Below are 137165 nucleotides of genomic sequence, written 5' to 3'. Positions count from 1 at the left end.
TATGTTCCTTCTTAGCTTTACAGTAGGAAGAGTTATGTTCTTTTTCAGGGGAAAGACTATTTTCACTGGTTTTAGGGTCCCTTCTTCCTGACATAAAATAGCACAATGAAAATATATATTAAACTTAATCTGTAATGTAATGTAAAACAGTTCACAAACAAATGAAATTAAAATGTACTCATTAAGGCAAAGTGATCAGCTCTGTATGCACTACTTAGAAATAAGCAAAAATTATAATATTCTTGGGCAGAATGCTTTCTGGATTCTGCAGGGATTCCAGAATGACTTTAAGAGTCTAAGTATGGCCGGGCACGGTGGCTCAAGCCTGTAATCCCAGCACTTTGGGAGGCCGAGGCGGGTGGATCACGAGGTCAGGAGATCGAGACTATCCTGGCTAACACGGTGAAACCCCGTCTCTACTAAAAATACAAAAAACTAGCCGGGCGTGGTGGCGGGCGCCTGTAGTCTCAGCTACTCGGGAGGCTGAGGCGGGAGAATGGCATGAACCCGGGAGGCGGAGCTTGCAGTGAGCCGAGATCACACCACTGCACTCCAGCCTGGATGACAGAGCGAGACTCCGTCTCAAAAAAAAAAAGAGTCGGCCGGGCACGGTGGCTCAAGCCTGTAATCCCAGCACTTTGGGAGGCCGAGTCGGGCGGATCACGAGGTCAGGAGATCGAGACCATCCTGGCGAACACGGTGAAACCCCGTCTCTACTAAAAAAATACAAAAAACTAGCCGGGCGAGGTGGCGGGCGCCTGTAGTCCCAGCTACACAGGAGGCTGAGGCAGGAGAATGGCGTAAACCCGGGAGGCGGAGCTTGCAGTGAGCTGAGATCCGGCCACTGCGCTCCAGCCCCGGCGACAGAGCGAGACTCCGTCTCAAAAAAAAAAAAAAAAAAAGGAGTCTAAGTATGTTTACCAATGTGATACCCTCACACCCTGGAGTAAAGGCTCATTCATCCCCTTGAGCAGAACACAGGGCTCCAGTGTCTCACACACCTCTGGGTACTCCAGTGTCTCACACACCTCTGGGTACTCCAGTGTCTCACACACCTCTGGGTACTCCAGTGTCTCACACACCTCTGGGTACTCCAGTGTCCCACACACCTCTGGGTACTCCAGTGTCTCACACACCTCTGGGTACTCCAGTGTCTCACACACCTCTGGGTACTCCAGTGTCTCACACACCTCTGGGTACTCCAGTGTCTCACACACCTCTGGGTACTCCAGTGTCTCACACACCTCTGGGTACTGGGCGTTTGCCCAAACGTGAACCTACTTAAGCAAGGCAGAATGTTCAGGCAGAGTGCCAGCTTTGCTGGGGGACCCACAGGGAAGTCAGTGCCCAGCTAGCAGGAGAGAAAGACAAGAGTCCACTGAGCTGTTGACAGCTCAGGGAATCTCAGTGTCAAAAAGCCCATAAATGTCTGGTAATAAAATCTCTTAAGATCATACAAAAGACCCCTAGAGCACAAGCTCACCTGTAAACACAGATGCACATATCGCAAGCGATTAGAAAAGAAGGGCAGATGATACAACTGTCTGCTTAGGAAGGCCAAAAAAATCAACAAAAGAACTACTGGATTAAGAGGCAACAACAGGCCAAGCACGGAGTGGCTTAGGGCTGTAATCCCAGCACTTTGGGAGGCTGAGGTGGGCGGATCACTTCAGGTCAGGAGTTCAAGACCAGCCTGGCCGACATGGTGAAACCCTGTCTCTATGAAAAATACAAAAAATTAGCTGGGCGTGGTGGCATACACCTGTAATCCCAGCTACTCGGGAGGCTGAGGCAGGAGAATCGATTGAACCCGGGAGGCAGAGGCTGCAGTGAGCCAAGATTGTGCCATTGCACTCCAGCCTGGTGACAGAGTGAGACTCCGTCTCAAAATAAATAAATAAAATAAAATAAATAAAATATAATAAACCAGTGAGCAACCACTGTGACCAACAGACATATCCAAGCACATGCAACGTGTTCTCGGAAGATGGGAACACCTTCATGAAGCTGAAGTTAGAGGTGTCTAATCTTCCTAAACTAATGAACGCATATATTTAACACAAATCCAATTAAATTCTGAGACGTTTGTTTATTTTGCAAGAGTGGAATTCTTGAGTCATGAAGTGCTTTTAAAATTCATCCAGAAGAATAAGCAAAGAAGATGGCTTAAAACTTTTCTGAAAAGAACAGTGATAGGAAACTAATAGTAAAAACAAAACAGTGGAAGTAAAAAACACCACACACAAAAAAGCCCATAACCCAGACTACAAAAGGCATCACAGAGCAGGAGAGAAGCGTTCAATTAAGAAGTGATCCTGGAATTACTGATGAATTATTCTGACAAAATAGATTCAGAGCCTCACCTTATACCATGAAGTAAAGTAAGACAGAACATAAGAAATTAAGTAAAAACAAGTATGATAAAACACAAATCTTCACCTCTCAAATCTCTGGACAGATTACCAAAAAAAAAGATTAGAGGCCTCAAGCACATAACAATTTAACACCCAGGCAAATCAGAAACCAAACTAAATGTAATTAGTAGAAACAAACTGAAAAAGAAACACTTATGCAAAAATTGGCAAACTGGCAGATGTCCTTAACATACAGTATGCGCATGCAAATCAGTAAGAATGCAGACTTCAGAAGTAAGAAGAACCCAGGGAAACCAAAGAACAGGCAGGTCAGAGAAGCCCAAAACATTCACACACGACAACAATTACCATTTCATTAATAATCAACTTTTTTGTTTTTCGTTCATCAAAATCAGCATGCCTTTACGACACTGGAGAAGGTGTGGGGTGAAGGGCCATTAAGGGCGCGCAGTAGCCATAATGCCATACCCTTTGTGCCAGCCACTGCGCTTCTGGAGACCCACCCCACAGCGTTCAACCAAAAGACAACAAAGGCTTCTAGCACAAAGCTGGTCACAAACGCATTACTAATTAGTGTGCACAAGTGGAACCTACCATTTAAGCCTCCTTTCTAAGGGAAAAATTCCCACTACTACATCTTGCCACCCTTCTTTAACTTATACAATTTAGGAAAAGGATGATTTTTCAGAAACAAGCACTGCTCATTCAAAGTAACTTCATACTTCAATGAAAAATAAGCCTCCAACGCCAGTGGCCTCCAACAGGGCCTCCCTGCATTTGCCTGACACTCTTGTGTTAGACAGGATTGTGAGGTACTATCCTTCAGCAAACCATAGGCCAGGCCTGCATGTTCGACTTTTAGCATGACTTCCAATCATAATTTCTGTGGTTTTTAAACACATAAACATTATCTGCCTACATGCTCTACGTCCAACCTGCACGAGGATTAAATGTAGGCTGCCAACGCAAAGGACACAACTACTGAAATGAAGATGGCTAAGTATTTCTGGAAAATGAAAATTTGATCACAACTTTTACATTTCAACACAGATCTCCAGCAAAAAGGGGCTACTCTGCCCTGATGTCATCAGCTCACACACTTGTGCACACAGGCATGTGTATGTAACAACCACAAATCTTCATTATTTCCACACGCTATTCATTCCCAGATACAGCAAGTCTGTTTTCCAGCCACAGGAGTTCTTTCCTACTAGACACTGGGATTAAGACAAAAAAAAAAAAAACTAATATCCATATTTTCAGCTACATATATAAGTTTTGCAGTACCTTCCACTGAATTTTTGGATCGCCGTTTTGATGTTTTTGTTGTCAATGACTTGGATGCTCTAGTGGAAATCTCAGTCTTAAAGAAAAAAGAATGAAAAGAAATTAATTGATGCATTACACAGCAATATCATAAGCAGGTTTACTTTTCAAGCTCTGCTTGAGGAAGAACAAGTATGAAATCCAGCAATAGTGCCCATATGCTTTAAAACTCAGTATCACTAAGGACTTAAGACCTGAGAGTGCGAATTACACGTAGGCCAAAAGCCTTTTCACACTATATTTAGAATTCCATCATTTTGTGCAGCCCTAAAAAGGTCAACAATCTGCTCACCACACTTTGAGAAGCACCGTCTTATCAGTTGTGCTTATGAGGACTCCACTTCTGTTGCTATATACTTAATTACTTAAATGCACTTGTAAGCAACTCTGAAGGTAAAAATTTATACGTATTTAAACAGAACACTAACCAAAGGAAACAGCACATCCTATTCCTCCCTCCACTGGCACAGTTCCAGTCTTACCACCTCTCTCCTCTAACTAGCCCCCCAGCCTCTACTCGATGCCTAACCCAGCTCCCCTGCAGCCTCATGAATACTTTCTGAAATGTGAATTGGACTACAAAAGTTGGCTTCAACCTCTCAGTGGCCCCTGCTGCTTGGGATGAGTGTAACCTCCACAAGATGGCCCATGTGGAGACCGTGGCGAGCCCCAGGAAACGCATCGTGGAGTCCTGAACAGGCCAACCAGAGGCTGGAGGGGTCTCTCCCACTGGCCCCATCTGCCTGGTGACTTATGCCTCTTCCAGACTCATCCTGAGTGCCACTTCCCCCTTCTCCCCAAAATGACAACCCTATTACACCACACATCACACTAGTCATATAAAGGCATAAGTAAACCCAGGAGTGCCCCACAGAAAATCAGAGAATACATACCCCCATCTATTTTACCAGGAGGTAAAGCATTTAACTCATTACTTTTACAACGAAATAAAATGGACCTATTACAGATAGGCCATGACCATGTGCTCCTTCCATGCCTCAGTGGACCAGGGGAGCACACAGCATTTACTGTTTCAACACAGCTACAAGTTGACATCTCTTAAAGTTATTTTTTAAAGTTTACCTCTGTTTCAGCCTTGGAGTCTTTAAAAGTTCCATCTGACAACTTTTTAGACATCTCCCCTGAGCTTGCTGACTATTAAAAAAAAAAAAAGTTCAAACTTTAGAATTATTCCAATCCGTAATATCTAAAAATATGCCAAGATATTTTCTATAACACTGACCAACAGTGAAATCATTCTTCCCACGAGAACACCACATCGCCAATCCACCTCTGATTGCCACAATTGTTACTGCTGCCTGCATTCCCCAAGAGTCTTCCAAGCCAATGGCAGGGAGATCTCTTCCCATAAGGGCAAAGTAGGTGGGCAAGGACTTCAAATATTCCTGCCTCTCAGGAAGCTATACGAACACGAATCCCTATGCCACACCGAATTTCCTGGAAACATATTGCAGGGAAACCTAGGGATCTGGAAGCTAGGGAGGGAATGAACAATATAAACCTCCGACACCCACAGAGAAACTGCTCCTAGCCGCCTCTGCTGATCACAGGCTAACTTCATTAACAGAATGGGGCAATTCTTTTTAAGCAAAGGCTTCAGACTGTAAGTGAGGAAAGCACTCTCATAACATAAACTACATGAAAACCGTAAACACCATCTCATCTCACGCCTTAAATCACTTCTCTAGAAGACATATCTCGGAGTAGAAGGAGTAGAACACATTATCTTCATTGAGATTTTCCTCCAGGAAGACTGAAAAGCAAAGAAAGCCTGTTCAATATTTCAACAATTCAATGTCCTCATAACTTAATTATGAAGGTATCAGATTTTATCAGCAGTAATTACCCATGACTGTAGGTTGGGCACTGCGCACGTGCTACCCATAAAGGAGGCAGTTAAGAGAGGGGCCTGGGACCCCCACGTGGCCAGTCTAACCTAGCACCTGTCCTCTCCACTGCACTCTTAATTTTCCGAGTGTTTTCATATCTACTATTTCACTTCTTCTTTGCAAAAGCCCATGAGGTAGCCTAGGATCTCGTCAGCCTCTCAACTAGACAGAAATAAAATGGGGAAGAGGATAAAGAATGACTGCGGCAGAACCGGGGTTAGAACTTGAGTCTCCTGCTTCCCCAGCATAGATGTGACTAAGGTCCCTGGGAACTGGGGTTCCTTGGGAGGCGCCTCACAGCAGCTCACACCTGCCTGGCGCTTTTTACCAGAGGAAAGGACGCAGCTGCCTTCCAGACCCATGCGGCTCAATGAAGCCCCCAGATTGTCCACAGAAGAGCCTGGCAAACAAAACCACCACGTGAGATCCACGCAAATCTCACGGCAACCAAGTAAGCACCAGCTTTGTGTAGGAAAAAATCACTTCGCCACGGTCTCAGACGCTTTTAAACAAAACCATCATTACACTTGGCTCTGATATGTTCCCAAATATCAGCCTCTAAGAATTTCTTTTTGTTGTTGTTGTTTGAGACAGAGTCTCGCTCTGTCACCCAGGCTGGAGTGCAGTGGCGTGATGTCGGCTCACTGCAACCTCCGCCTCCTAAGTTCAAACAATTCTCCTGCCTCAGCCTCCTGAGTAGCTGGGACTACAGGCGCACACCACTACACCCAGCTAATTTTTGTAATTTTTTTTTTTTTTAGTAGAGACAGGATTTCATCACCATGTTTGCCAGGAAGGTCTCGATCTATTGACCTCGTGATCCACCCGCCTCGGCCTCCCAAAGTGCTGGGATTACAGGCGTGAGTCATCATGCCTGGCTGAGCCTCTAAGAATTTCTTTGGAATGGTTTCTCTCTACTTAAAAAGCCAGTCATCTCATTAGCAGTTTTAGGGAACATAACGTGGGGACCCCCAATCCGAAGGCCTTGAGAGCTGAGGAAGGTTGGTCCCTTCCTAGGCTGCCTCATGCACAGCAAAATACACCAGAATATACCGGTGCCTCAGAAAAATCAGGTTCATGAAAAATACTTTTTCTTACACCTCTAAAAAGGAGCAAAAGATGGGGAATGTCTCTGTAATTTCTAAGACTCATAAGGAAAGCCAGGTTATGACACATATCATACAGTACATTACTCCAGGATGTGCAGTGGAGGGGGAATGAGTGACATTTTAAATAGTAAAATTCCAAAATGCCCCGTAGAACACTACGTTCAATTACGAACAAAACCACAATCTTGCCCGATAGGCACCCCCTATCCCATTGTGACCCACAGATCTCAAAACGGGCTTGTACTGACCCCCACAGGAAAGCCTGGTTTACAGGATTCCCCTCAGGGTCAGTCCTGTGGCACCCACCCCCCTCCCCTGGGCAGGCACACCCTGAGACGCAGTGCCACAAGACAAGATGGCTGTCCCAGGAGGAAGAGGCCATGGCACCAACCCAGGCCCTGCCCCTCACTGCCCGGCCAGATCAACTGGGCAGATCTGATCCCTTCCCGACCTCAGTGTCCTCCTTCCTAGCAGCTGGAGACCAGATGATTTCCAACATCTTCGCAGGATGCTTTACAATTTTACATTCCCCAAAGAATGGGTGTCTGGGAAAACATCCCCAACACATATGGTGGGTCCAGAAGGAATTCACACATTTAGAAAACAGTTTGAAACCAATAGGATTTTCTAGCAAACCCTAAATTTACCTGAAAATTTAATTAAACAAGAATTACAGTAAACTCCGGTCTTATTGTGCTTATCTGCTAATGCCTAAAAGCCCCTGAAAGCAGCCCTAATCTTTAATAACTGAGCAATGTCCATGCTCCTAAAGACGTCACATGCACAACTCAGACTGCACATAAACACTGCTTGCAGTGCTAAGGTGGAGGCTGCTCCAAAGCCTTCGGAGCAATACTGAGAGTGACACAAACGACACAAACGACACGCACGGGAGAAGCCACACATCTTAAAACACCTGCGAGACAAGGACAAGAGCAACGTGGCAAATCAGCTCAAACTCTGAAAAACGTTGATTTCTCTACAGGCCTGGTGGGGAATCATTAAACTCTAAAAAGAGCAAGCATTTAATAATATTTTCCTGACTTCCCCCTTCAAATTACCTTCTACCACTCCCAGATCAAAATTCCATAAAGGGAGACCTCAGAAACCACTATCAATTGATCGATTTCATCCAATGTTTCCTGATCTGAAAAGCCCATCACCCCTTGCCTGGATGCTCAATCCATTCCACCACCAGGTATTTACTGCAAAGCTGCTGTGTGTCAGACGCTCTACCAGACTGGGTATCCAACAGTGAACATGAGTGAAATCTCTGGCTTATGCTCTTAGGGAGCTTATAATCCAGCAGACGTCTCCCTAGACATGAAGTAGGAAATGGTTAAAAACTCACTGAATAATGCCTTAATAAATGATTGGCTGAACAATAAACTTCTATTAAGGGATGAACCAAAAAAACCCAAAACACAACTGACAAGAAATAAGTATCTCTTTGGGTTTCTATTGAGAATCCAAGATTGTCGTAATTTTAAATAGGCATAAAAGAAAACCAGTCTCCTAGTCACACTGTAAGAAAGATAAAAATCATGTCTGAGACCACCACAAACTCTTGCTAAGCAAAAGGCGAGGTTTTCAGGAAGACTTTACCTTTTTCTCGGGTTTGTCATGCTCTCTGTTCTTCTCCCTGTCCAGGTCCCGGGAGTGCTCCCCGTTTTTCACTCTCCGTCTGTCCCTGTCCTTCCCTTTGTCTCGGTCGCGCTCTCGGTCCCTGTCTCTCAGTCTCTCCTTCTCTCTTCCCCCCTCACTCTTTCTGTCTGTCTCCTTCTCACGCTCGGAGTCTCTGTCCCGCTCCCTGTTGCCTCTGTCTTTCTGTCGCTCGCTGTCTGGCCTGGCCCGGGCTTTGGGTCTCTCTCTCTCCCCTTCTCTGTGTCTGTTTCCGCCATTCTCCTTGGCCTTCCCCTTGTCCTTGTCCTTTTCTCTTGGCTTGCTGTCTTCTTTCAATTCTTCTTTCTGTTTTCGATCTCTGCTTGTACTTCTCTCTTTTATTTCAGAGTCTCCTCTATCCTACGAAATAAAAATAAAATCATTTATGAACGTTTTTACCTAAACTACAAAAAGACTCACTATTTCATTTTCAAAGATGTGCGACTTGCAATTCACCTCTGTATTTTTGTGAACTCTGGACTCCTCTTCTCGCACATTCTTATTATCCAATTCCTGAGATCTTGAGGTCAGTGAGGCCCGGCCTTTCACTTCTCCTTTCTCTCCAGCTAAAACCCTCCGTACCGCATCGTCACTGGAGAGCTTGTCGTCCAAATGGAAGGAAATGAGGTGTTAGGTGAAATGAGATCCGCACACGTAACAAATAGAACATCGCCATTGAAAGATAGCTCATGAGACAGATTCTCTGTCTACAATGAAATTCAAAGGATAAAATATTTTTTGAACATGTTATTATCACATACAAAGCACAGCATATCTTGATAACTATTACTTTCAGCACTTTGGTCATTAACAGTAGCATCCACCCAAGCTAAATGAATCCTGGTTCAAGTCTACCCAAGCTGTCAAATGTGAATGTGTGTGTTCAAGGTCAATAAAGCTGACCCATGCCTTAAACTTCTAATGGGATCGTAGAATCCCAGCCATAAGTGCCTTAAGATTTTATCTAACCACCTCACACCCATTAGGATGCTGCTCCTAAAAAAACACAAAACAACAAGCATTGGCAAGGATAAGGAGAAATTAAAACTCTCATGCACTGTTGATGGAAATGTAAAATGATACAGCCATTATGGAAAACAGTATAACAGTTCCTCAAAAAATTAAGCACAGATTTACCATATGACCCAATAATTCCCCTTCTGGGTATTTATCCAAAAAAATGGAAAACAGGGTCTTGAAGAGATATTTGTATATCCATGTTCATAGCAGCATTATTCATAATAGCTAAAACGTGGGAGCAAACTGTACCATTGACAGTTGAGTGGATAAACAAAATATGGTATATCCATCACAATGGAATATTATTCAGCCCTAAAAAGGGATGAAATTCTGATACATGCCACAACATGGATAAATCTTGAGAATGTTATATTAAGTGAAATAAGCCAGTCAAAAAAAGGACACTCTATGACTCCACTTATCCGAGGTCCCTAGAGTAGTCAGATTCATAGAGACAGAAAGTACAATGAAGGATGCCAGGGGCGGGGGACAGGAGAAGAGGAAGTTAGTGTTTCATGGGGACAGAGTCTGTTTTGCAAGAAGAGTCCTGGAGATGGAAGGTGGTGATGGCTGCACATGACTGAATTTACCAGCACTGAAGTGTACACTTCAACATGCTTAAGATGACAAATTTTATGTTATAGGGATTTTAACATAATAATAAAATTATGGGGGGAAAAACTGATCTAATTCAAGCCCCGTCAAATGCAGAAATTCCTTCTCCAGCATCCCTGACAGCCACCCAGAGTGTAGGACACCTCCAGTCAGGAGTCCCACTCACTCAACGCACTCATTCCACAAGCACACGCTGAGTGACTGCCACATGCCAGGCTCCATTTAGGCCGAAGACACACCATGTACTGGGGACACAGACAAACACAACAATTAAACAACAGGCTATAGGAAGCCTACAGGGGCACCTAAGTCGGCCTGGGAGGGAGGAGAGGCCCAGGCTCAAGGAAGCGCTCACAGACGCCACATTGCTGCTGGGTGAGGCTGGAGGAGGAAAGCAGCTCAGGCACCAAGAAGCCAACAGGCACCAGGGCAAGAGGCTGACGGGAGACAGCGGGCCAGGGCTGAATGCAAGGGTGCATGGTGACTGGAGTGGAGGGCTCAGGTGTGGGAAATGAGAGAAGGATCTGAAGGGAAAGAAGTAGCAGCAGGTCTCCAGGGGGCTCACAAGCTGTGCCATGGAGCTGGCTCGGCCCCAAGGCTACTGGAAGCCGGAGAAGATTCAGCAGAGGAGATAGGAGCCAGATGTGCTTTTTAAAAAGACGAGCAACATAAAGGACCCGGGAAGGGGAGCTTGGGAGTCTAGGCACAGAGGCCAGTGTACTGGCAAAATCTGCTTCCAAGTCTCTAAGTTTGTATGCTGGACCTGCACCGGGGGGGCCTCCTAGGAGTCAGTCTGACACCACTATGCACCTCCACGACCCACTGCTGTTGAGGGGGCTGAAACCTACCTGTTCCCATTTGGGTCACATTTAAGGTTAGCCCCCAGCCAACCACCCACTAGGTATGTGAAAAACTGTATTAATCATACTCTCAATACAAGTCCAACCTGCTCCTCCATGGGGGACCACTCGGCCTTCAAAAGAAGGAAGACCCTGGGGAAAGACCTTCTCCAACGTTTGGGCAAACATGGCCCAGGCTGGACCTAACCAGAGAAGCCTGAGGCCTGACACCCAAGTTTCTAGCCCACAGTGAAAAGCTCGGGAAGAAAAAAATCTACTCCCTATACAACTGAAACAGCAACCGAGAGAGACAGAGAAAGGGTTGAAGAGAGAGAGAGGAAGGGCAACAGACAAGCAGATATCAGAGGCTGGAGATGCAGGAAGAGAAGAGAGACTCTCGTAAGACCCAGGGAAGAAGAAAAGTGCTCCTGCAGCCACTGCAGCCCCGGCTGGAAGCAGCCACCTGTCCTCAAAGGAGCCCCAGAAAGGAGAAAGCCAGAGGGCATGGAAGCCTGGGCCTCCAGCCTCCAGCCACCAGCCGGGCACAGAGTACCTGCGGGGTTCCCGATTTTATATTGAAAGCTTGCAGAACTTGCGTATAAGATACCCTTATTTGTCTCATCATTCAGTTTTAAATTATTCCTCCTGTATCTCTGGGGCTCCAGAAGGGGTGGGATCAGATTCAAAGCACAGTGTTTGACAGACGCCACTGAAACGCCTTCCCTAAACCGCCCGCACATGTGAGTCCCTCACCCCCGACTACCTTTTACTCAAGTACTAAGTAAGTTCAAAATGCCAGGACAGCAGTAGTACCTTGTTGAGACAGCATTTTCCAATTATCTGGAGCAGCTCATTTGTTCTTTCAGGCTCATGCCCGGCCACGATTCGGGCTGGTTTGGCTGACAGTGGCTCTCCCGACACCATTACAACCACGTCTATGGCTTTTTGTAGGAAGCTAATTTTTGCATCTTTATCCTGAAACATTTCCATTGAAAATATAAATATTACAATACTTTGAAGAGTATGCATTATCTTCAGTATGTTCTACAGGCATAGGATAGTTTCTGTTTACATACGAAGCTATTTTTAGATCTATAACAAATCTAGAAATACTGACCTTTTACTGACAAAACAAAAACAATTCATTAAAGCCTTTAATTTAGTTGATAGGCTAGCATTAATCTTTGAAATACTAATCCCATTTTTCAGTGAATAAAACGAGCATGAGATCCAGTTACCACAATGAGAAAATGAAATGAGGAAGGGTATATATCAATTCATGAATTCACTGACCTTGTATTCCAACCACATGCAGCACAGAAATGACACACGCCACACGACCCGGCCTACAAAAAATCCCATCCGTTAAGGCGAGGGGTTAACAGGAGAAGCCCGACTCAAACCCACCTTCACATTATCAGACTTCATCTCGGCGTCTGTGTAGAGGCCCTTCATGAAACCAGTCATTCTAATCACCTTCAAGAGAGAAAGAAAGGCCACCACGTCACTGCACAGACAGCCACCTCATCAGCCTCATCCACTCAATTCCACACTTGGGAGATGTCAGAATTGACTAGCAGCCCAGACTTGAATCATCCACTTACTCAAGAAATGTTTGATGTCTACTACACGTGCTGTGCAGGGCAGAAGCCAGCCAGATCCTCTCAGAACTTAGTCTGGCTGTGTGGACAGATGGGTGAAGATGACACCGTGCAGGTAGTAAGGAAGCACTCAGGCTTGGTACCTAATCCACAATCTGGGAGGGGCAAGGGTGGCAGGGAACCCTTCCTGGAGGAATCATACCTAGATGGGGACCAGGCTTACAGAAGAGTTGGGCAAGGGGGCATTTCAGATGCACATGCCAGACATAAGGAAGTCCACACACTGGGCGCGGTGGCTCATGCCTGTAATCCCAGCACTTTGGGAGGCCGAGGTGGACAGATTACTAGGTCAGGATATTGAGACCATCCTGGCCAACATGGTGAAACACCGTCTCCACTAAAAATACAAAAATTAGTTGAGTATGGTGGCACATGCCTATAGTCCCAACTACATGGGAGGCTGAGGCAGGAGAATCACTTGAAGCCGACAAGTGGAGATTGCATTGAGCCGCTGCACTCCAGCCTGGCAACAGAGCCAGACTCTGTCTCAAAAAAAAGAAGAAAAAAAAAGGAAGAAAGTCCACACAAGGTCCAGGACCCACAGAGTTCTGTGCCAGGGAAATGTACAACGGCAGGAGCCTGAGGCCAGAGAGACACTCGGGGCCTGGTACAGAGGCCCTGTGAAGCCACTCAGGGACGTGAACTGAGCCGAAGGACCACGAGGAGGACCTGGAACAGCCTTTTACAAGAGTCCTTCAGGTGCAATGGAGGGAACAGATTCCAGAAAGAAAAGGAACTTTGGTCGGGCACAGTGGCTTATACCTGTAATCCCAGCACTTTGGAAGGCCGAGGCGGGCTGATCACTTGAGGTCAGGAGTTCGAGACCAGCCTGGCCAACATGGTGAAACCCCCGTCTCTACTAAAAATACAAAAATTAGGCAGACATGGTGGCGGATGCCTGTAATCCCAGCTACTCAGAAGACTGAGGCAACAGAATTGCTTGAACCCGGGAGGTGGAGGTTGGAGTAAGCCGGAATCGCGCCACAGGACTCCAGCCTGGGCGACAGAGTGAGACTCTTTCTCAAAAAAAAAAAAAAAGAAAAGAAAAGGAATTTCTCAGCCTAGTTTTCTAAGACTAGAAGTTCTGCAAGGGTCTTTCTCCTCACCACGTGTCACTACTCACTTCTTAGGATCATGGCAGGCTCCACACCCCATAGCTTTGGTTCTCTCCCCAGTCACCCCTTCCCTCAGGTAACCTGTACCTCTTAATTAGCCCTAAAACCAGCTTTTAGGACAATGATTTTTTCTGTTCCTCTCAACCCCCACACCCAGCCAGGGTCGTGGGTTCTCTCAAATTGAAAATTTTTGAAATGTAGTAGGTTACTGTAAAATCAGTAAAATTTGTAGCAACAAGCATTTTGAACAGCCGGGACCCTTACCAGCAGGCTGCATGGTATGTGGTAAGGACAGGTATGCCCACAGCTGTGTGTCCTAGGTCAGCTAATAAAGCATATTTATTACGGGGAGTTGTGTTTTACAAACAAGACAGTCCCATCCTAACGTCAGCCTCCTCTGGATTCAAGCCACAACTCCTTAATTTGCATCAAGTTAGGTATTAATCAATAAGAGTTTTCATTCCACACCACGCTATGTAAGAGCTGTACTACTATTTTTCTTGAGACGACAGGTAGAATATTAAGAGCATCCTGCATTTAACATTCCTGGAACATTTTCATTTTGTCCCTGTTGAGGTTTTCCCAGGATGCTGGCAGTTAAAATTGTGAGCAATAGGCTGGGTGTGGTAGCTCATACCTGTAATCCCAGCACTTTGGGAGGCTGAGACAGGCAGATCACCTGAGGTCAGGAGTTCGAGATCAGCCTGGCCAACGTGGCGAAACCCCATCTCTACTAAAAATATAAAAATTAACTGGGCATGGTGGCATGTGCCTGTAGTCCCATCTACTCAGGAGGCTGAAACAAGAGAATTGCTTGAACCCGGGAGGCGTAAGTTGCAGTGAGTGGAGATTGTGCCACTGCACTCCAGTCTGGGTGACAGAGCAAGACTCCCTCTAAAACAAAAAAAAAAATTGTGAGCAATAACTGTAAGTGACAAGAGACATTAACGTCACAGGATCCACACTTAGCTTAATGAAACGGGGTGGTTAGTTTAGCTATAGCTAAAATACTAATATAGTAATTTGTGTATAATATTCAGGACAGCAAGGCATTTTCATGAGAGGCTCCCCATCTATTATCTGAAAATCCTTTCCAATGTGTCAGTCATTCTAACATCTTTATCAAGTAGGTGACAATTTATTTATCTTTACACAGGGACAGAAATCAACTTTGGCATTAGATGAGGAAGTCTATGGGAGAAGAGCAGACCAGTAGTTCCTAATTGGGAACACGCAGCTCGTTCCACGCACCCTATCTACCTGGCCAGGAAAGCAATCCCCTTTTTTTTTTTTTTTTTTTTTTTTTTTGAGACAGGGTCTTACTCTATCACCCAGGCTGGAGTGCAGTGGTACAATCACGGCTCACTGCAGCCTCAACCTTCCAGGCTCAAGCAATCTTCCCTACTCAGCCATGTTGGCCAGGCTGGTCTTGAACACCTGGGCTCAAGTGATCGGCCCGCCCTGGCCTCCCAGAGTGCTGGGATTACAGGCGTGAGCCACAGCACCCAGCCCATATTCTTCCTCCTCTCCCATTAGGATGCCTCTGACCAACCATGTGGTAGTGACTGGACAGCCACCGTGAGCTGAGCGCCACTACTGCCCCACAAGGATAAGGCACACTCCCTGCACCTCCCTCTGCATTTCAGGGCTCTGCATTTCAGTGGGGCAGACAGGACTGGGAGAATAAAGGTTTTGGCAGCCACAGCTATAGCTGGCTGGGCTCACATTGGCTCTTGTTCCCTCTCGGTCAGAGGACGGGTACCTGCCTATTTCATGGGACAGTGGTGATGCGGCACACTGTCCCGCTCCCACCGGGCTATCCACACAGCAGGTCCCCTCCCCACACACTGTCCAGGACAGGCTGTAAGTGCTGCACCAGCTGGGAGGACGTGACCAGGGCTGGCAGTGCCTCGGGATGTGGGTGGATTCGAGAGCATTTTTAGGCACTGTTTTAACACAGAGGCACACGCTCCAGCCCACAAGTTATAAGCTAAGGTAGGAGGGCAGACCCAGTAAAGCAAAGTCTGTGCAAGAATAAGGCACCCAATCTGTTGAAAAGAGTGAGAAACAGAGCTTGAGGACCATCACCAGGTGAGGTCATGAGGCCCTGGAAGTCTGCAAGTCCAACCTGAATCCTAAATCCCAAAACACACCTCTGAGTTCCCACGTGCCCTTGGGTCCACCATGGAAATGGGTGCTGCAACCCCCGCAGTGACGCTCCTAAGAGTTACCAGGGAGTTACCACAAGCCTTGACAGGTCCCACTCAACAGGGGATGTTTGTTGTGCAATTTCTATGTACCTTACCCACTGCAGATCACCAGAGCCATACTAATAAGCAAGCCAGGGTCTCCGTCACTGAGGAGCACACCATCTGCAAATGGGGAAAAGCTACAGAGACCACCAATCTCAATTTAGGGCAGGGTGTGCCGCTCTGTTAGTTTTTCCTGCCAAGTCTCCCTACCACCACCTCCACTAAATTCACCCACAGGCATTTATTAAGCACCCAAAATGTGGTATGGAGGGAAACTTCGGGGCAGAAGGCTGTATAAAAAATATTATTTCCATTCTCCCAGGATTTAGCCTTTCACGTGCTAAATGCTTCAGGGCAAGTGAGAAGGGTTCTGCAGGGTTAGATGAGGTGGGAGTCACAGAAGCAGCTCTGCCAGGCAGAATGGAAGATGCACTAAGGAGACACACGGTAGGCAGGGAAGAAGTAATGGTCCCCGAGGGCCCGGAGCCTCCCTGTAAGCGGCGGCCCGGAGCCGGGGGAGGGGCAGGACCTCCGCGTGGAGGACGCCGCGGAATTGGGCCTACAGGCCGGGCTCCCGGGCAGGGGCCGCACAGAGCTCTCGCCCCGACCCCGGAACTCACCCCGGTCCCCGACCCGCACCCTGCGCCCGGCCCACACCCGGCCCTGAACCAGTCCCCGACCTGCACCCCGAGCCCGGCCCACACCCGGTCCACACTCGGCCCTAACCCGGCCCCTGACCTGCACCCTGAGCCCGGCCCACACTCGGTTCACACTCGGCGCTGACCGGGTCCCCGACCTGCACCTCGAGCTCGGCCCACACCCGGTTCACACCCGGCCCGGGCCCCGACTCTGGCCCAGCCCCGGCCCCCTACCCGCACCTGAGCCCGAGCCCGGCTCGCACCCGGCGCCACCCGGCCTGGGCCCTGACCTCGGCGCCCACCGGAACCCCGACCCGCACCTGGCCGGGCCCGGAACCCGGCGCCCACCTCCGTGATGATGTCGTGCAGGTAGCGGAACGGGGGCTTGCTCAGCAGCTTCTCTGTCAGCGGCGGCCTCCGTATCACCTTCCCCAGCGCCTCCTGCGTCCGCCTCACCACCGCCGCGTTCATGACGGCGCCCGCCGCCCGCTGGCCGCCTGCGTCCTCAGCCGGCCCGGCCGAGCCTAAGCCCGGGTCCCTGGCCGCCGCCGGCCCCGCCGCCGCCGCCCGGTCCCGCCAGGACGCGCCGCTCCGGTTTCCATCCCACAGTGCACCGGAGCCCACCACAGCGCCTGCGCGGCCGCCGCAGGGCGTTCGGTCGCTAGGGCTGCGCGGCCTTAGCAACGGACGCGCCGCGATGCCCCTCCCCCTGCCCGCAGTCCCGCGCCCGCGCAGGCAGGATTGCGGGTTCCGCGGGAGGGGTTTGGGGGCGGGCGGCCGTGCCCGCGCAGGCGTGGCACGGCGGGGCGGGGAAAGGGGATCTGGGATCCGGCGCCTGGCCCCTCCTCTGCCCAGTGACGGCCTCGGGAAGCGGGTATTCGCTCGCGTTAGAGGCGACTGCCTGAGGACTGATTAAGAACAAGGTAAACTCCAAGATCTGTGCCTCCTGTTTCCCAGATCTCAAGGGCTTTTGCAGGCACTGGTTCATCGGAGGGGACGGTACTAAGTTATCCCAAAACACAAGGAATAGAAAATACACTGTCCTGGCTGGTACTTAATAAGGCTTCTTGGGCAAGTCACTTGTTTTCTCTGAGACTCTACTTCTGTTCCTACAAAGCAGGGCTAGTGTGCCCCCTGCCTAATCTACCTCCCAGGAAGGTAAATGGTGACTAAATGTGTCGGTGCTCTGAAACCGGGACAAAGCCATGCCCCGTTGTCTTACTAGGTGTCTGTGATTCTTTCCCACCTGTCCTCTGTGCATCATGCACAGGCCCACCGCAGAAGTCCTTCCAGCGATTTGAGAGCTCTGGGGTCTGTAGTTCTTATGAACACCGTTATAACTCTTTTTTTTTTTTTTTTTTTTTTGAGGCGGAGTCTCGCTCTGTCGCCCAGGCTTGAGTGCAGTGGCACTATCTCGGCTCACTGCAAGCTCCGTCTCCTGGGTTCACGCCATTCTCCTGCCTCAGCCTCTGGAGTAGCTGGGACTACAGGCGCCTGCCACCTCGCCCGGCTAATTCTTTTTTTTTTTTTTTTTTTTTTTGTATTTTTAGTAGAGACGGGTTTCGCCGTTGTTAGTCAGGATGGTCTCGATCTCCTGACCTCGTGATCCGCCCGCCTCGGCCTCCCAAAGTGCTAGGATTACAGGCTTGAGCCATCGCGCCCAGCCTTTTTTGTTTGTTTGTTTGTTTGTTTTGAGATGGAGTCTGACTGTCCTCCAGGCTGGAGTGCAGTGGCGCGATCTTGGCTCACTGCAACCTCCACCTCCCAGGTTCAGGTGATTCTCCTGCCTCAGCCTCCTGAGTAGCTGGGTCTTCAGGCCCCAGACACCACACCAGCCTCGCTTTTGTATTATTAGTAGAGACAGGGTTTCACTATGTTGGCCAGGCTGGTCTGGAACTCCTGACCTCAGGCAATCTGCCCGCATCGGCATCCCAAAGTGCTGGTATTACAGGCGTGCGCGACCGCCCCCATTATAACTTTTTAATTGACCTTCATTTTTACCATTTTCAGGGCTCCTCATTTTTTGTGGAGATCTAAATCTCCATCTGGTGTCATACCCCTCCTGTCTGAAGAACTTCCTTTAATATTTCTTCTAGCACAGTTCAGCTGGTAATGGAAAAGTTATACAGACAACCAATTTCAATGCCAGCCAGGCTGTGTGGTTTATCAACAAATACTAAATTGCATTTTTATAGTTTTCCTTCCATGTCCCCCTATAACCACCTCCAATAAATTCAGCCACAAATATTTATTAAGCATAGAAGTACAGAATTCTAGGGTTGGGAGGCCGAGGCAGGTGTATCACCTGAGGTCAGGAGTTCGAGACCAGCCTAACCAACATGGTGAAACCCCATCTCTACTAAAAATACAAAATATTAGCTGGGTGTAGAGGCGGGCAACTGTAATCCCAGCTACTAGGGAGGCTGAGGCAGGAGAATCGCTTGAACCCAGGAGACAGAGGTTGCAGTGAGCCGAGATCACACCACTGCACTCCAGCCTGGGTGACAGAGTGAGACTCCATCTCAAAAAAAAGAATTCTAGGGGTGCAGTGGCTCATGCCTATAACCCCAGCACTTTGGGAGGCTGAGGCAGGCAGATCACTTAAGGTCGGGAGTTTGAGACCAGCCTGGCCAACATGGTGAAACCCTGTCTCTACTAAAAGTATAAAAATTAGCTAGGCATGGTGGTGTGTGCCTGTAACCCCAGCTACTTGGAAGGCAGAAGCACAAGAATTGCTTGAACCCAGGGGGTGGAGGTTGCAGTGAGCCAAGATCGCATCACTGCATTCCAGCCTGGGCAACAGAGCAAGACTCTGTCTTTAAAAAACAAAACAAACAAAAACAAAAAGTATAGAATTTTAGATTGACTGTTTTTGTTTTTGTTTTTCAGTACTTTAAGGATGTTACTCCATTGACTTCTGGCTTGCATAGTTTCTGAATAAAAGTCCTCTGTAATTCTTTGTTCTTTTGTCTATTGTTTCTGGCTGCCTTCAAGATTTTATTTTTATTATTGGTTTGCCAGAAGTTTGCACATGGTATATCTAGATGTGGGGGTCTCTTTTACCTAAAATTTATGTTTTATTATTTACATACAATAAAATTCATAGCTGTTAAGTGTGCAGGTTGATACATTTTGGTAATTATATACAATTATGTTACCACCACCACAATCAAAATATAGAACAGTCCCTGCACCCTACAACATTTCTTGCTGCTTATTTGCAGCCCATCTCCTTCCCCACCCTGGCCCCAGGCAGCCACTAATCTGGTTTCTGTCATTATAATTTTGCCTCTTCTAGAACTTCTTTTTTTTTTTTTTTTTTTTTTTTGAGACGGAGTCTCGCTCTGTCACCCAGTGCAGTGGCGCGATCTCGGCTCACTGCAAGCTCCGCCTCCTGGGTTCACGCCATTCTCCTGCCTCAGCCTCCCGAGTAGCTGGGACTACAGGCACCCACCACCACGCCCAGCTAATTTTTTGTATTTTTAGTAGAGACGGGGTTTCACCGTGTTAGCCAGGATGGTCTCAATCTCCTGACATCATGATCCACCCGCCTCGGCCTCCCAAAGTGCTGGAATTGCAGGCATGAGCCACCGCACCCAGCTAGAATTTCATATAAAGGGAATCATACAGTACATAGTCTTTTGTATTTCATTATTTCTCTTATAATATTTTTGAGATTCATTCATATTGTTACATGTATATTAATATCCCATTCTTTTTGTGGGCTGAATGGTATTCCACAGTATAATTTGTTTATTCATCAGTTAATGGACATTTGGGTTGCTTTCAGTTTTTTATTTTTTATGAATAATGCTGCTGGCCAGGCACGGTGGTTCACACCTGTAATCCCAGCACTTCCGGAGGCCGAAGTGGGCAGATCACTTGAGGTCAGGGATTCAGGACCAGCCTGGCCAACATGGTGAAACCCCGTCTCTACTAAAAATACAAAAATTAGCCAGTCGTGGTGGTGTGCACCTGTAATTCTAGCTACTCAGGAGACTGAGGCATGAGAAATGTTGGAATCCAGGAGGCAGAGTTTGCAGTGAGCTGAGATCAACTCCAGCTTGGGTGACAAAGTGAGACTCTGTCTCAAAAAAAAAAAAAATGCTGCTATGACCATTCACTTACAGGTCTTTGTGAAAGTTTTCATTTCTCTTGTATTGGAATTGTTGGGTTGTATGGTAAGAATATGTTTAACTTTACAAATGCTACCATACTGTTTTTAAAGTGGCTGCATCATCATTCATTCCCACCAGCAATATATTGAATCCCAAATTGCTCCATATCCCTGCCAACATTTGGTATTGTCAGTCTTTTTGTTTTTCTTCTTCTTCTTCTTCTTTTTTTTTTTTTTCTGAGATGGAGTGTTGCTCTGTTGCCTAGGCTGGAGTGCAGTGGCATGATCTCGGCTTACTGCAACCTCCATCTCCCAGGTTCAAATGATTCTCCTGCTTCAGCCTCCTGAGTAACTGGGATTACAGGCACCTGCCATTATGCCCATTTTTTGTATTTTCAGTAGAAACGGGGTTTCACCATGTTGGCCAGGCTGGTCTCAAACTCCTGACCTCAGGTGATCTGCCTGCCTTGGCCTCCTAAAGTGCTGGGATTACAGGCATGAGCCACTGCGCCCAGGCTGTCAGTCTTTCCCCCGTACCCTCGCACCCCGAGATGGAGTCTTGCTCTGTCGCCCAGGCTGGAGTGCAGTGGCGCCATCTCAGCTCACTGCAAGCTCCGCCTCCCAGGTTCATGCCATTCTCCTGCCTCAGCCTCCCAAGTAGCTGGGACTACAGGGGCCTGCCACCACGCCCAGATAATTTTTTGTATTTTTTAGTAGAGACAGTGTTTCACCATGTTGGCGAGGATGGTCTCAATCTCCTGACCTCGTGATCTGCCCCCCTTGGCTTCCCAAAGTGCTGGGATTACAGGCGTGAGCCACGGCGCCTGGCCCCTGTCAGTCTTTTTTAACGTTCGTCTTTCTATGGGTGTGGAATGGTGTCTTGTTATGGTACCTATTTAGATTTCTGTAGTGATTAGTGATTTTGAGCATATTTCCCTGCCCTTGCTAAATATTCATATATCTCTAGTGAAGATACCCCATCAAGTATCATTCAAGCATTTACTGAATCACTGCTATGTATGGATTACTGTCTGGGTGCTGGGGATTTAATGGGGAATTAAGACCTTCTAGGAGGCAATGTCCATGCTGTCCACTGGTCCTAGGAACATCACTCCTCATGCTGCTAACTATATCCAGGACCAAGTGAGCTTTGGTCACTTAGACAGAGGCCAGATGAAAGGCGCCAGGGCTCATCCCCTTCTAACTGTCGGCCTCCCTTCCTCCCGTACTGCACCTTGCAGGTGGGCTGGCTGTGTGAGACTCGGCCGAGAGGCTGGGAGACACCTAAGAGAGAGTGGAGGGAATTTAACGACACTCATCATGTAGACCCATCCCATGCTCCCTGGGGAAAACAAGCCCCCAAGGAGATTCACCCTCAGAGGGATTCCATCTTGGCTCCTCTCTGTTTATTGCCCTGCTCCTTGGCCAGAGCACCACCAGCCTCTGACCCCTGCCTCATGAAACCTTCCTGACTCTGGAAACTCCACTCCCAACCCACAGAAGCTTTTGTGGTTTTCCATGCATCCCCTTTCTCTCAGCACTACACTTCCCAGAGTATGTGGTCTCCAGTCCAGACTCACACCATCCCAAGGACCTCAGCAGGACAGTCCACTGTGACATTTGGCACTACAGTCCCTTGGAATAGTCCGGGGTGACAGTGGACACTGAATCACTGAATCACGCTCCTTCTAGGGCTCCCAAATTCCCGTCCTTCTCCTGATTGTCCACACGCATCCTTATCACACACATACCTCCTTCCCAAGAACAAGCATTAATTAAACAGTTCATCAAACCCCATAAAGAAAAACAAAACAATTTCCATACTGCCCTGTCATTTGCAAACATCCCCCACCCAGTGAAACTAACACTTCCCATGAACATGGAGAATGGTGTTAGCTCCCTTCATTCCTTCATTCCACCTTTCCTGCCCACCATCCAACCCCTCCTTAGGCCTCCCTGAAAGTTTTTATAGGGAAGGAGCATGATGAGACTGTACTTCTTCATGACTGGGCCCTCATTTCACAGAGGCTGGCCTAAAGCTCTGAAACGATGAAGCCCCTAGACAAGGCTGCAGCAGCCTCCTGCTCCCAGGTGTTACAGAGAGGGTGATCATCTTCACAGGACAACAGGGAGGCCCTCAGGGGTGCTGCACCAAATGCAGGTGATGCTGTGGTGGCTGAAAGCAGAGTGTCCTCCCAAACTGGAGGAAGCCTGGCTGGGCCGCCTTCCCTGATCTGCCCACCGTGGCCAAGCTGGGAGCCAAGAGGCTCCTGCAAGGGCCCATCCCTCTCTGAGCTTTGAGCTGGCTGGGGTCAGCCTGAGGAGTGGTGGAAGGAGCACCCAGACCCCAAGCGCCCTGCCTTCCGAACACTGTTCCCAAGAGCAGAGCTCCCCAGCCCCCACCCCAGAAATTCCCATGGGGGCAGTATCCTGTGGGCCTCATGGCCAGAAATCTGCTTGTCTGACAGTGGCCTGCCTGTGTGGTGGGAGAGGTAGGTGTGGCCTGGAGAACCCTCGGGCCCCTGAGGTTCTGCCAAGGACCCTGAGCCAACGCTGCCCAAAGGGGAAGCTGGTTCCTATCTCTCCCCCAGCCTATGGAGAGCAGGAACCGTGTGGGCCAAGGCTTTGTGGGGGCCTTGAGGGCACAAGGCCTGGCTGTTTGGAACTGTGAGCCATCGGAGACCCTCCTGCCCACCTGGGCATCAAGAGCTCTGAGAAGACCTGGGACAAGGGAGCAGAGTCACCCGGTCCCACCGAGATCCTTATGGAGGGGGGAGGTGGCCAGGGAGTGGACAGGCATGGAGGGGCGGTGGCCAGGGAGTGGACACACACGGGGTGGGGAGGTGGCCAGGGAGCGGACGCACGCGGGGTGGGGAGGTGGCCAGGGAGCGGACGCGCGCGGGGGATGGGGGAAGGTGGCCAGCGAGAGGACGCGCGCGGGGGGGACGTGGCCAGGGAGTGGACGCACGCGGGGTGGGGAGGTGGCCAGGGAGCGGACGCACGCGGGGTGGGGAGGTGGCCAGGGAGCGGACGTGCGCGGGGGATGGGGGAAGGTGGCCAGCGAGAGGACGCGCGCGGGGGGGACGTGGCCAGGGAGTGGACGCACGCGGGGTGGGGAGGTGGCCAGGGAGCGGACGCGCGCGGGGTGGGGAGGTGGCCAGGGAGCGGACGCGCGCGGGGGGTGGGGGGAAGGTGGCCAGGGAGCGGGCGCGCGCGGGGGGTGGGGGGAAGGTGGCCAGGGAGCGGGCGCGCGCGGGGGGTGGGGGGAAGGTGGCCAGGGAGCGGACGCGCGCGGGGTGGGGAGGTGGCCAGGGAGCGGGCGCGCGCGGGGGGTGGGGGGAAGGTGGCCAGGGAGAGGACACGCGCGGGGGGGACGTGGCCAGGAAATGGACATGCACGGGGGGGAGGTGGCCAGGGAGTGGACATGCGCAGGGTGGAGGTGGCCAGCTAGTGGACACGCATGGGGGCTGGCCAGGGAGTGGACACGCACGGAAAGGGGAGGTGGCCAGGGAGTGGACATGGGTCCCTGGACAGTGCAGTGTTTGGGGACCATGGGCTCTCTTCCATGCCACACACTGTATCTCCCGAGGCCCCAACACTGCCTCGAGGTGAGTCCTCAATCTCCGCACAGAGGGAGGATGGACGCGTATCCGGGGTGCTTGGAAAGCAGGCCTAAGAAGAGGTGGCTAAGGATTCCTGACTCCAAATAAAAGACCTGCAACCAGGGCCTCCCAGGGCAGGAGGGTGCAGAGGGCAGTCTGAAGCCTCCAGTTCTGAAGGCTCCAGACCAGGTACCAGCTGGAGGGACAATGTACCTTAAATTACCCCTAAGCTTCTCAGAGTCCTAAAAGCATCAGAGGGAAAGGCAGAGAACATAAAAGAGTCATTCATAAAAAAAAAAATAGATAATTGATTAAACAACTATAGAAAATCACAACAAAGAAAGTGTTGGAAACATAAAAGGCTGGCAGGAGATGCTTTTGAAATAAACAGTTTCTGAATGAATGATAACCATGGCCCTGACTCTCCCCGGGAGAGAGAAGCCACAAAGCTTCCAATGTGTCTTCCAGGCCCTGCCTCACCTCGCCGGGAGGCAGACATTCCCAGAGACAAAGGCCTGGGGAGGCTGACTTAGCCCCACCCTGAACTCCATTTCTACCAAGAGCCCAAGATGTGGGTCAGGCTTTGGGAAGGGCTGGGGAGCAGATACCAGGTCAGAGGAGAAGTGCAGAGCTGCGGATGGGCTCACCAGCCCTGGATCCACAAGGAGTGGGGTGGGGGGGTTGCTATGGAGCAAATGCATGTCCACTGGGCGGAGAGAGGGGAACTAGGCCCAAGAGGCCCAGGAGAAACAGAGTTCCATCACAAGCAGGAAGTCTTTCCTGTAACTGCCGCATCTGCTTCCGCAGCTTGTGGTACAAAAGAAAGTCCCCCACCTTTCTGAAATCCAGCTCAGATATTCTCACCCCCACCCCCGGTACTGAATCTTTTTTTTTTTTTTTTTTTTTTTTTTTGAGACGGAGTCTCACTCTGTTGCCAGGCTGGAGTGCAGTGGCCGGATCTCAGCTCACTGCAAGCTCCGCCTCCCGGATTCACGCCATTCTCCTGCCTCAGCCTCCGGAGTAGCTGGGACTACAGGCGCCCACCACCTCGCCCGGCTAGTTTTTTTTTTTTTTTTTTTTTGTATTTTTTAGTAGAGACGGGGTTTTACCGTGTTAGCCAGGATGGTCTCAATCTCCTGACCTCGTGATCCGCCCGTCTCAGCCTCCCGAAGTGCTGGGATGACAGGCTTGAGCCACCGAGCCCGGCCTGGTACTGAATCTTTATGTCTGCCTTGTGCAAGCTGGACGGCCCGCTGGGTCCCACAAAGAGTATGGGGGTGCAATACATAGCAAGCAGACCATAATAGTTGGAACTCTCCACCATGGACAGTGCAAGGGAAAGATTCACTACCCTCCCTCTTGCAGGCCCTCAGGCCCTTCCAGGAGGGTCCCATGACTTTGAAGGGGCAGGGGCCTGGATCCCATCATCCATCAAAGGCCCGTGAGCTACCCATGCCGATTTCCCAACAATCTTAAGCTCTGCTGGTAAGTAGCCACTCTTGGGTGAGGGGTGGAAGATTCTGCCTCCCCAGGCAGCCCAGGACACCCTTCCTTTGCCCCAGGCAATGCAAAGATGACACCAGGAGGGTGGAGCTGGGGGATCCTGCACACCACAGGCCCCAAGCACATCTGAGAAGAGAGGCCACCATGGGTAGGAGGTTTTCGGGTGTCTCAAGAGAGCCCCTAATTATACTCCTGGTAGATATTCTCCACACTGATTAAGTTACACAGAGCACATTTTACTTTTGTACTTTAGTTTTATATTTTTGCCATGTTATTTATTTTTTCTTCCCCTTCCCTGCAGCTTTACAAAGGTATAACTGGCAAATAAAAAAATAAAAATTGTATATATTTACAGTGTACAAAATGATGTTTTCATTTACATATAGATTGTGAAATAATTAAAAGAAGCAAATTAATATATCCATTTCCTCTCCTACTTACCTTTTTTTGCAGTGAGACCATGTAAGATCTCTCTCAGCAATTTTCAAGTATATAATTAATACATTATTGCTAACTACAGTTACCATGCTATACATTAATCTCCAGGATTTACTCAGCCTGCCCAACTAAAACGTTGTACCCTTTAACCAACATATCCACATCTCATACACACAAGCACTCCCCAGTCCCTGGCAACCACCATTCTACTCTCTGCTTCTGTGAGTTCAACTTTGGATTCCACATATGAATTGAGATCATGCAATATTTGCCTTTTGTGCCTGGTTTATTTCCTTCTTTCTTATCTTTTTTTTGTTTTTTGACACGGAGTCTTGCTCTGTCACCCAGGCTGGAGTGCAGTGGTGTGATCTCAGCTCACTGCAACTTCTGCCTCCTGGGTTTAAGCGATTCTCTTGCCTCAGCCTCCCAAGTAGCTTGGATTACAGGTGCCCACCACCACGGCTGGCTAATTTTTGTATTTTTAGTAGAGATGGGGTTTCACCATGTTGGCCAGGCTGGTCTTGAACTCCTGACCTCAAGTCATCCACCCGCCTCAGCCTCCCAAAGTGCTGGGATTACAGGCGTGAGCCACTGCGCCTGGCTGGCTTATTTCATTTAACATAATGTCCTCTATGTTCATCCATCCAAGAAAATGGCAGAATTTTCCTCTTTAAGGCTGACTCATATTCCATGGTGCGTAAATCCCACATTTTCTGTATTCCATTTATGTGCTAATGGACACTTAGGTTCATACCATGTCTTGGCCATTGTGAATAATGCTGGGATGACCATGGGAGTTCAATTACCTCTTTGACATACTGATTTCATATCCTTTAGGCATCTACCCAGAAGTGGGACTGCTGGATCATAAGGTAGTTCTATTTTTTGGCCAGGTGCAGTGGCTCATGCCTATAATCCCAGCACTTTGGGAGGCCGAGGCGGGTAGATTACTTGAGGTCCAGAGTTTGAGACCAGCCTGGCCAATGTAGTGAAACCCCGTCTCTACTAAAAATACAAAAATTAGCCAGCCATGGTGGCATGCGCCTGTAGTCCCAGCTACTCGGGAGGCTGAGGCAGGAGAATCACTCAAAATCAGGAGATGGAGGTTGCAGTGAGCTGAGATCACGCCACTGCATTCCAGCCTGGGCAAAAAAGACTTGGTCTTGCCGGGCGCGGTGGCTCAAGCCTGTAATCCCAGCACTTTGGGAGGCCGAGACGGGCGGATCACGAGGTCGGGAGATCGAGACCATCCTGGCTAACACGGTGAAACCCCGTCTCTACTAAAAAAATACAAAAAACTAGCCGGGCGAGGTGGTGGGCGCCTGTAGTCCCAGCTACTCAGGAGGCTGAGGCAGGAGAATGGCGTGAACCCGGGAGGCGGAGCTTGCAGTGAGCTGAGATCCGGCCACTGCACTCCAGCCTGGGCGACAGAGCGAGACTCCGTCTCAAAAAAAAAAAAAAAAAGACTTGGTCTCAAAAATAAATAAATACATAAATAAAATAAGGTAGTTCTGTTTGTAGTTCTTTGAGGAATCTTTATATTGTTTTCAGTAATGGCTGCACTAATTCCCATCCCCATCAACAGTGTTTGGGGTTCCCTTTCCCCATATCCTCACCAACATTGTAATCCTTTGTCTCTCTGATCATAACTTTCTGTGAGATGACAATGCCTTGTGGTTTTTATTTGCCTTTTCCTGATGATTGGTAATACTGAACATTCTTTCATTGTTATACCCAGACCGTTTGTTCCCCAAAGAAGACCACCAGAGTCCAGAGTCAAAGCCAAGCGGCAAGGATCTTTTACTGCAAGTTCGAACTTGGCCCCTCCATTCCACAGCATACAAGAGGGCCCCGAACAATGCGAGTGCTTGCTTTTTATAGCCCGATGTAAACAGGATATGTAAAGTTACAGGGGAACAAGGGAATTCTTTTGGTTACAACATTACAATTGGTTAACATTATACATTTAGCGTTTTTTATTGGTTCCCGCTGTGCCCTTATCGGAGATTTCCCAGGTGGTGTTTTTCTAAAGTTGAGAGAGAGATAGAGGAATGTGTTTGTGCTGGGCTCAGGAAGTTGAGAGTGATATATGGTGTGTTGTGTTTGTGCTGGGCTCAGGAAGTTGGGAGATATATGGAGGAATGTGCCTGGTTTCTTTTCATCATATGCCTGTTGGCCATTGATTTGTGTACCTTCTTTTGAGAAATGCCTATTCGGGTCCTTTGCCTATTTTTGAATTGGGTTATTTGCTCTCCTTGCCATGGACTTGTTTGAGTTCTTTATATACTTTGGATTTAACATTTATCAGATGTATGGTTTGCAAATATTTTCTCCCATTCTGCTCATTGTCTCTTCACTCTGCTGATTGTTTCCTTTGCTCTGCAGATATTATCTTTTTAGTTTGATGTTATCCCATTTGTCTGTTTCTGCTTTCACTGCCTGTACTTTTGGGGTCATAGTCAAAAATCATTGCCCAGACTACTGTCGCGAAGGTTTTTCCCTACGTTTTCTTCTAGGGTTTTATAGTTTGGGGTCTGACATTTAAGTCTTTAATCATTTTGAGTTGGTTTTTGTATGTGGTGCAAGATGAGGGTCTGGTTTCATTCTTTTGCATATGGATCTAGTTCTCCCAACACCATTTATTGAAGAAATCATCATTTCCCCATTGTGTGCTCTTGGCATTTTTCTTTTTTTTTTTTTTTCCTGAGGCAGAGTGTCACTTGCCCTGCATCCAAGGCTGGAGTGCAATGACATGATCATAGCTCACTGTAACCCCAAGTTCCTGGGCTCAAGCAATCCTCATACCACAGCCTCTGGAGTAGCTGGAATTACAGGCGTGTGCCACCATGCTCAGATAATTTTTTGTCTGTTTGTTTTTGGGACGAAGTCTCGCTCTGTTGCTCAGGCTGGAGTGCAGTAGTGCAATCTCGGCTCACTGCAACCTCCATTTCCCAGGTTTAAGCGATTCTCCTGCCTCAGTCTCCCGAGTAGCTGGGACTACAGGCATGCTCCACCACGCTCGGCTAATTTTTTTGTATTTTTCGTAGAGACAGGGTTTTGCCAAGTTGGCCAGGCTGGTCTCAAACTCCTGATCTCAAATGATTCACCTGCCTCAGCCTCCCAAAATGCTGGGATCACAAGCGTGAGCCACTGCGCCTGGCCATCAGCTAATTTTTAAATTTTTTTGTAGAGATAGGATGTTGCTATATTGTCTAAGCTACTCTGAAACTCCTGGGGTCAAGCTATCCTCTCACCTCAGCCTCCTAAAGTACCAAAATTACAGGTGTGAGCCACCACGTCTGGCGTCTTGGCACTTTTGTTGAAGGTTAATTGACTGAACCCTGCAACCTGAAATATCCCAGCTGCCACTACCTGAAAGCCTGCAGTTGGCTTCTACTGACCCCAGGGGTCCTCCTCCAACCTCCAGCAGTGCTGTCCAGCTCCCCCTGGCCCATGCTTAAACAAGGGCATGACTCTCCCCAGCTACTGCTCAAGGTCCCGGAAGGCTGGGACACGGTCCATATGTCTCCTCGGGGCACCCCATGAATACTGGCTGCATGAACGTTTGGGTGCCTGAAGGAGGAAGTCTTTAAAAAGGAGTGGCGTGGCCGGGCGCCAGAAACAAAACCTGGCTGGGCGCGGTGGCTTATGCCTGTAATCCCAGCACTCGGGGAGGGGGCGAGGCAGACGGATCACGAGGTCAGGAGATCAAGACCGTCCTGGCTAACATGGTGAAACCGCGTCTCTACTAGAAATACAAAAAATTAGCCAAGCGTGGTGGTGGGCACCTGTAGTCCCAGGTACTCAGAGGCTGAGGCAGAAGAATGGCGTGAACCTGGGAAGCAGAGCTTGCAGTGAGCCCAGATCATGCCACTGCACTCCAGCCTAGAAGACAGAGCAAGACTCCATCTCAAAAAAAAAAAAAAAAGGAGTGACCCTCTCAGCTATGGTGGCCTTGGCCCCTGTGGTGGGTGCTGTGCCACTCAGGGCTGAGGCCCACGCTGCCCCAGCTGCCAGGAGCAGTGCTCCCTGTGGGCTCACAGCCAGGTTCCCTTCTGGGGAGACTTAGCCAAAGGGGCCTGCTGTGCCCTCCGCTCCCTACAGGCACCCCCATTCAAGGATTGATGGAGTTGGGGGTGCAAACCCAGTTTCCCAGAGATCTCTGCCCAAGAGAGTTGCTCTCAGAAGTGGTCTGAGGAAATGGACCCTAAATTGAGATTTCAGAGCTGAATCACCACCGACCAGCTGAACTGAAGCCCCCAGGGTGGGCGTGAGAAACCACTGTCTCAAAAACAAAAACAAACAAAAGAACTAGAATCCCCAGATTCTCCCGAACCATCTGTGCCTACAGAGGTGGCCCACTGCTCCTGCTAAAGGCTAGCACCCCCTTTCTTGAAGTGTTTTATATAGAGAGAATATGTGTGTTATAGTTGGGGGGCAGTGGGGAGAGAGAGAAAGAGGTGTCTGCCTTCCAAGACAACACGTGCATTTTTCAGGATCTATGCCAATATCCTCCTCCTGACACCAGACCAATCATGGGGGTCAAATAACAACATAACCTAGCTAGGACATGCTGGCCTGCTAAGGGAGGAAGGGACTCTGTTCTGAAGGAGCTACAGGATCTGCCTAGCATGGACCAGCAAAATCCAGGAGAGCACATCCAGGACTGCATCCCAAGAGTGCTGGACCCAGCAGGGGATAGAATATAAAGACGGATAAGAGAAGAGTTGATGAATGCGGGAGGACTTTCCGTGATAGAAGCTTGTGACCCCGGCTGGGCCCCAGGGAGACAGTGCTAATGTGTTGTTAGAATGGCTCTTGGACGCCTGCAAAGAGCTATGGCCTTAAGTGAAGGAAAACTGCCAGCCCCACCATGGAAGATGGTGGGGAAATGAGCCTACTAGAGTGCATACATGATGTTGGGCCAGCAAACCTACCAGCCCACTGTGTCCCGTGAGAGGGCTCACAGGTCACTTCATTTACCAAAGCAACAATATTTGGCAGGCAATATTGGTTTTTATGGCCAAGAGTGGCAAGGTCAGAATGGTAACCAGGAAGACCTGACATGCAGAGAGCTATGAAGCTGGATAATAGAACAAAATGTTCCTAGGGACCAGGTGGATGGGCAGTCAGCAAGGGCGTGACTGAGCTTACGAAACTAAAAGAAATCAAACACGGATGAGCAGGAGGCTGAGAGTGGCTACCCCAATCCGCCGCTACAATCCCTTGCCTGGTTTCAGACCTAGAACTCATTGAAAGGCCAGGTTCCCAACATCACTGCCGGTGCAGGGAGCCAAAATCTCCCCCCACAGTCCTTCCCCAAAGAAACTCAAGGCCACTCATTCCATAACTGTGTACAGGGAGGGAGAACACAGAAACATTTCAAGGACTCTTGCATGCAGAATCCTGGGGACATGGAGCATCATCTTGACTCCTGTTAAAGGAGGGCATATGGGTCAGGTGATAAGAGTCCTGGCCCAGCTTTGGGTTCTGGTAGGTCCACAGGGTCCACAGAGCCACCTGGTGGTCATTTCCCAAGCCCTCAAATGCGTGATTGAAGTGGACACACTTGGCATACGGGGTAACCCCCATGTTGGCCAGATACTTGGAATTGTGGAATAAGAGCTATAGACGTGGGAAGCTGAGTGGGAATCCCTGACACTGCCCCTCCCCCAGCCAAGACGGTAAATCAAAACCAGTATTGCGTGCCGAAGAGAGTTACAGCAACTATAAGGGACGAATCTATTCCACTGTTAAAACCGGAAGGATGCAGGTATACTTTCTCCCCGTTATAGAGTCATTTCATTAGTCAAACCCCTGCAAAAACCAGATGGATCCTGGAGACTGACAGTGGAATACTGCAAACCCAAACAGATAGGAGCCCCAATCATGGTGTCTTTGCTAGAGCAGGTCAACACAGTCTCAAGTCCATGGTAGGAAGCCAATACATTCATTTCCATCTCTACTTAAGAGGAGAAGCAGAAGCCTCTTACATTCATTGGGATGGATAAGGGTACACGCTGGCCGGGCGCGGTGGCTCACACCTATAATCCCAGCACTTTGGGTCTGAGGTGGGCAGATCACCAGATCACCTGAGGTCATGAGTTTGAGACCAACCTGGCCAACATGGTGAAACCCCGTCTCTACTAAAAATACAAAAAATTAGCCAGGCATGGTGGTGGGCACTTGTAATCCCAGCTACTCAGGAGGCTGAGGCAGGAGAATCGCTTGAACCTGGGAGGCAGAGTTTGCAGTGAGCCGAGATCGCACCACTGCACTCCAACCTGGGCAACAGATTGAGACTCTGTGTGAAAAAAAAAAGAAGAAGAATACACACTGATTGTCTCACCCCAGGGCCATATTAACTCTTTTCCCTCTTTCCTAATACAGTCTGGATGGACCAGACACTGCACACTGCTGCATTGGTTCAGTATACTGATATCATATTAATTAAACTGGATGACCAGATTGACGAGGAGAAACCTCAGAGGCCTTAGTAAGTGCGTGTGCTGCCGAGAGCGGGAGAGAAACCCTGTGGAGATCCAGGGGTCTGTGCATCGGTGAAGTTTGTAGGGGCCCAGCGATTGGAGCGTAACAGGCATTTCCACAGTGAAGGGAGGACTACATTGTGTACTTCCCACCACTAAGAAGGACCACGATGACTGGTTGCCTCTGTGTGTTCTGGAGGCAGCACGTGCCACACTTGGGAATACTGTGTGGTCACATTTACCAGATGGTGTGAAAGGCTGCCAGATCTGAGTGAGGCCCAGCGCAGGGAAGAACTCTGCAGCAGGCTATGGTGTTAGCAGCCCAGCAAATTAGGCCAAATGATCTGGAAGATTCTATGGTTCTAGAGGTACCTATGGTGGAAAAGATGCCATGTTGCTTTAAACCTCTGAGTTTGTGATAACTTCATAGCAAAGCCCCAGTGGGAGAATCACAACCTGGATCCCGGGGGTTCTGGAGCAAGGCCACGCTATCTGCAGCAAAGGAAGAGAAATGCTGGTATGCCTCTGCACCCTAGCAGAGCGGGAGACACCAAGCGGTGATCACACCGCTAGACCTGCCCACCTTGAGCCAGGCTCTGCCAGAGCCTCCAGGGCATAGGTCAGGCATACTCAACAGAAATCTGTGATAAGATGAAAAGGCACATTCAGCACTGGGCCTGTGCAGGGCCAGAGCCACAGATAAACTGCACAACACCCTCCTATCATCTGCCTCTGTTGCACCACCGGAGGTCCCTCACCTTCATCACTGCTGTGTTGGGTGGTGGTGTCACTTATGACCACCTAATGGAGGAAGAAATAGGCCGAGCTTGGTTCATGCATGGGTTGGCTCAGTGTGGGATGCAAAAAAATGCCTAAAAATAGATAGCTGCTGCACCGTAGCCTCACTCAGGGGCCTCCCTGAAAGCCAGTGCTGAGAGACTGCCTCTCCCAATCTCCCCATGGACAGAAACTTGGTGTATTAGTTCACCGTTGCTGCTGTAACCAATTTCCAAAAACGCAGGAGTTTAAAACAACACAAATGGAATCTCTTACAATTCTGGAGGTCAGAGCTGAAACTTGGTCTTATTGGGCTGAAGTCAAGGTGTTGTCAGGGGTATATTCCTTCTGGAGGCTCTAGGGAACAATCCATTTCATTTCCTTTTTCGGCTTCTAGAAGCTACCTGCATTCCCGGGCTCATGCACCCTTTCCAGAAACGACATCATTCTAACGTCTGTTTCTATGGCCACACCTCCTTCTCGGACTTTGGCCCTCCTGGCTCCCTCTTTCACTTTTTTTTTTTTTTTTGAGATAGAATCTCACTCTGTTGCCCAGGCTGGCGTGCAATTGTGCGATCTCGGCTCACTGCAACCTCTGCCTCCTGGGTTCAAGTGATTCTCCTGCCTCAGCCTCCCAAGCAGCTGGGATTACAGGTGCCTGCCACCACGCCCGGCTAATTTTTTTTTTTGTATTTTTAGTTGAGATGGGAGTTCACCATGTTGGTCAGGCTGGTCTCAAACTCCTGACCTCAGGTGATCCACCTGCCTTGGTCTCCGAAAGTGCTGGGATTATAGGTGTGAGCCACACACCCGGCCTCCATCTTTCACTTATAAGGACATTTATGATTGCACTGGGCCACCCAGATAATCCAGGATAATCTTCCCATCTCAAGATCCTCAATGTAATGACATATAGTTGCTTTTCCCCTGTACCAAAACAGATGTACAGGTTCCAGACATGGGCATGTTTGGGGGCCCACTGTTCTGCCCACCATGCTTAGGCAGTACACTCAGCTCTCCATTTTGTGTAGAAAGATAAGTGGCTTGGCTTAAGAATATGTTCAGACCCATGGACAGTGGCAAAAGACTCGGTTGTTGCTGCTCTGGGCCTGGAAAATTCAAAGGTTTGGGACCAGGAGTTTAGTGGAAGGGTCATGCATACAGCTAGGACCATGGGAGTGGACATGTGTGTGAAGGTCTCTGTGTCCCATGCTAACAGCCACCCGAGAGCACCACCACAGAAAAGGCACGCAGCAGCCATGTAGGAAGATGCTTTGATCATTTGGAGTCAGCCTGCCTGTGTCATTGGCCATTCAGTGAGTAGCAGTGGTGGCCGGGAGGCGGGATGTTGTGGGCCCAAAAGTGTGGCCTCCAACTCACCAAGGCTGATTTAGTTCCAGCAACTGCTGAACATCCAGCTTAACAGCAAGACACCAAAGCTGAGCTCCCAGCAGAGTGCCACTGGGAGGAGCTCAACCGGCCACTAGGTGGAAGGTTGATTATACTGGACTTAAACTCAATTATATTGCCCTAAAGGTGAGGCAGTGATTCATTTTGAGTGACCCAAGACATACCCCAAGTGTGGATTTGTCTTTCCTGCCCTTATGAACACTATCTGGAGGTTTATAGAACGTTAGATCAATGGATGTAGAATACCACATAGCATTGCTTTGGACCAAAAAGACTCACTTTACAGCAAAGGAGCTATGGTGTTGGATACATGACCATGGGCTCCCCTGGGCCCATTCCTTACCATGCCATTCAGATGCTGCCAATCTGTGTGAGTGATGGAGTGGTCCTCTTCTTGGCTCTGCTGAGGAGAAAATACCCTTTGAGGATGGGATTCCATCTTTTAAGACACAAAATATACCCTAAATCAGTGACCATCATAAATTGCTGTCTCCACCTGATAAAATGCATGGGTCTGGGAACCCAGGAGCAGAAGCAGGAACAGCGCCCTAACCATGACCTCCAGGGATCCAGTTGGCGAATTTGAACTTCTCGTCCCCTCCATGTTGTGCTTTGCAGTTCTAGAAACCTGTTCCCCAGAGGGGGAACACTGCCACCAGGGTACCCAGTGGACAATAAGCTATGACTGTCACTGGTCACGTCAGGCTCTGTGCCAAAAGAGCAGCAAGCAAGGAAAGGAGTTGGTGTCCCAGCAGGGGTGACTGGCTCTGATCCTCAAGAGCAGGAGGGGCTGCTGGAACTGGGGTGGAGAAGTATAACCTTAGCACACAGTTGGCTTTTGGGGCATCACTTGGTACTCTCCTGCCTGGTTTTGATGGGAAATGGACAAGCACGGCAGTTGCAGCCTGAAGAGGGTGTAGCAGCTGGGATGAAGGTCTGTGTCATCCTGCCAGGTGGGTGACCAAGCCCAGCAGAGGTACTAGCAGAGGGAGTGGGGAATCCAGACTGAGCAGTAGATGACAAAAATCAGTAATGGGCATCCCACTAGCCTTCCTCCTACCTAACCCAGCAAAGAGACAGACCAGAGTCAGTCCTGGGAGGGGACGCTTGAGATGGGGTCCTGGAAATTTTCCAAGAAGAAAGGAGGAGGGAGTTCAATGGAGAGCCATGGCCGAGCTTCCTTCCCACCTGCTAAGACTTCACCACTTCTCTAAAACACAAACCCGGCTCAACTGGTCGCCTATACAAACCCAACAAAGCCTTCGTCGGCTGCAAAAAGATTGTTGCTGAAAATGGGTCAGTCTTTTGACGCCAGTGAAAGATGCTGGTCCCTGCTGATAGCACACACACACACACACACACACACACACACACACACACCCCTACACTGGGTCATGCAGCTGTTGGCACAGAGCTGCCAGGGCTAGACACGGCTTTTCTGGGTGTCACAGGCCTTGGCCTCTGCTCCAATGCCCTGGAGGGGCAATTCCCAGTAGGAGAAGCTCTGCCCACAGATCAACAGGGAGCCCTTCCGAGATGAGGCAGCAGATGCTGCGGCACTCTGTTGGGCAACATAGGATGTCCTAAAGGAAAGTCATCTCTGGAGTTAGATAAATATGGCCCAAAATCTTTATATCCTGAATATTGAGGAGAGGGAGGAGAAGTGGGGAGAAAAGAGTAAAAACAACCATAACAAGCCTTGGACAGGATCAGGTGAAGTGCATCCTTGGGAGAAGGGGGAAATTGTTCTTACTTTAAGTAAGTTCCGAACTGCCTTGGGGAGAAGCCCTAAACCTGTAGCCCAAGATGACAAGAACTTAATTCCTAGAAATAAAAAAGCCTCCACTATCCCTGTCATGGGATGCCATCAAAAGTTGCCTGGGAGGGACACTTGTGTGATGAGTTTTGAGTTTTCGAGAACTCAGGAGTCCTGAGCAGGCACATGGAGAGGACGAGGAAGAATGGGAGTTGGAAAACCAGAGTGGGAGGCACCATGAGACCCAAGTCACTGGTCTCAGGCGCTAGCAGGAAGTGAAAGCAGGGGACACAGGAAGTGAAAGCAGGGGACACAGGAAGTGAACGCTGGGGACAGGGAAAGTCGTTTCTCATCCCATGAGGGCCAGGACTCTAGTGAGTCCAGCACAGACGGACGTCCTGGTGGCAGGACTCAGTGTCTGCACCAGATGACACACAGGGCCCGACCTCATCTTCATGGATGGGGAACCATGAGCTCTGGTAGGGCAGCCCCACGTTCAAACCTGGGTGCCTCTAGGCATCAGAGCAGGAAGGGCCCAAATCACCTGAACAAGCGCTTGCCCCAGAAGGCACAATGACCTGGCTGGGGGCGACATCCAGCGTCCTGAGCAGGAGGAGGGCCCCCTCCACACTGCCCCAACGGTTCCGGGAAGAGCCTCACCTGCACGTCTCCACCTCAGAGATACATGGCCTTGAAGCAGACACTCCTAGAAAGTTGTTGTGGCGGTGCAGTGGCTCATGCCTGTAATCCTAGCACACTGGGAGGCCGAGGCGGGTGGATCACGATGTCAAGAGATCGAGACCATCCTGGCCAACACAGTGAAACCCAGTCTCTACTAAAACTGCAAAAATCAGCTGGATGTGGTGGCGCGTGCCTGTAGTCCCAGCTATTCGAGAGGCTGAGGCAGGAGAATCGCTTGAACCCGGGAGGCGAAGGTTGCATTGAGCCGAGATCATGCCACTGCACTCCAGCCTGGCAGCAGAGCGAGAGTCCGTCTCAAAAAAAAAAAAAAGAAAGTTGTTGTTATTGTTTTTAATCCAAGTGAGAAAGAGCACGGGAGTCCACCCGAGCAAAGCAGGAAGACCATGTGGAGAGCTGAGAAAACAGCAAGGAAGACACACTCCTCCTTCCACCCCAACGGAAATGGACACTTTTACATTTCCCCTTCTGGGGCTTTCCATTGGCACATTCTTTTCTATGGCTGTCAGAATAGGATATCGGCCGAGAAAAGCACACGTTTTGCTTTGTCTTTTAGCAATATTGCCACCTCTGCCTTCTTTTGCTTCACAGATATACCAATGTCCATTATTTTATGTTTTACCTTTTCTGTAGCATTTTTGTGCTGATTTGACTGAAAAGCCCTCAAGTATCGAATGTCTTCAATCCCATCTGAGTGTTCACACTCCTATGTTAGCTATTTGTTGCCCTCACAGTCATGCCTGGTCTGTATCTGTTGAGTTGCTTTCTGTGGTTTATTTGTTTTTATCATCTGAATTTTCCTCTCTAGACTACTTTATTTGTTTACAATCTCTACAAAGGTTTGGATGATAAACATAAGCTTGGTAAACCTCCAGCAACAGGTGCTCAAAATAGCATGAAACTCATATCTAATTACTGAAGACAAAGACTGGAAATGAACAGAAGTCAAATAAAAATAACTTCACAGTACAAAAAATTTAATGCTTTTGCTTTTTACTGCCCAGGTTCTCCATCTCTATTAACAAAGCAAGCCATTTTAAGCAGATACAAAATATCCTGCTCAAAATAAGTTTCTTATTTTATATGTAATAGTCTACAGCATTTCCATATTTATGTTTTCTAATTATAAAATGCATTTAATATATAAAAGTATATTACATATAATTTATACTTTATGTAAATTATTTTAAATGCTTATTATAGAACATATGAAAGATACTGAAAAATATAAAAAGGATAACTGATGTCACCATATTCTACCAACCAGAGGAAAGCAAGCACTGTAGAAGTTTGAGCATTCCTTCAGGTTTTTCTTGCAAGTATACGCTGACATGAAGGCACACCCCTAAAAACCTATCTGTTAACTCATACACCTCCTCTATAAGGTAAGTTCATTTTTTTTTTTTTTTTGAGACAGAGTTTTGTTGTTATTGCCCAAGCTGCAGTGCAATAACACAACCTTGGCTCACTGCAACCTCCGCCTCCCAAGTTCAAGTGATTCTACTGCCTCAGCCTCCCAAGTAGCTGCGATTACAGGTGCATGCCACCACGCCTGGCTAATTTTTTGTATTTTTAGTAGACATGGAGTTTCACCATGTTAGCCAGGCTGGTCTTGAACTCCTGACCCCAGGTGATCCGCCCACCTCAGCCTCTCAAAGTGTTGGATTACAGGCGCGAGCCACTGTGCCCGGCCGGTACGTTCATATTTTTCAAACCAAATAGCAAATCTTGGTTTCTCAGGCCAATATGAGGCACGAAGATCAGCAGGGTCTCACGCCTAGCAAGTCCATGGCTGACAACGCTCACCCTTCCTGCATCCGGGAAACAATCGGGAGCAGTGCAAACCCTTCCCAGATTTCGTGGGACCTCCTCTTGGCCTTTGACCCCAAGAGTTGGAATAAGTTGGGGACTGAAATGCTGAGGTCAGCCTGGACTTCTGGCTCTCTTCACTCAGACAGAACCTGCATCTTTCACTGGAACCCTAATGATTTACATCAATATGTGGGAGAGCTACGCTGGCCTAGCCAGGCCCTCACTCAGCAGACAACTGCCTCCTTTGTATTGATGGTAGATTTTAAGGCCACAAAGAGGAGGAGTGGCTTAACACAGAAAGGCCGGTCCCTACCACACACAATGTCTTGATAGCAATGATTACAAATCCAAAATTATCATTTTTGTGGCTGGTTTCCAACATGAACTGCCTTAGAGCAAAAGGAGTTTATAAGAAGCCATAGGTCTTAATAACCCTGAGAAATATCTTACAATGGACATTTTATTGAGATTTGGTAAGAACAGCCCCTTTTAAAATCTTTTAACAAAGAGTTTAGAAAAATAGTCTTCTAGATGTTGAACGTTGGGAGGTCCATTTCTCCTTGTAACTGGGCAGATCCAAACTCTGTTTTCTAAGGAATTGCTTAGGTTGGCCATGTTGGCCTGAACCCAGGGCAAGCAGGGTGGGCTTCTCTCCATGCATGTGGCCTTAGATGGCATCACCACTTTCACAGGAGGTCACGGTGGTAGCTTGAAATGGGTCATGCAGGAGTATCTGCATTACAGAAATGGATAAATGCTACATATTTCCTCTTTCTTTTTTTTTATTTTTTTATTTTTTTATTTTTCCAGAGAGCCAATTGTTAAACATTAACTAGCACACCACTGGAGTCAGCCCAACAAATGATTGGAATCAGTTCCTGGTGTCCTTGCCAAAGCATCGAGTTCCAAATCACAGATGACTGCCCCTGTGCCAACGAATTATTCTCCAGCCACTGATCTAGTGTTATGCTCCTCCCCCACCACACTGGGAAGAACCAGCGTCACCTGTGTTCCTTAAGATCCTGCTGGCACACGTTAGCTCTGCAATTCCTTTGGAGAATAGGACAGTTCTGACCAAAGCTGAGCATATGCCTCTCTGCTCTAGCTGTGGTGAAGTCTGACCCTGGATGTCGGCCTGGCATCAAGGAGCAGTGGTGAGGGCAGGTCTTGAGAACAAACACCTTGCAGGACCCCTGCCACAGGTAAAATATTCCGTAAGAACAACCTGTTCTCGGCCGGGCGCAGTGGCTCACGCCTGTAATCCCAGCACTTTGGGAGGCTGAGGTGGGCGGATCACGAGGTCAGGAGATCGAGACCATCCTAGCTAACAAGGTGAAACCCCATCTCTACTAAAAATACAAAAAATTAGCCTGGCGTGGTGGCGGGCGCCTGTAGTCCCAGCTACTCGGGAGGCTGAGGCAGGAGAATGGCGTGAACCCGGGAGGTGGACCTTGCAGTGAGCCAAGATTGTGCCACTGCACTCCAGCCTGGGCAACAGAGCGAGACTCTGTCTCAAAAAAAAAAAAAACAAACCTGTTCTCTGGCAAGGAGGAAGTAATTGCTTCTGTTGGCTTGAAGGCTTCTGAGAATTTGGGGGTTTGAGATTCTCAGCTTATCTACTCAATTGTCCATAGCCGTGGTCTCAGGACCATTCGCTATCTGGCTCCTGACTGATGTAGCAGGCCTGTCAAGGCTATGACTTTAGTCTCCTTTGTAGCTTTCAATCCTTATCAAATTTGAGACCTTTCTTTCTTTTTTTTTTTTTTTTTGAGACAGAGTCTTGCTTTGTTGCCCAGGCTGGAGTGCAGTGGCGTGATCTCGACTCACTGCAACCTCCGCCTCCTGGATTCAAGTAGTTCTCCTGCCTCAGCGTCCCGAGTAGCTGGGATTACAAGCACGCACCGCCATGCCTGGCTCGCTTTTGTATTTTTGGTAGAGATGGGGATTTTGCCATGTTGGCCAGGCTGGTCTCGAACTCCTGACCTCAAGTGATCTGCCCCCATCGGCCTCCCAAAGTGCTGGGATTACAGATACGAGCCACTGCACCCAGCCTCGAGATCTGATTTTCGTTTTTCTTTTTGGCTCACTGCAAACTCTGCCTCCCACGTTCAAGCAATTCTCCTGCCTCAGCCTCCTGAGTAGCTGGGATTACAGACGCATGCCGCCATGCCTGCTAATTTTTGTATTTTTAGTAGAGATGGTTAATTTTTATTTTTCACTATGTTGGCCCCGCTGGTCTCGAACTTCTGATCTTAGGTAATCCCCCTGCCATGGCCTCCCACAGTGCTGGGATTACAGGCGTGAGTCATGTGCCTGGCCGATTTTCAACAGTGATTTCTCCTACCCAGTGGCTGTAGGAGATGTAAATCTCCTGAGCTGCCAGTGAGGCCCTTGGGCTTTCAAAATTTGTCTTAGATTGGCAATGAACTCTCCCAAGCCCACCGTTTCCTTTCTTCCGGGTGTTCAGCTCCAACATAAGAAGGTACCACCCTTCTGCATAATTATTATCATTGTCATTGTCTCCCACTCAGGAAGCACCACCCAGTGCCTTGCTCTCTGGCTGCTCCCATCATAACTGACCACAGGTGAAAACTCCAGTAATCATAATGCCACTGTGTGATGAGCGGTCACCGGCGGTCAGCAAACTTTTTCTGTAAAAGGACAGATAGTAAGTAATACAGGCTTTGTGGGCCTTGTGTGATACCTGCAGCATATTCTCTGACTTTTCTGCCTCCCTTTCCCTTTAGTCTACAAGCCATGGAAGAACAGGCCATAGTTTGCTGACCCCTGGTCATTACAATCCCACTTACCAGAGGTATGGAGACCCTGTGACTCTGAGACAGGTGGACAGATCGATTCCAACATGAAGCCTTGAGTGAGGGTCTGCTTTGTCAAACCATTTTCAGTATCCAGTGTCTTAGTTTAGGTTCCCTAGAAAACAGAGCCAGGGAACAGGCTTAAGAACAAAAGCTTTGGCTGGGCACGGTGGCTCATGCCTGTAATCCTAGCACTTTGGGAGGACAAGACAGGCGGATCACGAGGTCAGGAGATCAAGGCCATCCTGGCTAACATGGTGAAACCCCGTCTCTACTAAAAATACAAAAAATTAGCTGGACGTGGTGGCAGGTGCCTGTAGTCCCAGCTACTCAGGAGGCTGAGGCAGGAGAATGGCGTGAACCCAGGAGGCAGAGCTTACAGTGAGCTGAGATTGCGCCACTGCACTCCAGAGCCTGGGTGACAGGGCGAGGAGACACTGTATCAAAAGAAAAAAAAAAAAGAAAGAAAGCTTTATCGGGAGGTGTGATCCCAGGACAGGACAGGGAGAGTAGAGAAAAAAGGAAGAAAAGGCAAGGTGAGGCATCCCCATGCTGGCCACTGCTTCCTGATGAGCCGCACGAGGCAAGCCAGACACTCAGCATGTCCACATGCTGCTTATGAATGCCAATGCCCTGGCCCAGTGGAAAATCATGCCTTGGATTTTGGCCCAACAGACAGCAAAGGGTAAGGGTATTATCCACTGGCTCTCTCCTGTCTACCACTGAAAAATTTTGGGAAGAACCCTGGCAGCACCTATAGCAGTGGCCTTTCTTCGGCCAGCAGTGACAGTCACGCAGGCTACCCTGTCTAGCAAGCCCGAGACTATCTGGGCCCCCTTCTGTTTCCAGCATGTGTGGTCCAGAGCCACCGCCTTGCAGGGAACTCGGGGAACAGGGTCCCATTCCTCATCTTCCTGTGGTTTGAAAGACTCAAACAGTGTGTAGGGAAGCCCAGATCAAGGCGAACCTAGCGTTACAAGAGTGCTCTTTAGGAATCCCATTTGAATCGTGTCTTCATCTCACCCCCCGAGTCCCTTCTCAGAGGATTCAGAGGCCCTGCAAGGTGGACCAGGAGGTGACAATGCAAGGCTGTGGTCTCAAAGCTCCCTGCCTGGGGGACTCCTGGCTCCGTGCTCCTGCCTGTGCTCCTCCTCTTGATAGCTTCTCCAGTTTTCACACTATTCTTCTAGCACCTTCTCCACACAATGCCTTTTCTCCTGAGAGCCCCTTTCCTTTGTCATTTCTCCTGGTCCTCTCGCCTTCCTTGGTTTAGGGTTTGGCCAGCTTCAGAGCCAGTGGGGTGGATGTGCAGGGTGGATATGCTGGGAGGTCTGAATGGGCCATGCAGCCTCAGGTCCTCCCTGTTCTTTGCTCCTCGTTCCTGTCTCAAGTAGAGATCTGAACCACTTTGGGGAGTTCTTTATTTCTGACTCTTCCTTAGAGACCAGGCACGCACCAGCCTGGAAAAACTGCTGCAACCCGGCGGTCCCTGGAGGAACCAAGCTGCAGATGCCGCCCATGAGGAGGGCCCTGCCTGCCATGAACCGTTCAGCACTTTCTGAGTCCAGAGTGTGGCAGGGATTCTCTGCATTCTCATCAACCACATGAGCCCAGAAAGCTCTTCCAGAGTGGCTGCAGCCTCGGTGGGGATGCCTGGGTTTATGCTCAAGGTCTCAGGGAACGCTCCCTGGGGCCGCCACACCGTGGTCATCAAGCACCCACTGGGAATGTCTGCCCATGGCCATGGTCACAGGGCACACGACTGACTCTGCAGCAGGAGGGCACACGACTGACTCTGCAGCAGGAGGGCACACGACTGACTCTGAAGCAGGAGGGCACACGACTGACTCTGAAGCAGGGGTGCTGTGTGGATCCCCCAACTCATCATTTGCTTCATTCAGCAGCACATGTCACCCCTCATCGTGCAAATCAACCATCCGCGCTTTCAAAGAGTTCCCCGGGTGTGGGTGGCAGCAGGGCCAGAAGGAGCCCAGTTTTCCTTTGTGCATCCCAACAGTCCACCTACACATGGCTTCCTCCCTGTAACAAAGCTCCCCAGCTTCAGTGGTGGCCTGGGCAGTGGGTAGGGTGTCTCCCAATTTCCCTTCCTCCTCCTCGCAGGACTCCATCTGTTGAGGAGGATTGAGAAGATGGGTACACGGGCAACCTTCGCTCCCAGCTGCTCTTCACAATGGAACCATCACAGGTCAGGCCTCACGATCACTGCCGTCACAGCTCTAAGTCACCTGGGCTCCTGCCTCTGCCCTCAGCCAGGAAATCCATCACCCAGCCCTCGAGAGGATGCCTCCACCCTCAGGGTAACCCAGTCAGACGCCTTTGCCTGCCTCATGCCTGTAATCCCAGGGCTTTGGGAGACTGAGGCAGGGGGACCATTTGAGGCCAGGGATTTGAGGCTTCACTGAGCCATGATCACACCAATGCACTCCAGCAAGACCTTATCTCTAAAAGAAAAAGAAAGAGGAGGAGAAGGAGAAGAAGGAGAAGGAAAGAAAGGAGGAGGAGGAGGAGAGAAGAAAGAAGGAAAAAGAGGAGAAGAAAGAAGAAGAAGAAAAGGAAGAAGGAGAAGAAGAGAGAAACAACAACAACAACAGCAACAACAACTTTGTTGCTTCCTACCAACAAGATTCGGTTTAGGGACAAGAAATGTTTTTTCCATGTTGGGCACCAGGGAGAAGACAGCAGGAGAGAACAAACACCCAGACACCAAAGGAAACACTCTGTGAGCCACAGAAGCAGGCAGAGGGTGAGGCAGGTGCACAGGCCTGAGCCTTCACTCTCCCAAGGAGGGCACTGTGAACTGGCATCACTGGTGGGCTGGTGATCCCCAAGACGGACCTGCACCCCAGCCATCCCCACCTATGAGCCCTTATGGACTGAGGGGAATTACATTAATAGAATGCAGGGAGCACCTGCATTCGCCAAGTCACAGAGGAGCTTTTGAGTGGGGAGAATGTTTGATATTTGGAGAATGGGAGGCACGTTGGAGCTTGGACTTTGGTCGCTCCTGACTTTGTGGCCTTCCCTGCTGAGTCAGCTGGTTCTCAGGCTCCATAAGGACAGGGTGGTGAGGGTGGCCATGAGATCTTTCTGCAGACAAAGGTAGTTTCTCCTTGATGACATAAAACACAGACGCACAGGATTCCTTTGGTGTCGTGGTGTCGAGAATGTCTTTTGCAAAGGATCAATGGAACGCAGGCGCATGTCCTATAGAGTGGTGAGGATTAAAGAAGAGAATGTGTGCCAAGTGCCAAGCGTGATGCCTCAACACAGCAAGCACGTGCTCCCTCACAGCTTGTTCACAGGCCACGGGGGGGCCCAAGGGCCATACTCATGTATGAATGCAAAGCCCCAAACTCAGGCTTCTGCATTCTTCTTCGTGTCACCCAGGATCAGGAGCCCTAATGACACCGGGCCTTGTTGGTCCCCAGAGCATGCAAGGCCCCCATTCCTGACTCCAAGATGTCCATGGTTGGAGGCGCCAACTGGGCTACCCCTCAGTGACACCCCAGGAATGCTGGCAGAACCACACTGAGGCAACAGCCCTGCAGGACACACACTAGACAGAGAGGGAGAGAGCCAGGGAGCCTGATGCGGGGGCCTGCCTGGGCAAGGTCCATGGCCCAGAAGGTCAGCAGGATGACACCCTGACCGATAAGAGACCCTCCACCTGGGAAGGAAGAGGCGCCTCGGACGTGGGGGATCACCTTGAACACGGGTATCGCCTCAGACAGGGGGCATCGCCTTGGGTGTGGGGGATCAGCTCAGACAGGGCAGGCGTTTTGGCAAGTTGCCTCTCCTTGGGCTCCTTCAGGACAGTGAGGGGTATTGGCTGCCCTGAAGCCCTGGAAAGAAACTCAAGCTGCCTGAGACCAGAAAACCTGATCCACAAATTAGTCCACAAGTTCCTGAGGCAGAGACTTGACCTGCAACTCAAACCAGGAGTGCCATACAGCATCACCTACCCACTGCTACCCTCTCCCCACCAAACGGCACAGCTTTCGTCTCAGTTAAATCCTTGGTTTCACTTTTTATTTTTTCTTTGTCTTTTCTTTTTTCCTTTTCTTTTTCTTTTTTTTTTTTCTTTCTTTCTTTTTTTTTTTTTGAGACAGAGTCTTGCCGTGTCACCCAGGCAGAAGTGCAGTGGCATGATCTCGGCTCATGCAGCCTCTGCCTCCTGGGTTCCAGCAATTCTCCTGCCTCAGCCTCCCGAGTAGCTGGGATTACAGATGTGCGCCACCACACCCGGCTAATTTTTGTATTTTTAGTAGAGATGGAGTTTCACCATGTTGGCCAGACTGGTCTCGAACTCCTGACCTCAGGTGATCTGCCTGCCTCAGCCTCCCAAATCCTTGGTTTTTCTTAATGGCCTTAATGACCAGAAAGTTTGAAGTTTTAATCGTTTTTCAAGTGACATGATAGCAAATTGTTTCTTGGCTTTGGTTAAAAGCATGCCTTTTATTTGCAAAACTGATAATAAGAGAAGTCAGTTGGGTACAATTTAATCACTGAATTCTGTAGCAATAAAGAGGGCATGTATAGCATTAAAAAGACAGAATCTTCAGGTACAAATTATTTTATTCATTTATATTTTTTGTCTTAGGATACAATAATAAAGTAAACACATCTATACAGAGTATCGTATAGCAGAGACAAAGCTATGGCAATTTAAATTATTTGCAGATCTGAAAAAAAAAAAAAGAGATTAGATGTATTTGGGAGAGGTAATTTTGAAGTAATAACTATTGTCATGGATTAAAAGCCCACTGCACCTATGTATGATTGGGGGAAAAAAAAAAAAAAAGCAAAACAAGGCTGGGAGTGGTGTCTCATGCCTGTAATCCCAGCACTTTGGGAGGCTGAGGCGGGTGGATCATGAGGTCAGGAGTTTGAGACCAGCCTGACCAACATGGTGAAACCCTGTCTCTGCTAAAAACACACACAAAAAAGCTGGGCGTGGTGACGTGCGCCTGTAATCCAAGCTACTCAGGAGGCTGAGGCAGGAGAATAGCTTGAACCCGGGAAGCAGAGGTTGCAGTGAGCTGAGATCATGCCACTGCACTCCAGTCTGGGTGAAAGAGTGAGACTCCATCTTAAAAAAGGAAAAAAAAAAAAGGAAAAAGAAAAACAAATAAAAATCTTAGCAAATTAGAATATATGGCAAGGGACATCTATAAAAAAGAAAAAGAAAGAAAAACAAATAAAAGTCTTAGCAAATTAGAACATATGGCAATGGACATCCATAAAAAAACAAACATCTAAGGCTCATCATACCTGGTGGTGAAATACTGAACACTTCCTCCCCCAGGGTGGAACGGGGCAAGGATGCCCACTCTCACCATTCTATCCCACATCAAATGCAGGTCTTAGCTTGTGCCACCGGCCCTGTGATCTCTAGGGCATCCTTTGCAAAGGAGTCATTGGGACAAGGATGCTAACGTTCCAGGCTCCAAGCAAGCTCCTTTCCCCGGGCTCTTCTCCAGGGCAAGGTGAAGAAAGATGGGGACTGCACATCCATCGTGGATGGCTCAATCTTGTGACTTCCTTGGGGAAGACATATGAGCACACCACACCCACATGTCTCCACCAAACAAAGAACAGCCTCCCTGGATCTATATTTAGTTTAAAAATCAAAAAGTCTTCTCAGTAGGTAGCTAGCATAATAAAGATGCCTTCTTCTTTTTTTAAAAGACAGGGTCTCACTCTTGCTCTGTTGCCCAGGCTGGAGTGCAGTGACGCAATCACAGTTCACTGCAACCTCAAACTCCTGGGCTCAAGGGATCCTCCTGCCTCAGCCTCCCAAGTGGCTGGGACCACAGGAGCATGCCATCATGCCTGGCTTTCTTATTTTTTGTAGAGACAGGGTCTCACTATGTTGCCCAGGCTGTTCTCAAACTCCTGGGTTCAAGAAATCCTCCCACCTCGGCCTCCCAAAGAGCTGGAAGATACTTCTTTATATTGGTCCACAAACCACCTCATGTCCAGGGACAGGCACCTGCTCTCAGGTCACTAGAGGCAAGTAGTCCTTGTCTCACCCTGAGACCCTAGACACAGGTGCCCACGCCCTTGAGGTCACCTCTGTGAGCCGGGTCTCCCTGCCAGGAGCTGCCACCATGCTAAGCTGGGGTCAGCTGTAGGTCAGCGCTGGGTTCAAGGGAGGCTGGAGAGTAAGGGTTGGGCATTACCATCTCCAATGTCCCTAAACCCAAGAAAGGGGATCCAGCACTAGAGGGCCAGAAAGCTTGACAGTGTCCCCTCCATCTCTTTAGAGAGGACTTTGGGGGCCACCACCTCCTCCATTTACAGAGGGAATTCTCTTCCTAGCCGCCTGTTCTTTGCCCCTCCAGCTAGCCAACCCACAAACCATGCCACCCACAGTGAGAGGAAGCAGTGACCAGCACAGTGCCTGGTACACAGTAGTTGCTCAGTAAACAATTGGCTGGGTGCTTGAGCGAATGAGAGGGCCAGTGAGTGGACTGGCAAGGGCATGGAGGACTGGGTGCAGAGAAGCCCTACAGGCAGGCCCAGACATAGATGGGCAGGGCCAACTTGGGCCAGGCTTACTGGTGGAAACAGGCTGGTGGGAGTGGGTGGGGCAGGGGCCAAGCAGCCTTTAGCTGGGAGGCCAGCTCCTCCCACTGGTAGCATTCCCAAGGTAGCTGGGGACCCTGGCATACCACCTCACCTCCACCCCCAAATAAAGGACTAGTTTTCTCCTAGCCAGCCTGCCTCCCACAGTGCCAACAGCAATTCTCCTACACAAGAGTTCTGAGCTCTGTGCTGGAGGTGATAGCTGGCCAGTGTGGGCTGGCTAGGAAAGGGTTCATCCCCCTTCCTTCTCCAATCTGACTGCCCAAATTTGCACTCGCTCTCTCTCTCTCTCTCTCTCCCCCTCTCTGTCACCATCTTGGTTCAGCAAGAATGGTATCCATGCACTTGGCCTGATTGTAGGAGCTCATCCCCTGAGCGCTATCCTCTGTTGGAGCTGGGATGGAGGCATCTGTCCATCGCTGTCCTATTCCCTCAGGACCTACACCACATCTTAGACAAAATTGCCTCTGAATCTGCCTCCTCCCCCCTTCTGCATCACAAACTCCTTACAAGCAGGGATACAGTGAGACGTATTTTTGCATGCCCCTCAAGTCTCAGGTGTCAACGAGTATTTGTGGAGTGTACAAAAATTTCCAATAATAGGAAAGAAGAAACTGGCTGTGAATAACTGAAAATAGATGAGATTCTGAAGAGTCCTAGAGCCCAAAGCACTTGATAATTTCTAAAAGAATAGATTTCGGTGTCTTTCTACCAGGTTTATTCGTGGAAATAGAAAAAGGCTACATTTAGGGAGGAAATGTGACATCAGGTAGCAGGCTGAATATGGAGCAAGACCCAGCAAAAGCCTGAAGAAGAATCTCAGTAAGGTGTGGATGAGCTGTTTACTCTTGTTTCCAGAACAATGGAGCTCCCCATTGACGTCAATGGGAGGGAAGAAACAAAAGAGCCTTTGGGTGTGTGCAGGGCGCAACCGGGCCTGGATTTGCTTGGCATTTCTGTGTGTCTGTGTTAGGGAGAGGGGGCGGGGAGTGTGTTGAGATGTCAATGTCAGAGGAACAGGAGGAGGGGCCACCTGACAGTGTGTGAACAGCCTGCAGGCCTCCCTGGGCTTCTGCGGGAAGGGCTGCCCTGATGAACTTGGTATTTGCCCTGGTTTGCATCAGAAGTTGCACACACACCTTGTCAAGTAGAAGGGAAAGAGTTAGCACACTCAGGAATTCCTGATGTGGGTTAATAACTTTTCCTTCTGTCCCATCCCTGGTCCCCAGGCGAGTCCAGGTAAAGAAGAACAAGAAGAGTAAAGAGAGATGCTGCGGGTTCCAGCTTCCTGGACAATCTCGCCTTCCCCATGGGAGCCTGCACTTTCAGAGTCTGCTGCATGGGAGCCTGCAAGCTCCTGCCTGTCCTGTAAGTCTCAGGCTTCTACCCAGACCAGGGGAAATTGTACTCTCTCTCCTGACACTTTAAATGGAAGTTTAGAGGCTCATCATGCCCCAAACAATGCTTACTGAAACAGCAAACCCTCAGACAAGGTGATGCACGCTGCCGCACTGGCTCCCAGGACAACCTCCCACCACGGGCTTCTCCGTCTCTACCGCTTGCACCTTCCTAAGGTGTCCCTTTCTCAGGGCCCATCCTACCCGCCCTGGAAGTGCTGCCTTTCTCACGGAGCCTGTGGGGATAGCTCTGGTTAATTTATAGCCCACATCGCCCAATTTAGCATTTGATTAAGTTTCCTTTTTATGAGACAGTCCTTTCTCCCTAGTGATGCGCTTGGGGGCAGAGACAACATCATTTCTTTCTTTTGTACCTCCCCAGAGTAACAGTGACTCTATTTCCTGAACCAAAAATTGTAACACGTGGTAACTGCCGGGACAAGTGTGGACCACAGGCACCTCTGAGGCCCGGGTGGGCGTGCCCCAGCAGCTGCTGCAGGGCGGTGCAGCCACCTTCTCCTAGGCTGCTCTGGGGCCCGGCGACGAATGAGTGAATGAGTAAATGAATGAATGTGTGAATGAAGCATGCTGCGCAGACTTTCCCGCGGCCCTGGCCGCTGGGGGCGCGCCTCTGGCCGGTGGCCGGAGGTGGAGGTTTCCCTGGTCGGGCTTCGGGGCGCCAGGTCGGCCAGGCCGGCCGGAGGTGCACAGGAGCCCCGCGCCCAGCTCCCCCGCCCGCAATGGTACGCGCCACTCCGCGCTCCCGGAGCTGGCGGACTCGAGGGCGTCGTGAATGGAAGGCGCCGACGCCGGAAGTGGATGAGACCACTAGGGAGGACGACGGGGGGCAAGAACGCGCCGCATCTCCATTGAAGAACCGACGAGGTGAACATGGAGTTCCATGTGCGTCTTATGTAAAAAGAGCGACGGGCACCGCTACCAATGGGCGCGCGGCGCTAGTGGGCCCCGCCCCACGTGTATGCAGATGAGACGGTGTCGCGGCCAATGGCGGACGCCGGGGGCGGGCGCGGCGCGCGCGGTCACGTTTTCCACTATGTGACAGCGGCGACTCGGCCGCGGCGGAGGCGGCGGCGCTGAGGGGCTACGTGCAGCTGTGGGCGGTGGTGGCGGCGGCGGCAGCGGGCGCGGGTCCGGGCGGACAGAGCCACGAGTCGGCGGAGGGACCGGCGGACGGGCCGACGCGAACGCGGCCGGGCGGTAAGTGGCGCGGCGCGGCCCCGCTGCGGCTTACGTAACCGCCGCCCGCGCGTTGGCCTCGGGCAGGTCGGGGTCCCGGCGCCGCCGGGAGTTCCCTGGGCCGCTGGACTCCTCTGCTTGAAACGGCGCCGGCGTGGGGGCGTGTGCCGTTGGCCCTGTCTCAGGTGGAGGGCGGCCGAGCTGCGCGCAGGGTGCGCTCGTTTGAATTGCGCTGACACCGCGGGTTGGGGACTCGAACCCCCGTTTCGCAGCTCAGGAGCCTGAGGTCCGAAAGGTGAGGCGGCAGCGTGTGTAGGGCACCGAGTTGCTGAGTGACTGCGCGTGGGCTGCGGTTCCGTGGGCGATTCTCTTTTGGGAACCCTCCCTCCCCTCCCCTGGGGAAGGCCAAGGAAATCAGGGGTCAGCGCAGCCGGCCCTGGGATCTGGAGGTCCCTCGGGGAGCTGACTGCCTCCTCTGAGGCCACAGGGCCAAGTCCTGGGCTGGGGAAGGGCTGTGGAAGGGCGCTGATCTAGGAGCTTTTCCTGGACACCCACGGGTCTCCTGGAATAGGTGATCAGAGGGACAAGGAAGTCCCTGTGCCAAGCCAGGCCTGGGAACCTGAGGGCAGGGAGACCGCCTGATGTTCGCCCCTTTGCCTCCCCTGGACCACCCTGTATTAATACCCTCTCCCCGGACTGGATAGAAAGGAATGGGGGTGTCCACTCTTTGGTGCAGCAGTCGCACCTACCTTCTGGGATGTACTTTGGCTGCCAAGTCCCAGACATAGACCAGGAGGTGGGAGGTGGCCTGCTTCCCCCTTCAGGAAGGCCAGGGTAAGGGATGACGAGTTGGTTGCCAGGGTTTCTGTAACCTACACAGAAGGAACCCGTTTGGAAAGCTGATTCATACAGAACAGAGCCAGAAGGCACCCTGAAATCACCCAGAGTAACCCCTCAGCCTGACAGATGAGCAAACTGAGGCCCAGGCCCAGGCTGTCTGCAGGATCTTCCCATCGCCCTGGGGCAGGATGAGCTTCAGAGGTTCAGTGAAGGCCTCAACTTGGGTGCTGAATCCTGGGTGGGCTGTAATTTGGGAGGAGGGGCCTTAAGTCCGGGAAATGTGTTAAGAACCCCACACCATGGCCAGAGCCCCCCTGGACCCCTCTCACTTTTATATGGCACAGCAGGATCACTAGACTTCTTGGCTTCCAAGGGGAGATGCCAACTTCTACCCCGACCTGGGGCTTCTGGTCCCAGACTGGGTGTGCCTGAGAAGAAAATAGGACTCTACCTGAAGGCTTTATTTGGAAATTGAGTTTTAAAATACAAGGTGAATTGAGTTTTGTGTGCTATATGACTATAATGAAGAAAGGGACTCCGTTGTTTTTTTTAAGTGGAAGCTGTGTGGTGTGCCAGCGCGGGGATGGTACCGTGGGTGTTTGCAGTTATCTGTCACTGTCGCCTTGGTGTGATTCATTGGTATAGAACTAACGCAGCCCTGGCTTTCTGTGGAGACTGGAGTGCCAGGTGGGAAGGGGGAGCCCTGCGTCAGCCAGCTGGCTGCTGCTGGGAGCCTTGGCTCCCAGTCTGGGCCTCAGTTTCATTTGTTCGGAGGGACTCAGATTGGGCAGTCTCAGAGGTCTAATTTAATTCCCAGGTTTTTGATTTTCTGTTACCCTACAGTTGATTTTTCCCAGGTTTCTCGCAGGAGACAGAGGCTTCTGATATGCTCTTGCCTTTGGGCCAGGTAATGTTCCCCTGTGAGCCACATCTGCAGTGCTTACAAGGAACAAGGAAAGATTCCTCTCCTGTGCACTATTTCTCATACACACTGAACTTTCTCAAAAATACTGGTCGTCACACTGCTGTTTTTAAGCCATGATGTAACTTCACCAGGACTCAGCAAACCACGGCTCTGTCAGGTCATTGAACAGCTGGCAGGGCCACTTGGCGTTTAGTCAGAAGAAAGACAGGCTCTGGGTGTGCTTTTACCTTTTGAAAACTACTCTGGCAGAGTGAGCCAGAAACACACAATTCCATAAGCTTGGCAGAGACTGTCCCCACACTTCTGGAAAGCTGACCAACCTTCAGAACCAAGGGAGAATCAGACAGTCTAGAGGGGGCCTCTGATGGGCCCCTCCCCAAGCCCAGGCACTCTCCCCTAGGGACCAGGCCCTCCTTTCAACTCATTATGCTCATCGTGTACACATTTGTAACAAGTTTGTTACCATATTTCCAAGTCTAGAGCACATTAGAAGCAGTAAATGAACAGCAGTGACGGGTGACAGGAGTCAAGGCCACTTGGTTTTCAGAGGCTGGTAGTTCCCAAGACAGAGTGGGCTGCTGTGCTGATCCCTCACCGGCCTCGAAGGGTTCCTCGTGCTCTTCCTGGGGTGACATAGAGGAATCAGAATCTGCTCTTTAAGAAACCAGGTGCAGGAGGAGCAGATGCCTCAGCTTCCCGCAATTCAGAGTAGCTCAGCCGCTGACACTTTTGCCTTTCTTATTGCTGTAAAGTCTTGTAGTTCTAAAAATGTAAGGATTTAAAAGTCTGAATTGAGAGCATTAAAGGTGTCCTGGTGAGGCCAAGACAATGCCTCCCTGGTGCACCTCCTTCCCTCCATATTTGGACGGCTGCGGTCACATTTTCCGCAGTTACCCAACCGTTGCCATGGAGAGCGCGGCTGTTTATTTAGCAGGACAAACATTTTCTCAGGATTACAGCAGGCTGGCCTCAGGGATTTGGCTCCTACCAGGAAGTAGAAAACATGTTATAATATTTGGGGTTGTAAAATCCTGCAGCACTTGCAGAGACAGTACATGCTGTATGATCCTTATTATGTAAAGTTCAAAAGCAGGCAGAATTCACTAGGCTGCGAGAAGCCAAGCTAGTGGGTCCCCGTGGGGTAGACGGTGGCTGGGAGGGCCACAAGGAGCCTCTGGGGGGCTGGCAGTGTCCTGCGTCTGGTGACATGTGACATGGGTATGTTGTTTGTGGATATACATCAAGCTGTGACCTCATGAGGTGGGACTCCTCTGGTAACTGAACACTGATTTCTGATTTCCACAAAAAAATGCTTTTCCGCCTTAGGGTGTGAGGGTATGGAGTACAGTAAGACTTCACCAGTCCTGGCAGTGGCAGTGGAAACTGGAACTGGGTCCCAGGCTGTGCTTTCATTCCTAATTTTTAAACACTGTTATGGAAAGTATGAATATCTATGAAAGTAGGGAGAATAGGGTAACGAACCCCTGTGACCCCACCAGCCAGTAGTTTCTGCTCCTGGCCCCTCTCCTTCCCCACCCCCACCGGCTGCTTTTCTTCCTGATCCCAGGCTCTCCATTCTTGTTGTGGACTGTACTTTCTGAATGGTGCTCTGTCAGGTTGAGGCAACCCAGCTACCACAAATATGGCCAAGTGACCTGGTCAGGGGTCCGAGCTTAACCTGTTTCCTTGAGTCTGACTGTTCTTGTGGGCAGAGCCAGTGCGCAGACACGTGAAGGGGGCCTCAAGGGCAGGTTCACGCCCAGAGGCTCATGTTGGCTTCTGGCAGCCCCTTTTCCACCAGGCTGTCATGTTCCGTCCTGGGCTTTGGCACCCAGAGCAAATAAGTGCTTGCCCGCCCTTCCTCCCCCTACCTGCCACAAGGTAGAAACAGGTTTCCTAGGAGCTCACCAGGGACAGCTGGTCCAGCCAGCTCTGGGTACACATCTGTGGAAGGCAGGAGGCAAAGTCCACTTTGACAGGGGTGTTGGTTTTGCCACCTTCTCAAAATGAGGCTGGTCTATTAGAGCCGCCAGGGCTGAGAGACGCATTTTCTGGAATGACGAAGTTTCTGATGATTTGGCTTTCACATTTCTGCCAAGCTTACTCTGTCCTCTTTGCAAAAATACTTATTTTCCACTTAAGGTAATGTCGGGGCACTAGTGGGTCGTATTCAGACAGGCTCACAGGGGCTGGACTTGGGTGAAAACCAGGAGCTAAGTGCAAAATAGTGAAAACCAGGAGAGCTACGTGCAAAGTGCCCAGGGCCCAGACAGCACGGTGGCTTCAGATACCTGATGCTCCTCCAAGGACTGCCTGGGCTGGGGGTGGCACTGAGTTCTTAGTCCTTTAAATACAAGAATACAAGCCAGAGACAGCTACTGTGACAATTCACTCTCTGTCTTTTAAAATTACTTTTGTTACCCTTCTGTTTTTCTTTTCTTTTCTTTCTTTTTTCCTTTTTTTTTTTTGAGATGGAGTCTTGCTGTGTCGTCCAGGCTGGAGTGCAGTGGTGCAATCTTGGCTTACTGCAGCCTCCATCTCCCAGGTTCAAGCAGTTCTCCTGTCTCAGCCTCCCAAGTAGCTGGGACTACAGGCACACACCATGACGCCCAGCTAATTTTTGTATTTTTAGTAGAGACGGGGTTTCACCATTTTGGTCTGGCTGGTCATAAACTCCTTACCTCAGGTAATCCACTGCCTCAGCCTCCCAAAGTGCTGCGATTACAGGCGTGAGCCACCGCGCCCAGCCCCCTGTCTGTTTTTCTGTAGTGATTAGCAGTGATAATACAAGCTAATATTACAGTCCAGATACCTTGCATGGATTGTGTCATTTAACCCTTCTAACAACCAGTAGGAGGCAGAAACTACTGTTGTTCCCATCTCACGAATGAGGACACAAGGCACAGAGAGGTTAAGGAACTTGTCCAAGATCACACACTTAGGAAGTGGTGAAACCCAGCTGAAACCCAGGCCATCCAGGACCTGTCCCCTTAGCCACTCTGCTGCTACCTCTGATCACCTTAATGACTCACTCAGAGCATAAAGGACCAGCTGCTTGTCTGGGGGAGGGCTATGGGGATGAGATGGGTGGTGTCCAGGATATTGGGGGGGGTCAGGAGTGACAGAATGCCCTTGGTACCCTGGACAGCCTCTTGGCAGCTCCACTGAACCATGGCAAGAGCGCCCTGAGAGGTCTCCTTGTTTCCCCCTTGCCTCAACCCTGCAACTCCATTAAAGTGTAAGTCACATCTTGTTGCACAGAACTCTCCATGGTTTCCTATCGGAGTTCTGACTATCTGCCCCCACAAGGCACTCCGTGATCTGGCCTTGCTGCCGCCCTCCTGCCCCTGCCCGCTCTGCTCCAGCCTCGTGCACCATCCTCAGACAGGTCAGGTGCTCGCCTGCTGGAGGGCCTTTGTGTGTGCTGTCCCCCTGCCTAGAATGTTCTTCCTTGTTCTTCCTCTGGTAGCCCACTCTCCACGCTCTCCAGCTCTGCCTTCAGGCTCTCTTGAGAACGGAGTCTGAGGTGAGCCCTTTACTGGGAATTGCAGTCCCAGGGTAGCAGTAGAAAAGGAAAAGGGAGGTGAGGAAGAAAAGTCTGGAAAGCACACACAAGATGACACCCTGCTGAGATGAGGCTCTGCCTTACAGACACACACAGCTGGCTGCTCACCCTGTTGGGACCTCTTCAGAAAGCCTGTCCCAAAAAAGGAAGGAAGGAAAGAAAGACAACTTCAGAACGGTCCGTTTGAGGGAGAGACGGAGGCGGCATTTTCTGCCAGCGCCACCTTGCCTCCTGCCCAGCACGTGAGCTCTCCCTCCCGTCCAGCTGCCTCATCAGACCCTTTGGCGGCAGCCGGGACAGTGAGGGGCAGCAAGGACCCCCACAGTGGAGTGGCACGTTGTCTGAGGCCACACAGGGCAGGCAGGGACAGAGACACCCAGTCCCAGCCTCAGGTGTGAAGCCAGAAGGAGCTGCTGGAGCACGTGACTGCCAGCCTGAGAGAGCGAAGCCCAGGGACTCTGAGTCAGTTCACACATGAGGGCTCAAGTGCAAGGTCCTTGCCAAATGCCACCTACACCTGGGGCCACCCTCACTGAAATGTCACTCCCAGCCCCTCTATTCCCCCTTGCTAGTTGCCTGCTGTACTGTATATTCTACTTTCTTATTTATTGTCTGTTTCCCCCTAATGTAAGCTCCCTGAGGGCAGGAAAGATGTCTGCTCTGTTGTCTGCCCCAGTGCCAGGCCTCAGTGCTAAGCGAGTAAGGGCAAGTCAGTGGGAAACTGCTGGCATCAGGCGGGCCCTGCCTGAGTGCCATCTGTCCTTTTTATTGTTGTCGTTATTTATTGTTCTTGGACTTGTTCATCTATGTCTGAGACTCTCCCCACATCAGTGTTTCTGGCCTCCGTCCTTTTAGTGGGTGTATAGTATTCGGAGCATGGATGTCCCAGGTTTGTGTCTTCAACAGTACGTGCCAGGGCCTGGGGATCCAGTAGTGACCAACTCAAACCCCTACCCGCATGGAGCTTAGGTCTCAGAGGGGAGGCAGGCAGTAAACAACCTGCCCCTCAGTGCTGGCAAGGAAAGCCCACAGAGCAGGAGTGCAGGGCACAGAGAAGGAGCTGGTGGGGAGGCAGTGCTGTTCATGCAGGCTGCCCAGGGCATCTACAGGAAGAGGGCTGTGGGCACAAGGGAGCAGCAAGTGCAGAGTCCCTGTGGTCAGAGCACACAGGGCTGGGGCCAAGGGGTGGGCAGTTAACAGGACATGCCCAGGAGATTGCAGGAGCTGGACTTGCAGAGCCTCTGGCCCTCATGCCCACTAGAGCTGTGCTCTGAGCAAGGGTCTGAGCACAGGCCAGGTGTAAGCTAAGCCCCTTCACCAGGATCTCTCTAGATGCTGTGTTGACCATAGCAGGGCCAGGTGGAGGCACGGGACCAGTTTGGAATTTGAGGCTGGCTCCTGACCAGGATGATCGTGGACAGGATGTGTAGCCTCCTTGTTGATGGTTCTTTCCAGATTTTTATATTCCATGCTCACACATCTCTGTGCACATAAATAAGCACTTATCTGCAATGGATTCCTGGAGGTGGGAAGAGTATGCAGATTATAAACGTTGCTGTGAACTCAAATTTTTCTCCAGAAATACCCTATTACTATACCACCATACTCAAGAGCCACTCCTCCACCTGACCAACGCTAGGGTGAGCAGTCCTGTTAATTTTTGGCAACCTGATGGGCATGATAACCTCATCCTTTGCATTTTCCTGATGCTAATGAGGTTGAGCCTGTCTCTACAAATTCACAAATCTTTGGTGTTTCTCTTTGTGGGAATGGCCTAGGCAGTCTTCGTGCTTAGTCTCTCTCTTCCCAAAAGGTATTACCATTCATCTTTCATTGAATTTGCTAGAACTGCCATAAAATGTAAACAAACAAAGACAGGAGTAATAGACTTGCTTATTTTGTTCCTGACTTTAAGTGGAATGACGCTGGCATTTTGGGTTTTATATGACTCAGGATATTGATAAAACCAGCTATATAACCCACAATCAAGTATCCTGTAATTGAGATTTCCTCCCTTTGACCATAAGCTTTTCCTCTCAGAGCTATTAATATATATAGATAGACAGCTGGGCACGGTGGCTCACGCCTATAATCCCAGCACTTTGGGAGGCCGAGGTGGGCAGATCATGAAATCAAGAGAGCGAGACCATCCTGGCCAGCATGGTGAAACCCCATCTCTACTAAAAATACAGAAATTAGCTGGGTGTGGTGGTGTGCGCCTGTAGTCCCAGCTACTCAGGAGGCTGAGGCAGGAGAATCGCTTGAACCCAGAGGCGGAGGTTGCCGTGAGCCAAGATTGCACTGCTGCACTCCAGCCTGTTGACAGAGCGAGACTCTCTCTCAAAAAAAAAAAAAAGTAGACATTGTCTTCTGGAAATTTAATATTGCTGAAGAGATATCCAAGACTAGTATGATTTTTTTTCATCCTTTATGGGTAACTTGTTTGTTCTCTTTGAATGTTGATAGGATTTTCTTTATCCTTGGAGATACTGTTTGTCATCTAGATGCAGTTAGGCATTGGACTCCTGTCCTTTGATTGGCAGATTCAGCTCTGTCTTTGGCTCAGGATGGTTCTCTATGTGTCTCGCTCATTATGGTTTCTGGTTTATTGTTCTCGTCTCTTTCAGAAAGAGCTGTAATCCACAGGTAAAACCCGGCCCTCCTCCGTCTCTCTTCCCTTCTCCTTGCCCTTTGCATTTTAAAAGTTTCTCATGCGTCTCCTCCCTATCACTGAAGCCATTTTCTTTTTATTGACTCTGAACTTTGTCCTTCCTAGTTTTCCATTCTAATGTGGCATTTTCATGTCAGACTGTGTGGCCTTATCGCATCCCTCATTACTTGTTTCATTGAGTCCATCACTTCTTGTATTTTTAGGATGAAAAGTAGATGCTGTCCTAATTTGCTGCTTCCTCTGTGGCATGAGGGTTGTGTTCAGTTGTCTTTGCTGTGTGTCTTTTCCGCAGCCCCGTATTGGCTTTCTTCTGTTTATTAGTTTTTGAACAAGGCAAGGTCTAGTCAGCCCTGCTGTTCTCCAGACACTGATGTGGGTGGACTCTTCGTGAGCCCTGCCTCTCACCAGGCTGTCCCAGAGTGGCTCACCCGTGAACGGACTTGACCTGGGGAAGGGGGTGCTGAAGGCTCTCGTTGGAGCTTAGCCATTCAGTTCCTAGGGCCAGCTGTTGGAATCCGGCTCCCTGTGTGTGCGGCTCTCAGTATTGCTGGATGGTTTCGAGCCCTTTCTCAGAGTCGCCCTGTAGGGGAGGGCACCTGGGGGTGTTCAGTGGGTGAAGCGTGTCCAGGAGAACCTCTCCTTCCCACAGGATTTCTGTTCTGGTGTCCGTTCTTCTCCCACAGCTTCCTCACGAAGCATCTTCCTGGTAGTAGAGCTCTTGACAGTCCAGCCTTGACCGTGGTTCAGGCCGTCTTCTTCCATGGCGGGGGATAGCAGGGATCTCAGCACTAGCCACTTCCTCAGGGGGATTTGGACTCCAGTGCACTCTTCATGCTCCTTCCATCTGAGCGACAAGCAGCAGGACGGATCTTCACTTTGTGGCGAATGATTGGGACTTCTAGGGCTGCTGAAAATAATCCCTCCCCCCAACCAATTGTATAATCCTTGGTCATTTCACGTCGGTTCTGGTGGGAAGGAGGTGGAAGGGGAGGCTCTCCCAGAGCTAGATGGGAATTGGAGCATAAGATGTTTCACAAGATTTGGGGTCTGGAATCTAGAAACCCTTCTCTCCCCTTGTTCCACCTGCCCTGGGAAGGGCCAGACGGATGCCATGCAGAAGTGGCAGTGCCACACTGGACCAGAGTTGGGGCCGAGCACAGTGCAGTGGCAGGAAGCAGGAGGTCCCCGTGTAGCCAAGCCTGGTTGTAGGGTGGGGGTCCCATCTTCAGATGCCGGCAGGCCTGGAATCCAGGGCCGTCATCTGCTACTGTGTGGTCTGGGGTGAGCTACCCACCCCTGTTGGCACCTCTGTAGAACAGTCCCCTGCACACCATGTAGACAGTGATCCAAAGTTGCTGGGAAGGCTGTGTGTTGAGTGCTTAGCATCATGTCTGTAGTCAGCAGCATCACCCCAGAGCCTCACAGCTGTGTTCGTTAAGCATGACCACTTGTGTCAAGCAGGGCCTTCATCTGGCTCTCTCCAGTGCCCTGCTTGAGTGGGTGCCTGCTTCCTGCTGGGACCCTGCTGAAAACGCTGTCCTGGGGATGGGGGGACATCACTAGGTGAAGAAGGGAGGACCCAGGATGGTATTTTGGCCTCCCACCTGCTAATCAGTCCCACCCCTCCCTACTGCCTGTCTCTGCTCACCCCCTCGGTTCGTGTCCAGGATGATCACTGGTCTGTCTTTTTTCAGCCATTCCACCCACCTACCCCAAAGTGCTGAGGTAAAGCTTCTGTCCAGCACAGCAGTGTGAGCCTGTCCAAATGCGAGCTGAGTTCCGTGGGCCTGGCACTCAGAGTGCCTCAGCAGCTCCCAACCATTCCTAGTAAATGTGAACCCACATTGTCCTGGTCCCTCCCCATCCCACTTGTACATGCCTGCGGGGCCTGGGACTCCCGAGCTGCTGGGAGGGTTCCACACCTGCCAGGCCCCTCTGCCCTCTTTAGCCAGCAAGCGCTGTCTGTCTCCATATCTCCTGCTAGCCTTGGCTCCTCCTCCTGTAACTGTGCCGTGTGTAATGGCCAAGATTTCTGAACCCGGCTCCCCTACCCCACCATCATCTGGGGAAATTTATAAAAGGCAGATCACCCATTCAGAGGGACTGTGTGCTTCTCCCAGCACTCCACAGGCTGGGCGGTGACTGTCAGTGCTCTTGTTTTTTCCCAGCACTCCACAGGCCGGGCGGTGGCTGTCAGTGCTCTTGTCTGCCTTCTGATGAGGCCTCCAGCAGCTCTGTGTCGGGGGCTGAGGCTGCCTCATTCAACCCTCTTCCTAATCCATGGCAGATAGGAGCTCTGTCAATAAGAACAAATAAGTGATGTGATGATTGATGTGTGATTGATTGCAATGAAAGGGCAGTTTTGGCTGGGTGCGGCTAGCCACAGCTGGCCTGTAATCTCAACATTTTGGGAGGCTGAGGCGGGCAGATCGCTTGACTTCAGGAGTTCGAGACCAGTCTGGGCAACATGGCAAAACCCTGTCTCTACCAAAAATACAAAAAATTAGCCAGGCATGGTGGTGAGTGCCTGTGGTTCCAACTACCCTGGAGGCTGAGGTGGGAGGATCGCTTGAGCCCAGGCACTGCATTCCCTGTGCAAAGGAGTCAGACCTGTCTCCAAAAAAGAAAGAAAGAAAGAGAGAGAGAGACAGAGAGAAGAAAGAAAGAGACTGCAGTTTCATTAGTAACAGAAAGAGTCAAACGGGTGCTCTGCCTGACAGCATCCCTCTGTTTGCCAGCTTCATTCCAGAGCCCAACATGAATGGATACGCGGAATTTCCCCCCAGCCCCAGTAACCCCACCAAGGAGCCCATGGAGCCCCAGCCCAGCCAGGTCCCACTTCAGGAAGATGTGGACATGAGCAGTGGCTCAAGTGGACATGAGACCAACGAAAACTGCTCCACGGGGCGGGACTCGCAGGGCAGTGACTGTGATGACAGCGGGAAGGAGCTGGGGATGCTGGTGGAGCCACCGGATGCCCACCAGAGGTAAGTTCAGCCTCTGGCCAGATGGAGGCTGGGCAGGTTGTTTCCTCAGTGGCTCATTTCTGCTGTGATTTGATTGCTTTTGCAATCTTTAAATCATGATTATCAAGTTTTTCAAGATTTTGAAAATGATTAAAATGTGCCAGTGTCTGTCCTTCCTTATAATGAGGCCCTGTTGATTTTGTAGATCCAGTTGCCAACAGACAGGTACTGGGTAGCGTAAGGAGATCTTGGGAGGTAGCAGTGGTGGGTAACCCAGCCAGCGGCTGCTTATACAACACTGGGCGGTTTATAGAAAAGGAACTGGTCCCTGTTGTCATGTGTTTCTGTGTCCTGGTACTTAGTTTTTCTCATGTCTGAAAGTTTTATGTTCCAGCTTTATCTTAACCTTGTATTTTTTAAAAGTTGTCTTACCATGGTGTTATCTAACCTGTTATCACTGGTAGGGTGGCAGGGGAAGATGTGTCTGGAGCATACAGTTGTCTAAATTTTGCTTTTATTTCTTGTTTTCATAGTCCAGATGCCTTTAGCCTGATGATTACAAAATCTGAACACAACCCATCTACAAGTGGCTGCAGGTAAGGCCAATTAGAACTTCGTACACAGAGTTTTTAGAGAAATTGAAAGACTTCTTATTGGAGGTTAGTTTTTTGGGAGTGACGTGGCTTTTTTTAAGCTCTGCTAAAACCCGTCTGTGTGGCTGTGTGAGTATGAACCCAGCCTTACCCTGGCCTTTCAGACAGTGACTGTGTCCCCTCGCCATCCAGAGCCCCCAGGATGTCACTCCGGTACCTGTAGCTTCTCCCAGCTCTACTCGAAACCGACTTTGCCTGAGTCTTGGGCATTTTCATCTAGAACATTCTTCACCCTTCTTAGGTGTTTGTAACAAACTTACCCTATGTCAATTTTCCTGTCACCTCTAGAGCAGAACCCGGCTCCTAGTCCAGGACCTGTGAGCACTTTGCATTGCCTGAGAAACCTTGATTTCCATCATTCCTTCTGCACCCTCTGTTCCAAACAGGCCCATCTTCATCAGCCCTGCTGTCCTGTCTCTCTAACATCTCTGTATCCTCAATTAATGTTTGAAGACCCTTCTCCACAATCCCCTTTTCTCTGTTCATGGCTCACTTTTATGTCCCAGGAAGTCACTGTGCTGTCCTCTGTAATCCCATCACTCAGTCCTTCTTTACCTGGGGCAGGGAAGGAGGGCACAACTCAGGGCACAGTCCACTGCACCAGACTGTGGGTCGGCCAGTATTCTTTCCTGAGCAAAGCCTAGCTCTAACCCTTGGCGGAAAAGAACACAGCTGGAGGGACTTCTCCAGCATTCAGTTGGGTTAGAGCGGTGATTCTTGACCGGGTACAATTTGTCTCCCAGCAAGAACCATCTGGCATTGTCTGTCGATAGCTCTGATTGTCATACTTGGCTGTGGTCTTCCTGGTCTATTGTGGGTGAGGCCAGGGATACTGCTAAATGTCCTGCAGAGCCCCACAAAGGACCATCCAGATCAAAACGTCTTTAGAGCTGAGGCTGAGAAAATGGACAAGAGGCACGTTTCTTCAGGAAAGGACACCTAGGAGGCTAACATTTGGCTGCCTCTTTCTTGAATCCTGCAGTAGCGACCAGTCTTCGAAAGTGGACACACACAAAGAACTGATAAAAACACTAAAGGAGCTGAAGGTTCACCTCCCTGCAGACAAGAAGGCCAAGGGCAAGGCTAGTACACTGGCCACCCTGAAGTACGCCCTCAGGAGTGTGAAGCAGGTGAAAGGTACGTCGACCTCGCACATATGCTCCAAACCTATAGAAATATGTTTTAAATCCCCCCAAATTATAGCTCAGATTGTGTTGACTTTCTAAAACTCGAGGCTTATCACAGCTCACTGTAGCCTCGACTTCCGGGCTTAAGCGATTGTCCTGCCACAGCCTCCTGAGTAGCTGGGACCATAGGCATGTACCACCACGCCCAGCTAATTTTTGCATTTTTTGTGGAGGTGGGGTCTCACTATGTTGCCCAGGCTGGTCTCGAACTCCTGGACCCAAGCAGTCCTCCCGCTCCAGCCTGCCAAAGTTCTGGGATTACAGGTGTGAGCCACTGTGCCTGGCCTGGCCTTTTTCTTTACAGTGGAAACAACCAGCTCTGGAACTTTGAAGAATTCCTCAGCTGTGTTGGTCTGTTGTGACGAGCAGGCAGAGACTATCAGTGTGAGCCAGGGTGGCGAAGGAAGGTGCCCTGCAGAGCATCTTCACACCTCCTGCCAGCTGATGTGTGAGCACCTCCTGATTCCGTGGAGCTGTGCCTTTTCATGTGTTGCACACATGCACTGAGGGGCTGGTGGATCTTTTACATTAAAAACGTGCATAAAAGAAAAATCTGAAAGGCTTAAGGTGAAGCAGTAGCTGTATTCTATTATCATCAGTCGTTTCAAAGCACAGCGTACAGTTAGGACAAAGTTCTTCACTAGTAATCATGGGTATAAACTCATTTCAAGCAGTCTTCATATTTTTAAATATTTCAGTAATTTTTCATCAGCAGTGAGCAGGTCATCGGCACTCACCTCTGGGGTCCCTTGAGCCAGGTGTAGAAGGGTTGCTCTGCCATGTGCTAGCTTGGACTTGCATTTTTGGGTGTTGTCTTTGGGTGTCCTATAAGTTTCTCTGCAGGCTCCTCCCTAATCCCATTGTCCATTTGGTGAGGGTTGATATAGACAGAACAAGGTGCCTCGGCTGCTCGTCATTGCTGGTCAGGTCTAAATATAAAATCTGGTGCCCCTGGGATGAGCACCCTGCCATGGAGGGCACCGCTCTGGGCCTGTGTGGCCATGGAGGCCCCGTTTTCCAGAAGGAGGAGCTGGAAGGGAAAGTTCATTCTGATCAGTTGGGGTGCTCTGTTCTCAAGTGATTATGTCCATTTAAGGTGTTTCCCTGTTGGCATCTGCAGTAACTTCAGAGCTCAGAAGCTCTGCCACATGGACATTTTCCAGACTTTCCAGCAGTTTATATCTTGATTTCAGAGCATACTCAGATATGTGCCTGTTTCTGAAATTACTGAAGGTGGCAAAACTGAAAGCAGATGAGACCCAGCTGTGGATCCAAAGGTCTCCTCACCACATCACAGGAAGCACGTGCATGGCAGAATCCTGGGTCAGTCTCCTAACACAGCCCCAGGTTTCATGTATCCAGGGCCTGTTGAGCCTTGAGGGCAAGTGGCAGCCTCGAGCTGGCCCCTTTGCTCCCGCCTGGAGTGAGGGCCACTGCGGCCGTGAGCACCGACACCCAGAGACAGGCTTGTCACCCCAGAGCCCACTGGATAAGCCAGGATGGCGTGGGAACTCAGATGGAGTGGCCCCCTCCTCTTCAGATTCTATTTTGAAAACTTTCTTTCAAATGTTCTTGTGCCTGCTATTTTTTTAAGCAGTCAGTTCTGCCTGGATGGGGGTGTCTGATGGCATCACCCAGGGAGTCAGATGTGCAGGGGTTGCCATGTGGTCCTGTGTGGAAACATGGATGTACCATAATGATTAAAGACCTTCTGGAGGCCAGGCACAGTGGCTCACGCCTGTAATCCCAGCACTTTGGGAGGCCAAGGCGGGCAGATCACAAGGTCAAGAGATCGAGACCATCCTGGCCAACATGGTGAAACCTCGTCTCTACTAAAAATACAAAAATTAGCTCGGCGTGGTGGCATGCACCTGTAGTCCCAGCTACTTGGGAGGCTGAGGCAGGAGAATTGCTTGACCCTGGGAGGTGGGGGTTGCAGTGAGGTGAGATCACGCCACTGCACTCCAGCCTGGCGACAGAGTGAGGCTCCATCTCAAAACAAAACAAATGGGGCCGGGCGCGGTGGCTCAAGCCTGTAATCCCAGCACTTTGGGAGGCCGAGATGGGTGGATCACGAGGTCAGGAGATCGAGACCATCCTGGCTAACACGGTGAAACCCCGTCTCTACTAAAAAGTACAAAAAACTAGCCAGGCGAGGTGGCGGGCGCCTGTAGTCCCAGCTACTCGGGAGGCTGAGGCGGGAGAATGGCGTGAACCTGGGAGGTGGAGCTTGCAGTGAGCTGAAATCCGGCCACTGCACTCCAGCCTGGGCGACAGAGCGGAAAAACAAAAACAAAAACAAGAATAATTAGCTGGTTGTAGTGGCGGGTTCCTGTAATCCCAGCTACTTGGGAGGCTGAGGCGAGAGAATTGCTTGAACCTGGGAGGCAGAAGTTGTAATGAGCCTAGATTGTGCCATTGCACTCCAGCCTGGGTTACAAAAGCAAAAATCCATCTCAAAAAAAAAAAAAAAAGAAGCCCCTTCTGGAGAACGTGAGAGGTAGCTGGAACTCTGACCATGTAACCTTAAATAATGTAGTTGCCACATTTAAAAAATTTTATAATCAAAGGCCTTCTGATGTTTCAGGGAAAAATATCCTGATTTCTGTTTGTGAGTTTGTTTTGCCTTCACGTATCCGTGTGTTCTGTGTCCCAGGAAGACGGGATTTATATCCTACCTTTTCATTTGAGAAAATAGAGCCCCCAGTTCGTAAGAGCTAGTGACTATCTCCGGCCAAGTGCTGGGTTCTGCCCGCTGAGTGTGAGCACTGTCTATCCTGCAGCCAACGAAGAGTATTACCAGCTGCTGATGTCCAGCGAGGGTCACCCCTGTGGATCAGACGTGCCGTCCTACACTGTGGAGGAGATGGAGAGCGTTACCTCTGAGCACATTGTGAAGAATGCCGTAAGCCTCTTCCCGAAGTTTCTTTCTAAACGGCGGGAGTTCCTCCTCCAGGCGAGCTAGCTCAGAGCAGTGGCCAGTGGCTATAAGGCAGGAACATTTGGGGTTTCAGCAGTTAAGTTCCTACCTTTAATAGGAAGAATGTGAAGTCAGTGATTCTGGAAGTGGCATTCATGTTCTGGACTTCTGCCTTCTGTGAGACTGTCTTATTCGTCCCTGCCCAACTTTGTCCTGTAGCTCGTGGGTGCAAGGACAAATCCACTGTGACTGAACTGGGGGGCTCTGGGTTTTCATGTCCTCAAGGTGAGGAGACAGACTTGGTGACAGTCAGTTCACTTGTCCAGGGCTTTGCGGTCATGAGGGGGAGCTGGGATTGGAGACTCCAAAAACCATGCATTTTTAAGCACACCCAAAGGTGGGCCCCTTGGAGGGCGCATGGGCCACATACACACACACCTGCTCTACCACCCTGAGTTCTCAGCCAGTGAGAACAGATGTAAGGGCCAGCGGGGACCCCACGTGTGCTGGGACCATTGTGAAGCTGGCCTCATAACAGGGCTCCCTAATCCTTCCCATCTTCCTCCAGCGTAACCCCCAGGCAGCCCCCAACCCTGAGCCTAGAGGGCCAGCCAGCAGCAGAGCGCCCATGGTGGGCTGGAGGGGCCCACCCAGAGACCTCTGCTCCCCAGGAAGCCCCTAGAACCCTGGGAGAGAGCAAGGCTGGTAGAGGTTGTTGGAGCAGGCCAAGTGAGCAGAGGGTCCCCCACCTCCCTGTCACCCAGCCTGGACACCAGGTGCCATGTCCAAGACAGTGGGGTGAGTGGCGCCTTCCAGTGGGTGGAGACAGCTGGAGTTTATTCCAGCAATAGAGCCCTGATGTGTTGTTTCGAATAATATCATGTTGGACCTTCCAATATCTGTAACAGGTGTAAGAGTTAAAGAGGAAAGAAACATGAAATGCAGCTTGGCAGTCAAAGACAGGTTTCCTTTAGTGAAAACCTGAGAAGCGCTCCTGGCCAATTTTGATCAGGAGCGCTTTCTCTGCAGACTGAGAGTATATGTTGGTTTCAGGGTGAGGGGCTTATCGCAAGCCTGGAATGTTTGTGTGTTGGAGGAGTTTATGGCGGGGCTGGACCGTCTCTGGGAGGGGGAGGTTATCTTGGGACAGGCATCTTTCCGGGCCCTGGAGTGGGGTTATCTCGGGGCTAGCGTGTCTCTGGTCGGGGAGGAGTTTGGAATGTTTCTGGTTGGAGATGTACTTGTGGTTTATGGTCATGTTGACCGTAGCCATTAGGGTGATGCCCTTTGGATGTAGGCCACTTTTTATTAAGGTGAACTTTAGAATGAGGGGCTTGTCCAAGATGGCAATGCTCCTGCTCTGTCAACAGGCAAGATAGGATTTTTTGGTCAGGGCTAAGCAAGGGGCTCAGAGAGCCCCCCACCTCTGACGCTCCTGGTGGGCGGCTCCCTCCAGCCTGCCTGCCTGAGTCAGACGTGGCGGCCAACCCCGTCTGACCTTGTCACCAGAGCCCTACTCTTCCTTTTCAGGATATGTTTGCTGTGGCCGTGTCCCTGGTGTCTGGGAAGATCCTGTACATCTCTGACCAGGTTGCATCCATATTTCACTATAAAAGAGATGCCTTCAGCGACACCAAGTTTGTGGAGTTCCTGGCGCCTCACGATGTGGGCGTGTTCCACAGCTTCACCTCCCCGTACAAGCTTCCCTTGTGGAGCGTGTGCAACGGAGCAGGTGAGGTCATCGAGGTAGTGCCTTGTTTCCTCTGGGGTCTGGAAAGGGGCCAGGAGCTGGGCCCACCCCAGATGTGGTGCAGGTGCCCTACCTCACCTTTCAGAGCCCACCTGTGGGGGCCACCAGCTGCCTGCTCTGGCAAAGGTAAAGGATAAGCAGTTGTTCATCTCTTCAGAATAAATTTAGTTAAAATAGTCTTTTCATACATTTCAGAGAGAGAAACCGTTGAGAATTTTGGAAATGAAGTTGTTTTGAAAAGCTGGAATCTTGCTGCAGTTGCAGTCGTGGGAGGCCGGGTCGGGGGCAGTGGGGAGCATGAGCAAGGCGCCCTGCTCCCTGCACTCAGGCATCCCCCTACCACCTTGGCAGCTACAACCAGTGAGTGGGTCATGTCCCAGAATGACTTCCTGAGGGTTCTTTGCCTTGACCAGGGGTGGCTTTGGGTATATAGACTGTGAGGTCCCTAGGCAGATGCCACTGGCCCCCGAGGCACTGCAGGCCAAGTGTGCTGCACTGTGGGTGGCAGCCTTCCTAGCTGCCAGGCCTGCCACTGTAGCTGTCATCTACCCTGCCTCATTTCCAGGCTCCACGCCCCAGCCAGGCCCTCCCAGCCAGGTCTGGTCAAGTCCCTAGAGCCAGCTGGGGGCGTGCCTGCCTCTGGGCCTCTGCCAGTGCCTCCGACCCCCACTCTCCTCAAGGCCTCCTGTGCCCCAGCTCCTCCCTGCCCAGCTAAGTCAAGGACCAGGTGAATTCTCAGGGGCCTTTCCAAGCTGCTGATTTTGTATCATTTTCTGTAACTAGTCATTGCTTCTGCTTTCCTAATTTCTTTTGAGTAGACGAAATGTTATATGAAAGACCTAGATCTAAGATTTTTTTTTTTTTTTTAGTTTAGATTCCCACGAAAGCAGAGATTTCTTTTTTTAAAATCCCTTTCAACTCTTAGAGAAACACCTCTTCCTTCATTTCTGATGAGGTTGCCTGATTGATTTCATATTTTCACTAGACATTTCATATTTTAAAGGAAGTTACTGTTTCACCAAAATACCAATGTAAGCCTTAAATGCCAAGTTATTTCTGTTAGAACTGACTATCCCAAAATTATGTAGCACTAAATGTTTGGGTTTCTGTTTCACTGTGGCCAGACCTCTGCACACCTACCCCAAAGTCTGAGGCAGCTGAGTGGCCAAAGAAAGAGGCTGACAAATTCAGTTTCTTAGAAAGAAGTATTTAACAGGGACTTAAGAACAGAAGCTGTGCATGTTGTGGGTGGCGATGAGACAAGACTGGATCCCAGTGCCATTCCCCCAGACCTAGGGCTTCTATGGGACAGGCACACAAGCTTCAGAGGGAACGGGCAGGAATTTGCCCTGAGGGCAGGATTTACCTTAAGCACCTGCTCTTACTCAGGGACAGTAGGTAAATGAAATCTCCAAGGCCTTCCCAGAACTGGGGTTAATCAAAAGTCAGCATGGAGGCTTGGCTTCCAAGATGTAGCTGCTGTGGCCTTCACAGCTTTCTTTGTCGATGTTCTGGACTTCCGTGAGTGTGCTTAGTTGGTGTGTTTGCAGCAGTGCACCGTGAGTGTGTTCAGTTGTAGGTTACTGTGTCTGCAGCAGTGCACCGTGAGTGTGTTCAGTTGTAGGTTACTGTGTTTGCAGCAGTGCACTGTGAGTGTGTTCAGTTGTAGGTTGGTGTGTTTGCAGCAGTGCATCATGAGTGTGCTCAGTTGTAGGCTATTTGGTGTGTTTGCAGCAGTGCATCATGAGTGTGCTCAGTTGTAGGCTATTTGGTGTGTTTGCAGCAGTGCACCATGAGTGTGTTCAGTTGTTAATTAATTGATGTGTTTGCAGCAGCATCATATACCGTTTTGAAAATGTAAGCCTCCTGGTGCTAAAATTTTAGTGCTGCATAGTTTGGAATGCACCACACTCATGAAGTGTATGTAATTTTAGTCAAAAATGTAATAGAAGGTTTCTTACATAAAGGATTTAGTTTGTGCTTCCATAAATTTTCAGTTTTCACCTTGGCTCTTGCTTGATTCCGCTGCTCCTCTTTTGTTTGTGAGAAATGAGGAACAGTGTATTTAGTTGTTGATTTGGATGAATGACTGTGGGCTCTCTCTTCTAGATTCTTTTACTCAAGAATGCATGGAGGAGAAATCTTTCTTTTGCCGTGTCAGGTAAACCTTGTTCCCAGTTTTCTTAAATTAGAAAACCATACAAACATTTCACCCCAGTGCCGCTCCGCTTGAGGCTGGGGGGCATGAGCCCTGCCTGCAGGGACCCAGCACGCCTGTTTCTGAAGTCTACCAGAAAACACAGTCAGTTGCATTTTAAATGTGTACAGGTTGCTAAGAACACGGCCAGCAGGGGAGTGATTTAACCTGCCCCTCATGGAAAATGGTGGCCAGGGGACCCTGTACTTTCTCTTTGTCTCCTGCGAAGGCCTGTACCCAGGGTCAACAGAGTTTCTGAAAGCACTGCATCTTTTGGTTGTCTGTGCCTTTTTCTGGGGAGAGACCCACAGCTTTCCCCACAAGGGTCTTGGTCCAAACCAGGGTGACTGATTGAGCATCCAGCCGCACTGTCGGGGGTGGCCCTGAACCAGGCCCTGGCACCCTCATGAGTCAGGGCTGAGGTCCTGGAGGGAGCAGCACACCTTTCCGGTCTGCTTTACCCACCCAGAGTGCAGGCTGCTCCAGAGAAGGGCTGTGGAGCGTTCCCACTGGTGGCGGTATTGACTCTGATTTGCCCTTCAGTGTGATGAGACTGAGGGAGGGACTGAAGCGGGCAGGGGAGCAGGCCCAGCTCCTCAGGCAGAGCAGAGGTACACATCACCTGCAGCGTGGCATGGGGCCCAGGTGAGGAGGGAACAGAACAGGGGACTGTTCCTGTGTCACAGTTCCAAACTTTGAGCATGGCCCTTCTCCACAGTGTCGGGAAAAGCCACGAGAACGAAATCCGCTACCACCCCTTCCGCATGACGCCCTACCTGGTCAAGGTGCGGGAGCAACAAGGTGCTGAGAGTCAGCTTTGCTGCCTTCTGCTGGCAGAGAGAGTGCACTCGGGTTATGAAGGTAACAGCCAAGCCCAGGGCGAGGGCAGATGTTGTCTCTGGCTCCCCCTCAGTTACTCTTGTGGTTCAGACATGATATCTATACAATGGACTCCCAGCTGCAGTTCCCCACCCTTGGCTTCTGCACCTCATCTCGGGCAGGGTCTCCATCTTTCTGGAGACTCAGCACACCCTGCTTGTCATCCAGCCCTCCCCATGGAAGATCACGGCATCTGGGTGCCAGCATCTCTCACCCCTGTGCACACCAGTGCTGTGACCCTTCTCCCCTTTCCCTGGCTGCTCTGCCTTTTGTCCACAAAGTGGGAATAGCCCCGACAGGTCTGGGGCCCCACATCCCTCCCATCCTCATCCCCTGCCCCATACCTCAGCCTCTTGGGCCCCTCTGAAGGGCACTGATGTTGCTGCCTGCTCCAGAACCCCAAACAGTTCCTCAGGCCCCAAGAAATGAAGTGCTGGGCATCCCTCCCTCCCCACCTTGACCTATCCTAAATTTTCCTGGAATTTCCCTTCCTCCCAGACAGTCATGCACGGACATGACTCTCCAGGTGAGTCAGCCTCCATACAAGGCTTGCTGTGCCTCTGTACGCCCAGCATTCTGGACCCCGGTCTCTGCTCCTGCTGCCACCTCACTCGCAGAGTGCAGTCATCAGGCCAACTCGCCTCACTATGACCCTCTTGGTCCCATTAGCTCTTCTGGCTACCTCACCCCCAAAATAATATCTGGGTTCTTCTCTTGAAGCGCAGAGGGTACAAGGCATTGTGCCACCTTTATGGGTCCTTCCTGTGGTCCCTCTTAAGATCCTGCTTTGTGGCATCTTGGTCCTTATATTGGCCGAAATCCCTGGCCAGGAACTGGAGGTGCTCACCATGGCTGCTGAGCAAGTCACATGATCTTCAGATTCTCTGAAGGCAGGTGCATCCTGCAGCTGCTGAACCCGGGGAATCCAGCTGAGTCCGTGCTGCGCTGTGCTCACCACCTTCTCTGTGGTGAATGGCAGCTTTTTTTTTTTTTTTGAGATGGAGTCTCGCTCTGTCGCCCAGGCTGGAGTGCAGTGATGCTATCTCGGCTCACCGCAACCTCCGCCTCCCAGGTTCTAGCAATTCTCCTGCCTCAGCCTCCCAAGTACCTGGGACTACAGGTGGATGCTACTACATACCCAACTAATTTTTTTTTTAATATTTTAGTAGAGACGGGATTTCACCATGTTGCCCAGGCTGATCTCGAACTCCTGAGCTCAGGCAATCCACCTGTCTTGGCCTTCCAAAGTGCTGGGATTACATTTGTGAGCCACTGCGCCAGGCCAAGTTGACAGCCTTTTAAAAAAGCACTTCTTAAAAGTTATAGAAATATTTTAAGTATGTGACTTTCTCCACAATGTTTGATGTGTTCCTGCATGTATTACAGAATGTTCTTTTCCAAATAGTAAGGTTTAGAAAGGGTACTTAGGGTTCAACAAGTTATTCCCCCAAATTACCAGAGTCTCCTTCAAGAAGGAAAAATGTTGAAATTTTGAATGTTTTGTCCATGAATTGAGGAAAATTTTGGATATATGACTCACTTTATGCAAATTACTCTATCACCTTTGTCCACCTTTGTCTAGTTTCTAAACTGTGAAGCTCTCCAGTACAATGGCATTTGCTAAGAAATCTGAATCCAGACCAGGTGCAGTGGCTCATACCTGTAGTCTGTAGTCTGGCACTTTGGGAGGCTAAGGTGGGAGGATCTTTTGAGCCTGGGCATTTGAGACCATCCTGGGCAACATAATGAGACCCTGTCTCATTAAAAAAAAAAAGAAGAAGAAATTTGAATCCAAGTATGTAACTCACTTTTCTAAAAGTAATTCGTCAGATCACTCTAGTTTCATCTTAAACATCATAAAGATGGGGCCGGGCGTGGTGGCTCACACCTGTAATCCCAGCACTTTGGGAGGCCGAGGCGGGCAGATCATGAGGTCAGGAGATTGAGACCATCCTGGCTAACACGGTGAAACCCCACCTCAACTAAAAATACAAAAAATTAGCCGGGCATGGTGGCACGCGCCTGTAGTCCCAACTACTGGGGAAGCTGAGGCAGGAGAATCGCTTGAACCCGGGAGGCAGAGGTTGCAATGAGCCGAGATCGTGCCACTGCACTCCAGCCTGGGCAACGAAGCAAGACTCTGTCTCAAAAAAAAAAAAATAATAATAATAATCATAAAGATGGACTTCCAGCTTTATTTTGCTGAGAGTAGTGTTTACGTGGTCCGTGTGGTTTTGTTAACATGGCAGTTTCAATTTACTAGACTAAAACTAGCATTCTGTAGAAGCTGAGAAGGCTGGCCGGTGATCCCACAGCCAGCGTAGGGTTCTCAGTGTGGCAGGCTCTGTTGTTCAGAGTCCATGGTTTAATTTTTTTCTTTAGCTGCTCATTACTCTGAATCTACAGGGTGTTTTCTGGTAGTTTTAATATAACATTAAATATGTATTTCTTAGGATCACTAATGTGTGCAATATTCTATTCTTTCAGCCCCTAGAATACCTCCTGAAAAGAGAATTTTTACAACCACCCATACACCAAATTGTTTGTTCCAGGATGTGGATGAAAGGTATGTGGTCTTGACCCACCCCCTTTTTCATGTTTTTGATATAAAAGCTATTTAGCTAAAACCAAGACTGCATATTGGTTTTATAATTACGTGATAATGGACAAAAACTTATATACAGGCAATTAAATAGCTATGGAATTACACTGAAAACTTTCTAAGATATGCACATGGTATAATTGAGGCTTTCTGGAGAGCTGGTGATTGTTCTAATTGAGCCTGTCTTAATTCTCCCATGTAAACCCATTCAGAGTAGACGATGGTCCAGACAGAGGTGGTGTTGCCTGGGACCAGTGTCAGGGTGGAAGCTGGAGATGCCATTGGCTGGATCCCAGCAGAAGTCCATCTTCCAGCCTGTGTGCTCGAGGCTTCTCCAGGGGACAGGATATTCTCCATGCCTCAGAGCCCCATTCAGGTCCCTCTTTCTGGGTCTCCCCCGATCCTAGTGAGATTTGAGGGCACCCATGTTCTGAGTGGCTTCTGCCACCACCGTGTATCTTCTCCCAGCTCCTCCACAAATTCATGAAGACTCCGAAAACACTTGGGCCGGCTGGGTGCGGTGGCTCACACTTATAATCCTAGCACTCCGAGAAGCTGAGATAGGAGGATCGCTTGAGGCCAGGAGTTTGAAACCAGCCTGTTGGAAACCAGGAGTTCAAAACGTAGCAAGACCCTGTCTCTGCATAAAAATAAAAATAAAAATTAGCTGGGTGTGGTGTTGTGCACCTGTAGTCCCAGCTACTGAGAGGCTGAGGCAGGGGGATCACTTGAGCCTAGGAGTTCAAGGCTACTGTGTTGCACCACTGCACTCCAGCCTGGGTCACAGCAAAAGACACTGTCTCCAAAAACAAAAAAGAAAGAAAGAAATGTGTGGGCCACTGGCAGTAGTCACGGAAAAGTGACCTCGGAAGATAGCACAGGAAGTGGACCAAGAAGCACCGGCGTGCTGGGTTCCTAAAATGAACCAGGTCATCTCCTGGAAGCTGGAGGATCAAGGCTTCTCCCTCCTCTACTCTTGGCCCAGGGACACAGGCCCCCACCTTTGGAGTTGGGGCCACACAGCCTTCTGGGGAGGCTTTGTGGGTAAAAAGGGATCCGTCACTTCCAGCTCCAGGTGGCTCAGGTGTGTCCGCAGGGCTGCCTGGGGCAGAGCCAGTTTGCAGATGCAGGCTTCTGGATACCACCCTGCCCTGCAGAACCAGGATCTTGGAGGACAGGGCCTGGGGCCATATATGTAAAGCAGCCTCGGGAGACTTTTCCTTCAGAGATCTGAGACTGTCTGTAACCCACTCCCGTGCCAACTTGGTGTCCAGCTCAGCCCTGTGCAGGGAGGTTGGCAGACAGGTGCACCTGGCGTGATGGGCCACAGCCTGCAAGCTCCCCTTGATGAAGCCTTGTGTGCGGCCTGGCTCGTAGAGCCCAAGGCCACCCAGAGCAGGTGGCCAGGGCTCCCCCTCCCCTCCCCTCCTTCTTTTCACCCTCTACCCCCTTTCTTCTCCCTCCTCTTCCTCCTCCCCTCTGTTTCCTTCCTGTTCCCCCGCTCCTCTCCTCTTCCTTCCTCTTCGTCCTTCAGCAAGGCCTTGATGGGGCCGATGCCAGGAACATTTTGTATATCCTGTCCAAAGGAAAACATGAGGCCTGAAGAGAGAGCCTCAGACAAGGAGGAAATCAAAGAATAACGCCAGGCCCTTGAGAAAGTTCTGCACCACGGTCTAAAGATTGACAGGGAAAACCTTCCCTCAAGCAGCAGAGTTTGAGGAAACATGGGTTTGGATGCAACAAGTGTGAAGAGGCAGCTCGGGAGAAGAAATGGTCGGCGGAGCCGGCAGAGGGCGCTGGACACAAACAGAAGCAGAAGGTGCTGCTGAAGTTCAGCTCCGTCCTGCAAGGGAGCAAAGCCACAGCTCCGGGAGGAGGCATGAGCACACAGGGCAGAGGCCCAGCCAGCCACCGAGACTCCAGAGAAGCCACAGTAAACCAACTGGATGCTGAGGCCAGAGTCACATGAGACCAGGCTGGAAAAGAAGCACATACAAAGGGTTTGCCGAGGTCCAGGCAAAACTTGTTAATCAAAAATCCATGCCAGGCCCCGTGTGGCCAAACTAATGAATGACACAGAAAAAGAAAAAGATGCCAGAAGGAAGAAAACAAAAGCATGATCATGACTTACCTTTTGGGAGGTGAAACGCAGAGCTGAAGCACTCAGGCTCCAGCAGAGGGAGCCTCCTTCGGCGTCCTGGACACTGGACCTTCGTTTGCTATTGATTGGAAGTCTAACTGGTTCTGTTAGTCCAACTTCCACATTTTGACCTCCGGGGGTGGGGGGTGGGATTTGGAGTGTATCTTCTCTTTCCAGGGAATAAGATGGTTCTTAGTGACAGTCTCCTCTGCTGTTTGGACGCCGATCCTAGCATGTCTGCTTGCCTTCCAGGGCGGTCCCTCTCCTGGGCTACCTACCTCAGGACCTGATTGAGACCCCAGTGCTCGTGCAGCTCCACCCTAGTGACAGGCCCTTGATGCTGGCCATCCACAAAAAGAGTAGGTCCCCTTTTCACGGTACATCCTAAAGTGTTTGGCGGAAGTTCGTGTGTCCTTGGGGCTTCTTCTTGGGACCAGTCTAGCTCTGACAGGTCAGATCAGCTAAGGACAAGCAGGTGGTAGACGCTCGCCTCGCCACCTCACTCCTGGCACTGCAGTGCCCAGTGGAGTCAAGAGAGAGGGGTAAACTCATGTGAGTTCCTTTGTGGCCAATTGTTTCTCAGTCCGTGGCCTGAGTCTGTGGCATCTCATGTTTACTGTTGGCTTCAGTGGTGCATGGGAGGAGGGGAGACCAATTCATCTGTGGCTAGGAAGGTTCTGACCAGGCCAGGGGAGTGCAGTGCATGTCCTCATCAAGCCCAGCCCTCATAGACGCAAGTGACACTCTAGCAGAGGTGAAACATGGGATGAAACAGCTTCTGCTGGAAACAGCCTCCTGGTTGTAATCTACAGCAGAAATGGGAGGCTGAAAGCAGTGGCTTTGAAGAAGTGTTCATACCCCTAACGTTTGGAAATGATCCCGGGCCTGAGTGAATCTTGACTTGTCTCTGTCTACTGTTTGCTCCCCTGTTCCCCTGAATGCTGGCTTTTGCTCTCCTAGTCCTGCAGTCGGGCGGGCAGCCTTTCGACTACTCTCCCATTCGGTTTCGCACCCGGAACGGGGAGTACATCACGCTGGATACCAGCTGGTCCAGCTTCATCAACCCATGGAGCAGGAAAATCTCCTTCATCATTGGGAGGCACAAAGTCAGGGTGTGAGTGCTCCAAGGGCCTGAGGTGGCTCAGGGGTCTCGGGCGGGGGTCTTGGGCTGTCCTTACCTCCCAGCAACAGATGGTATAGGGAGGGGCTGAGAGGCCAAGACCGAAACCTCGCCTCCTGCCACCAATCTGGAGCCCCAGGCTGGTAGGCAGGGGTGACCTGTCCTCTGCCCCAGGTGGGAGGGACCTCATTCAGGCCGAGTAGGGAGTGGGCAGGCAGCAGCCTGGGGGGCTACAGGGGAGAGGCAGAGGGCCCACCCAGGCAGGCAGCATGTAGTGGCTATACAGTCACGCCAGAGAGGTCCTCCTGTGGAGCCCCATCTAACAAGATGAATTAAAACCACGCAGGGGCCCTTTGAATGAGGACGTGTTTGCAGCCCACACTTGCACAGAGGAGAAGGCCCTGCACCCCAGCGTTCAGGAGCTCACGGAGCAGATCCACCGGCTCCTGCTGCAGGTGCGTGTGGTGCCTGCATGCCCTCCTCCCAGGTAGCAGCCTGAGAGCCCCCTGCAGAGGACATAGGCTCTGCACCCTGGTCCTGGCATACCCACTCAGACAACTTCATCTGTCATTCTCTGAACATCCCTCAGGGGACAGTTTGGGCATAGACTGTGCTAGTCTGAGACAGTCCACAGTACCCTTGGCTCTCTCCAGCCTTGCATTCAACATTGTCTGAACCGCAGCCCTGAGTGAGCGGCTGAAGGACATGTGCAGACCCCGTGCTCTGACACAGGCTGCATAGTCCCAGAGTGACCTCTCAGTGGTGTGGGGGCTCATTCTAATCCAGAGCAGTGGGACTTAGGGACGGGACATTGTACTCAAGGTCCCTTAAAAAATCAGGCCCATCGGCCGGGCGCGGTGGCTCACGCCTGTAATCCCAGCGCTTTGGGAGGCCGAGGCGGGCGGATCACAAGGTCAGGAGATCGAGACCACGGTGAAACCCCGTCTCTACTAAAAATACAAAAAATTAGCCGGGCGCGGTTGTGGGCGCCTGTAGTCCCAGCTACTCGGGAGGCTGAGGCAGGAGAATGGCGTGAACCCGGGAGGCGGAGCTTGCAGTGAGCCGAGATCGCGCCACTGCACTCCAGCCTGGGCGACAGAGCGAGACTCCGTCTCAAAAAAAAAAAAAAAAAAAAAAAATCAGGCCCATCGCAGTCAACCCCACGCCTGAGAAGGTGTCTGCCTCTCAGTTCCTGGAGGCTGTGGAGTGAAGCTGTCATCGCATCTTGTTTGTTTTAAACCCCTCCACAGAGGTGCGGCTGGCTGCAGCTCTGCGTTGATGACTGGGTTGGACACATTCCTTTGGTGCCGTCTTCTCAGTGACTGCATGTCTGGGTCGGGGCACCGCGGCTGGAGGCCGGGAGTCAACCTCTGGAGCTGACCCTGGGGTTCAAACCCCAGCTCCCCTGGTCTTTGTCATGTAGCCTTAGGCAGGTCACCATCCTCTCTGTGAAACGGTGTGTTGGCAGGGGGCCACATGTGTAACTCAGCAGCCCTGGCTGTGTCTGTAGCACTGTCTGCTGTCTCCCCAGCCCGTCCCCCACAGCGGCTCCAGCGGCTACGGGAGTCTGGGCAGCAACGGGTCCCACGAGCACCTCATGAGCCAGACCTCCTCCAGCGACAGCAACGGCCACGAGGACTCACGCCGGAGGAGAGCCGTACGTCCCCTTCCGTTCTCCCTGTGAAAATGAGTTTGTGGATGTCCCTCCAGAGTTAGAAAGCACACTCAGGACAACCTTTGGCAGTTAGGAGAGGCTTCATCATCGCAGCTGTTTCTGCTTCCTTTCTAAACTTTGTTCACTTGGGACGTTTTAATCTCTTAAGAGTTGAAAAAGCTAGAAACCATAGCTAAGTGTTTGGTTGAAAATTATTTAAAACAGACAAAACAAACAAAAGTGAAGATTTAACTAGGATAGAAAGAAGAAAATGTGGGCTGGGTGCAGTGACTCACGCCTGTAATCCCAGCACTTTGGGAGGCTGAGGCAGGTAGATCACCTGAGGTCAGGAGTTCAAGAATAGCCTGGGCAACATGGTGAAACCCCATCTCTACTAAAAATACAAATGTTAGCTGGGCATGGTGACGGGCCCCTGTAATCCCAGCTACTCGAGAGGCTGAGGCACGAGAATGGCTTGAACCCGTGAGGCAGAGGTTGCAGTGAGACAAGATTGCACCATTGCACTTTAGCCTGGGTAACAGAGTGAGACTCTGTCTAAGAAAAAAAAAAGAAGAAGAAAATGTAATGTGCCATTTTGCTTTATTTTTATTACTCTTTAGGATCATCAAATAGGTTTTATTTAGCTCTGCACCTGTCAGATTTCTTATTCACAATTTCCTTCTGTGTTGCTGAAATGATTTCAGCCATCCTCTGTTCTCACTTTGGGGGACAAACTGAAGGAGGTCTCCTAGAATGAATAACGTGTTCATTTTGTTTTTCTTCAAGGAAATTTATAAAAATGGTAACAAGACGAAAAATAGAAGTCTTTATTCTCTTGAATCTGGAGAACAAAAGAAAAATTCCGTTACAGGTAAAAAAAAAAAAAATTCAACATTTCCTTACTGAAACTGGAGTATGGCCATGTGAGAAGAGGGAAGCTGGGTTGAGTGCTGACTCTGGCTGGCAGGGAGTCTGCCTTGTAGCCGTGCTACTCCCTCTTCTGTGTTCAGCACAGTCTTCAGCTTCCAAGAGGCGAGAGCAGCCCTGTTCTCTGCACTCAGCCAGTGCGAGCACTGATGTCCACACTGGGCGCCTGACGCCCTGCAGGCCTGGCGGGGTGTGGCTAGGTGTGCAGGCCTGGGGAGCTGTGGCCAGGTGTGCCTTCCTGCACCCTGGCCTGCCCGCTGGGTGTGCCTGGGCCACTCGTTCTTGCTGTACAGAGTGGCTGTATGGCTGTGTGTTTACGCTTGCACACCCTTCACTCACACACACACAGACAACTGCCGACAGCCTGCCCAGCATCCACATACACTCCAACCAAACCTGTCTGAAGTGGAGAGTACCACCCAGGGGCTGCCAGCCCACCCCCACTGCCGCAGCCCTTTCCTCATCACAGCACCATACTTCCCAGGCAGCTTCATGCTGTCCTGCGTGGGTTCAGGTTCATGCTGCTCCTCTGTCCCACGTGCATTTCTCACACAGCATGCACATAGACACGTGTGTGCACACATGCATGCATCCCAGTCCCCTCCCCTGGTGGGCCCTTGCTCATTCTCTGTGCTCAGGCCAAAGTCTCCTGTGGAGAACACTCTGGCCAGACACCGCTAGGACTTTTGGCCTTGGGGATGTGTTGGTGGACATGCGGCCTCCTGGGCTCTGTGCTGGGTGTTGGGGACACATTAATGAGCTGGACACAGCTCTTTGCTTGAGGGCCCCTAGGGGACAGGCACGTGATGAATGTTGTGTGGGCAAGAGTCGAATCCACAGCACAGTGAGGAGGCAGTTGCCATCATAATTGTTACTAGCAGGGATCACCTTGAAAACTGGCCTGGCCCAGGAGGAGCGTAAAGTACGTGGGCTCTCGCCCTGAAAGTTTAAGAGTTCAAGTGAGAACTGGTGTCTCCCACTGCTGAGTCCCTGACCCCTGGGGACAGCCTAGACCCCAGAGAGAAGCAGACACCAGGCTGGGCAGCAGCTCCCTCCTAGGTCTCTCTATGGACGGCACTGTGGTGCTTGTGCCCACAGGGCTGCCAGATGCCAGGCTGTCCCCAGGCTTCCATACCCATGAAGCAGATTCTGAGCCCCCAGCCCTGTCTTCAGGTAGAACGAAAATGCTTTCTAAATACACAGCATTTTCTTTGGGAGAAAAATTAATGAAAGAACAATTTTGCCATTCCTTCAGAAATGCAAACTAATCCCTCAGCTGAGATGAAAGCTGTCCCTGCCGTGGAAAAGGACAGCCTGGGGGCCAGCTTCCCCGAGGAGTTGGCCTGCAAGGACCAGCCCACCTGCTCCTACCAGCAGATCAGCTGCTTGGACAGCGTCATCAGGTACACCAGCACTTCCAGCCGAGTCTCCACCATCTCACGCACCTTCCCACCTCTTGTGTTGTGTGGCCTCACCCGGGGTTCATGCCCTTCACACAGGTACTTGGAGAGCTGCAATGAGGCTGCCACCCTGAAGAGGAAATGCGAGTTCCCAGCAAACGTCCCAACGCTAAGGTCCAGTGATAAGCGGAAGGCCACAGTCAGCCCAGGGCCACATGCCAGAGGTATCTAACCTGTTCAGAGCCATGCACACGTGGAATAATGTAATAGTCTCTGGAGAGACTAGATGTCCCTGTGGCTTCTGTGGACACAGTGTAAGGGTGGTAGGCTCTTCTTCACATGATGAAAGTAGTTCAAAAGTCAGCACCCTTCTTAGGAGCTAGAAGCAAAGATGGTTCTGTCAGAGCCGTGGCATTGAGAACAGGAACCCAGTGGGGCTGCTGGAGGCCTGGGGCCGTCCCCTGACCCCCCTCATGCAGCCACACTGGTCTCGAGTTGTCAGTCTAGAGCAGGCCTTCTTTCCAGTGTGTCTCAGAGGGGCCCTTGTCCCTGAATGTTAACATGCCCCAGAAATCACATTAAATCCCAGGCTGCTTAAACGCTGTCGGTATTGCTGATGTTCGCCACCAGGTTTAGAAACGGTACCCCAGCTGGGCGCGGTGGCTCACGCCTATAATCCCAGCACTTTGGGAGGCCGAGGTGGGTGGATCACTTGAGGTCAGGAGTTTGAGACCAGCCTGGCCAACATGGTGAAACCACATCTCTACTAAAAATATAAAAATTAGCCGGGCATCATGGCACATGCCTGTAATCCCAGCTATTTGGGAGGCTGAGGCAGGAGAATCTCTTGAACCTGGCAGGCAGAGGTTGCAGCCAAGATTGCACCACTGCACTCCAGCCTGGGTGACAGAGCGAGACTCCATCTCAAAAAAGAAGAAAGAAAAAGAAAGAAAGAGAGAGAGAGAGAAGGAAGGGAAGGAAGGGATGGGAAGGAAAGGAAAGAAAGAGTATCCCAGATTATGGTTGGCTCCTGACTGTGGGAAAAGCCCCCGCCCACAGGCGTGCAAGAAAGGCTGCCTGGCTGCAGGCAAGAGCCCCTCACCGAGCGTTCCCTGCAGCTGCCAAGCTGCTGCGCCTGCCCTCAGAGGACTCAGGATTTAAGTGTGTAACTGCTCCCGTTTCGGAACTTGCTCTTCTCCACTATTCTCCTGTGAATAAACACTGGGGACAAATCATCCCGTGCCCGGGCCAGAGCATCTGTGGGATGAGATGGGATGGGATGGGTTGTGTGCACCCTGGTGTGGAAGCTGTATGGGCACTCGGGTGTCAGTTCCTCATCTGCACAGTGCATTGTAATGGCATGCTTGTGTTTGTTCCCCCCTTCCTCTCATGAAGAGGCAGAGCCGCCCTCCAGGGTGAACAGCCACACGGGAGTCAGCACGCACCTGACCTCGCTGGCACTGCCGGGCAAGGCAGAGAGTGTGGCATCGCTCACCAGCCAGTGCAGCTACAGCAGCACCATTGTCCATGTGGGAGACAAGAAGCCGCAGCCGGAATTAGGTACATCCATGGGCTCTTGGATCAGAGAGAAGTCTGATTTTTAAACATGAAAACAAGAAGTTTGCCATCTTAAATTTTTCTTTCTCTAAGTGCAGAAGAACCCCACCATAGCCCACTGGGGGCATTTCAGGAAATCCAGTTGTGTAAAATGCAGGGTGGAGTGTGGCCAGCCAGGGCCCAGGCAGCAACCTGTCCTGGTCCCTGTTGCCCTGTGGTGCTCTCCGGTGACAGTTGTCTGTTCTGGCATCAGTGCGGGAGGGTCAATTGTGGTGCAAGATCTTATCCCCTTTAATTGGTGCGGAGAGAGCACTGGGAGCGAGGCCCCACCTCCCTCTTCCCTGGGCGGGCCTTGGGGGTCTTTCCTCTGCCCAGCAGAAGGTGCAACCATTAGCCCTCTCTGTTTGTGGGAGGAACCAGGACAGGTGGTAAATAGATTTACAATGAGTGCATTGGTGGCTGAGTGTTCTTGTTTTTTAGAATATTAGGATTAAAATGAATCCTGAATTTGTTCTTTACTAGGTAGAGGGAGATGATGAGGAAAAAGTATATGTCCAAGATCCGGTCCCCAAGCCTTCCCTTTCAGGATGGTCAGTGGCCCTGCCTGTCCCCTATCCTGTCTGCCTCATGGGCCCACAGGGTCCCAACTGTCACCAAGCCCGGTCCCAAACCCAGTAAGATTCAGCACATTGACCCAAGTTTCTGGTGTTCTGAAAGCTAAGGACAGCCCAGGGATATCTTCAACAGCAGAGTTGAGCCCAAGGGTCCCCACGTTTCAGTTTGTTCAGCCCCCAGGTTCCTGAGCACTTGGCTGTCAGGGCTTTCCTGCCCTGCTTCTTGCCTTTTGCCATGAATTTTCTCGGAAAGCTAAATGAAAACATTGTGAGTTTCATCCTCATGCCACAAGCATGGTGAAGTCACTTTATAGGTGAATGATTTGTCTTGTTCATGAATATAGTGTGGCCTTAAAACAAACAGGGCATGTGTGGACTGGAGCCCTGGGTTCTTGTGTTACAGAGATGGTGGAAGATGCTGTGAGTGGGCCAGAATCCCTGGACTGCCTGGTGGGCCCTGCCCTGGCCTGTGGTCTCAGCCAAGAGAAGGAGCCCTTCAAGAAGCTGGGCCTCACCAAGGAGGTGCTCGCTGCACACACACAGAAGGAGGAGCAGAGCTTCCTGCAGAAGTTCAAAGAAATAAGAAAACTCAGTATTTTCCAGTCCCATTGCCATTACTACTTACAAGAAAGATCCAAGGGGCAGCCAAGTGAACGAAGTAAGTGATACCCAAATTAAAAGTGGGTTTTAAAAAATTTTATTCCTGTTGGTACTGAGTCCAGTGCTGGTTTCAAAATGTGAAATGTGTCCAGTTTCAGAAGCATTAACATGTAAGACAGCTGTTGGAACTTCCCTGGCAACGCCATCTATTTCTGTAGAACTTCCCACTAGGGGAGTGCTCTCAGGATGTCAGCTCGCATTCCCTGGGGAATAGTCCCAGGCTAGTGCCCGGGGAGGGCAGAGCCATGGCAGGGCAGTGCTGCCATGTCCACGTTTCTTGCGTGAGTAACCATGTGGGCAGGGGCCTCACCTGGATGGGACCTCCAGAGAATCAGCTAATTCAACCTCAAGATAATGGGCATGTGGTGCTGGGCACATGAGATGCACCGTCCTGACGGGGCCAGCCTCAGGCCTGGGCTTCGGACTCCATAGTCGGGCAGAGTCCATGGTCATGCTGTGGGAAGCCGCTCTGTAGGCCAGGTGCCATTTCGGGGGTCGAAGGTCAAGGGATGAAGTAAAATAGATGAGCTTCTTTACCCCTTTCCTGGCTCAGGAATCTGGCTCCTCATCCCCCAGTTCCTTCCCATACCCCCAGACAGGGCCTGCGCTTGTTAGAGATGCTGCCTCTTCCATTCCCCCTGGGACACTGGCACAGGGATCAGAGCCAGTGAGCCCAGGAAGCCACTCACCACAGGGAACCAGCTCCCCCGGGTCTCTGGGCAGACACACAAAAGGAAATGTGTAAGAAACTAAGCCTACAGCTGCCTTAAGGATTTTGTCTTCTCCACTCTTTCCTTTCTCTCCCTCTTCCCCAGATTCAAGAGTTACGACCAGCCCATAGAGAACCTCTGTAGAAATTAGAAAAAGGTGCCTTCCATGGCCCTGAGAAGACCCACCCCATGGGACCAGCCTAGTACCGAGTTCCCGCTCTTGCTTGCCCCCTAGACAACTCCGTAGCCTTATGCAGTGCACGGTCTACAGAGCTGTATAGGGCAGCCCTACCAGACCCATACATGATATCCCAGGAACCCAGTGCTTTAGCCACTGTTCCCACCAGGGGACGGATTTCTTGGGGAAGGACACCAGATAGACTGAATTGCAAAACCTCCATTTACATAGCAGTTTGCGTTGGACTAGCCTATTTGCTTTCAGCACATCCCAAAGGCATGGGACCGCCTTGGCACAGCTGACAGATGTCCCGCACACCTGCTGCAAGAGTTCAGTCACTCTGCATGATGTGAGAGGAAACCGAGAGTTCCCTGGATCCCCCTCCCACTCCTCAGGGAGGCCATGGGGACATACCCACAGTCCCTCCTTTACCAGTTGAGTCCCTCCATCATCCTGAAGAAAGCCTTACTCCACAGCACTTGTCATTACAGAAGAAGAATGTGGTTGCCAGGCAGTGTCTCCTCTGATCTTGCTCAGGCTGTTTGTCAGGTGAAAGAGGAAGCTGTTTAAGGAACAGTAGTGATAGTGCTTATAAATTGAAAACTAGAGGAGGTCGGTGGCTCCTGCCTTTCAGATTTCACAAACCGTTTCTTTCCCGCAAATACTGGGGAGCAGCAGAGACGTGACAGCTTTTTAGTGTGTTGATTTAACAAAAAGAACTTTTTTTACCACTTACTATATTAGCATTTCATAAAAGAGAGGACATTAATACCAGAAGAAAATAAGGAAAGTGATCCTGCAATTAAGAGTTTGTCTTTTAAGTTGATTCAATTTAGTTTTATGGAAAAACCTGATGTTTTGCCCTGATTTTTCTCACTTCACTGAGGGTCCGGGAAAACTGCTTGGTGGACCAGGCGGGCCCTGGGCCAGCATTTGGAAACCCAGGACTGTTGGACAAAGAGTGTCTTCAAATTTGGAGTGAAAGTTTTAACTCCAAATGTTAATTTTTCTGCATTAGCTGCCCCTGGACTAAGAAATACTTCCGGAATAGATTCACCTTGGAGAAAACCAGGAAAGAACAGAAAACTGAAGTCCAAGCGGGTCAAACCTCGAGACTCATCTGAGAGCACCAGATCTGGGGGGCCTTTGCCCGCCCGGCCCCCACTCGTGGGCTTGAACGCCACAGCCTGGTCACCCTCGGACACGTCGCAGTCCAGCTGCCCGGCCGTGCCCTTTCCTGCCCCAGTGCCAGCTTATTCCCTGCCGGTGTTTCCAGCGCCAGGGACTGTGGCGGCATCCCCCGCACCTCCCCATGCCAGTTTCGCAGTGCCTGCGGTGCCCGTGGACCTCCAGCACCAGTTTGCAGTCCAGCCCCCACCTTTCCCTGCCCCTTTGGCCCCTGTCATGGCATTCATGCTACCTGGTTATTCCTTCCCCTCGGGGACCCCAAACCTGCCCCAGGCCTTCTTCCCCAGTCAGCCTCAATTTCCGAGCCACCCCACAATCACATCCGAGATGGCCTCTGCCTTACAGCCCGAGTTCCCCAGCCGGACCTCGATCCCCAGACAGCCATGCGCTTGTCCAGGCACCCGGGCCACCCCACCATCGGCCATGGGTAGAGCCTCCCCACCACTATTCCAGTCCCGCAGCAGCTCGCCCCTGCAGCTCAACCTGCTGCAGCTGGAGGAAGCCCCTGAGGGTGGCACTGGGGCCATGGGGACCACAGGGGCCACAGAGACAGCAGTTGTGGGGGCGGACTGCAAACCTGGCACTTCTCGGGACCAGCAACCGAAGGCACCTCTGACCGTAAGGATTTTCTGATGCTCTTTCCCCAAAGCAGGCAGCAAACAGCACACGTGGCAGGCCGGCCGCACATCCTCAGTTCAGACATGGGGGTTACACGATTGAGGGTTCCACCAAACCCTGTAGGTTTTGCCATGAATGTGTGTGCCAGAAATTCATGCTTCCCAGTTAATCCTATCAGAGTAGATTATTCGAAGCCTTTTATTGTCTTGGAATCTGAATGAAGGAGGAGAGATTGTGGCAAATACAGAGTCCAGAAAGCAGCATGTGACTTGACAGTATTTATGGGCTTCGAATTTTTAAATGACACTTCAAAGATAAAGCACGGTCAGTTTAAATACCAGAGCTAGGGCTCCTCGGGGCGTGGCACCAGAGCCTGACTCAGGTGGCCCCGGTGGAGGCAAAGACAAAGGAGGACACAGCCCTAAAATCAGCGGGACTTCCGTTTCCATCCTCCGCAGGCATAGTGACACTGTGTGGGATTCTTAACCAGTTAATGAAATGGCAGTTGTATTTGCAGTTAAACACTTGTGTTTCTGAATGAGCTCAAGTGTGTGGGAAGGCCAGCAGCAGTGCAGACCGTAGGCCTCAGGCGATTCCCTGCCTTGGCCGGAGGACCTAGGGCTCCTGGGTGAGGAAGTGCAAGTGTGTAGATCTGTGGAGCTTCTCCCAGTCCTCCTGCCACCTCCGGGCTCCTGCTTTTGGAGTCCTGGGCCTATAGTCTGGGTTTCCAAGGAGAGGAGAGTCAGGGATGCTCCCCAGGCCAGGCCCCTCCCTCACTCCCAAGGCAGCACCCACACGGGGTGCTGTGAGAGGCGTTCTCCCGTCCATGTCTGCTGCATGTGAGGAGGGGGCTGTGGCCAGGCAGCAGCCTGAGGCTTTCCCGCTGGAGCCCAGCTATTACCGTTTTCCGTGTGACTCTCCCAAAATTAAATGTAATTAGATGGCATCCATAGAGCACCAGTGGAATTTGCACTGTAGGCCTGGTGGTGATGCGTGGTCTGCTCATTAAGCCCTCCCTGGTCGTGAACCTCGTAGCCGCTCCACAGCTCCCCTCCACCCTCGCCCCACTCATGCCCCCCATCCCCACCCTGCTGAATGTGCTGTGTCCTGACTGAGCCCCTATTCCTGTCCCTAAAGCGTGACGAACCCTCAGACATGCAGAATAGTGACGCCCTTTCCACATCAAGCGGCCTCCTAAACCTCCTGCTGAATGAGGACCTCTGCTCAGCCTCGGGCTCTGCTGCTTCGGAGTCACTGGGCTCTGGCTCACTGGGCTGCGACACCTCCCCGAGTCGGGCAGGTATGTTGGCCCTGGCGGGGTGTTAGGCACTTGGGAGGTTCCCACAGGATGCACTGCTCCAGAATCGCAGGCCAGCCTCTGTGCTCAGGACAGGGATCACCGGCAGTCCCCAAGCAGCTGTCAGAGCCCATGCAGACACCCACACAGACACACACTCCCTGTTCAGCATGGCCAGCCCTAGCTAGTCAGAATTCCACATCCTCCCTATTTGCTTCTGATTTCAGTGCCTGCAGGCCTCACCCTGGCTCCTTGTTGGACCATCCCTCTGACTCCCCAGATAGTGGTTTGCCTTCCTGCGTTAGTTCCACTTGTGTGAACTGAGGGTGTGAAGCACCTGCAAGCCTCTACCCGTTGGGATCTTTCACATGTGATCTGGAATCTCAGTCACCAAAAATGCACACACACTCCACAAAATTGAAGCTCCCCTACTTCTCTGGAGGGAGCTTTCACCTCGTCCCCCTTCGCAGGCCTGCTGCACAGGTGAGGCTGGCTAGGGAGCGCTCCAGGCCAGCTGCCTCCCCTTGTGGGAAACTGCGGTGCCCTGTGGTCCGCATGAGCGGAGATGGTGAGAGCTTGGGAGAGAAGGTCAAGGCTTGTAACACGCAGCTCCACCTGAGCTGCTCAGGGCTTCACAGGAAAGAATCGCCTGCATGGCACTAGCAGAGATCCTGTTTCCTAATTACCCAGAGCATTCAGGAAGTGGGAAGAGAAGGGGAACGTGCACTGGCACACATACCCAATACCTAAGAAGGGGCTGGGCTCTCTCAAATCATTCTGACTTTGAGGAAGCACATTATGCAAGGTTTAATTTCATATGTCAAGGTTTTGATGCACCATGTTTTTTGTTTTTAAAGGCAGTAGTGACACAAGTCATACCAGCAAATATTTTGGAAGCATTGACTCCTCAGAGAATAATCACAAAGCAAAAATGAACACTGGTATGGAAGAAAGTGAGCATTTCATTAAGTGCGTCCTGCAGGATCCCATCTGGCTGCTGATGGCAGATGCGGACAGCAGCGTCATGATGACGTACCAGCTGCCTTCCCGGTAACCACCCAGCGCTTTCCTAGGCACCTGGGGAGGGATGGGATTCAGGAGTTCCCAGAAACAGCAAGGTCAAGGTCATTCAGATGGGGCAGGACACCCCTCTGAAAGACTGAGATTTAGTTGAGTGCAGCAGAGAAGCAGGCTTCCCTCTGGACAATTCTACCAGGCTAGTACAGGATGGCCATGGCCTTGCAGTGTGGCCAGGGTAAGCCAGGGCCCTGTGGATTCACACCCTGCGGCCTTCGAGGAAGACAGGCTCCCGGTGCTTCCTTCACAGTGCCACGCTCAACTTTTACAAAGCATTGGTGCCAGCATCTCTTGCTTTGTTGCCCAGTAACCCTGTGAGGTAAATGGGATGTGTCTGTCTGTCTGTCTGACTTAGAGTTGAAGGAACCAAGTGTCAAGGTAGGTGACCAGCCCAGGGAGCTGGCTGCTCTGCAGTGACCCAGGGGCTCTGCGTCCACATCAGGCTGCCGTAGGGAACTGCATGTGGTCCTTTCCCTTGCGGAGCACCCACTTGGCAGGAGAAGCTGGGAGGAAAGAAAGGAAGGAAAAACGAACCCTGTATAAGTCCGTTTCCACACTGCTGTAAAGAAATACCTGAGATTGGGTAATTTATAAAGGAAAGAGGTTTAGTTAACTCACAGCCCTGCAGGGCCAGGGAAGCCTCAGGAAACTTACAGTCATGGAAGGGAGGAGAAGCAAGCACCTTCTTCACAAAGCTGCAGGAAAAGAGCACAAGCGAAGGAGGAACTGCCAAATACTTATAAAGCCATCAAATCGCATTACAACTCACTGTCACCAGGACAGCGTGGGAGAACCACCCTCATGATCCCGCCACCCCTCACCAGGTCCCTCCCTCAACACATGGGTATTACAGTTCCACATGAGATTTGGGAGGGGATTCAGAGCCAAACCCTATCAAAGCCCTAAGTCCTCTGGTCAGCTAGTGGATATGGAGGCTCCATCTCCAGGGTAGCTGTAGTCCAGACCAGCACTGGCCAGTGACAGGGGAAGGCCATCCTACTGGCAAGAATCTCCCAGATGAACCATGCCTGTTGTGGAACCAAGCCCCGGGGGACAAGGTTACACCTGCAGATACCCAACTCCCAGGCCTGTTGTAAAATATAGTAAAATTAAATCTTGACCAGAATCATCATTTTCATAGAAAAACTACAGATTCTTTACTAGGGAGATTAAGTTACCTTAAACGGTAATTTTTTTAAAGAAAAGGAAATTTGCATTAAAATCATCTAAAACTACATTATTTATACTGAAAGAATAAAAACAGAAACCCTTAAGACATTTGAAAGCTTACCAGTTTCTAAATATCTTGCGAAGAAATTTAGAAGCAGTTTTGAAGGAGGACAGAGAGAAGCTGAAGCTCCTGCAGAAACTCCAGCCCAGGTTCACGGAGAGTCAGAAGCAGGAGCTGCGCGAGGTCCACCAGTGGATGCAGACGGGTGGCCTGCCCGCAGCCATCGATGTGGCAGTAAGCTCATGGGACTTGATTTCTGATACGGCCCTAAAAGGCTCTGTGATGGGGATTCTCCGTACTATCTTTGCAACTTTTCTATCAATTTAAAACTTGTAAAATTAGGCCGGGCGCGGTGGCTCAAGCCTGTAATCCCAGCACTTTGGGAGGCCGAGGCGGGCGGATCACGAGGTCAGAGATCAAGACCATCCTGGCTAACACGGTGAAACCCCGTCTCTACTAAAAATACAAAAAATTAGCCGGGCGTGGTGGCGGCGCCTGTGGTCCCAGCTACTCGGGAGGCTGAGGCAGGAGAATGGTGTGAACCCGGGAGGCGGAGCTTGCAGTGAGCTGAGGTCGTGCCACTGCACTCCAGCCTGGGCAACAGAGTGAGACTCTGTCTCAAAAAAAAAAAAAAAAACTTCTAAGATTAAAGGTTTATTTTTTTTAAAGGCACGACAACACTAGGTCTGCTTCAGACCTAACTTTGTTCCAGTGGCTTTTCAACATTGTTTCTAAAAAGGTTGAAAAATCTAATCTCAGTCACTTGCTGAAATCTGTGTTTTCTTTCTTTCAATTCTGTTTTCGATTTTACAAAAAAATCTCTCCTATCACAAACCGTCAGTGTCCATGGAGAGTGTTAAATAATGGTGGAAAAAACAAGTTCCTGCTGGCATGCTCTCCAGGCATATGTCCTTCCACTGGCCCCATGGGCACACCAGCCCCACTCTCCTGCTCTCTGCCAACCCCTTGCCCACACACACCATGGAAGCTGCTCTTGTCAAGGTCTCAAGTTCTCCAGCAGCCAAACACAGTGTCACTTCTCAGTCCTCATCCCAGGGACCACTGGCAGCAGTGAGCGGCTCTCTCCAGGGGGCTCTTGCTGCCCTTGGCCTCCAGGCCCTGTGCTCTTCAGGCTGTCCCTCTGACCTCTTGGCCTCCCCACAGGCTCTTCCTCTTCTCTGCACCCTCCGGCTCAGTGTCTGTACCTCTTTCCCCCCCAACCCCCCACACCTTGCAAGCCCTGGAGGCATCCCAGGCTCTACTCTTAGGCCCCAGCTAGTTGGTTGGCAAATTGTCTGGGTTCAACCTTGAAGGTAGATAGAAGCCCATCACTTAGTGCCTCCAGCATCACCACACAGGTCCAAGCCATGAGGATGCTTCCATGGCATGAGCCCTGCATGTCAGAGTGGCCTCGAAGCTGCACTCACTGCTCCCCATGTCACCTCAGTCAGAATCTGTCCCCCACAGTTCAGATCCCTGCCAGCACTGTGCCACCTCAATCAGAATAAATGGTTGCAAAGTCATACACGTCTGACCGCCCATCCACATCTACCTCATCTCCCGTTTCTCCTCTCCTTCCCTCCTCTCCAGTTACACTGGCCCCTTGGCTGTTTCCCGGACTGCCCTGGCAGGCCCCTGCCACAGGATCTTCGCATGTACCCAGCCCTTTGCTTGGAATCCTTTTTCCTCAAAGAGACCTGTGGCTCACCCTGGCTGCCTTAGAGTCTGTTTTCCACCTGCTGCTGCATTAGTAATCCCTTGCTGCATGGCAGATGGCCCAACACTTAGTGACTTCAACAACAAACATGTATTCTCTTGCATGGTCTCTCTGGGTCAGGAATTTGAGAGCGGCTTAGCTGGGTACTGCTAGCTCAGGGTTGTTGCTGATGTTGATGGTAAGATACTGGTGGGGGCTTCTGTCACCTGCCAACTGGAGGACCAGCTTCCAGGAGCCTCACTTGCAGGCCTGTCATGCGCTGCTGGCTCTTGGCAGAGGCCTCAGCTTCTTGCTGTGGGGACCTGTCCGTAGGGCTGCCTGGATGTCCTCACAGCGTGGCAGGTGACTTCCCCAGAGAGAAAAAGAGGAAGCCAAGGTGCCTTTAGGACCTAGAATCAGAAGTCAGATACTCTGTTAGAGGCAAATGCCTGACTCCAGCCAAGGGTTAAGGAGAAAGGAATTAGGCCCCACCTTTTGAGGGAGAAGTGGCAAAGAGTGTGGATGCGTTTCAAAACCATTGTGTCACCTTTTCTGTGGTCTGCTGTGAATGTCCAGTTGAAAATCACAGATGTCCTGCATATACTCTATGCCTCTGGAGCCCCTCTTAGTCATTGTCCCTCTCTGCTACAAAGTGCCAGCTCCTGGGGCAGGGATTTTGGCTTTTGCTGCCGGCTGCCTCCTGGCTGACACCTGGTCACCTGCCCCTTACTCAGTTTGACTTTTTTCTTTCTTTTTTTTTTTTTTTTTTTTTTTTTTTTTTTGAGACGGAGTCTCACTCCAGGCTGGAGTGCAGCGGCGCGATCTCCGCTCACTGCAAGGTCTGTGTCCCGGGTTCACGCCATTCTCCTGCCTCAGCCTCCCGAGTAGCTGGGACTACAGGCGCCCGCCACCGCGCCCGGCTAATTTTTTGTATTATTAATAGAGGCGGGGTTTTACCGTTTTAGCCAGGATGGTCTCTATCTCCTGACTTCGTGATCCGCCCGCCTCGGACTCCCAAAGTGCTGGGATTACAGGCATCAGCCACCGCACCCAGCCAGTTTGAATGACTTTTGGAACAACTCAGATCTCAAGTTTATTACTGATTTCACTTTTTTTTTTTTCTTTTAAGGAATGTGTTTACTGTGAAAACAAGGAAAAAGGTAATATTTGCATACCATATGAGGAAGATACTCCTTCTCTGGGACTCAGCGAAGTGTTGGACACCAAAGAAGACGAAAATGGACCCCCGTTGAATCACAGGATGGAAGAGCAGACGTAACCCCTGCCCCCCTCAGCCCGGCAGCCAGCAGCTACACAGGTGGTGCTTGGAAGAGTCGAAAGATCTTCATGGCTGTTTCCACTGAAATGGACACATACGCTCATGTTGCTTTTTTTGTTTTAGAAAAAAAAAAAAGAAAAAAACATAGTTTTCTGAAGGGGTGACTTAAAACTGGAGAGTGGGGAGGGTTTGGAAAGAAATATGTTTTTATATATAAAATATATATGTAGAGTTTTGTGGGATGGGAAGAGACTTTAGCTGTTATTTAACTTGAGAAAGACTAAACGCCTCTTCGTGTCAGGGAAGTTGCCTCAGTGCTCCCAGAAGTCCTGTGACTGTGATGAGACCTCTGTCTGCTGCACCAGTTGGGGACTCTGGCTTCCAGAGCTTTCCCAGGGTGTTTGGATCAGATCAAATTTTGTCCTCTCTTGGGGACTGCTTTTTAGCTGAATTATCATTTAGTCAAGGTAGATTTTTTTTTTTTTTTTTTTTTTTTACATACCAAGTGGAGATAGCAGCCTCTCCTAGTTTTCTTTCAAAACGTTTCACATTAAATGGTGTGAAGCATTGTTTGGCAAACCAACAGCTTTGGCTTCTGGTGTGGTCAATATTTCAATCTGACATAGCTTTTGTTTGTAGTGAACAAAGTTGAAACATTTGCTCTGGACTAAAGAAGCCTAGTGGTTTGTGTGGCCAACTCCATCGGATGAATGCACACGCAGACCCTCTGCATATTTCTGCATCGTTCTTGTCTCCTTTTCAGACCATGATGGCCGATACGGAGATTGAAATATGTCATCAGTCATCTCTTTATGGTGACTTCCCTCTGCAAACCAGGCTGTGACCAACACATGTGGGACCCAGTCCTGTTTGGTCTTCTTCCGTTGGAGCCACCCAGACATCAGCTTCCACCAAGCCCACATCACATCTTCTGGCTGAGAGCAGCCACTGCCACTCAGTCCCACAGCTTGCAACTGCGTCTGTATTTTCAGGGGTGCAGTGAGCTTACCTCTCCCTCTGCACCCTGGGTTGGGTGCCCAGCCCTCATTCTTTTCATGAGCCCAACCTCTCTCGGAGCAGCTTTAGGCCTCTGCCAGTGTCCCCAGCACTTTTAAGTCATTTGGACACTTGGGGAAAAGTGAGGCCAGTCTGCCCAACTTTTTACAAAACCTCATGTTGCATTGTATATTCCAAAGATGGTTTGGAAAATTTAATATTCATACCTGGTGTGAATTCACAGTTATCACTGAAGAACAGTTGACTTAAAATTGGACCAAGACTATGAGGCTTAAAAGGGACCAGGGTTTTCTTTTTCTTTTTTTTTTTTTTTTTTGAGATGGAGTTTCTCTCTTGTTGTCCAGGCTGGAGTGCAGTGGCACCATCTCGGCTCACTGCAACCTCTGCCTCCCAGGTTCAAGTGATTCTTCTGCCTCAGCCTCCTGAGTAGCTGGGACTACAGGTGCCCGCCACCACGCCCAGCTAATTTTTTGTATTTTTAGTAGAGACAGGGTTTCGCCATGTTGGCCTGGCTGGTCTCGAACTCCTGACCTCAAGTGATCCACCTCGGCCTCCCAAAGTGCTGGGATTACAGGCGTGAGCCACCGCGCCCGACCTGGACCAGGGTTTTCTGTTTTTTGATGGAAGTGAAATCTCTTTGTAATCCACTAGGTTTTCACAGAAAAACCATCTTATGCCTGAATATTAAACCTATTTTTCGTAAACACAAGAACACTTTAATTTTTCGTTAATTTACAAAGTAACATCAGCTGCCTATGCCTACGATAAGGTAGCAGTCTGCATTCTTACGGCAATTAGCTGTTAAAACTGCTTCTTGCCTCTAAAGTCAGATCATGAAGGGATAGGTGTTAATCTAAGGTTACATGTATGTTACTGAAACACAAAACTGCCAAAATCTTACTCTGCTGTTATGAATGTTTACCATCAGCATTATTTTGTTATTTAATATATGCTCATTGATTGTAGCTTCAGCGTGTGCCAAGCAGTTGACTTAATAGGATCATCTTGTGAATTTGTTTACATGATGCCAAGCATCGAGTCATGTTTTCTTTAGTGTGTGTGCTTATACAGGTGTTAAACACTTTTTCTCTATTTTAAACTGAGCCTTCTTTTTAATATATTCCTAAAAAGGATATGTAAATAAGCTCTCAGAGTTTGTGTGATGATTTGTTGAGCCTTGCTGGACAAGTGGTTTGTTCGTGTGCAAACCAAACTTTCTTTACCCAGTGCAATAGATTTGTTTGACTGCTTGTGTCTTTTTATGACCTGTTTGCCTTTTAGAAAATTGGTAAATAAAGCGAGTATATTTTTATTTTTACTTGTATGTATTTTTCACATAGCACAGAAGAAAACCTGAATAGAGATCAAAGATTATTAAAAAAAAATTTTTTTAAGGAACTCCAGAAATTCTGCATTAAAGAATCTTACATCCCAAAGGCTGCCTCGCAGTCAGCTCCCTTATAGCGTTTGATTCTTGCTGGCTCCCTTTCTTCCTGTGTGTGTCACACACACACCCTTCTTCAGGCTGCAGAAATGAACTTTGTGTAATGCAAACCTAATCGTGTTATGACCCACAGTCTTCACTTTCGGTTGGAGGGGTGCAGCTGTCTGGCTCAGCTCCAGAGTACCCCCAGCTCTGCCTCCACGCACCTCTCTCTTCCATGCATCGCTGCCCTGGGTTACCTGGCCTTTCCAGGCTGGCTGCCTGTCTTCGGGTCATCAAGGCTAGGTAGGGTTAAAGGTGGGGCAGTCAGGAGGCTCCACCAGAAAGGTCACATGTATCCATTGCGAATGATATGGGCAGGGCAGCATAGTCCCCTGACCCCAGCCCTTCTCTCACAGTGATGAATGAAGCCTTGTGAGGCCAAAACTGTGGAAGCCCTAAGAGTTGCTCGCCACCCCTCCCACTCTTCAAACCATGACCCTGGGGGTGGAAACAGAGAACTGAATGGATCCTGAACCCAATGCCCCGCCTCTAAGAAGCTCCCTGAGCAGAAGGGAGGGGCTCTCCTCTGTCTGCCAGCCTGGCTTCCTAACTCCAAGTGCTGATGGGATAAAAGGCAAAGTCCTCCTAGCAAGCACAGAGGCCTCTGCAAACTGCCCTAAATAGCCAAATATGGTGGTTTCACTGAACCTCTGAGTGCTGTTGGGAGACTCTTAATTATATTTTTATTTACCATACAACCCCAAGGGTTTTATTTCCAAATTAAATGGAGATTCTGAGTCTCCTGGGCAGATTGCCCACAAGGGGCCTGGACAGTCTACAGGCCGCAGCTGCCTTTGTTCCCCCCAGGGATTTATGGCCTGCCACCCCCACTGCTAACTGGTCCCCTGCAGCAACCACCACCCTGCCCAGCCTCTGCTGGCCTCTGTTCCTGGCTCTAGGGAGATCAAAGGGCTCAAATGCTCAGGAAGTCCATACTCAGACAAACTTTGAAGGCAGGACTGGCCCAAGGGACAAACGGCAGGAAATGTTAGCTAGGGGAGGCTGCTGTGAAGGAGGGAGGGAGGGCTTGGTGACCCCAAGATAGGCCAGGCTTCTGGGACAAAAAGGCTATGCCAGCAGGCCAGTGCACTGCTAAAGGGAACTGAAGCTGACCTTGCAGAGGGGACCTTGGGCAACTTCCAGTCCAACCAAGAAGGATTTTGCTGATGTACAGCCTTCTCTATTCTCCTTCCCTCAACCCCCACCCACTCCACTGTCAGACAAGGCTTTTGAGGTCCCTAGTCCTCCCTTTAGCCTCCTCTCTCATAATTCCTATCACCTGTCTTTTGTTTTTACAAGGTCAACTTTATATCATGTCCCATAACCATAAACAATCCTTCCTTGCCTTCTGTATAGATTAATTCTAAACGTTAAAACCCTCTGAACAGTGTTACATTGTTGTGGCTGTGAAAACTGTTGTCTCCTGAGCCAAGTAATGTGCTAAGATTATATTTCTTTTCTTGGGAAGCTTTTGTTTTCCCTAGAGGTCCTAGTTGCTTTTTTTTTTTTTTTTTTTTTTTGCTTGCACCATTTGCCTTTATCATGTCCTCCTTGCCCCTGAAATCCAGTTCCCCATCCAATCAAGTGTTCAATCAGGCTTTACCCAAAGTCCCCTTTTGGGGCCCTGATCATCCTGTTGCAATATAAATTGCCTAACATAAAGCAGATGTTTTAGGATGAGAGCATCCTAAAACATCTACTTGGCCTTGTTCGTTTGGATAATGAGAGGAGTGTAAATCAGTTTGCAAACTTGGGAGTACAAGAAATATCAGTGAGTTTATTTTTCCCTATCACAGTTTCTCAAAGTAGTGGAAATGTCATTGTAGTCACTTGGGGGAGTGGGCGTTCTCCTTCCCTGGGGTGATGTCTAAGTGGTGAAGGAGAGTAAAGTCACAGAACAATAATCCACTTCCTTGGGATCCACCACTCCAGCCACACCCTGCCAGCCCCACCCTGCCAGCCCCACTACTGGGCAGGTGGGGAGTGTGTGAAGTAAAGGGGTAGTTTCACACCCAGGTGAGTGATGCTGGGCTGGGGGAAATCTCAGGACCCTGCTCACAGAGCAACCAAGAGCCAGAGCAGGGACAGTTTGGAGCGGGCAGGAGGGGGTCCCAGGTAATTACAGAGGTCAGTGAGGTGACTTAGGTGACTTTGGGAGCCTTCAAATCTCTCACCAAACTCACCCAGCGGGAAGCCTGCAGGGGTCCCTCTGGTGGAGAGGCAGAAGTAAAGGGGTCGTGGGAGGCCGGTCAGATCTCTCTAGGGGCAGTGGGGCGGTAGGTCTGCAGCCTAGTCCTGTCGCTGCGCTCAGCTGCTGGGGTCCCGTGATGTTCCCCTCCCACGCGGCCTTCCAGCCCATCCTGCCAGGGACACCCCTCACCTTCCCTACCTAGCAGCGCTTCTGTGAGGCCAGGCTCTGCTGGGGGTGCGGGGAGGTGGACAGGGGGTCCTAGGTCAGACTGTGCCCTTATCCAGGGACGCTTATAGCCTGGAGGGGCTCCGAACAGACCCTGACGATCCCAGCACGGGTGAGTAGAGGGGACTGAGGAAGGCAGGTGCTGTGCAGGGCAGGCTGGTGGTCGGCTGGCTGGGGTCTGAGAAGGCGTCTCCGCGTTCCGGCTCCTCCACGCAGCGTCTGGACTGACGTCGCAGGAGCCCGGCCGGGGTCCCCAGGGCGTTGCCCTAGGGCGCGGCCCCACTGCCCACGCACCCCGCCCGCGGCTAGGAGGGACCCGGCAGATGGGCGGCCCGCCGCGATGTGGGGGTCGCGGGCGTCTAGTCGGGACAAGCGCCCGCCGCCTGCCCGCGGGACAAAGCGCGCGAGACAAAGGCGCGGCCAACACCTGTCGCTCTTGGCGCGGCCGCCGCTTTTCTCCGCCGAAGCGGCCGCAGCTGCCAACTGTCACAGGCATCAAGTTACGGGGACCAGACGGCAGCTTTGGCGGGCCTGTGGGGGGCGGGGGGCGGAGGACGAGGAGGGGAGGAGGGAGGCGGGCGGGGTGCAGGGGAAGGGAGGGAGGGGCCCCGGGGGGCCAACGGGGACTAGGGGGAGATGGGGGAGCTCAGAGCGGGACGCGGGTAGTGACCCGGAGAGCAGAGCCCCGGGGGAGAGCGGCGCGGGCGGGAGCACAGGGGACCCCGCCCCACTAGGACTCCAGTGCTGGCGGAGGGCGGCGTCGGGGGTCCGGCCCGGCGTCTGGACGAGTCCGGAGGAAACTCACGAGCCGCCCCGCCACCACTGCCCAATGGACCCTGCCTCCCCGGGACTTGGCAGCCACCCCAGCCGGGACCTGAGACCCCTCTAGGTCCGGAGACCAGGGATTTGGCTGTGGCTCTGCACCCCAGGGAAGCAGCTCCTGGGGCCCGTGGCCCGAGCGCTCAGCTCTGGAGGCGCCATCGGTGAAGGAGGGAAATGAATGAATTAATGAGTGAATGAATGAGTGGACGGACCGACGGACGGGTGGACGCCTGCTCGCACGCGCGGCAGATCAGTGGTCCTAGAGCAGCAGACGGAGAGAAACAAGCGCAGGCAGGGCCGCAGCTCCCCGGGGTCGCCGCCCCGGTGCCGCCCCCGCGGGGGTCTCGGGAAGGCCGGGCTGGGGGCCCAGCCTAGCTCAGCCAGCTGCCGCCCGTCAGAGCCGCGGGGCCGCACAAAGCGCGCTGCCCCGATTGGCTGTAGCGCGCCTCGCGGTCGGCGGCTCCGGGCCCGCGCGACCAATCGGCGCATTGAGATGCAAATAAGCGACTATAAAAGGGGCGGGGCCGCGGCGGGCCGGAAGCCGCGAGGAGCGCGGACCGCTGGGCTGCTGCTGGGCGGCTGCGGGGTAGCCGAGACGCCGGCGCTCCGGTCCCCGCCGCTCTCCGTCCCCGCTGCTCCCAGTCCCCGCCGCGCCCCCAGCGGAGCGGGCATGGCGCCACCCGCGGCGCCTGGCCGGGACCGTGTGAGCCGTGAGGATGAGGACGGCTGGGAGACGCGGGGAGACCGCAAGGTGCGGGCCGGGGCCGTGGGCAAGCAAGCGGGCGGGAGGCTGTGCGGGGCTGGGACTCAGTGCCCCTCTCCCCGCAGGCCCGGAAGCCCCTGGTGGAGAAGAAGCGGCGCGCGCGGATCAACGAGAGCCTGCAGGAGCTGCGGCTGCTGCTGGCGGGCGCCGAGGTGCGGCGGCCGGGCAGGCGCCGTGGGGCTGCGGGGCGGGCTGGCTGGCGGGCGGGTCCGGGAGCGTGCTGCCGGCTCACCGCCCTTCCCGCCCGCGCAGGTGCAGGCCAAGCTGGAGAACGCCGAGGTGCTGGAGCTGACTGTGCGGCGGGTCCAGGGTGTGCTGCGGGGCCGGGCGCGCGGTGAGTGGCGGCGGGGCGGGCGGGGGCGCCGGCCGCGGGCGCCTGCAACCCCCGCCAGACGGAGGACTTCCCTCCCGGCGCCCCTGTCCTGTTGGCGGCGAGGGCTCCCCCCGGAGCAGGGTGCGCCCCCGCGTCTCCTGGGTGAGCAGTGTCCCCGCGGGCCGGGTGGGCTGGGCCACGCAGTCGCGGCTCACCGCGCGGGACGCGGCTCTCTCCCTCCCACCCTCGGGCCCAGAGCGCGAGCAGCTGCAGGCGGAAGCGAGCGAGCGCTTCGCTGCCGGCTACATCCAGTGCATGCACGAGGTGCACACGTTCGTGTCCACGTGCCAGGCCATCGACGCCACCGTCGCTGCCGAGCTCCTGAACCATCTGCTCGAGTCCATGCCGCTGCGTGAGGGCAGCAGCTTCCAGGATCTGCTGGGGGACGCCCTGGCGGGGCCACCTGGAGTCCCTGGGCGGAGTGGCTGGCCGGCGGGAGGGGCTCCGGGATCCCCGATACCCAGCCTCCCTGGTCCCGGGGACGACCTGTGCTCCGACCTGGAGGAGGCCCCTGAGGCTGAACTGAGTCGGGCTCCTGCTGAGGGGTCTGACTTGGTGCCCACAGCCCTGGGCAGCCTGACCGCAGCCCAAATTGCCCGGAGTGTCTGGAGGCCTTGGTGACCAATGCCAGCCAGAGCCCTGCAGGGGTGGGCCCGGCCCTCCCTGGATCTCCTCCCTCCTCCCAGGGGTTCAGATGTGGTGGGGTAGGGCGCCTTGGAAGTCTCCCAGGTCTTCCCTCCCTCCTCCGATGGACGGCTTGCAGGGCAGCCCCTGGTGACCAGCCCAGTCAGGCCTCAGCCCCGTTTCTTAAGAAACTTTTAGGGGCCCTGCAGCTCTGGGGTGGGTAGCGGGAAGGAGCTACAGGCAGGAGGAAGAATCTTGTAGAGCTACCAGCGTTGTCCCAGGTTCACCTGCCCGGCCTTCACCAGCCCTGTGCCAGCTCTGGGGGCAGAGGTGGCAGGAATGGTGCTGGGCACTAGTGTTCCAGGCAGCCCTGGGCTAAACAAAAGCTTGAACTTGCCACTTCAGCGGGGAGACGAGAGGCAGGTGCACTCTGCAGCACTGCCCAGAGCTGTGAGGCTCTGTACATCTTGTTTGTAGCACACTTGAGTTTGTGTATTCCATTGACATCAAATGTGACAATTTTACTAAATAAAGAATTTTTGAGTTAGTTACCCTTGAAGTATTGTTGAGTGATATGTCATTAATGTGTCAGATGTGTAAATGCTAAACTAAGCACATTCCCCTGCATCTGAGGCTGGTGAATATCCTTTAAAACCTCACCCTTTCTCAGCAGAGTGAGCAGTATGATGGTGGTGGGGATGCACTCGTGGCTGTCTCTGCAGCAGGCAGTGCTTCTGCCCCCCGATGCTAGGCAGGTCCTCAGGCCCAGCCTGTTCTTGGGCATTGTGTGTGTCCTGGAGAAGGATTTTGTTTGCACGAGGCTTGTCTCCAGGGTAACTCAGCGATAGGGAGATGACCTGTCTCTGTGCCATTTTCTTGTTCATGAGCTTCAGGAATAATTAAATAATGCCTAATTGCTACCCATTTGGCTTGCAAGTATCTTTCAAAGACCTGTTTTAGGACCCACAAGCACGACGTAGACATCGGTCTACTTGTGTGAGGTTGTCGCTTATCTTGACTGAAGAAGGAGCTTCCCCACTGGTGCCATTGACTTCAGGGTCAAGGAGACCCACCCAGTTTGTAGCCTGAAATGAAAGTACCAAGGCCCCAGGGGGCTTGAGCCTTAGGTCAAACTGGGTCCAGGAGGTCAGAACCCTCAGGGATGGAGGGTGGCAGGATGGGCAGCTGGGGTGCAGGAGCCTGCCCTGTTGGGCTGGGTGAGACCTGCAGGTAGCACGTGGTCAGCCGGCTGAAGTCACCACCACAGTTAGCCTAGCCCCATCCTCCTGCTCCAGGACCCCAAAGCAGCAGCTTCTCACTGGGGGTTGGCAGTTCCCAGGCTAGGGCCGAGGTGTGACAACTTAGGATTGACATCGGGGTCTCCTCTCTGGACATGTGCTTTTGCCTTAAAAACACCTTTCCCAGCAGCCCCTTTACGCCCCCAAGCAGGTCCTGGCCACCAGGGCGTTTCAAAGTTTGGGGTTCGCTCTGGCTCACCTCAATTCAATCATAGGGCTATAACCAAATGCAGCTTTAACTTTATCATCTGGAGCTGAGCTGCTGGGGCAGTGAGGAGCCAGCGCCCGACTCGAGCAGTGGAAATATCATTCCTGGGATGATTTTTATTTCCTCAGACAGACTGATGTAGGATGTGCCCACAGGGACACGGATGGATAACGGGCCATCCTGAAAGCCCTGGCTCCCAATACCACCCAGAGGCCATGCCAATGAGCTCTCATGTCATTCAGGGAGCATCAGCCACGGACTGCTTCAAAGGAACAAATTTCACCTCTAAAATCCACTCATCACACCTTCCCAGAGGCCCCAGGAGGGGGTCAAGGGGAAGCCCAGGAGGCAGGGTGCAGGAGGCTGACCTGGAGTAACAGTGTTGCTAGGACCAGGGTCAGAAGCCACTAACCCAGAACTCTGGCCCCGTGCCCCTCCAGCCCTGAAGTCAGCTTCACAGTAATCCTCAAGTGCAGCTTCTTTTGGAAATGTAAACTGGCTCCCACACCAGTGACCACTGTTGGTCTCCTGGGGCTGAGAGCTGCTCTTGCCTGTGGGGTGGCCTGGGGCCACCAGCTTCCCAGTCAGCTGGTTGTTTCACACCAGCTCCTCTCTCCCAGAGCCCCCAGGCTCCCCACAAGCCATTCTCTGAGGGCTGTCTCCTTCCCATCCGAATCCCTGACCCACTGTATTAGTTTTCTATGTCTGCCAAAACCAATGACTACCCTCCTGGTGGCTTCAAACACACGGTTATGATGTTGCAGTTCCACGGTTAGAAGTCTGTCAGGATTCACTGGGCTAAGATCAAGGTGTTGGCAGGCAGTGCTGTGTTCCTTCTCCTGCCCTGTCTTCATTCAGGGGCCACCCACATTCCTAGGAGGACGGTCCCTTCCCCCATCCTCAAAGTTCCTTGGAAGCGTTGCATCTCTCTGACCCTTCTTCCATGGTCACGTCTTCTCTTTCCTTCTACTTTTAAAGATCCTTGTGATAACACCAGCCGCCTCCCCTCCGCCCCTGGAGAATCCAGGATAATCTCCCTGTATGAAGGTCTTTAGCTTAATTCTTAATCACATTTGCAAAGTCCCTTTTGCCATGTAAACTGGCATATTTGCAGGTTCTGGGAATTAGGATGTGGTCATGAAGGACATTCTCTGTCTGTGACACCTGCCTGCGCCCTGGCCCAGGCGTTCTGCCTTCCATCATGAAGCAGTGTGGTGCCCGCTTCCCACATGGGCATGGGCCCCCATCCCTGCTCACCTGCTCAGGGACTCTGCTCTCCACTGCACCACTAGCTTTTCCTCCCTTCTGGATCATTCTCATTAACATACAAACAGGCTGTAATATGAATACTTTCACTCAGAAAAACCTCCCTGGACCTGACATACTGTTAGCCTCTGCCTTATTTCTTTGCTCTAAAGCAAAATTCCTTGAAAGCGTCATCTACACTTACTGCCTCCACTTCCACACATCTCATTCCTCTTCATTCCTTTCCAATCAAGCTATTGGCCACCCTTCCACTGAAACTGCACAGTCAAAATCTCCAGTGATAAGCATGCTTCCCAACCCAGTGGGCATGTCTGCATGTCAACTTCACCTCTCCTGGGTTATGACTCATGCATCTGGAGGCTCCTCCTCCAACCTCAAGGGCACCACACCAGCCTTCCTTCTACCTCATTGGTCATCCTCAGTCCCCTGTACTCAATGCTCCTCCCTGCCAACCTCCAACTGGATGTGTCCTTCCCAAGGCTTTGTCCTCAGTCTTCCCTGCCACCCCCACACCCAGTGACTCCATTCGGCCCTTTTTGCCAATCCTGTACTCTTGATTCAAAGCCCCTCTCCAGGCGGCTGTCTCCTCTCTATCCTCCTGTCCACTCAATGACTGCACTTGGATGTCAGATGGGCTCACAACACCACCAAAACAACAGATCCTCAGCCATCACCACTTCTTGGCACCCCATGGATTGAGCAAAAAAATCTAGACATCACCCTCAAGTTCACCCTCTTCCTGCCATCCGACTTCCAATCAGTCAAGCCCATGAGCGCTACTTCTTTTTCTATTTTTATTTATTATTATTATTATTATTTGAGACGGAGCCTCACTCTGTCGTCCCGGCTGGAGTGCAGTGGCGAAATCTCGGCTCACTGCAACCTCCGCCTCCTGGGTTCAAGCGTTTCTCCTGCCTCAGCCTCCCGAGTAGCTGGCACTACAGGTGCCCGCCACCAAGCCCGGCTAGTTTTTTGTAATTTTAGTAGATACGGGGTTTCACCGTGTTAGCCAGGATGGTCGCGATCTCCTGACCTCGTGATCTGCCCGCCTCGGCCTCCCAAAATGCTGGGATTACAGGCGTGAGCCACCGCGCCCGGCCGAGCTCTGCTTCTAAGCCCTGCCTCCACGTGTCGTCTTTGCCACCGACCGAGTCCAAGGCAGCCGCGTTTCTAACCTGGGCCTCCGCGCAGGCCTCTGACTCCCCTCCCACTCCACGGCCGTCCTGACTGCGACCTTCAAGACTCTGCCCGGCTCAGCACCGCCGCCCCCCCGGGGCTCCTCCCTTCCAGCCCTCCATACGCTTTGCTCGGAACTCAGGCCTTTGCAAGTGACCCGAGGGCCAGAACCCGGACGGTCTCGATCAGCCCGCGAGCCCAGCCCTTGAGCCCTTCCGGGACTGCCCTGAGACGGCGCTGGGGAATCCCCGAGGCCCCTGGAGCCAGGTTCGGGGCGGGGCGCCGTGCACTCGGAGGCGCTCGGAACAGCCGAGGCCTTGACCACGCCCCCTCCAACCCCGCCCCACCAGAGGCGAGCAGCGGGGCCTCATGGGAGATGTAGTTCCAACTCCTCTACTTAGTGTTTTGTTTTGTTTTTGTTTTTTAATTTAAATCAGTTTTATTTAAGAATTTCCAACAATGGCAATTCTTATAAAAAGCATCCAAGCACAGGACACAGAACTGCAAAAAACATTCTTATGGGTAGCTAACAGACATTAGAACTTCCACCCTTCTTAGAGACACTAGAGCTCACTGGTGAACTCCGCTTCCAAGTCCTCTTGCAAAGCACACCACAAGCTCAGTCCGTATTCTCAACCCATCAGTTTCAGTTCATATTTCCACACTTACATGTCAGTTAATGAAGGGGTGGCCTGCCCCTCCACACCTGTGGGTGTTTCTCGTTAGGTGGAACGAGAGACTTGAGAAAAGAAATGAGACACAGAGACAAAGTATAGAGAAAGAAAAAGTGGGCCCAGGGGACCGGCCCTCAACTTACAGAGGACCCACGCCGGCACCGGTCTCTGAGTTCCCTTAGTATTTATTGATAATTATCTTTACCATCTTAAAGATAAGGGAGTGGCAGGACAATAGGATCATTGTAGGGAGGAAATCGGCAGTAAGACATATGGACAGGCCGGGCGCGGTGGCTCAAGCCTGTAATCCCAGCATTTTGGGAGGCTGAGGCGGGTGGATCACGAGGTCAGGAGATCGAGACCATCCTGGTTAACATTGTGAAACCCCGTCTCTACTAAAAATACAAAAAACTAGCCGGGCATGGTGGTGGGCCCCTGTAGTCCCAGCTACTCGGAGGCTGAGGGGGGAGAATGGCATGAACCCGGGAGGCGGAGCTTGCAGTGAGCCGAGATTGCGCCACCGCACTCCAGCCTGGGTGACACAGCGAAACTCCATCTCAAAAAAAAAAAAAAAAAAAAGACATATGAACAAAAACCTCTGTGACATGAATAAGTTTAAAGGAAAATGCTGTGCCTTGAGATGCATATGCAAACATCTCCATAAACCTTTTAGCAGCATTGTTTCAGCCCATCACATGGGGAGAAACCTTGGACAATACCTAGCTTTCCTAGGCAGAGGGCCCTGTGACCTTTGGCCGTGTACGTGTCCCTGGGTAGTTGCAATTAAGAGAATGGTGATGACTTTTAACCAGCAAGCTGCCTTCAGGCACTTATCTAACAAAGACACATCCTGCACAGCCCAAAATCCATTAAACCTTGAGTCACCGCAGCACATGTCTCTTGCAAGGACAAGGTTGGGGGTAGGGTCACAGATTAACAGCATCTCAAATACAGAACAAAATGGAGTCTCTTATGTCTACTTCTTTCTATATAGACACAGTAACAGGCTGATCTCTCTTTCTTTTCCCCACAAGTTAACAGGAGAGAACACACACCGTACAGCATTCACAGCAGTTGACAAGGGGGTGGGGGGAGTATAAGTATCGTTTCACTTAACACATTCAAATAATGTGGGTTATCTAAGAACAAAAACTCACTTAAAGTCTTCCAACAGATGTGGATGTCCTTTGAATGCAAAAAAAACATTCGTACATTATTTGCTATCATTGCCGTCTGCACACTGTCACTAAAGCCACAGGATCGAGAGACACATCTCTGTAAGTTAAAAACTATCCATTATGCACCAAGTCTCTGCACGCGCTCTCTCCTTTTCGTGCTCATACTAGCCTTTCATGCCTGGGCACCACCATCAATCCCACACAAGGTTTCAAAGGTTCAAACAGCCTTCTGGTTCCATATCATAGCCTTGCGTTCATAGCATTGATACGACTCCATGAAATAAAGAGTAGCGGATAAAAATGGGACACCCACCGTCAAAGACGCGGCCTGTGATGCATGATGACGAATTCTTGAATGAGAAAGCATGTAGACAGAAGTATTCCTGGCCGGGCGCGGTGGCTCATGCCTGTAATCCCAGTACTTTGGGAGGCCGAGGCGGGCGGATCACGAGGTCAGGAGATCGAGACCATCCAGGCTAACGTGGTGAAACCCCGTCTCTCCAAAAAGGAAAAAAAAAAAAAAAAAAAACTGGGCATAGTGGCAGGCGCCTGTAGTCCCAGCCACTCGTGAGGCTGAGGCAGGACAATGGCATGAACCCGGGAGGCGGAGCTTGCAGTGAGCCAAGATCGCACCACTGCACTCCAGCCTGGGCGACAGAGCAAGACTCCATCTCGAAAAATAAAAAGTATTCCTATGGCACAATATTTACAACACTACTTTCAATGAAGTGCTTCTTCTATAAACATTTGAAATGAGATGAACTGCAGAGATTAAATGAAGGCTTCATATTGTACTTTTGTATTTAAGGGGAGACAAATGTTAAAAAACAAAGTGAAAGAACCAAACACTGTGACACCATGATCTCCTAAAAGGAGATTTTCTTAAGGAAAAAAATGCATATGGTGGGGTTCAAATTAAAACAAGGGGTAAAGAATGTAGTTCTAATCCGTGGTTTCCATTTTGAACATGCAAAGAATTCACTTGACAAGTCCAGGGATAAAATATTACAGGAGAAACCTTTTACTACCAATTGTAGTGTATTGGTTTACCAATCAGGCAAACAGCAGTTCACTTTCAACCACTCACTATTTCAACCTTTCATGTAACAAAACTTATAAGATTCCTTTAGCTGTTCCTTTTTCTAAAGAAAAATGTCAAAAATACTGCTGAATATACTCCGCACTGAACAAACCAATTTTGAAAATGCATAGCACATATGTATTTTACAATATGCTTACCATGAGTTTAGAAAAATTTGAATTCCAACCATTCTATACCAACCAGCCCTAACCCCACTGTCTACATTCCCCAGCCGGAAGACTTAGAATCCATGCTTGAGCCAAAGCCTCCATTAAAACCACTGCCCAACCCTGCATTTGATGCTGATCCCCAGCCAATTGCCGCACCAAAATTAGAACCACTCTAAGAGTTATTTCGAGAACCAAACGCCTGGTTTGGCTCCCTCTGCATGTTGCCTTGGCTTTGGTTCTTACCCGATGGGCCTGACTGGTTCTGCTGACTGGCTAACATGCCCATCATACACCAACTGCTCTGTAGCGCTGCCTGGGCGGCAGCCATCATGACTGGATTAACGCTGAGTGCACCAAAGTTTTTCCCACCACCCGTATTACTACCTTGATTGTTTCCCAAACCAGCTCCACCCCCTCTACTGTTACCAAATGCACCCTGATTCCCAAAGCCACCTGGATTACAACCAAATCTTTCACTTCTTTCTATTGCTATTGTGCTTAGGTTCGGCATTGGATATATATGAACGCTGATTCCTTTAATCATCAAGTCCTCTCCACAAAGAGACTGCGCCATCTGACCATCTGCAAATGTAACAAAGGCAAAGGCCCTGAATGTCTCGGGGATGAAGACATCCATCACATCCCCACACTGAGAGAAGAACTCCCGCAGCTCATCCTCAGTCATGTCCTCTGTACAGCACCCCACAAACACTTTTCTGCTTCTCAAAGGCTCATCTTGGCTTTGTTGCACCGTAAGAGCTTCTCCAAAGGTACTGCAATACTCTTTCAGACCCTGTTCAGTCGTTCCCCACGGGAGACCCAACACTGTTAAATCGGATGTTTTCTAGACTACTCTTTTCACTTTCACTGCTCATGAAGCATCTGTCTCATCCATTTTTCTTTTGTTATCTTTCGGATAGTTGACAACATACACCAGATTTCCCCAGCCAGCATCGGGGGCAGGCAGAATTCCTTCTACCAGCCGTACACCTCTCATACATTGAGACGCTGGATTTCTGTAGCGAAGCCCACACGCCCCTGGAAACTGTGCCATAAGCGTGGACAGCAGCACTGTCCCCATCGTCTTGCGATGATATTTCAATGGGCTCATCGTTCTCATCTTCGGTTACCTGAATATATTCAGACACCTTTTACTTTTCCGCTAGGCCGCTGCTGGGAAGCCCGACAAGGACACCGAGGCAGCGACGGACCCAAGGGCCAGTTTTTTTTTTTTTTTTTTAAATGAGGCCACCGCAGGCCGAGGCAGGACTACAACTCCCAGAGGCCTTCGCGGCCCGGAGGCCACGCCCCTTGGTCGCGAGCTCTGAGCCCTTTGCAGCATTTGACGCTCGACATTCTCGTGCTTCTTAAAACACTTGCCTAACGGTAAGCAACGGCATCCAACGGTGCCCGAGCGAGTCGCGCTGCTGGATAAGCAGCTCTGCGGTGGCAGAGGCTGGGCTGCGGTCTCTCCGACATCGCGGAACAGAGGAAGAGATGAAGGCCCTGCAGCCCCCGCCGCCCGATTTACGCTTGAGGAAGCGAAGGCGAGAGAGGTCGTCTGCGGGGCCAGCCCAGGGCCGCCGGGGGGCCCAGCCCTAGAGAGCAGGGCCCGGGCTGCGGGGACCGGCGGCCTGAACGGCGGAGCGTTGAAAGCTCCCCCAGGGATAGGAAGTGCAGCGGAAATCAATGACTGAGGTCAAGGAAGGAGGGGACGCTTGAGACCGTGGAGGGGAAGCTGGTTTCTCCAGGGGGGAACCCGGGCCTCCGCTTGCTCAGCGTTCCCCTTGCGAATGTGTTGAGCACCTGTTATGTGCTGGGGGTACAGAGGTGAGTCTCATAGGGCCCCTGCATTCTCTTTAAGATCAGCAAGACCCCGCAGAGAACCCAATCCAATGCACACTGCCCACAGGTAGACAGTGGCATTCCTTGATAGACGGTAGCCAGGGAAGCGCAGGTCTTACTAGATCATTGTCAGTACTTGGATTTGAATGTATCTGGGAGGACGAAGGTTAAGGTTTAAGCTGTGGCTCAGAAGCCCCTCAGCTCTTCATGGAATCTCCCAGGCTTTTCACTCTTGCATCCTCATGGAAAAATACTGGCCTCCCTGGGAAACCATGCGTTCTGTCCACACCTGCTCTGTTCCCATGTGGCTGTACTGTCTATTGACCTGTCAATGGAGGATGACACTTGGGGTACCATCCTCTCTCCTCCAGATCTTGCCCCACCTTAGCCTTGAAAATATATTAAATGTGCCCTTAGACGTCAGGAACCATCCCTTAAACCTTGCTATTCCTCTCTGTTGAACCTGTTCCAAATCTTAAGGGCCAACCTCCATCTTATCCACTTAATCCCGGGGAACTTGTCCTCACACCCCGTTGAGGTTTCCGACTTATTGTCCTACTGTTTTCTTCACTCTCGTTTCTTTTTTTTTTTCTTTTCTTTCTTTTTTTTTTTTTTTTTTTTTTTTTTGAGATAGTCTCGCTCTGTCGCCCAGGCTGGAGTGCTGTGGCGCAATCTCAGCTCACTGCAGCTTCCGCCTCCTGGGTTCACGCCATTCTCCTGCCTCAGCCTCCTGAGTAGCTGGGACTATAGGCGCCCGCCACCACGCCCAGCTAATTTTTTGTATTCTTTAGTAGAGACGGGGTTTCACTGTGTTAGCCAGGATGGTCTCATCTCCTGATCTCGTAATCCGCCCACCTCGGCCTCCCAAAATGCTGGGATTACAGGCGTGAGCCACCGCGCCCGGCCACTCGTTTCTTAAAATCAGTCTTCATTCTCATTTTCTTTACTTCCTCACCACCTGTTTGTGCCTAACGAAATCTCAGTATGGCTACGTTTCCTGCCATTCTGCTATAGAAAACTTCTGCCAGAGTCTCCAATGAACTCCTGATTGCTGAGTAGACTCTTCAGTTCTCTGACCCGAACTATGCAGCGTTTGATACTGAACATCCTCGTGGTTCTTAAAACATTGTTCTTGCCAGGGTGCGGTGGCTCACACCTGTAATCCCAGCACTTTGGGAGGCTGAGTTAGGCAGATTGCTTGAGCCCAGGAGTTCAAGACTAGCCTGGGCAACATAGTGAGATTCCATCTCTACCAAAAATACCAAAAATTACCCAGACATGGTGGCCCGCACCTGTAGTCCCAGCCACTTGAGACGCTGAGGTGGGGGTATCACTGGAGCCGGGGAAGTCAAGGCTGCAGTGAACTGAGATCACGCCACTGCACTCCGGCCTGGACAATGGGAGTGAGACCTTATCTCAAAAAATTGTTCTCTGTCTAGTTTTCTTGCTCTTCTTGTTCCACCATTCCTTCTCAGGTTCTGGCAGTGGCTCTTCACAACTGGATATTAAATATTGTCCTTTTATTTATTTATTTATTTATTTATTTTTTTGAGACAGGTTCTCACTCTGTCTCAGGCTGGAGGCTGGAGTGCAGTGGTATGATCATGGCTCACTGCAACCTCGACCTCCCAGGCTCAAGTGATCCTCCCACCTCAGCCTCCCGAGTAGCTGGGACTATAGGTGCACACCACCATGCCTGGCTGATTTGTGTATTTTTTTGTAGAGAGAGATTTTTGTAGTGTTGCCCAGGCTGGTCTAGCAACCCACCTGCCTCACTCTCCCAAAGTGCTGGGGTTATAGGCATGAGCCGCCATGCCCGGCGAATATTGTCTTCTTAAATATTGTGCCCCACATTGCTTTGCTTGGCCCTCTTCTCTAGCTTCTAGGCTGTAATCTGTGTGATCTCCATGGCTTCGCTTGCTGTGCCACCGGCTGCGAAGTCTATTTCCGGCCCAGCCCTCTCTGGAGCTCTCACAGAGCTGATCCAAATGCCCCGGCTGTCACCTCTCAGGAATCCCACAGGTTCTGCAACAAGTTCAAATGTGAACTCAGCTTTCCACCAAAACCTGTGCCTCCTTTCACGTTCTGGATCCTTGAGAGCAACCAGGTCATCAGTCCCTCAGGCTGGAAAGCAGACAGTCCATGGAGACACCTCCTTGGAGCCCTGCCTGGGCAACCTTGACCTCCCAGGTTCCAGGGGACACTGGAGCCCTACAGGTGGTGTCCAGGAACTGGCAATCCTACCTCTTCAGTAGGTTGAATGCATAAGTGGATGAATCTTAGACCTTGTCCCTTTCCCGCTGTCCGGCTCCTGCATTTTTAGTTCAGGTTCTTGTCTCTCACTTGGAGAATGGCAGTGGTCATTAAGAAAACCCCTACCTTGAAGGTCACACCCTGAGCTTCAGTCCTTTCAAAAGCCCAACACTGCAGATTCTCGAAGAATAGTAGACCTGGTCCTCAGAACTTACCGACTTTGCCTCCACACCCCCTCTGCCACCTTCTGTTTCCATGCCCTTGCCAGATACTTGGCTTTTGCTGCATGACCAAAGCAGCTGCTCTGCCTCCTGCATGCCTCCGGGTTTGGCTCAGATAGACTGTCTGCGTGAAGCCTTTCCTGGTCACCCCAGTTTTATGCAGTTTCCAAGGCTTTTATTTGCCTGACGGCATAGTCCAGATAATGTTTGCTTGTTCATTCCATAGTTGTTAACTGGACGCCTGCTCTTTGTCAGGCATTCTTCTAGTTGCTGGAGACAGACAGCCCTTCTTCTCAAGTTTATGCTGTTATGGGCAGATAGACTGTTGTGTTGTTGTTTGTCTTTTTTTTTTTTTTTGAGACAGAGTTTATGCTTTGTTGTCCAGACTAGAGTGCAGTGGCACAATCTCGGCTCACTGCAACCTCCGCCTCCTGGGTTCAAGTAATTCTCCTGCCTCGCCCTCCCAAGTAGCTGAGATGACAGGCACACACCACCACACCCAACTAATTTTTGTATTTTTAATAGAGACAAGGTTTCACCATGATGGCCAGGCTGGCCTCAAACTCCTGACTTCAGGCGATCCACCTGCCTCAGCCTCCGAAAGTGCTGGGATTACAGGCGTGAGCCACCAGGCCCGGCCTGTTGTCTCTTAATCCTTGAATACGCAGTCTCTGTCTCATCTGTATTCCTGCGTCATATTTTCTCTCTCCTGCCTCTATTTTCTCTCCCTCCCTCTATCTTTTAAACCTTTGTCTCTTCATCTACATCATGGGAATGGCAGTAGTACCTACTTGTTTTGAGGGTTGAAATAGCGTGGAAAGCCCCTTTCTCAGTGCCTACTGTTGGTTGGAATTCCCTTTCTCTTTGTTTCCACCTCATTCTCTTTGCGTTTTCATCCTCCCCTGCCTTCATATCCTTCCCCATCTCACCAGCTGTCTCTTCCTCTCTCTTCTCTTCCCTGTCTCTTTGCCTCTCTCTGTTTCTTTCATTCTTTCATTCCCATTTCTGTCTCTTCCTCCAACCCACCTTTGCTGGGCTTTCCCTGCTTCTGCCCCTGCCTTGCCTTCTTTGTCTTTCTCTAGCCTCCCTCTGCCTCTACCTCCCTCTCAGACGACAGCAGGTGACTCCCCTGATGCTTCCTGCCCCTTCCCTGGCAGTGGGTGTGGAGGGGGTGACTCCAGCTTCTACAGGGCCAGCGACTTCCTCCACCTTGTTCCCTCCCTGCAGGGTCTGAGCACCTCCCTCACACAGGCAGAACCCTGGCTCCCATGTTCACCATGCTGAGAGAGACCTTCGGGGAACAGCGGGAGGCCAGCCGGGGAATGGGCCCCCACTTGTCCAGGTGAGTGCTGTGGGGAGTCAGGCCAGCCCTGTGGAGAAGGCCACTGGAAAGGGGGGAACCAGATGCTGTCCTTCCTGTTAAAAAGGGCTACCCAGTCCACGTAGCTGAGGACCAGCACCAGGCAGGATCTTTCATGGGACTTTGGGCTTTGTTAGAGGGCCACAGGCTTGTTTAGGGAGGTGGGGACAGAGTCAGGAGGGAGAAGTACCACTTCCCCTGGGAGCGCACATGGCATGGAACATAACAGCCCTGGGGTGAGCCCTGAGCCTAGCCCTGGTTTTCTAGTTAAGGAGCAGGTGAGAACCCCCAGACCTCTAGCGCTCTGAGGAGCCTGGCTGCTGGCTGGCTCCTGTCCAGAAGTCCCTGCAGATCCTGTCCTCTGGCTCTGCCTTGCCTGAGACCCAGTCTGCACCAAGGCTGAGTCCCTGGACTTCTGGAGAGGGAGGGCTGTCCCTTTGTGCCCTACAAGTGCAGACAGTGTGTGGGTGCCTCCCCTGGCCCTGGCAGGTTCTGTGGCACCAGCAGCATGCGGGAAGGTGGGAGGAGGCACACCCTGCCCTCGGGAAGCTGACAACAGATCCCTGGGGGCCACCTGTGCCCCTGTAACCAGGAGGAGTCTCAATAGGAAATTTTAGCTGCTCCTGGTGGAGCAGGGCCTCTGCCTTAAGGAGAGTGGAATTTCAGAGAGACAGACGTTTCCTGACCATTCGTGTACAGGAAACAAGGCAATGAGAGAACAGTCAACAGGGCATGGGATCTGAGAAAAAGGTGAGATGACCTCTGACAGGCAGGCTCCTGAAGGAAGTCTTCCTGGAGGAGGTGGCATGTGAGCCCCCGCAGGACAGGGAGAGGTTGGAGGATGAGACAGAGGAGGGGGGCTTGCCTTTCAGACCCCAGGTGCCACCATGCTCCCCATCTTGACTTGGGAATTTCCCAGTGACTGGGCAGGAGTGAAGCGCAGGGCCTTCCCACTGTCGGAAATTCGGCTGTGTTGGCGCGTGGGGTCTGCCCTGGGACGCGTGCTACCTTCGCTGGCTTCACTCCATTTCCCTCTCTCCCTTTTTTTTTTTTTTTTTTTTTTTTGAGACAGAGTCTCGCTTAGTCGCCCAGGCTGGAGTGCAGTGGCGCGATCTCGGCTCACTGCAAGCTCCGCCTCCCGGGTTCACGCCATTCTCCTGCCTCAGCCTCCCCAGTAGCTGGGACTACAGGCGCCCGCCGCCTCGCCCGGCTAATTTTTTGCATTTTTAGTAGAGACGGGGTTTCACAGTGTTAGCCAGGATGGTCTCGATCTCCTGACCTTGTGATCCGCCCGCCTCGGCCTCCCAAAGTGCTGGGATTCCTCTCTCCCTTTCTTAGCATCGGAGGCAGAGCCCGCGCATGCCCGACCTCGCTCCTCGCGGCTCCCTGGGCAGCAGCTCCCTGGCAGTTGGAACTGGAAGGCTTCTCAGAGTCCGCGCAGCCCCACCGCTCTCCCCACTCTCGGGGGTGGGCACTGGGGGGACAGAGCCAGGGCAGGGAGGAAGACAGGGCCCAGCTCACCCCACAGCTCAGCCCATGAGGGTGCGCAGAGCAGGGCTGGCAGGAGCGGGCCACTCCACACCCAGCCCTGTTGAAGAAAAAGAACAGAAACAGGGAACAGAAACTTGTCGGTTGCTGTGTAACAGTTTGCCCCGCAGCTGAGCCCCTTCAAACAAATGTAGCTCCACAGTGTCTGTGGGTCAGACATCCAGGCCCGGTGAAGGAGCCTCTGCCTCAGGGTCCCTCCCCAGGCCTCCGTCAGGACCCGCCGGACTGTAAGCAGACTGCAGGCTCCGGGCGGGGAGGCTCAGCTTCTCTGCTGGCCCCGCGGCTGTGGGCAGGATTCAGTTCCTCACCGGCTATTAGAGTGAGGGCCTCGATCTTTTCTGCTTTTTGGCTGGAGGCCTCACTCAGTTCTCTGCTGCACGGACCTTTCCTTGGCACAGCTCCCGCATAGCTCAGCAAGCCGCAAAGGCAGGCCCCTGCAGCCAAAGGGAATTCCGCCCTCTTTCTGCTGTGTTCTGTTGGTGTGGCTTCCGCCCAGGGGAGGAGGTTCCACAGGACAGACACCAGGAGTTGGGGGCATTGAGGGCCATCTCCCAGGCTGCCCACCACAGCCCCCACGTGGCCGCCCGTGTCTGTGTTCTTGCCACTGTCCCTACCCTCCGGGAGTGGGTCTGGTCTCATCAGGGAGGGCAGCGCTCTCTTCACTCTGTCCTTACTCTGGTGTTTCACTGTGATTTTAAAAACTGAAACTGGAATTGTTACCCCTTGACATAGCTGCACCCTGAGTGGGCCTCTGCGACGCCCCTCCTTCTCTTAAGCCTTTCCAAGCTGTCTGACGATTTTTAAGTCCCATTTCCTGAGTGACACAGAGCATCTTCAGCTTCTGAGTGACTTGTGTTTTCCTCAGAGACAAAGGGGACCCCCAATCTGTTTGTTTCCAGAGGCCCTGATGGTGTCGTCTTGGGAGTGGAGGAACCTGAGGGAAAGTCCCCGGGGCGAGTCAGGGGAGAGCTCTGCCCTGGCGCCCTTGCACGTATCCACATGGGCCACAGCTGCACCCTGCTCTCAGCAGAGCACCTTGCCATGCTCCTGGGCACAGCCGGGCCCTCTCACCTCCCTGCGGCTCCTAATGCCTCCCAGGCTCTGCCGAGTCACCTTGGGCACTTAGCGTGGCTGCAGCTCTTTGCGGCCCGGTGTCCTGTCATCCATGTGGCAGTCATGTGGTCACTTTTCAGTATTGCCCTGCACAAGGTCCATGGGGACTGGGCACCTTTGGCCATTCTTTCTTTGGTTGTCTGTGCAAATAATAAACCAAATCTGAAAAGGTCTTCAATTTATTTACCGGCAAATCTGTCAGCCTTGGCCTTACCTTGTGCTTGACGGAGTGGAGGGAAAAGGAGGACAGACTCGGTGGGGAGCAGGGGTGGGTGAGGAAGGCCCGAGCCAGGCCTCCCCCTGTTTTGAGGATGCTCCATGTCTCCCCTCGCCCAGTGCCACATTCTGCTCTCTGCCCTTTCTTTCCACAACTTGACCCATCCCCCGTAAAGCTTGGCTACTTCTCCCTCAGGATACTGTATTTTACCCCAGCCGCCCCACCTGGAGAGCCTCCAAGCGGTGGCAGGAGCTCCTCCGGGACGTGCCAGCATCTGAAGCACAGGAGCAGAGGCCTAGACCTCCTTTTGCCCCCAACACCTGGCGACAGACATTTGCCGGCTCATAGCAGTGATGAACGAATTTTGTATTGCACATCTGGATATACACCCACCACCTGAGTGTACCATTCACGTTACTGGACTTTGTCACATCTAGTTAATCCTCCCTGCATTGATCCATTTTACTTTTCATGCATTTCCAAGTAAATTATAGATCCCAGGCGGCTTTCCCTAACACTCCAGTGCGCACATCATTAGAATCCATTTGCTACCGGGTTTTCCTCTGGACGGAAAGCTCGGCATTCGGTGCGATGCCCTGCTCACGGGTGAGTACCTGCGGAGCTTTGACAAGTGTGTGCTGTGTGTGCCTCAGACCCTTCTCAAGGTCCTGAGCATGACCATCAGAAGGTTCCCTCACATACCTTCCAACCAGTACCCTCCCGTGCAGGAGAGTGATGCTAGAGCCTGAGGCAAAAGGAAAAAATGTGGTTTTTGTGTATGTGGTTTTCTTTCTTTCTTTTGAGATGGAGTTTTGCTCTTGTCGCCCAGGCCGGAGTGCAATGGCGCAATCTCAGCTCACTGCAACCTCTGCCTCCTGGGCTCAAGCGATTCTCCTGCCTCAGTCTCCCAAGTAGCTGGGATTACAGGCGTCCACCACCACATCTGGCTAATTTTTTATATTTAGTAGAGACAGGGTTTCACCATGTTGGTCAGGCTGGTCTCAAACTCCTGACATTAGGTGACCCACCTGCCTTTGGCCTCCCAAAGTGCTGGGTGGGATTACAGGCGTGAGCCACTGCACCCGGTCAAAACGTGTTTTTTAATGTTAATTTTTTTCCACAATGTTTCAGTAAGTGGAAAAAAAAAAGGAAAATATGTATATTAAAACTCAAAATATTTTAAGTTTAAATATTTTACTTGTACAAAAACAGTAAGTTTACTCTCCTTACGTAAACGGAAACAAACTCGTGAATATTTCTAAAATCTACTGTCTCATTTTTCAGTTGAGAGAATTGTCATGTGAACTTCTCTTGACCAAGTGATGATCTTAAATAATTTTTCACTAAGTTCAGCTGACCAAAATTTCTTTCAAAGATGCCACCGTGGCCGGGCTCAGTGGCTCACGCCTGTAACCCCAGCACTTTGGGAGGCCTGGGCTGGCAGATCACGAGGTCAGGAGATCGAGACCATCCTGGCTAACACAGTGAAACCCCGCATCTAATAAAATACAAAAAATTAACCAAGCATGGTGGCGGATTCCTGTAGTCCCACCTACTCGGGAGGCTGAGGCAGGAGAATGGCGTGAACCCGGCAGGCAGAGCTTGCAGTGAGCTGAGATGGCGCCACTGCACTCCAGCCTGGGTGACAGAGCGAGACTCTGTCTTTAAAAAAAAAAAAAAGAAAATGCCACCATGACTGATAGTATTAAAAAGCTTCTCATGCTGGGTGCGGTGACTCACACCTGTAATCCCAGCAGCACATTAGGAGGCCAAGACTGGAAGATTGCTTGAGCCCGGTAGTTCAAGACCAGACTGGGCAACAACGTGAGACCCTGTCGCTGCAAAAAGTTTAAAAATTAGCCAGGTGCTCACGCCGCTGCACTCTAACCTGGGCGACAAAGCAAGACGCTGTCTCAAAAAAAAAAAAAAAAAAAAAGTTCAGTGTTTACAAATACCTTTAGTTTTAGTTTGTGCAGTGCCTTGGTTGCATTTGATCTTGATCTCCATGGGGAATAGTTTTTTAAAATAGATGTAAGAATATTCTGTCTGTTCACTGAATTCACACACAAACACAAACATACAATGTTAAAACAGGTCATCAAATTTCATTTCACAGAAGCAGAATTTTTGCATATGAATTAAGAGCTGATTGAGCACAGCAGTTTGGGGCTACAGTGAGCCATGTTCATGTCACTGCTCTCCAGCCTGGGCAACAGAGGGAGACCCTGTCTTTTTTTTAAAAAAATTATGAACCGAGGAAGACACAATTTGGCATAATCATTTTTGGAGGGAAATAGTAGCTTATACACCCTTGGATAACCTGCCATGGTTGTTCCATGATCATACCCCTGGCCAAAAGCGTGTTTTATGTTAATACCTTTTTCCAACCTGTAATTTCACAGGCTAGACTTAGTTTTTTCTTTGAGTTCAGTAAAGTCAATGCAACTTATTTTACTGTTAATGGCATTATTCTTCATGTGAGCGTGCTCACAGTCTGACACACTTGTTCACAATGGGCTACATCTGGTGCACAATCAAAAGTGAGGGGCTGGGCTTGGTGGCTCATGCCTATAATCCCAGGACTTTGAGAGGCAGAGGCAGGAGGATCGCTTGAGGCCATGAGTTCAAGGCAAACCTGGCAAATACAACAAGACCCCATCTCCTTTAAAAAATTAAAAATTTTTTTTTAAAGTGGGGTGCCAGATGTGGTAGCTTGTGGCTGTAATCCTAGTGCTTTAGGAGGCTGAGATGAGAGCATTGCTTGAGATTAGGAGGTGGAGCTGAAGTGAGCTATGATTACTCCAGCCTGGGTGACAGAATGTGACCCTGTCTCTTTAAAAAAGGAAGCAAATGTATTTGCTTCTTTTATTCTTAATAATATCTCAAATCAAATACCATTTTCTAGTAGCAGCACACATTTGTTTTAATGTTATTAGACACAACATCCTTTTTTATTTTATTCCTTTGGAGACAGAGTCTTGTTCTGTTGCCCAGAGTGGAGTGCAGTGGCACCATCATAGCTCACTTTAACCTTTAACTTCTGGGCTCCAGCAATTCTCCTGCATAGCTAGGACTAGAGGTGTATGCCACAATACCTGGCCTTTTTTTTTTTTTTTTCCGAGTGGGTCTTGCTATGTTGCCCAGGCTGATCTGGAACTCTTGGCCCCAAGTGATGCTCTCACCTTGGCCTCCCAAAACAGTGAGATTTCAGGCATGAGTCACGGCTCCTGGTTCCCTTTTTTTATGATTAGCTATAAACTCACCTAAAGTTAAAAACATGCCACCATTTGGACCTCCAGTAATTTCTTGTGATCCTCTAAGATGTAAAATATTTTTTGCCTAACATGTAATATCTAAAATCACTCAAAATAATCTATTTTTGTTTCACTTATTTATTGTATTCTGCAAAGCACCATTTATTAAACTGTCAATTTGAATATTTTAAAAAGACACTTTGATTTTAGAAAAGCATCACATGAGCCAGGTGCAGTGGCTCACTCCTGAAATTCCAGCTGCTTGGGAGGCCGAGGAGGGAGTGATGCAGTGGCCACTCCAGACGGCTGCTGCTGCCAGGAGCCAGCGACCAGCAGGACCCCTGCCCCTTCTGAGCTGGGGCAGGAGCAGCACCCCGGTGCCACTGCAGCTGCCCACACTGCGCCTGCAGACCCGGGCCTCCCACTCTACAGAGCAGGCAGGAACCCCACGGGCCCCTTCCCTGCCCAGCAGCAGCTGCCCAAAGCACGCTGCAGACTCAGGCCTCCCTGCACTCTTGGGGACCTGGGAAGGCCCCCCCTGCCCTCACAGGCCCAGAACTGCCTGCTCCCACGGCCTGGCCTCTCCCTGTTCCCGGTGCCTGCTCCAATCTCAGAGCAAAATCGGGGCTGAGCTGTGGTGCCATGAACGGCAGCAGAAGGCAGACAGATTCCTGGGCAAAAGAGGACAGGTCCCTGGTGAGGCCCCACCTTCAGGCCAGGGAGGGCCTGAAGGTTGGGGGCCAGGCTGCCAGTCCCAGAGCATTGGAGTGGGAACTTGGGATGCTTTCTCCAGGCTGCCCATGACTGCCCTTGGACCAATCAGCATGCACTTCCTCCCCTCTAAGGCCAATAAAAGCCCTGGCTCAGCCAGAGCTGAGCACATGACAGGAAGACCAGCTGCAGAGAGGAGCTACCCTCTCTGCTGAGAGTTTAGAGACCTTGGGACTACCGGTGGCAGAGAGGAGCAACCCACCCCAGGGCCTCTTCTCTGCTAGGAGCTGGGCAGACACTGGGACAATCCCCCTGCAGAGAGGAGCCACCACTCCAGGGCTTCCTCTCCGCTGAGAGGTGAACACTCAACAGGACGACTTGCCTACAGAGAGAAGCTACCCACTGTGGGGCTTCTTCAGGCTATTCTAGCAGTCAATAAAGCTCCTCTGTCGTGCTCACCCTCTGCTTGTCTGCGCTTCTCATTCTTCCTGGGTGCAGGACGAGAACTCAGGCAAAGATGCCACCAGCCACAGAGGTTTCCAGCCATAAAAGTGGCACCCCAAAGATTCTGTAACAGGAGGATCACTTGAGCCCAGGAGTTTGAAGCCACAAATGCGGTGAGCTATGATTGATTGCATCACTGCATTCAGCCTGGGTGACAGAGAAAGACCCCGTCTCAGAAGAAGACAAAAAAGAAAGCCTCACAATAAAACAAAATTTTCATGGTCACAAATTCTGTTTAACTGTTTCCAATCTTCGGAACCTTTTTTTTTTTTTTAAGTTGCAAAAATTTGATTTTATTGCATTACTACAGAAAAGTATACACGAAAAATAAGGATAACTTTTTTTAGAATACATGAGCAGTCACAATGAATTCATTTGCCATTAGAACATTAAAGAAAAATGTTTTGTCAGGTGCAGTGGCTCATGCCTATAATCTCAGCAATGCAGAGGATCCCTTGAGGCCAGGAGTTCAACACCAGCCTGGGCAACTTAGTGAGACGCTCCCTCCCCTGCCCCATTTCTGAAACAAAAAAAAGAAAAGAAAACTCTAGAAATGTCCATTGTGTGAAGTAGATTCCCTAAAATCTAAATCTTTTCCTTTGTGATCTATTCAGGTATGTGCTCTATTCAGATCATTTTTACTTTATCACAAAGTAGCAGCCACAGTGGATAATTATTGCAATTCGTTTCAAATGGCATCTTCTCACCTTTTTTTTTTCGAGATGGAGTCTCACCGGCCGGGCACGGTGGCTCAAGCCTGTAATCCCAGCACTTTGGGAGGCCAAGACGGGTGGATCACGAGGTCAGGAGATCGAGACCATCCTGGTGAACACAGTGAAACCCCATCTCTACTAAAACTACAAAAAACTAGCCGGGCGAGGTGGCGGGTGCCTGTAGTCCCAGCTACTCGGGAGGCTGAGGCAGGAGAATGGCGTGAACCCGGGAGGCGGAGCTTGCAGTGAGCTGAGATCAGGCCACTGCACTCCAGCCTGGGCGACAGAGCGAGACTCCGTCTCAAAAAAAAAAAAAAAAAAAAAAAAAAAAAAAAAAAGAGATGGAGTCTCACTCTTGCCACCCAGGCTGGAGTGCAGTGGCGCAATCTCGGCTCACTGCAACCTTCACCTCCCGGGTTCAATCAATTCTCCTGCCTCAGCCTCCCGGGTAGCTGGGATTACAGGTGTGCACCACCATACCCGGCTAATTTTTGTATTTTCAGTAGAGACGGGGTTTCACCTTGTTGGCCAGGTTGGTCTCAAACTCCTGACCTCAGGTGATCCGCCCGCCTTGGCCTCCCAAAGTGCTAGCATTACAGGAATGAGCCACTGGGCCCTGCCGGCATCTTCTCACTTTTTTGCTCAATCTCATATTCGCTAGTTTCTGAAACTTCTAAAATTTTTCTCTAATGTTTTGAAGCAGATGCTTTAGTTAGCTGACTTTGATGACAACTCTGTTCTGATAATATCAACATTAGATGACTCAGTCATTTTCAGTAGCCAAAATACGGTATTTCTAGCCAAACTTATAGTGGTCTCCTCTAATTTTTATATATTTCTGCATGTATTTTTCTTCTTCTCCTGAACATTGTACCTCTTGGCTTTTTATTTATTATTTATTTTTATTTTAAAAAATTATTTTGTAGAGAGAATCTTGCTATGTTGTCCAGGCTGGTCTCCAATTCCTGGCCTCAAGCAATCCTTCTGCCTCAGCCTCTCAAAGTACTGGCATTACAGACATGAGCCACTGCATTCAGCCACTTGGCTTTTTAGATGCTGAAACCTCCACCTCCCAGGCTCAAGCAATCCTCCCACCTCAGCCTCCCAAGTAGCTGGGACTACAGGTGCATGCCACCATGCCTGGCTAATTTTTGTACTTTTTTGGGTAGAGTTGGGGTTTCTCCACGTTGCCCAGGCTGGTCTCCAACTCGGGAGCTCAAGTGATCTACCTGTCTTGGCTTCCCAAGTGCTGGGATTACAGACGTGAGTAACATGCCCGGTCTCAATACCGTATTTATCTAAAAACTTTTAGTATGAATTTAAAATATATTTTAATATAGTATTTAATTGTAGAGATTATAATAGATATTGATTTACATTAATTAACAATATGAACTATAATGTTTAACAAGTAGGTATACATAAAATTTTCTATCAAAAATACAGAAATCTCTGGTGTGTACTGAGAGTAAAAGAAAAAAATACAGGCCGGGCGCGGTGGCTCAAGCCTGTAATCCCAGCACTTTGGGAGGCCGAGGCGGGCGGATCACAAGGTCAGGAGATCGAGACCACAGTGAAACCCCGTCTCTACTAAAAATACAAAAAATTAGCCGGGCGCGGTGGCGGGCGCCTGTAGTCCCAGCTACTCAGGAGGCTGAGGCAGGAGAATGGCGGGAACCCGGGAGGCGGAGCTTGCAGTGAGCCGAGATCGCGCCACTGCACTCCAGCCTGGGCAACAGCGTGAGACTCCGTCTCAAAAAAAAAAAAAAAGAAAAAGAAAAAAATACAGAAGCCAATTGGTGGGAATGTAAAATGGTGCAGTCACTATGGAAAATAGTTTAGTGGTTCTTCAAAACACTACACATAGAATTACTATATGACCCAGAAATTCCACTTCTAGGTATATACCCAGAAGAACTGAAAATGGGCTGGGTGTGGTGGCTCACACCTATAATCCCAGCACTTTGGGAGGCTGAGGCAGGTGGATCACTTGAGGTCAGGAGTTCGAGACCAGCCTGGCCAATATGGTGAAACCCCATCTGTACTAAAAATACAAAAATTAGCCAGCCATGGTGGCGGGTGCCTGTAGTCCCAGCTACTTGGGAGGCTAAGGCAGAAGAATCTCTTGAACCTGGGAAGTGGAGGTTGCAATGAGCTGAGATTGCAATCTCAATGGTGGCCTGGGATTACAGGCATGAGCCACCATGCCCAGCGTCAATCTTTCAACATTTTCTTCTCTCTTTTTAAGCACTCATTAACAGCCTCGAGGCCCATTGAGGTTCTACTAACAGTCTTCTCAAGGCCCTTCCAGCCTTTGCCTCCTGCCCAGTCCCAAAGACAATATCATATGTTTTGGGTTGGGTTTTGTTTTTTAGGCAAGATCTCACTCTGCTGCCCAAGCTAGAGTGCAGTGGTGCGATCATGCCTTCCTGTAGCCTCAGCCTCCTGGGCTCAATCAAACCTCCCATCTCAGCCTCCTGAGTAGCTAGGAACACAGCATGCACCACCATGCCTGGCTAATGTTTTTAGTTTTTGTAGAGATGGGGGTCTCACTGTGTTGCCTAGGTGAGTCTCAAACTCCCAGGCTCAAGCAATCCACCAACCTTGGCCTCCCAAAGTGTTGGGATTACAGGTGTGAGACACCATGCCCAGCCTGTTTTGAGGCTTTGATGTACCCACTCTGGGTACCAAATTTATCTTCCAGTTACTATTGTGTAACAAATTACCTCCAAATTCAGCACCTTCAAAAAAAGCAAGGCTGGGCCGGGCGCGGTGGCTCAAGCCTGTAATCCCAGCACTTTGGGAGGCCGAGACGGGCGGATCACGAGGTCAGGAGATCGAGACCATCCTGGCTAACCCGGTGAAACCCCGTCTCTACTAAAAAATACAAAAAAAAAACTAGCCGGGCGAGGTGGCGGGTGCCTGTAGTCCCAGCTAGTCGGGAGGCTGAGGCAGGAGAATGACCCGGGAGGCGGAGCTTGCAGTGAGCTGAGATCCGGCCACTGCACTCCAGCCTGGGCGACAGAGCGAGACTTCATCTCAAAAAAAAAAAAAAAAGCAAGGCTGATTTTTTTTTTCTTGTGGTTTTGTAGGTCAGGAATTCACAAAGGGCTTAGCTGGGCAGACCTTCCTTGGGGTCACTCAGCGGGTTGTAGTCAGATGTTGGTTGAGGAGGTGGAGCATAATGGCCAAATAGAAGCCTCCACCCATCATTCTCTCCACAGGAACACCAAATTCTACAACTATCTACACAAAGAATTATCCCCATAAGAACCAAAAATCAGGAATCAGGTGAGCAATCACAGTACCTGGTTCTAACTTCGTGTCACTGAGAGAGGCAAGGAAAAGGGTAGGAAAGACAGTCTTGAATTGCCAACAACACTCCCGGCCAGTGCCCCCAGAAGTAGCTGGCCATGTAGCATGGAGAGACAATCTGTGTCCCCGGAGGGGAGAGAACACAGTGATGTGGGACTTTGCATTGGCACGCAGTGCTGCCAACACTGGGCAGAACTCAGCTGGCACCCATGGAGGGATCATTTAAACAAGCCTTGGCCAGAGGGGAATCACTCATCCCAGCAGTCAGAACTTGAGATTCAGCAAGCCTTGCCACTGCGGGCTGAAGTGCTATGGGATCCTAAAAAAACTTGAAAGGCAGTCTAGGTTACAAGGACTGTAAATCCTGGGCAAGTCCTGCTGCTGTGCTGGGCTGAGAGCCGGTGAACATGGAGGACACACAACCTAGTGAGACACCAGATGGCGCAGCTAAGGGACTGCTTGCATCACCCCTCCCCCAACCCCAGGCAGCACAACCCACATCTCCAAAAGAGACCCCTTTGTTCTGCTTGAGGAGAGGAGAGGGAAGACCAAAAAGCACTTTGTCTTGCAACTTGGATACCAGCTCAGCCACAGTAGGAGAGGATGCCAGGCAGAGTCCTGAGGACCTCATTCCAGGCCCTAGCTCCCAGATGACATTTCTAGAGACACCCTGGGCCAGAAGGGAACTCACTGCCTTGAAGGGAAGGACCCAGTCTGGCAGGATTTATCATCTGCTGATGAAAGAGCCCTTGAAACCTGAATAATCAGCAGTGGTAACCAGGTAGTACAGCCATGGGCCTTGAGTGAGACTCTGAGACATGCTGGTTTCAGGTGTGACCCAGGACATTCGCAGCTGTGGCGGCTATGAGGAGGGCTCCCTGCTGCTTGAGAACAGCAGAGGGGAGAGTAAAGTGGACTTTCTCTTGAACTTATGTACCAGTTCAGCTACAATGGGGAAGAGCACCAAGCAGGCTCTTGGGGTCCCTGATTGCAGGCCTTGGCTTGAGATTGCATCTCTGGACCTACCCTGGGCCAGAGGGGAGCCCACTTCCCTGAAGGATGAGTTCCAGGGCTGGCAGCATTCACTACAAGCTGACCAAAGAGCCCTTGGGCCTTAAATAAACACGGCAGTACCTGCTGTGAGCCTGTGGTGGTGGTCTGCCTGGAGAAGAGTAGGAAGGACTTTGTCTGGTGGTTTTGGCACCAGCTCAGCTGCAGTAGTATAGAGCAACAGTAGATTTCTATGGTTTCTGCTTCCAGGCCCTGGATCCCAGGACTCACCTGGGGCCTGGGGGAATTCACAATCTCAAGGGAAGGACACAAGCCTGGCTTGCATTGCCAACTGCTGATCATAGAGCCCTAGGGCCTTGAGTGAACACAGATGGTCGCTAGGTAGCAGTTATAGCAGGCATTGGGCAAGAACCAGTGCTATGCCGGCTTCAGGTGTGACTCAGGACACTCCCAGTGGTGGTGGCCACGGGGGTGCTTGTGTTACCTTTCCCCAGCCCCAGGCATCTCAATACAGAGTGAGAGACTTTTTTGTTTGGGAAAAAGTAAGGGAAGAGAACAAGAGTCTCTACCTGGTAATCCGGGGAATTCTTCCAGATCTTAGATCCTCTATGAGTCTGCAAGAACCACAGTGTTACTGGGCTTGCAGTAGTACCTAATGCAGTTACAGCTGCAGTGACCAAAAACATAGATCACAACACCTAAGTCTCTTCAAATACCTGGAAAGCCTCCCCAAGAAGGACAGATACAAACAAGCCCAGAATGTGAAGACTGCAATAAATGCCTAACTAGTCAATGCCTAGACACTGATGAACATCCATAAGCATCAAGACCATCCGGGAAAACATGACCTCACTAAACAAACTAAAAAGGCACCATGACCAATCCTGGAAAGACAGAGATATGTAAGCTTTCAGACAGATTATTCAAAATAGCTGTTTTTTAGAAAACTCAAAGAAATTCAATATAACACAGAAAATGAACTCAGAATCCTATCAAATTTAACAGAGAAGTTGAAATAATTAAAAAGAAGCAGAAATTCTGGAGTTGAAAAATACAGTTGACTGAAGAAGGTATCAGAGTCTCTTAATAGCAGAACTGATCAAACAGAAGAAAGAATTCGTGAGCTTGAATACAAGCTATTTGAAAATACAGTCAGAGGACACAAAAGAAAAAAGAATAAAACAGAATGAAGTATGCCTAAAAGATCTAGAAAATAGCCTCAAAAGGGCAAATGTTAGAGTTTTGTCCTTAAAGAGGAGGTAGAGAGAGAGATGGGGGTAGAAAGTTTGTTCAAAGGGATAACAACAGAGAAATTTCCAAACCTAGAGAAAGATATCGATATTAAAGTACAAGAAGGTTATAGAACATGAAGCAGATGTAACCCAAAGTAGACTACCTCAAGGCATTTAATAATCAAACTCCCAAAGGTCAAGGATAAATGATCCTAAAAACAGCAAGATGAAAGAAAACAAACAACATGCAATGACTCTCCAACATGTCTGGCAGCAGACTTTTCAGTGGAAACCTTACAGGCCAGGAGAGAGTGGCATGATATATTTAAAGTACAGAAGGAAAAAAACGAACAAACAAACAAAAACAAAAAACCTTTTACCCTAGAATAGTAAAATCTGGTGAAAAAATTCTTCAAACACGAAGGAGAAATAAAGATTTTCCCAGACAAACAAAAGCTGAGGAATTTCATCAACATCAGACCAGTCCTACAAGAAATGCTAAAGAGAATTCATCAATCCCTTTCATTGAAGAAAAGAACAGTAATGAGCAATAAGAAATCATCTGAAGGCACAAAACTCACTGGTAATAAAAGGAAGACAGGGCTGGGTGTGTTGGCTCATGCCTGTAATTCCAGCACTTTTGGAGGCCAAAGTGGGAGGATCACCTGAGCCCAAGAGTTCAAGACCAGCCTGGGCAACAAAGCAAGAGCCCATCTCTACAGAAAAATTTAAAAAATTAGTCAGATGTGATATCATACACCTGTAGTCCCAGCTACTCAGGCAGTTGAGACAGAGGGTCACTTGAGCCCAAGAGGTCAAGACTGCAGTGAGCCATGACTGCACCACTGCACTCCAGTCTGGGAAACAGAGCAAGACTGTCTCCAAAAAAGGGTGTAAGGGACCAGGCACCATGGGGAGACAGGAAGGAAGGAAAGAAAGAAAAGAAAACCAAAAACAACCAGAACCCAACAAAATGGCAGGAGTAAGTCCTTACTTATCAATAATAACATTGAATGTAAATAGACTAAACACTCCAATCAAAAGACATAGAGTGGCTGAATGGATTAAAAAACAAGACCCAATGATCTGTTGCCTACATGAAACACTCTTCAACTATAAAGACAAACATAGACTGAAAATAAAAGGATGGAAACGGATATGCACAGAACCAAAAAAAGAGCAGTAGTGATACTTAGATAAGATGGATTTCAAGACAAAAACTATAAAAATAGACAATATCACTATATAATGATAAAGGGGTCAACTCAGCAAGAGGATATAGCAATTGTAAATATATATGTACCCAACACTGCAGCATCCAGATATACAAACCAAATATTATTAGTGCTAAGGAGAGTGATAGATTGCAATACAATAACAGCTGGAGGCCAGGCATGGTGGCTCACACCTGTAATCCCAGCACTTTGGGAGGCCGAGGTGGGCAGATCACCTGAGGTCAGGTGGGCAGATCACCAAGGTGGGCAAATCACCGAGGTGGGCAGATCACCTGAGACCAGCCTGACCAACAGGGTGAAAACCCATCTCTACTAAAAATACAAAATTATCTGGGCGTGGTGGCACATGTCTGTAATCCCAGCTACTCAGGAGGCTGAGGCAGGAGAATCACTTGAACTCAGGAGGCAGAGGTTGCAGTGAGCCAATATCACGCCATTGCACTCCAGTCTGGGCAACAAGAGCAAAACTCCATTTCAAAAAATAAAAATAAATAAAAAATGAAAAAACAATAGTTGGAGATTTCAACACCCCACACTTCCAGCATTGGACAGATCATCTGAACAGAAAATCAACAAAGAAACATCACACTTAATCTGCACTACAGACCAAATGGACCTAACAGATATTTACAGAGAATTTAATCCAACAGCTTCAGAATACATTCTTCTCCTCAGCACATGGATCATTCTCAAGGATAGAACACATGTTAGGCCACAAAACAAGACTTAAAGCAGTCAAAGAAACTGAAGTAATGTCAAGTATCTTCTCTGACCACAAGGGAATAAAACTAGAAATCAATAACAAGAGGAATTCTGGAAACTAGACAAACACATGGAAATTAAACAACATGCTCCTGAATGACCAGTGGATCAATGAGGTGATTAAGAAGGAAATTGAAAAATATCTTGAAAGAAATTATAGTGGAAATACAACATACCAAAACCTATAGGATACAGCAAAAGCAATACCAAGTGGCAAGTTTATAGTTATAAATGCCTTCATTAAGAAGAAGAAAAACTTCAAGCTGGGCGCAGTGGCTCATGCCTATAATCCCAGAACATTGGGAGGCCAAGGCGGGTGGATCACTTGAGGTCAGGAGTTCAAGACCAGCCTGACCAACACAGTAAAACCCCATTGCTACTAAAAATACAAAAAAAGTCAGGCATGGTGGTGGCCACCTGTAATCCCAGCTACCTGGGAGGCTGAGACACAAGAATTTCTTGAGCCTGGGAGGCAGCAACTGCAGTGAGCCGAGATCATGCCACTGCACTATAGCCTGGGCGACAGAGCAAGACTCTGTCTGAAAGAAAGAAAAGGAAGGAAGGAAGGAAGGAGGGAGGGAGGGAGGGAGGGAAGGAGGGAGGGAGGGAAGGAAGGAAGGAGGGAAGGAAGGAAGGAAGGAAGGAAGGAAGGAAGGAAGGAAGGAAGGAAGGAAGGATGGAAGGAAGGGCGGACTTCAAATAAATAACCTAGTGATGCATCTTAAAGAAACGCAAGAGCAAACAAAAGCCAAAGTTGGTACAAGAAAGGAAACAATAAAGATCAGAACAGGAAGAAATGAAATTGAAATGAAGAAGACAATACAAAAGATCAATGAAGTAAAAAGGCTGGGTGCAGTGGCTCACACCTATAATCCCAGCATTTTGGGAGACTGAGGCAGGCAGATCACTTGAGGTCAGGAGTTTGAGACCAGCCTGGCCAACATGGCAAAAAAAATTCCATCTCTACTAAAAATACAAAAATTAGCTGGGCATGGTGGTGGGCACCTGTAATCCCGGTACTCAGGAGGCTGAGGCAAGAGAATCGCTTGAACCTGGGAGGCAGAGGTTACAGTAAGCTGAGATCACACCACTGTACTCTAGCCTGGGCAACAGAGTGAGACTCTGTCTCAAAAAAAAAAAAAAAAAAAAAAAAGAAAAGAAAAGAAAATGAAAAACATAATTACATAAGAGCCCCAGGAAAATCCTGCCCTTTTCTTATCACGCCTCACTGAAGCTATGCTAAAATATACCAATTTGGACCCAGAATCTAGAGAAGGTCAAACTTTTTCCACCTCCAATTTATTTCCCAGATATCTAGAAAAAAATTACAAAAACTAGAGGAGGGTCCCCAGACATCTCGGTGGGACCTCCCAAATGCAGCCTTCTGTGTCTTTAACAAGAGATGAGGAACAAAAAATTCAAAAAGACAAGCATCTCCATTTAAAGTACCAGATGCTCACCTCTGCTGTCCAAAAGCCTCTCAATAACCCAAAAGGAAACTCTGCCATCTTTCTAGGAGTCTATTTCCAATGTGGCAACCCTGGACACTGGGCAAAGGCTTGTCTTAACCCCCAGCCCCCCACCAAGCCATGCCCAACTTGTGGTCTTTGGGGACACTGGAAAATGGACTTCCCCCAATGGAGACACCTTCCCCATCTGGGTGTGGCTCATAATGAAGCCCCCGGCCATCACAGGAGGAAATCTCTTCACTGCTGGTGCTGACAGCAGAGGACTGAAGGTACCCAGGATTCTTTGCCCCCACGTCTAGTGAGTCCACAGAATCCAGGGTAATTGGGATGTTATCTGGTAAGATTATTTCCTTTCTTTTGGATACTGGGGCAAGCCTATTGGTATTAACTATCAAGGCCCATTAGAACATTCATCCATTTCTGTTGTTGGCATGAAGGGCATACAAGAAACCCCATACAAAAGCCCGCCTCTATACTGCTCATTTCAGGGAGTCACCCTCACTCACTCTTTCTTGGTCATTCCTCACTGTCCCACTCCTTTATCAGGAAGGGACATTCTACATAAACAGGGGGAATCATTCATTTATCAGCCCTACACCAAAGACACCCCTATTTATTATTATGTCAAGAACGGAAGCCCTCCTCAGACACTCCACATCAAACAGACTTAAATCTCAAATTTCTCGGCCATGTAAACCCCATCATATGGAATGTTAACTTCCCCATAATAGCTACCCACCATTCTCTAACCCAAATTTCACTGAAGAATCCTAAGCACTATATAGTGGTTCCAACATTGTCCCCTCAACCCTGACGGATTGCGGGGACTCAAGCCCATCATCTCCCGATTTGGGGGGCCAGTATTTTAATCCCCACCCATTCCCCCCACAATACTCCTATTCTTCCAATTAAAAAAACTGGACGGCTCCTATAGACTGGTTCAGGATTTGTGACAAATTAACTCCACTATTATTCCTGTTTGTCCTCTTGTCCCAAACCCCTACACCCTCCTACACGAATTCCTCTCAACACTAGCCACTCCGCTGTATTAGACCTCAAAGATGCCTTTCTTACTATCCCTGTACATCCCTTCTCTCAAAACCTTTTTGCTTTCACTTGGGCTGATCCTGACACAGGCTACTCCCAACAACTCACCTGGACTGTACTCCCCCATGGGTTTAGGGACAGCCCTCACTATTTTGGTTGGGCACTTCAATTAGACCTCTCCCGACCACCTCTACAACCCAGCATTTTGCTTCAATATGTGGATTTACTCCTTTGCACCCCCTCCCTAGAATATTGTATTCAACACACCACCAGGCTTTTACATTTTTTGGCTGAATGTGGATACTGGGTATCCAAAAGAAAGGTTCAAAAGTTTCATACCTAGGACTAATCATAACTCCAAATTCTGTCAGCATGAAAGCAACGTGTTCAACAAATCCCATTTCCTAAAACAAAAAGGGACTTACTTTCCTTCCTCAGATTAGAGGGATATTTCCAAATATGGATAGCAAATTTTGCCATTGTCACTAAATCCCTTTACGAACACACAAAAGAATATCTTGACCAACTCCTCACTCCCACCCCAGATCTTCATCATGCTTTCTCTCACCTAAAATGTGTGTTATCACAGGCCCCCGCTTTAGGCCTTCCAAACCCCCAAGACCTTTTCATCTATATTTACACAGTTCTCATAATCAGGTCCTTGGACTATTAGCCCAACCCATGGCAAACTCCCTCCAACCAGTGGTATATTTTTCAAAACAACTAGACCCCATTTATAAAATCTGGCCCCCTTGCTTAAACATTTTTGGCCACAACAGCATCAATAATTATCTCTGAGCAGGCACAAAATCTCATGTTTTATGAACCTCTTCAGGTATTTTCTTCTCACAGTCTACAAGATATGCTCAGCCATAAGGTGCTCACCTCCAGCTCATCCTCTCGCATGCAAGCCCTATTTTCAACTCTCCTTCAACCCTCTAACTCTCTTCATAGATGCTCCCGACTAACCCCGCCACTCTTTACTTTCAACACCGATTTTAGACCCCAATCAACAGTCACGCTCTGATCTAACTGAAAGTTCTCTATGTATCACCGCCTTGTACTCACATGAAAGGAGCCCCAGATTGGTTTATAGATGGGAGCACATCAAAAAACTCCAAGCAGAATATGCCATCATTGAAAGGATATCATGATGATATCCACTCTCTCCCACCTAGAAAGCCGTAGAGGCTGCCCCCTTGCCTTTGGGCACATCCTCCCAACAAGCAGAATTAGTTGCCCTAATAAGAGCACTAACTCTAGCAAAAAACACACAAGTGAATATATACACCACTTCTAAATATGCCTGTAACATTATCCATTCCAATGCCCAAATTTTGAGTGAGTAGGGCTATCTCACAGCTAAAAGAACCCCTATCATTAATGGAAAACGTATCCATCCTCTATTAAAGGCAGCTATACTTCCAGAAAAGGTTGCGGTTATCCATTGCAAAGGACATCAATCAGACAAAAGCCACATTTCTTTAGGAAACCGTGAGGCTGACTATTGGGCAAAACACACCTCAACCAACCACCCAATTCCCCAACACTTATTTCTCTTCACACAACATGTCCCCTCCTTTAATCCAGAACACCAAACACAACAACTAATCACAGTGGGGACACAATTTAAACCCCCATACTGGTTCGTACAAAACAAATCAGTTCTACTTGACCCTGAAAAAACAATTCTTCTATTGGTCATTCACAACCTCTTCCACACTAGCCATTCCCCTCTGCAGCATTTCTTAAGTTCCCGTATACACATAACCCCAGATACAAAGAAACAGTTAAAAGCCATTTCCCGTCAATGCTTTATTTGTAAAAAAGCTTCACCCCACTTCAACACTAGACCCCCTTCTTTCCTAATCCATCAAGCCAAGTGACACCTTCCAGAACAGGACTGGCAAATTGGTTTTACCCATATGCCCCCAGTAAAAAGTGTTCGATTTCTTTTAGTTCTGGTTGATACCTTCTTGGGATGGGTCGAGGCCTTTCCCACAACCAACAAACGAGCTTCTACTGTACAAATTAATAATAGAAATCATCCCCAGCTTCGGGGTACCTCTGTCTTTTCAATCTGATAAAGGCCCTGAATTCACTTCTCAAATTATTCAAACACTTGCACAAGCCCTACAAATCGCCTGGAAGTTGCACCTCCCCTCTCCACCTCAATCTTCAGGAAAGGTTGAAGAAATGAATGGCATTCTACAGAAACACCCTCACCAGGTACCCACACCAAACACATAAAGACTGGGTTACACTTTTGCCTTTAGCCCTTCTAAAAATTCGGGTGCTCCAATGTAAATCTCTAATGCTCAGCCCCTTTGAACTCATGTATGGGAGACCATTTGCCCCTTCTGCTCCACCTCAGGGTCAACCCCTCTCATTTCTCCTCTTGTACATACCATCTGCCATTTCATTTGGGAATATGCTGACAAATACCTGCCACAACCCATCACCGATTCCTCTAATCCCTTCCTACAGCCAGGAGACTGGGTTCTGGTAAAAGATCCCAGTCCTACCCCTAAATTCCCCCTTCACACCTAAATGTTTGATGACCTTACCAGATCATCCTTACCACATCCACAGCAGCAAAACTCCAGGGACTCCCCAACTGGTTTCATTGTACTTCTCTCAAGAAAACAGACTTCCCTTCACCACATACCCAAACAACCAATTCTAAAACCCCTTCAGCCTTCTCTTGTGTCTCCCAGGACACACTTCCCTTCGCCTCACCTGAATCCCCGAGGAAAAGGAGGAGAAATCTACATAAGCCCCTTATATCTCTTTCTCTCCCAAACTTTCATCACTTCCTAACTAACCTTGTTACACACCTTCAGTGGTACCCTTATGAAGCTCCCATTATACATCCTGATCAGCTCATTACTGCTCTATGGGAACTTTGGGTAATTGTCTGTGAGATGGCCATGATCCTGCTGGTTAAGTTCAAAGAATTTTCCAGGACTTTACTCCTACCCAAATAACTTTTTTCTCTTTTTGCTTGTTTCTTTCAATATAAATTCCCTAATCACATCAACCTCATCAATACAACCACTCCTCATTGGTCTCAAACTAGAACGCTCTATAAACCTTACACAATCTCTCTTGAGGCTAACTCTTCCTTTGCTCTGCAGTGCTGGATGTGCTTATCGCTGTCTTCCTCAGCTTCCACAGCCCTTCCCACATTCCTTCATGACCTTTTAACAGGAAACACAACCCTACTTTACAAACTCCAAAAAGGAGCTTCCTTTTTTGAAAGAGCTGACACTCTGGTCAGCAATTATCCCACTTCCAGGGCCAATCAGGCCAACAAATTATTTCAAACCTATGATAACTCCCTACAGTGCCTTAAGCCCCAGGGCCCTCCCATCGAAGGGTTCATAACTAAACACAACCCCCTCTTACGACAAGCCTCACTTCGCTTTTCAGCCTCGGAAGGAAATTTCCCTGTAGGGTCCTTAACATCTAACCTATGCAATTGAACTATCATTGTTGAACGCCCCTCTGACCATCAAACTAATCGGGTTAACTACCAAGTATCACCTGAAGCAAATGGAGCATTTCTGCAGCTGGCTCGTTTGACAGCCTCTCCCTCAGTCAATGCCTCTGGCCTAAACTGTGCTGCTCCTAGTGCCCATCTTTTTCCGTGGCTCAATATCAATGCTGCAACATCCGACCGCATTAATCTGTAAAAAATAACTCTTCCTATACCTCTAGTATAGTAGGTGTCTCCCTGGCCTCCTCCTTGTCCACTTGGAGTAATGAACCACAGGAAAGAACAAACACCTCATCTTTAATTCACTTATTTTCTGTCCACATCTCCGCTTGTATTTACAACAAAGGCTTGTTATTTTTGTGTGGCCTCAACACATATATCTTAGCCTCCCCACCAACTAGACCGGAATCTGTACCCTAGTTTATCTTTCTCCCTCCATTGGACTAGTTCCTCCTAATCAATCTTTACCTGTTCCAACCATCCAATATGTTAGGAAGAGGAGGGTCATCCACGTCATTCCTTTGATGGCTGCCCTAGGTATAATCTCCAGGCTTGGGATGGGAGCAAGTGGATTTGTCACCTGTTTAACATACTTGAAAGCTCTTTCAACAGAACTGCAGAGTTCGTTAGAAGATATGGCCCAAAGCCTAATAAGAGTCCACGACCAACTAGACTCTTTGGCTGGAGTAGTCCTCCAAAGTAGATGGGAATTAGATGTTATAACATCTGAAAAAGGGGACCTCTGCTTCTCATTGGGTAAAAAATGTTGCTTCTATCTCAACCAATCAGGTCCAGTAAGAGACGCTGCTAAAAAAACTTAAAGAAAGGGCTAAGGCCGGGCTCGGTGGCTCACGCCTGTAATCCCAGCACTTTGGGAGGCCGAGGCGGGCGGATCATGAGGTCAGGAGATTGAGACCATCCTGGCCAACCAGTGAAACCCCGTCTCTACTAAAAAATACAAAAAATTAGCTGGGCGTGGTGGCGGGCGCCTGTAGCCAACACAGTGAAACCCCGTCTCTACTAAAAAATACAAAAAATTAGCTGGGCGTGGTGGCGGGCATGGTGGCGGGCGCCAGCTACTCGGGAGCCTGAGGCAGGAGAATGGCATGAACCCGGGAGGCGGAGCTTGCAGTGAGCCAAGATCACACCACTGCACTCTAGCCTGGGGGACAGAGTGAGACTCTGTCTCAAAAAAAAAAAAAACAAAAAAAAAAGAGAGGGCTAAAAAGCTAAGAGAATAGCAAGACAACCAAATAAATTCTTGGTTTTAAAACAAAGTCCTAACATGGGTCATCCCATTCCTGGGCCCTCTCCTAAAAATATGCCTAGGAATAATGTTCTTACCCTGCTTAATTAACCTTTTTCAAAGATTTTTAACCAGCAGGATCATGGCCATCTCACAGACAATTACCCAAAAATATCTACAGACAGCGTTACTCCTACAATCAATCTGAAACCAAAGAACTCTCTGCTCGCTCCCCCAGCAGGAAGTAGCCAGAAAAAACGTGCTGCCCCTAGTCCTTTTCATAACTGTAGAGACTGGATTGACAGAACAGGAGCATCGCCATCTTGGACAAACACCACCATTCTAAGTTCCCCTTGATTAAAAAACCACCTAAATCCCACCCCAAAACATCAGCCTAATGGCTAATGTCAGCAT

The 137165-nt window shown here is 50.4% G+C and overlaps 4 protein-coding genes, 2 long non-coding RNA genes and 1 pseudogene across 18 annotated transcripts in view; 5 read left to right on the top strand and 2 right to left on the bottom strand.

Annotated features, from left to right (window-relative positions):
- Positions 1–17134, bottom strand: part of TRAF3IP1 (TRAF3 interacting protein 1) — an 82162-nt gene extending 65028 nt beyond the window's left edge. For 3 of the 6 annotated variants that reach the window (XM_077958011.1, XM_015111482.3, XM_002799101.4), the window contains exons 1-7: positions 16871–17134; positions 12264–12332; positions 11670–11831; positions 8839–8982; positions 8326–8742; positions 4785–4856; positions 3663–3738 (exon numbers count right to left, since the gene is read on the bottom strand). In XM_077958011.1, coding sequence (XP_077814137.1) covers positions 3663–3738; positions 4785–4856; positions 8326–8742; positions 8839–8982; positions 11670–11831; positions 12264–12332; positions 16871–16993 — 1063 coding nt within the window. In that variant the 5' untranslated portion in view covers positions 16994–17134. Of the gene's footprint in view, positions 1–3662; positions 3739–4784; positions 4857–8325; positions 8743–8838; positions 8983–11669; positions 11832–12263; positions 12333–16842 lie in introns of all 6 variants that reach the window. The other 3 variants (XM_077958008.1, XM_028831293.2, XM_077958010.1) reach the window with 2 other exon arrangements.
- A 217-nt stretch (positions 17135–17351) lies between these two features.
- On the top strand, positions 17352–28055 carry LOC106992786 (uncharacterized). The gene is made up of 3 exons (XR_001438839.3): positions 17352–17445; positions 25607–25726; positions 27921–28055. It is a non-coding gene; the product is annotated as an uncharacterized LOC106992786 (long non-coding RNA).
- An 11879-nt stretch (positions 28056–39934) lies between these two features.
- LOC144333539 (uncharacterized) lies at positions 39935–49917 on the top strand. Of its 2 annotated transcripts, none has more exons than XR_013402262.1 (3): positions 39935–40326; positions 41656–41792; positions 49779–49917. It is a non-coding gene; the product is annotated as an uncharacterized LOC144333539 (long non-coding RNA). The 2 variants fall into 2 exon arrangements; XR_013402263.1 differs by lacking the exon at positions 49779–49917 and adding an exon at positions 43382–44003.
- Positions 49918–51000: 1083 nt separating this feature from the next.
- PER2 (period circadian regulator 2) lies at positions 51001–95973 on the top strand. 4 transcript variants are annotated; one of them, XR_013402259.1, is made up of 23 exons: positions 51001–51164; positions 61883–62131; positions 62644–62706; positions 63746–63900; positions 66734–66855; positions 68401–68602; positions 70730–70781; positions 71536–71678; positions 74184–74262; positions 76691–76797; positions 77399–77552; positions 77905–78013; positions 79090–79215; positions 79999–80083; positions 81395–81542; positions 81639–81763; positions 82935–83099; positions 84114–84368; positions 86277–87064; positions 88202–88364; positions 89223–89411; positions 90753–90903; positions 93495–95973. XR_013402259.1 is itself a non-coding variant. In XM_015111476.3 (23 exons), exons 2-23 carry the CDS (start codon positions 61902–61904, stop codon positions 93642–93644), a joined length of 3765 nt encoding a protein of 1254 aa, XP_014966962.3. In that variant the 5' UTR covers positions 51001–51164; positions 61883–61901; the 3' UTR covers positions 93645–95973. The 4 variants fall into 4 exon arrangements, 2 of the variants coding, with proteins under 2 accessions (XP_014966962.3, XP_014966963.3); XR_013402260.1 differs by having other exon boundaries at positions 51001–51438; XM_015111476.3 differs by having other exon boundaries at positions 89219–89411.
- A 3922-nt stretch (positions 95974–99895) lies between these two features.
- On the top strand, positions 99896–101704 carry HES6 (hes family bHLH transcription factor 6). 2 transcript variants are annotated; one of them, XM_015111475.3, is made up of 4 exons: positions 99896–100136; positions 100214–100300; positions 100401–100442; positions 100718–101693. In XM_015111475.3, the coding sequence occupies exons 1-4, from the start codon at positions 100056–100058 to the stop codon at positions 100844–100846; spliced, it is 339 nt and encodes a 112-aa protein (XP_014966961.3). In that variant the 5' UTR covers positions 99896–100055; the 3' UTR covers positions 100847–101693. The 2 variants fall into 2 exon arrangements, with proteins under 2 accessions (XP_014966961.3, XP_014966959.3); XM_015111473.3 differs by having other exon boundaries at positions 99898–100136; positions 100401–100482; positions 100718–101704.
- Positions 101705–108566: 6862 nt separating this feature from the next.
- LOC106992756 (TAR DNA-binding protein 43 pseudogene) lies at positions 108567–109675 on the bottom strand (annotated as a pseudogene).
- Positions 109510–117253, top strand: LOC706446 (uncharacterized). Of its 3 annotated transcripts, XR_013402261.1 has the most exons (4): positions 109510–110026; positions 113743–113857; positions 115214–115514; positions 116323–116463. XR_013402261.1 is itself a non-coding variant. In XM_015111471.3 (3 exons), exons 1-3 carry the CDS (start codon positions 110008–110010, stop codon positions 116759–116761), a joined length of 573 nt encoding a protein of 190 aa, XP_014966957.3. In that variant the 5' UTR covers positions 109510–110007; the 3' UTR covers positions 116762–117253. The 3 variants fall into 3 exon arrangements, 2 of the variants coding, with proteins under 2 accessions (XP_014966957.3, XP_014966958.1); XM_015111471.3 differs by lacking the exon at positions 115214–115514 and having other exon boundaries at positions 116323–117253; XM_015111472.3 differs by having other exon boundaries at positions 115214–116705.
- Positions 117254–137165: the final 19912 nt, after the last annotated feature.

The sequence above is a fragment of the Macaca mulatta genome, chromosome 12, assembly GCF_049350105.2.
Source record: "Macaca mulatta isolate MMU2019108-1 chromosome 12, T2T-MMU8v2.0, whole genome shotgun sequence".
Classification (NCBI taxonomy): Eukaryota; Metazoa; Chordata; class Mammalia; order Primates; family Cercopithecidae; genus Macaca; species Macaca mulatta.
Note: the sequence above shows the minus strand (reverse complement) of the source record. Positions and strands in the feature narration are given on the sequence as shown.

Excerpts from the sequence above, each read along its gene's own strand:
- PER2 (XM_015111476.3), top strand. The coding sequence starts at position 61,902 with ATGAATGGATACGCGGAATTTCCCCCCAGCCCCAGTAACCCCACCAAG. Across the intron at positions 76,798-77,398 it reads GCTGGCCATCCACAAAAAGA|TCCTGCAGTCGGGCGGGCAG; the intron begins GTAGGTCCCCTT and ends TTGCTCTCCTAG. Across the intron at positions 81,543-81,638 it reads TGCTTGGACAGCGTCATCAG|GTACTTGGAGAGCTGCAATG; the intron begins GTACACCAGCAC and ends CCCTTCACACAG.
- HES6 (XM_015111473.3), top strand. The coding sequence starts at position 100,056 with ATGGCGCCACCCGCGGCGCCTGGCCGGGACCGTGTGAGCCGTGAGGAT. Across the intron at positions 100,137-100,213 it reads AGACGCGGGGAGACCGCAAG|GCCCGGAAGCCCCTGGTGGA; the intron begins GTGCGGGCCGGG and ends CTCTCCCCGCAG. Across the intron at positions 100,301-100,400 it reads TGCTGCTGGCGGGCGCCGAG|GTGCAGGCCAAGCTGGAGAA; the intron begins GTGCGGCGGCCG and ends CCGCCCGCGCAG.
- LOC706446 (XM_015111471.3), top strand. Across the intron at positions 113,858-116,322 it reads ATGGGCCCCCACTTGTCCAG|AGGCCCTGATGGTGTCGTCT; the intron begins GTGAGTGCTGTG and ends GTTTGTTTCCAG.